This window comes from Neovison vison, chromosome 7 (genome assembly GCF_020171115.1).
Source record: "Neovison vison isolate M4711 chromosome 7, ASM_NN_V1, whole genome shotgun sequence".
Classification (NCBI taxonomy): Eukaryota; Metazoa; Chordata; class Mammalia; order Carnivora; family Mustelidae; genus Neogale; species Neogale vison.
In genome coordinates, this window is record NC_058097.1 from 206965392 (window position 1) to 207076058 (window position 110667).

At 49.3% G+C, this 110667-nt stretch overlaps 2 protein-coding genes across 8 annotated transcripts; both read left to right on the plus strand.

Moving 5' to 3' along the window:
* Positions 1–37268: 37268 nt before the first annotated feature.
* KMT5B (lysine methyltransferase 5B) lies at positions 37269–90843 on the plus strand. 7 transcript variants are annotated; one of them, XM_044260050.1, is made up of 11 exons: positions 37269–37287; positions 56843–57078; positions 63412–63559; positions 66833–66901; positions 71071–71236; positions 71443–71552; positions 73234–73400; positions 73692–73711; positions 73792–73928; positions 79730–79926; positions 86542–90843. In XM_044260050.1, exons 2-11 carry the CDS (start codon positions 56919–56921, stop codon positions 88023–88025), a joined length of 2658 nt encoding a protein of 885 aa, XP_044115985.1. In that variant the 5' UTR covers positions 37269–37287; positions 56843–56918; the 3' UTR covers positions 88026–90843. The 7 variants fall into 7 exon arrangements, with proteins under 7 accessions (XP_044115985.1, XP_044115982.1, XP_044115983.1 ...); XM_044260047.1 differs by lacking the exon at positions 37269–37287 and adding an exon at positions 37969–38064; XM_044260048.1 differs by lacking the exon at positions 37269–37287 and adding an exon at positions 38241–38341.
* LOC122913280 (40S ribosomal protein S24-like) lies at positions 59975–60505 on the plus strand. Its single transcript, XM_044260054.1, has one exon. It carries the CDS (start codon positions 59995–59997, stop codon positions 60385–60387), a length of 393 nt encoding a protein of 130 aa, XP_044115989.1. The 5' UTR covers positions 59975–59994; the 3' UTR covers positions 60388–60505.
* Positions 90844–110667: the final 19824 nt, after the last annotated feature.

Consider the following 110667-nt stretch of genomic DNA (forward strand, 5'->3'; position numbering starts at 1 on the left):
TTCATGTTCCCAATCATCTGTCGTTTTGGCTCCCTGTGCGGGTCACAGGTGCCTCAACTCATGGCGTCCAAGGCCAAGCTCAGCACTGGCCCGTGGAGTGTGTTGGGCCTTTGGAATTCTTCCTAAACCTAAAGGCATTGGTGTTTACCTGACCTAGAGACCTGGCCTTCAGCCTAGGGTCCCACCAACCACCCTACATGCTTTTTTTTTTTTTTTTTAAGAGATTTTAAAGTAATCTCCGCATCCAGCGTGGGACTCAAACTTACAACCCTGAGACCAGGGTCGCCTGCTCCCCCGAGGGAGGCGGGCAGGCACCCCTTCCCCATGTTCTTAGGAACAGGCCCCTGCCGCAGCTGCTGGGGCTGCCTGGGGCCCCACTACCCACGGCCAGCCCCAACGCAGCCATCCTCCCCTGGAAGCCAGGGGCCCTTCAAAACACACACATGACCCCACCATTCCCTGCTAATACTTCCTCCTAAAAGAAGGCCAAGCTGCTCTGCCTGGCATTCCAGACTGAGACGAACCCCATTAGTGGGTCCCGGCCAAGCAGAGCACAAGGGAAAGAGCCAGGCTCTAGAGAGATCTCAGGTGCCAGAGACCAGGGATGTCCAAATTTGGGGGGCTATGGGTTTGAGTCCCGACGACTCACCTGCCTTGGAGGCCCCGAGACTGCGGCGAGCAGGCAGCCATTCCTGGCCTGCTGGGAAGACCTGTTCAGCGTGAGCTTATCGCGTACTTACAGAGGACCAGCGGTTTGCCAAGCAGTCGGGGATTCAGGGAGGAACCCACCCGCCTAACCCACAGGAGCTCGCATGGGCGGGTGAGATGTGAGGAAGGAGGCAAGAGGTGGTAGGTTCACAGAGGAGGCACCTGACCCTCCTGGGAAGGTCAGGGAAGGCTGCCTGGCAGAGGGGGCTCAGAGCCTCTCTTCCTAGGATTTTGTTGCGGAGGCAAGGGACTCTGGCTGGTTCAGTGCCCGGAGAAGCATGGTCCCTGTTTGAGAGTCTGAATGGAAGGCCAACGTGCAGGGAAAACCAGATTCAGGGCTCGGCCCCTAAACGGTCTCTCTTCCCTCCAGTGAGTTAGACCAAGGTGTGGGAAGGTCAAGGAGCTTGCCCAAGACCACCCTTCCCGCAAACGGCAGGACAAGATCTAGGGACACGGGCAGGGGGACACCCAAGGAACAGAGCCCCGGCCTATTTCCCCTGGGGGCAGCCCCGCGTCCCCAAGTCAGGGAAGTCCAAGGGCTCCCCCTGGTGGCCAAGCCTCCGTCCCTCACCCCGGGTGCTCAGCCCGGTGGCACCGGGCACCCCGGCTCTCCCACCCCAGGGGCATCCCTCCAGCTTAGCTCCCCTGGAGTTCCTGGCAGGCCCACACTAAAGAACGCTCGCCCCTGCGTGCCCCCAGACTGGGTTGTCTTCCTGTGGGACGACTGTTCTCCGTGGAATTCTGTCTCCTGCGCTTCTGCAGAAGGACGGCAGCAGTTCAGGCAGAACGCAGCACCCTCCCACGCGCACCCCCGCGCTTCCTCCCAGAAGCAACCCGCTGGGTTGTGCGGAGCCAGCCCCCCTCCGCGTCCACGCTCAGCCGCATCATACCCCACCCCCCACCAGGTCCCTCGGTGGCTTCTGACTGCAGGCGGAGGCCCAGGAGGGTGCTCTGCAGAAGCATGTCATCTGATTTTGGGTTTAGACATTATTTTGTTGCACTGAAGTCTCTACAGGGGGAGCGGTGTGCTGTCTGGGGTTCACCCTTTTTTTTTTTTTTTTTTATAGTAGGCTCCATGCCTAGCATGGGGCTTGAACTCACGGTTTGAGATTCAGAGTCCCATGCGGATCCAGCCCGGCGCCCTGGGATTCACCTCAGCATGAGAGGAAGGTGATGTGGGGAAGATGCCACAAGAGAGCAAGCCACTGGTGGGCGGGGCAGCGTCCGCTACCTACTCCCTCTCTGTGCACATCTAGAAATTCCGTGATGACAAGTTGGAAGAAGAGAAAGGGAGGGAGAGGTTCCGTTACCACTTGAATCTCTCAAGTAAATGATGGCCCTGGTGGTGACAGGGAGGGCAGGCTGGCGGCTGCGCGCAGGGGCTGGTTCGGGAGGAGGGGGGCTGCTCCATTGTCCCAGGCGGCAGTGACCGTGACGCGACTTGGACTGGGGAGTGCTCCGGGGAAGACACGCACGTCAAGGTGGGGACATGCTTTGGAATCGAAGTCAAGCGGACTTCCACTGTTTCTTTCCACACCGCCCCCCACACACCGGAAGCCAGGAGGGCTTGAAGAACTGGGACGGTCGTGATGTCATTTCCAGGAGGTGGGAAGCAGGGCACCCCTGTTCTCAGCACTTTGCGCATGAATTCACTGTGACAAACCTATGAGACCGAAATATCATTATCATCATCACCCCCAGCCCACGGAGGGGAAACTGAGGCTGGAGAATTACTGAGGTTGCCCGACATTATCCAGAGGGAGGGGACAGAGCCCAGAGTCCTATCCTAGGACCACGCCCCAGCTTCCCTGCTTCTGCCAGGAGGCTCTGCTGCCTCCTGCTGGGGGCTTGTGGGGCGGTGGGCGGGGAATCCAGAGACTGGGGAGGTGTTAAGGCTGAGATGTCCCTTAGGTGTCAGTAGGATGTGGGATACGCATCTCTGGGCCCAGAAGTCCCCCCCCACGGAGAGAGCCTTCGGGAAGTCCACGGGGAGGATGAAGAAGGAAGGCAGGTGAGCAAGAGGGCAGTGACCTTGGGCAACGATCTGGAGAGGTTTTGCCATGTGTGGGGGTGGGGTCGGAGGACAGGACAGCAGGTGGTGGTGGATAGAATATTTTCAGGGAACCAGGAAGGATATTTTCAAATTTCAGTATAGTTAACGTACAGTGTTGTATTAGTCTCGGGTGTACAATCTAGTGATTTAATACCTCGGTACCTTTCTCGGTGCTCATGGTGGTAAGTGTGCTCTTCATGCCCAAGAAGGATTTTTTTTTTTTTTTTAAGAGAGCACGCACATGAACGGGGGTGGGGGGTGATGGTGGGGAAGGAGAGGTAGAGGGAGACAGAGAATTTTTTAATTTAAATTCTGTTGATTAACATATAGTGTGTTATTAGTTTCAGAGGTGGAGGTCAGTGATTCATCAGTTGCAAGTAACACTACGTGCTCGTGACATCACGTGCCCTCCTTCGTGCCCGTCACCCAGTACGCCAACCCCCACCCCCTTCCCTCCAGCAACCCTCAGTGTGTTTCCTGTGATTGAGAGTCTCTATGGTTTGTCTCCTCTAATCTCATCTTGTTTTATTTTTCCCTCCCTTCCCCTGTGCTCCTCTGTTTTGTTTCTTAAATTGCACATATGACTGAAATCATATAATTGTCTTTCTCTGACTTATTTCACTTAGCCTAACACCCTCTAGTTCCATCCACGTCGTTGCAAAGAGCAAGATTTCATTTTCTGATGGCTGAGTAATATTCCATTGCATATATGTACGACATCTTCTTTAACCATTCGTCTGTTGATGGACATCTGGGCTCTTTCCATAGTTAGACCATAGTGGTCATCGCTGCTATAAACATTCGGGTGCACGTGCCCCTTTGGATCATTCCATTTGTATCTTTGGGGTTAATACCCAGCAGTGCAATTGCTGGGTCGTGGGGTAGCTCTATTTTCAACTTTCTGAGAAACTGTTTTCCAGAGTGGCTGCACCAGCTTGCATTCCCACCAACAGTGTAGGAGGGTTCCCCTTTCTCCGCATCCTCACCAGCATCTGTCGTTTCCTGACTTGTTCGTTTTAGCCATTTGCACAGGTGTGAGGTGGGATCTCATTGTGGTTTTGATTTGTATTTCCCTGATGCTGAGTGATGTGGAGCATTTTTCATGTATCTGTTGGCCATCTGGATGTCTTCTTTGGAGAAATGTCTGTTCATGTCCTCTGCCCATTTCTTGATTGTATTATTTGTTCTTTGGGTGCTGAGTTTGATAAGTTCTTTATAGATCTTGGATTCTGGCCCTTTATCTGATAAGACACTTGCAAAATATCTTTTCTCATTCTGTAGGCTGTCTTTTGGTTTCATTGACTGTTTCATTTGCTGTGCAAAAACTTTTTATCTTGGGGTGCCTGGGTGGCTCAGTCGGTTAAGCCTCTGCCTTCAGCTCAGGTCATGATCCCAGGGTCCTGGGATCGAGCCCCGCTTCGGGCTCCCTGCTCAACGGGGAGCCTGCTTCTCCCTCTCCTCTTCTCCCTGCTCGTGTCCCCTCTCTTGCTGTGTGTCTATCTCTGTCAAATAAATAAATAAAATCTTAACAAAAAACTTATCTTGATGAAATCCCAATAGTTCATTTTTGCATTTGTTCCCTTGCCTTTGAAGACGTGTCCAGCAAAAAGTTGCTGTGGCCAAGGTCAAAGAGGTTGCTGCCTGTGTTCTCCTCTAGGACTTGGATGGATTCCTGTCTCACATTTAGGTCTTTCATCCATTTTGAGTCTATTTCTGTGTGCGGTGTAAGAAGATGGTCCAGTTTCGTTCTTCTGCATGTGGCTGTCCAATTTCCCCAGCACCATTTGTTGAAGAGACTGTCTTTTTTCCATGAGATATTCTTTCCTGCTTTGTTGAAGGTTAGTTGACCATAGAGCTGAGGGTCCATTTCTGGGCCCAGCACGGAGCCCAGGTGGGGCTTGACTTCATGACCCTGCGATGGTGACCCAAGCTGAAATCAAGAGCCAGGCATCCAACCAACTGAGCCATCCAGCCACCCCTGCAAGAAAGATTTTTTTCAAGAACAAATATCCTGGAGCACCGAACAGTGAGTGCTTCACTGCCTCCCAACACGGGAGGAACCATTATTGTGCCCATTTCCAGATGGGAAAACTGAGGGCAGAAGGTTAGATGGACTAGCCCAAGGCCAAAGGCAAGGGCTGAGCCAGGTGCTGCATTGGGTCCATCTGACTCCAGGTCACCCGTTCGCTCTGCCGAATCGACTAGAGCAACAGGTTTCCTCCGTCGGGGCTGCCACAGCCTGTTGGCCAGTTTGGTATTCTCAGTGAGCAAGCTCACCGGGTCCCGTGAGCAGGGCACATGACCAGGGCTTGGCTCCGCCTTGCCGACCATGGAGTCATCCGGTGTTCAGGGCCCTGCTCCAGGGAAGCCAGGGTAGCGGTCCTGGAGCGCTGGAAATGGAAGGGCATGAAAGAGGAAGACCCCCTGCTCCCCTTCGCCTTTCTCCTGAACCTTTGGGGGACCCCCAGTGGAGCATCTTGAGAGCTCCAGAGAACAAGTCCATTTTATCCCATAAGCCCTGAGCAGCTCTTTGTCTCAGGCCACCTCGGGGAGCAAGGAACAGAAACCTTGGGCCTTCCCAAAGGGAGAGGGTTTGTCACAAAGATGGAAGAAGAGCCAGGACTGGGCTGTCTCTCCCCTCTGCGTATCTCCATCCTCCTTTGGGCAGACCCCTGCCTCTGTAAGTCTCGGGGTCTGCTTTCCCCAAGGGGCTCTGGTTGTAATCTTGGCACCGGCAGTGGCCCATTTAAGCTGCATTGTCTAGGCCCAGGGTCACCTGTTGTCTGTCCACTGTGGCCAGGAGGCTGTCCCTAGCGGACTGAAGGTGCAGCCCAGATGTTAAGAAGAGAGTGCGGAGGGCACTTGGGTGGCTCAGTTGGTTGGGCGACAGCCTTCGGCTCAGGTCATGATCCCAGAGTCCCGGGATCGAGTCCCGCATCAGGCTCCGGCTCCACAGGAAGTCTGCTTCTCCCTCTGACCTTCTCCCCTCTCATGCTCTCTCTCACTGTCTCTCTCAAATAAATAAATAAAATCTTGTAAAAGAAGAAGAACAAGAAGAAGAAGAAGAAGAAGAAGAGCGTGCAGACAGAGAAGAAAAAGGATACCCACATCTTGGTGGGTTTCTGTGCCATGTGCCAGGCCCTGGCCTGAGCTCTAGGGCACAACGACTCAAAGGATGAGCTTCCTGCTCTCAAGGAGTTGCAGCCGGTGGGGCATTCAGATTGGATGGTGAGGCCCAGACAAGGCTTGTGGGAGGCATGGAGGACCCTGGGCTCTGCTTCAGAGTGCAGCGCGGCACAGGCCCTTTGTAGGGCAAATGACAGGGGCAATAAAACACAGATGTAATCACGTGCCTCAGTTCCTGCCCTACAGAAGCACAGAGGAGGCCCAGATTAGAGCATCATTGACTGCCTTCCTTGTAAGCACAAAAATTGCAAACGCTCTAAGTAGTCTTCAGGAGGACCGCAAAACCTGGACGGCAGTTTAGAAGAAAGCGCTAGGGGGCGCCTGGGTGGCTCAGTGGGTTAAAGCCTCTGCCTTTGGCTCTGGTCATCATCCTGGGATCCAGTCGGGCATCCCATCCCCCATCGGGCTCTCTGCTCAGCAGGGAGCCTGCTTCCTCCTCTCTCTGCCTGCTTCTCTGCCTACTTATGATCTCTCTCTGTCAAACAAGTAAATAAAATCTTAGAAAAAGAAGAAGAAGAAGAAGAAGAAGAAGAAGAAAGCGCTAGAACTATCTGTGACAGAATCCGTAGTTTCCCAAGACATATTTTGGAGCAGAAAAGGAAAAGTTACTGATAGTACAGTTACCATACTACTTGCGTTTTCCAATTACCTATTTCTCCACAAATTTAGGAGTTTCCCAGTTTTTTGTGAGTCAGGAATCGGGCATGGCTTTGCTGGGTCTTGTGCCTCAGGGACTCACAGAGATTGAATCAAGAGTCGGCCCGAGCTGCGTTCTAATCTGAAGCTCACCGGGGAAGGAGCCACTTGCACGCCCACAGGGCGCCGGCAGGACTCTGCTCCTTGCCAGTCTCCAGACCGAGGGCCTGGGTTCCTCACTGACCGGATGCTGGAGACCTCCCACACCTCACCACTTACTCCATAGGCTGCTAGCAACTTGGCAAGTTGCTTCTTCAAAGCCCACGAGGGAGTCTCCAAGCAAGACAGACATAGAGTCTTTTACTTTACCTAATGCTATTCTTTTACGTAACGTAAAATTTTCTATTTAAGCATCTAAAAGTGTACAAGTTCAGGGGCATCAAGCATATTCACAGGGTTGTGTAACCATCACCACTATCTGTTTCCAGAACTTTTTCATCATCCCAAACAGAAACTCTGTACTCATTAAGCAACAAGGCTCTGCTCCCCTCCCCCAGCCCGGGGAATCTCTACCCGACTCCGTCTCTATGAACTAGGACTGTTCCAGGTACAGCAGAATCATAAGGAGAACCTATTTGCCCTTCCCTTACTGAGTTTAGTCCTTTGAGTGTTCGTTCTTTCTTCCTTTCTTCCTTTTTTTCTTTGCCTTAGTTAATCTAGCCAAAGGCTTGTGAATTCTGTAGAGCTTTTCAAAGAACCTACTTTTGGTGTCATTGATTTTCTTGATTGTTCTTTCTCCTCCATCATGTTTGCCTCTACTCTAACCCTTACTGTTTTCCTTTCTTCTCCTGGCTTTGGGCTTGGTTTGCTCTTTTTCTAGTTCTTTAAGATATATGGCTAGGTTATTGATTTGAGATCTTTCTTCCTGTTTAATACAGACATTCACAGCTCCAGATGCCCTGAGTGTGACTTTGTCTGCATCCCGTCAGTTTTGGCGTGCTCTGTCTTTATCTTCATCCATCCCAAGGCGTCATCTGATCTCGCTTTTTTTTTTAATTCTATTTATTTATTTGACAGACAGAAATCACAAGTAGGCAGAGAGACAGGCAGAGAGACAGGAGGAAGCAGACTCCCTGTGGAGCAGAGAGCCCGATGCGGGGCTCGATCCCAGGATCCTGGGATCATGACCTGAGCCGAAGGCAGAGACTTTAACCCACTGAGCCACCCAGGCGCCCCCTGATCTCACTTGTGATTGCTTCTTTAGTTGTTTAAGAGTGTGTTGTTTGGTGAAATACTGGGACCTCATTAAGATTAAAAAAAAAACAAACAAAAACAAAAACAAAAAACTTCTCTGCACCGTGAAGGAAAGAATCAACAAAATTAAAAGGCAGCCTACAGAATGGGAGAGGATATTTGTAAATGACATATCTGATAAAGGGTTAGTGTCCAAAGTCTACAGAGAAGTGAGCAGGGGCACTGGATGGCTCAGTTGGTTAAACAACTGCCTTTAGCTCAGGTCATGGTCCCAGGGTCTTGGGATCAAGCCCTCCCTCAGGCTCCTTGTTCAAAGGGGAGTCTGCTTCTCCCTCTCCTGCTCCTCCTGCTTGTGGTCTCTCCCTTCCACTTGGTCAAATAAATAAACAAATAACATCTTAAAAAAAAAAGAACTTAGCAAACCCAACACCCAAAAAACACATAATCCAGTTAACAAATAGGCAGAAGACATGAATAGATATTTTTCCAAAGGAAACATCCAGATGGCAAAGAGACACATGAAAAGATGCTCAACATCACTTACCATCAGGAAAATACAGATTGAAACCACCATGAGATGTCACCTCACACCTGTCAGAATGGATAAAATTTTCAACTCAAGAAACAGATGTTGGGGAGAATGCGGAGAAAGGGGAGCCTCCTACATTGTTAGTGGGAAGACAAGCTGGTGCAGCGTGGAGGTTCCTCAAAAACTTGAAAATAGAGCTACCCTATAACCCAGCAACCACACTGCTGGGTATTTACCCGAAGGATACAAGAATACAGATTCGAAGGGGTCTCTGTACCCCAAGTTTATAGCGGCATTATTAACAACAGCCAGAGTACGGGGAGAGCCTGAGTGTCCATCAGCTGATGAATGGATAAAGAAGACATGATGTATGTATACGATGGAATACTATGCAGCCATCAAAAGAATGATATCGGGGTGCCTGGGTGGCTCAGTAGGTTAAAGCCTCTACCTTCAGCTCAGGTCATGATCCCAGGGTCCTGGGATCAAGCCTCGCATCAGGCTCTTTGCTCAGCAGGGAGCCTGCTTCCCCCTCTCTCTCTCCCTGCCTCTCTGCCCACTTGTGATCTCTCTGTCAAATAAATAAATAAAATCTTAAAAAAAAAAAGAATGATATCTTACCATTTACAGCAACATGGGTGCAGCTAGTGTGTATTATGCTAAGCAAAATAAGTCAGCCAGAGAAAGAAACATACCATATGATTTCACTCATATGTGGAATTTAAGAAACAAAACAGATGAACATATGGGAGGGGGAACAAGAGAGAGGGGGAAACGAACTATAAGAGACTCTTAATGATAAAGAACAAAGTGAGGGTTTGGGGCGCCTGGGTGGCTCAGTCGGTTAAGTGTCTGCCTTCAGCTCAGGTCATGTTCTCAGGGTCCTGAGATTGAGCCCTACATCAGGCTCCCTGCTCAGCATGGAACCTGCTTCTCCCTCTCTCTCTGCCCTCCCCCTGCTTGTGCTCTCTCACTCTCTCTCCCTGTCAAATAAATAAATAAATAAAATCTTAAAAAAAAAAAACAACCAAAACACTGAGGTTGATGGAAGGAGGTGGGTAGGGAATGGGCTAGATGGGTGATGGGTGTTAAGGAGGGCACCTGTTGTGTTGAGCCCTGGGTGTTATATGCAAGTTATAAGTCACTAAATTCTTCTCCAGAAATCACTATTACATTGTATGTTATCTAAAGAGAATTTAAATAAAAATTTGAAAAAGAAAAAAAAGAGTATGTTGCATATTTATGAACTTCCCAGTTTTCCTTCTGTCCTTGAATTTCAGTTTCATTCCCTTGTGATCAGAAAAGATACTTAGTATCATTTCAATCTCTTATGACTTCTTAAGACTTGTTTTGTGGCCTAACATGTGATCTGTTCTGGAGAACATTCCATGTGTCCTTGAGAAGAACGTCTATTCACCTGTTTTTAGGCAGTGTTCTGTATATCTCTGCTAGTTCCAACCAATTTATAATACTGTTTAAGTCTTCTATTTTTGTTCTCTTTTTTAAAAAAGTTTTATTTATGGGTGCCTGGGTGACTTCATCAGTTAAGCATCTGCCTTCAGCTCAGGTCATGATCCCAGGGTCCTAGAATCAAGTCCTGTATCCAGCTCCCTGCTCAGCGGGGAAACTGTTTCTCCCTCTCCCTCTGCCTCTGCCTCTCTCTCTGTCTCTCATGAATATATATACAAACCTTTAAAAAAATCAATTAAAAAAATTAAAAAGTTCTATTTATTTAAGTAATCTCTACACCCAACATGGGGCTTGAACTCACAACTCCAAGATCAAGAATCATACATTCTAAAAAAAAAAAATCTTAAAAAAAAAGGAATCATGCATTCTTCCAACTGAGCCAACCAGGCCCCCCAAGTACTCTATTTTCTTATTAGTCTTCTGTTTTATAGTTCTATCCCTTACTGAAAGTGATATTGGGGTGCCTGGGTGGCTCAGTTGTTAGGCATCCGCTTTTGGCTCAGGTCATAATCCCAGGGTCCTGGGATCAGGCTCTGCATGGGGCTCCCTGCTCAGTAGGAAGCCTGCTTCTCCCCCTCCCTCTGCTGCTCCCCCTGCTTTGTTCCCATTCTCACTCTGTTCCTGTCCCAAAAAATGGATAAAATCTAAAAAAAAAAAAGAAAAATAAAAGGTGAGATATTGATATCTCTGTTATGGTAGAAATGTCTCTTTCTCCTTTTAGTTCTCTAACTTCTTGCCTCATATGTATTTTAGGTTGCCTTTGTTAGGTAGGTATAGATTTATAACTGTTATATTTTCTTGCTGGATTACATCTTTTATCAATATGTTCAATATATAATGTCCTTTTTATCTCTTGTAACCTTTTTGGCCTAAAATCTATTTTGTCTGAAAATAATGCGGTCATTTCTCTTTTGGTTACTATTTGTGTTGAATATCTTTTTTTTAAAATTTTATTTATGTATTTGACAGAGAGCACATCAAGAGAGGGAACACAAGCAGGGGGAGTGGGAGAGGGACAATGTGGGGCTCGATCCCAGGACCCTGGGATCATGACCTGAGCTGAAGGTAGACACTTACCGACTGAGCCACCCAGGTGCCCTTGTGTTGAATATCTTTTTCCATCCTTTTACTTTGACTTCTCTGTGTCTTTGTATCTGAAGTGAGTCTCTTATAGATAGCATATAGCTAGATCATGGTTTTATGCCCAGTCTTCCCATCTCTGTCATTTAATTGGAGAATTTAAGCCTTTACATTTAAAGTAATTACTGATAAGGAAGGATTTACTGTGCCATTTAGTGATTTGTTTTCTGTTCTGTATTTTTCTGATCTTTAATTTCCTCCATTACTGCCTCTTTTTGTATTTGATTATAGTTGATTTTTTTTTTTTGGTAGAAATCTATTTCGATTTCCTTCTTCTTTTCTTTTCTTTTCTCTTTCCCTTTCTTTACTTTTATTTTTGAGAGAGAAAGAGAGAGCATGTGCATGCACAAGCAGGGGAGAGAGGAGGGGCAGAGAGAAAGGGAAAGAGAGAATCCTAAGCAGGTTCCATGCCCAGAACCCAGCATGGGGCTTGATCTCACATCTCTGAGATCATGACCTTTGCTGAAATCAAGAGTAAGAGTAAATCAAGAGTAAGCCACCCAGGTGTGCCCCCCTACCTTTTCTCAATATTTTTAAGTTATTTTCTTAGTGGTTACTTTGGGCATTACAATTAACCTCTTAGCCTTGTAGCAACCTGGTTTGAGTAATACCAACTTTGTTTCAATAGTATATCAACGTTCTGCCCCTGTAAATTCCTGTCCCTTCCCCTTTATGTTGTTTTTGCACAGATTACATATTTACTGCCCATTAACATAGATTTATAATTATTGTGTTTTGCACTCATCTTTTAAATCATATATGAAAAGAAGATCGGTTATGAATCAGAACTACAATAATACTGGCCTCTATATTTACTTATGTGGTCACATTTACCAATGTTCTTTATGGCTTTAAGTTACAGTTCTGTGTCCTTTCAATTAAACCTGAAGGACTCCTTTTAGCATATCTTGTAGGGAAGGTCTACTGGTAATAAACTCTGTCAGATTTTGTTTATCTGGAAATATCTTAATTTCGCCTTCAGTCTTGGAGGACAGTTTTGCTAGATATAGAATCCTTGGTTGAGTTTTCTGCCCCCCCCCCCCAGGACTTCACATATCTCACCCCACTGCTTTCTGGCTTCCACGGTTTCTGAGGAAAAATCAGGTAGCTATCTTTCAAGGATTCCTTGTATGTGGTAAGTTGCTGCACTCTTGCTACTTTCAACATTCCCTCTGACTTTGGATTTTGACTGTTTCACTATAATGTGTCTCAGTGTGGATCTCTTTGAGTTCATCCTGCTTGAGATCTGTTGAGCTTCTTAGATATGTATATTCATGGCTTAGTTAGTTAGTTTGTCTTTTCGATTGGGGAAGTTTTCAGCCTTTGTATCAAATACTTTGTATTCAAATACTTTCTGCCCCTTCCCCTCACTCTCTTCTCCTCAGACTCCTATAATGCATTTGTCAATATGCTTGGTCGTGTCTTACAGGTCCCTTATGTTCTGCTTATTTTTATTTATTCTTTTTTCTTTCTGCCCATCAGATTGTGTAATTTCAATCACCTTATCTTTAAGTTTACTGATCCTTTCTTCTGCCTGCTCAAATCTGATGTTGAACCTCTCCAGTGGATTTTTTCATTTCAGTTATACTTTTCAGCTCCAGAATTTTTATTTAGCTCCTTTTTGTGTCTCTGTCTTTTATCTGATATTCTCATTTTCATCAAGCATGATTTTCCTGATTTCTTGTAGTTCTTTGTCCCTGGTTCCCTTTAGTTCATCGAGCATATTTAAGAATTGATTTCATGTTCTTGACCAGCAATGCCAATGTCTAGGCATCCTCAAGGATGTATCCTGTCAAGTTTGGTTTTTTTCTTCCTGTGAATGGGCCATTCCTTCCATTTTATTTGTGTGTCGTGTCATCTGAGTTGAGAACCGGATGTTATAAATTTCATAATGAAGTCACTCTGTCAATCTGATGCTCCCATTCCTCAAAGATTGCTGGTTTTTGCTTGTTGAGGGCTGCAACTGTCCATTTGTGACTTTGCCAAACTGTTCTTGCAATGTGTATGTTCCTTGTTGTGCATGGCCAAGGAAGTGTCTGTCCCATTTAGTCTGTGGTCAGCCAGTGACCTGACAAAGATTTCCTTAAATGTCTGGGGGAAAAATTGTCTCTTTTTGTCTCTTTAAATCTCCCCATAGATCCTTCCAGAGGATCTCAGCTGCTGCTGCCGAGGAGTCTGAAACCAAGACAAGCATCTTAAGTGACTCCTCAAAAACACTGCCAGACCAACCCAGCAAAATGTACAACTCCAAAATACTTGAAGAACAAGGAACCCTACTGCTAACCCTGGCACAAGCAACATGGGCTCCCTACCCCCACAGCTGTGGCAAGATTGAGGAAAGCGGGTAGTAGATGGTTATTACACACTTCTCTCTTACCGAAGAATAGCAGCTTCTCCCTTCATTAAACATTCTTCCGAGTGTCGTAAGTATCCAGTCAGGTTTCAGAGTTCCAAAGTGGCTGATTCCAGTCCCTCTTTCCTACTGCGTCATCCCTTCAGGGGTCAACTCCTAGAGCTTCCTACTATACCCTTTTGTGTGACATTGTATGTAATATAACCACTTACCTGTAATTACAGACATTCTGTCACCTTTGCTGCATTCTACTGGTTACAAGAAGCAAGTCGCAGGTCCTTCCCATGCTCAAGGGGAGGGGTTTACACAAGGTTATGAATACCAGGAGGCTGGGACCATTGAGGCCACCTCAGTCCATCCTCCATACTGCTTGTGTGTTCCGTTATTTCTAAATAAACAAATATACACAAGTATATGAAAGAATGGGGAAATTTCTGGAAAAAGATGCACTGAATTCTTACATAAGAGAAGTCAAGGGACAAGGATGGTTAGCAGAGCATGCAGAAAAGTAAGGAGGTCAAGTTTTGCTTTTTTGAAAGAAAAATGTATTTAAATATTATCCAAAGAAATGGCTAAAGGATTGTAAATATCTCCTTCAGAGAAGAGATAAACATTAGTATTTGAGCTGAGTCTGGAGTTCTTCAAGAAGAAAGAAACATCTATTAATTTAAGAATGTCCACTGATTCCCTTTGCCCCAAACATTTGCAGGGTCTGGTCTAAGAATACAAATGGGAGCCCTGAAAATTTGCTAAATACTTAGATGTTAGGAGTCTCTTCCAGTTTCTCTCTTTTTTTTCTCTTCCCATTCTGAACAATTCAGCCCATAAGCCATTAGGGAGGGCAGAAAATGGAAGGCATTCTTGTAGGTGGAGGCACTTTGATCTCCTAGAGTGAGGTGAAGGGGCAGGGCCAGGACTAGGGTAAGGAGAAGGAGGAACTCACGTTGGCTGAAAATGTTAAAAGTGTGTTCAAAAATGCATTAATTAAGACAAATCACATTTTTTTAAAGATTTTATTTATTTATTTGAGAGAGAGAGACAGTGAGAGAGAGCATGAGCGAGGAGAAGGTCAGAGAGCGAAGCAGACTCCCCATGGAGCTGGGAGCCTGATGTGGGACTCGATCCCGGGACTCCAGGATCACGCCCTGAGCCGAAGGCAGTCGTCCAACCAACTGAGCCACCCAGGCGTCCCGACAAATCACATTTTAATGTACTACTTTAAAAAGGCAAGATAAATATTAAAAAATCCAGAATGAGCAAAATATTAAACAAAGGATCAGTATTACTGAATTGTTCTTTTGCTTCAAGCTCCAATATGACTCAGCACAGTACTCTTATTTCACGAAGGCATTCATGAGTGGGTATGGCCCGATGTTGGGTGTTAGAACCTGACCAGAGTCCATGAGGTGTCCACATGTGTGACAGCTCAGCTTGGGGTTTCAGAGCCCGAGTGAGGACGGTGTCTGCATAGGAGGTATCTTGGTGCAGTGTCAGAGCCTTAGCTGGGTGTAGAGGACACCCACACAGTAGTGGCCAGGTGCAAGGGGTTGGACTCCAAGAACAGTGAAGAGAATGTTCATGAAGGTGGGACAACCAGTGCAGATTTCTAGAACCCAGGAATGTTGAGAAGAGCTTCCAAGTGGCTATGTGCATCCTGGCCAAAGTTGTCAGAGTCTGAGTGTGTTGAGGGGGGTGTTGGCATTGGGGAATGTCAGTGGCAGAGTTGGTTACATTGAAAGAAATTGATTAGGTAAAGAGATCAAGGATTTTTTTTTAAGATTTTATTTATTTATTTATTTGACAGACAGAGATCACAAGTAGACAGAGAGGCAGGCAGAGAGAGAGGAAGAAGCAGGTTCCCTGCTGAGCAGAGAGCTCTCTCCCTGAGAGCCTAATGCTGGGCTCGATCCCAGGACCCCAGGATCATGACCCAAGCCGAAGGCAGAGGCTTTAACCCACTGAGCCACCCAGGTGCCCCAAGAGATTAAGGATTTAGAGACATGTTTCTCACAGATGGAGAAGGGAGAAATGTAGAACAGAACCTATGGTGTTGGATGGGTATTGGACACACTGGTATGACATCACAATTTTCTGATCTTATTTTTTTTAAGAGATCATTTATGAAGATATCCTTCAACGGGTTCAACTGAAGACTCGATATGGCCATTTTAATAGGTTTGAGAGGTATCTCATTGTGGTTTTAATTTGCATTTATCTAAAGTCTAATGCTTTTTTTTTTTTTAAAGATTTTATTTATTTATGTGACAGAGATTACAAGCAGGCAGAGAGGCAGGCAGAGAGAGGGAGGAAGCAGGCTCCCCGCTGAGCAGAGAACCCGATGCGGGGCTCGATCCCAGGACTCCGAGATCATGACCTGAGCCGAAGGCAGCGGCTTAACCCACTGAGCCACCCAGGCGCCCCTAAAGTCTAATGCTTTAAGCATACTTTCCTGCTTATCTGTTATGCATGTATCTTCTTTGGTGAATTGTCTATTCAAATCTTTTGGCTATTTTTAATTGGCTTATTTTCTAATTGCTGAGTTTCAAGACATATATATATATTTTTTTCATATATAAACTCTCAATGCAATTCCTTTATCAGATATGATTTGCAAAGATTCCCTCCCCCCAGTACATAGCTAATGTTTTCATCCTCCTAATGATGTCTTTTGAGTAGCATAGGTTTTTTTATTTTGGTGAAGTTAAATTTATTTATTTAAAGATTTTCTTTTTTTTTTTTTTTCAATTTTAGAGAGAGATAGAGTGCAAATGGAGTAGAGGAGAGGAAGAGGGAGAGAGAATCTCAAGCAGACTGTGCCCTGAGTGCAGAGCTCCAGTCGGGCCTCGATCCCACGACCCCAGAATCATGACTTGAACTGAGATCAAGAGTTGGGTGCTCAACCAACTGAGCCACCCAGGTGCCCCAGTGAAGTCAAATTTATAAATTAATGGATCATGTTTTTGGTGTTATCTAAGAAAGCTCTGCCTAACCCAAGGTCACAAAGATTTTCTCCTATTTTTCTCTAGAAGTTTGCTATTTTACATGTAGGTCTATGATCTATTTTGAGATAATTTTTGTATATGTTGAGAAGTATGGATTGAAATTTGCTCTTGGATGCACACGTGCAACTGTTTCAACTCTGTTTATTGAAAAGAATATCCTTTCCTCACTGATTTGCTTTTGTTCATTTGTCAAAATGAGTTGTAGATATATTTACAGACTTCTGAAATCTCTATTCTGTCCTATTGCTTTGTTTGTCTGTCTTCATGTTCATGCTATTTTTTACTGAGGCTTTATATTAAGTCTTGGAATCAGGCAATGTTAGTCCTCCCAACTTTGTTGTTCCTTATGAAAGCTACTTTGGCCATTCTAGGCCTTTGAATTGCCATGGAAATTTTAGAATCAGCTTGTCCATTTCTTACAAAATAGTCTACTAAGATTTTGATTGAAATCATGTTGAACCTATAGATCAATAGGGGAAAATTGACATCTGAGCAATATTAAAATTTCCACTAACCAGTTATGCATCTCTACTTATTTAGGTATTCTTTTGTTTCTCTCAATAATATTTTGTAGTTTTTGATATGTAAGTCTTACACATCTTTTGCCTCTTTTTTCCTCAATGTTTTCTTTTTTGATGCTATTATTCATAACATTATTTGTTTACTAATAGGTAAAAACACTATCAGTTTTTGTATCTTGCAATCTTGCTAGACACTTTTATTAATAGCTTTTTGGAGATCTCACTGGATTCTTAACATGTTATCTGTGAATAAAGATAGTTTTATTGCTTCCTCTCCAATCTGATATCATTAATTCCTTTTTCTTGCCTGATTACACTCACCTGTAACTCCAGGACAATTTTGAATCGATACAATTAGAGTGGACTGTTACGTATAATGTTAGCTGTAGGATTTTCATAGATGTCCTTATCAGGTTGAGGAAGTTCCCTTGTGTTCATAGTTTGCTTACTGTTTTTATCAGGATGGATGGAAGTTGGATTTTTTAAGAGATTTTATTTGTTTATTTGAGAGAGAGAGGGAGAGAACATGAACGGGGGCAGAGGGAGAGGGAGAAACAGACTCCCTGCTGAGGAGGGAACCCAGCTTGGGGCTCAATCCCAGGACCCCAGGATCATGACCTGAGCTGAAGGCTCAGAGCCACCCAGGCACCTCTGGATGTTGGATTTTATATAGTTTTTCTTATTTGGCTTGTTCATATGGTGAATTGCATTAATCTTCTTTTTTAAGATTTTATTTATTTATTTGACAGAGAGAGAAAGACAACAAGAGAGGAAATACAAGCAAGGAGAGTGGAAGAGGGAGAAGCAGGCTTCCTGCTGAGTAAGGAGCCTGATGCGGAACTCAGTTCCAGATCCCTGGGATCATGACCTGAGCTGAAGGCAGACGCTTAACAACTGAGCCACCCAGGTACCCCTAAATTACATTGATTTTCTTATAGTCCTTACTGTTAAACCAATCTTGCTTTCCTACAGTAACAAAACTTGGTTGTGATATGTTATCTTTTCAATATTTCACTGGATTTGATTTGCTGAAAATGTGTTAAGAATGTTTGTGTCTATGTTCACAAAGATAGTGGTCTGCGGGGTTTTTATCATTGTTTTTCCCTGTGATGTCTTTGTTTCAGGATCAGAATAATTCTGGCCTCAAAGAATGAGTTAAGAAATATTTTCACCCCTTCAATTTTCTGGAAGATTTTGCATAAAAGTGGTGTTTTTTTAATCTCCCTAAATGTTTGTTAAAATTCACTAGTGAAGGCATCTGGGCCTAGAATTTAATTTGTGGGAAGAATTTTAAGTGCAAATTAAATTTATCTAATAGCTATATGGCTACTTGGGTTGTCTATTTTTTCTTGAGTGAGTTTTAGTAACTTGTCATTCAAGGAATTTGTCTGCTTCATCTAGTTGTTGAATTTTTAGGATGTTGTTTGTAATTCTTGCTTATTACTCTTTTAATATATATGAATCCTGTAATGAGTTACCACTTTCAGGCCCGAGACTGGTAATTTGTTTCTCTCCTTTATTTTTGATCCATATAGCTAGAGATTTATAAATCTGATCGATCTCATAGAACCACTTTTGGATTAGTTGGTTTTTCTCTATTGTTTCTGTCCTCTATTTCATTGATTTCCAGTTTTATCTTCATTGTTTCCTCTCTTTTGCTTACTTTGGGTTTAATTTAATCTTCTTTTACTGGTTTCTTAAAGTGGAAGCTAAAGTCTCTGAGACCTTTCTTCTTTTCTAATATACATATTTAGTGCTTTTTATCTCCTCCTAGATACTTTTTCAAGAACACAGTTTGATATGTTGTGCTTCTTTTTCAATGAGTTAAAAACAGTTTCTAATTTCTGTTCTGAGTTTTTGATCCATTTATTATGTATATGTGTGTTGTTCAGTTTCCAAATATTCAGAGAATTTCCAAAGCTATTTCTGTTATTCATTTCTAATTCAATTCCATTGTAATCAGAGAGCATACTTTGTATAAATTGAATCTTTTTTAATTTATTGAGAATTGTTTTATGGCTCAGAAGATGGTTTCAAGCATGTGAGCTTGAAAAGAACGTATTCTGCTGTTATTGGATGGTGTGTTCTATAAATGTCAATAGAGTCAAGCTGTGTGATAATATTGACTTTCCATTGACATGTTCTATCAACTACTGTGAACGAGGTATTAAATCTCCAGCTAAAATTGTGGATTTGTGCATTCCTTCTTTTTTTTTTAAGATTTTATTTATTTGACAGACAGAGATCACAAGTAGGCAGAGAGGCAGAGAGAGAGGGAGAAGCAGTCTCCCCGCTGAGCAGAGAGCCGATGCAGTGCTTGATCCCAGGACCCTGGGATCATGACCTGAGCCGAAGGCAGAGGCTTTAATCCACTGAGCCACCCAGGCACCCCTTGTGCATTCCTTCTTATATTTCTTTTACTTCTTGCTTCATGTATTTTGAAGTTCTGTTATTAGATGCATAAACATTTAGGATTGTTGTGTCCCCTCAATGAATTGACCTACTTTTCACAATTAAATAAAATTATTGATATCTAGTAATATTCTTTACCCTAAAACCTACTTATTAAAAAAGATTTTATTTATTTATTTCAGGGGCTAGAGAGAGAGAGAATGAGGGGGGGAGCAGCAGAGGAATAAGCAGACTCTCCGCCGAGCACAGGACCCCACAGGGGCTCTATCCCAGGACCCTGTGATCATGACCTGAGCCAAAGTCAGATGCTTAACTGACTGATCCACCCAGACACCGCAAAAACCCACTTTGATTCTTATATAACCTCCCTAGATTTCTTCTTACTGGTGTTAACCTGATACATCTTTCCCTCTCTCCCTTCCTCTTACTCTCTCTCTCTCTCTCTTTTTGCCTTTAACTTAGTTGTGCCTTTATATTTAAAACTGATTTCTTGGAGGTGGTATATAGGAGGGTATCTTTTTAAAATATAATTTGACTATCTCTGCCTTTTAATTGTGAAGTTTAGATAATTTAAATATAATGTGATTATGAATATGGTTAGGCTTAAATCTATCATCTTGTTATTTGTGTTTTATTTGTCCCATCTCCTTTTTGTTCCCTTTTCACACTCGTTCTGCCTTCTTTCGTACTAGTGGTATATTTTTTAGAATTCCATTTTATCTTTTATCTCCTCTGTTGGCTTATTAGCTTAAACTTTTTGGTTTTGTATTTTAGTGGTTGCTTTGTAGTATATATCTTTAACTTATCACGGTTCTACCTTCAGGTGCTATACGTTACTTCACATATATTTTAAGAAACTTAAAACAGTGTGCTTCCATTTCTTCCCTCATAGTCTTTTGATGTTGTTACCATACAGTTTACTTTTATGTAATCCCACTACAGATTGTTAATATTTTTGTATAAACAGTCAGTTACCTCCTAATGAGATCTAAATAATAAGAAAACATCTTATGCTTGGTTACCATTTCCAAAGCTCTTCATTCCACCCTGGTTTCCCTAAGGTATCATTTTCCTTCTGCCTGAAGGACTTCCTTTGCTTCTGCCTAATCTGCTGTGAATCCTATCTAATGTATGTTTTGTCTCAGCCATTGTAGTTTTAATATCTGCAAGTTTATGGGTATTTTAACAAATGTTTTCCATGTCTCTACTGAACATTTGTAATCTTTGCTTTAGTTTCCAGCATATGGGACACAGTTATAATAACTACTTTAATGTCATTCTGTACCCATTTTATCCTCTGTGCTATTTCTGGTTCAGTTCAATTAATTGAATTTTCTTCTCATTATGGCTCATGGTTTCTTGCTTCTTAGCATACCTGGCAACTTTCTTTTGGATGCCATATACCATTTACACTAGTTTTAAAAATAATGTTACTTTGTTTTGTGCTATCTTATGTTCACATAAATATTCTTGAACTTGGTTTTGGGACACAGTTATGATCCTCAGAGCTTGATTCTGCCTAGTCTTGTTTTTTGGGGCAAGATCAGAGCAGTGTTTAGTCTAGGGCTAATTTTCCCCACTACGCAGGCTGCAACTTTTTGAATACTTTACCTACCCAAAGCTCTGTAGTTTTTCCCCTCTGGCTAGTGGGAGCAGGGAATCTACTCCTGGCCCTACTTAAGCTATTCTGATTGTTCCCATTGATCCTTTTGAGTGTTTCTTTCCCTGTCCTGAGCGTTTCCCTCACGTGCATTCTTGATTGCAGAGTCTTGAGTTCAAGCCCCATGTTGGGCATAGAGCTTACTTAAAAAACAAAACAAAACAAGAGAATGAGATGTAAGACACAGACTGAGGGCATCTGGGTGGTGCAGTTGGTTAAACTTCTGAGTCTTGGTTTCAGCTCAGTTCTGATCTCAGAGTGGTGAATTTGAGTCCCACCTCAGCTCTGTGCTCAACGGAGAGTTTGCTTGAGTTTCTCTCTTCTTCTGTCCCTCCCCCTTCTCGCGCGCACGCTCTCTCTCTCTCTCTCTCTCTCTCACTGAAATAAATAAATCGTCTTAAAAGAGAAAAAGACGTAGACCAGAAGAATATTTACAAATCACCTATCCAAAAAGGACTTATATTCATGGTATATTATAAAGAACTCTCAAAATTAATCAATAACCAGGGTGCCTGGGTAGTGCAGTTGGTTAAACGTCCGATTCTTGATTTCAACTCAGGTCATCTCAGGGTGGTGAGATCGGGCTCCTTGCTGGATGTGGAGCCTGGTCAAGATTCTCTCTCTTGGGGTACCTGGGTGGCTCAGTGGGTTAAAGCCTCGGCCTTTGGCTCAGCTCATGATCCCAGGGTCCTGGGATCGAGCCCCGCATTGGGCTCTCTGCTCAGCGGAGAGCCTGCTTCCTCTCTCTCCCCGCACCTGCCTCTCTGCCTACTTGTGATCTCTGTCAAATAAATAAATAAAATCTTTTTAAAAAAAAAAGATTCTCTCTCTCTCCCTCTTCCTCTGACCCTCCCCTCCTCCCTCTCTTAAAAAAAAATAAACAATAAGAAAACAAATAATCCATTTTTAAAAATATTTATTCATTTATTTATGTCAGTAATCTCTACCCCCAATATGGGGCTCAGACTCATGATCCCAAGGTCAAGTCCCATGTTCGGATGACTGACCCAGTCACATGTGTCACAAAGAACCCAATCTAAAAATCGGTAAAATGTTTGTGCCGACACTTCATCAAAGGAGATACAAGCATGGCAAATAAGCCCTAAAAAATGCTCACCCCCATTAGTCCCTAGGCAAATTCAAATTAAACCCACATGACGCTACACTCCAGACTTAGTAAAAATGGATAAAATTTTTTAAAAAATGACTGAACCAAGTGTGGACAAGGAGGTGGGGAGCTAGACCTCACACCTGGCTGGGGTGCCACATGGCGCAGCATCTGGAAAATGGTTGGGCAGTTTCTTATAAAATAAAACATACACTGTTGGGCCCAGCACTGCCATTTCTGGTTGCTTACCCGAGGGGAACAAAAACTTCCATTCACACCAAAACCTGTCCATGAATGTTTATAGCAGCGTTATTCGTGGTCGTGAAAAATCAGAAACAACCCAAATGTCCTTGACCAGAGAGCAGACAGGCAAACGGATAAACAGCCACACACTGGAATACTAGTTTACAGCCTAAAAGAACCAACTCTTGGTGCATTGACATCATGAAAACTTCTCAAAGCACTATGAAACAAGCCAGTCTCAAAAGGTTACTTACTGAAGAACTCCATTTCCGGGACGTTCTAGAGAAGGATGGGGAACAGAGCAGGGGCTGCCAGGGTTTAGGGGATGGATTGACTACAAAGGCCAATAGTGACTTTGGGGGTGATGGAGCTGTTCCAGCCCTCACTGTGGTGGTGGTGGTGTTTGCCGAGATCTACACAACTACGCAAAGATTTCCGTGAAATCTCACGGAGGCGTATACCAAAACCAAACCAGATAAAATGGCGTCTAAGTAAACAATCAATCAATTAAAAAACCTCAGTGGTACATTAGAAATGATTTTGAGTATGTTTTATTCAGCATTTCTGGGCGTTTGTGAGCAGATGAGTTTTCAGGTTATCTTAAGCCACCTTCTTGCCAGAGCTGGGCAACTTCCTGATACTTTGACCCGTTGATCTCTTGGGGCCTCTTCCTGCTGCCATCGGCACCACCCACTCCCATGGCCCCACCCAGGCCTTCCTGCCCCCGGGAATTACTCTGCCCCCAAATTAGCTCATAACTCAAAACAACCACTCTCTAAACCAGTGGCTCTTCACTGGAAGTGACCTCGTCCCCAGAGGGCATTTTTTGGGCCATGTCTGGAGACATTTTTGTCCTGACTGGGCCTGGAGTGGATAGGACACACGTTAACGTCTGACAATATACAGAACAGCCTCTGCGACAAAGAATCATTTGGCCTCAGATGTCAAGAGCGCCAGATCAAGAGCCCCCTCCTCAAGCTTGCCGAGACCCCAGCTGAACCCGTTTCAGCCTGACCCAGACCCCGTCCCCCCCGAGCTCTGGTCTTCTATCCTCTTTCTCCAGCTTGCAGCCCGTGGCCCCCCACCAACTTCACCACTCCTTGGTGAATATTCTCATCTTACCCAAGACTCTCTTAATTATAAGAAATTTAAAAAAAAAATCAAAACAGGTAGGGCCCAAGGCAGGACCTTATTAGAAGAACTGGAATGTGAAACATTGACAGTTGAGTGAGAGCTGACATTCACTAAGCCCCTACACGAATGCCCTCAACCTCTACTGTCATTCTTTGAGGTAGATACCATATTGTCCCATTTCGGGGATGTCATAGGGAACCCACAGGTGGAAAGGGCTGCCAGCCTGCCCCAGAGTTGGGAACAGGAAACTGGACAGACAAAGCAACAAAAGAGGCTGTTCTTCAAGCTCTGTCTGGGACAACCCCTTCCCCAGTCTCGACTTTCTGCCTTTCCTTCCAGAGCTGCTCTCTTCTCTTGGGAGACCAGCTAGCTCTACGAGCCCTGGGGCACAGCATGAGGGAGCCCGCTGAAGACTGCCGAGCTTACGTGACCCTTATTCAGGAGACCAGCTGGGTACAAAGGACATTTCTGATCTGTAAATTCAATTCCTTTGTTCAGCTGGTTTTTTAAATTAATCGACTCTTTCTCTCTCTTTCTTTTTCTTTCTTTCTTTCCTTCTCTTTCTTCCTAGAGATTTATTTATTTATTTATTTATTTAAGGGGGAGGGGCAGAGGGACAGGGAGAGAGAATCCCAAGCAGACTCCCCGCTGAGCGTGGGGCCTGACGTTGGGCTCCATCCTACAACCCCGAGATCACGACCTGAGCTGAAACCAAGAGTCAGAAGCATAACCAACTAAGCCACCCAGGCGCCCAGTCGAATTTATTTCTTTTAGAACGGCTTTAGAGCTGCAGAAAAATTGAGGAGAACACCGAAAGTTCCAGTATACCCCCCATCTCACCCCGCCCCAGGGTGTCCCCTGTTACTAACATCCTGTATTAGTGTGGCACATTTTTTGCATTCTATCAACCAACATTGATACATTATTATTAACTGAAGCCTATACTTTACATGAAGGTTCCCCCTTGTGTAACCGTCCCTCAGAACAATGTACTGACCAAACAGGCTTGAACATGCACCAGCAACAGGCCTCTGTTGATGCGGTAGGATGATACACATCCCTGAAGCCAGCAGCTGGGAACGCCCGCCGGCTCCGGGTGGACGGCCGCCTGCTTCTGTTTTCTGTTATCTCCCCTCCTCCAGAGATCACCTGCAGTTAATTAGATTAGATGATTCCTTTAAATGTGTTTACTCAACCACAAATCCTATACTGCTTTCTCAGACTTATCTTGCTTATCTATAATCTCCTTCAACTCCTTTGTTGATTGTTATCTGCAGATAACAATACAGACAGAGTATGTACAGAACTGCGGAGCGGTTCTGGGCAGCTGTCTTCTCAACTGCCGACCCCTGCCCCCTCTTGAAGCTGACTTGTTTGTGGCTCATTCTTCTCCCGTACACTGTTGGAAAGCAGCAAGTGGCCTTTGGAAAGCGGCACTCTTGGTGTTGTGTGTTCTCTGTATCCACAGCCTCAGTGATACACCGAGCAGTTGCACACTCTCAGTTCCCTTGCTGCCCCTACCTCCTTCCCCACTCCCCCAAATCCCTGGAAACCACGGATCTTATTCCTGTGTTTACAGTTTAATCTTTTCTAGAATGTCTTACAGTTGGAATCACACAGTATGTGGCCTTTTTCCATTGGCTTCTTTCACCAGCAGTATGCACTTAAGGTTCTTCCATGACTTTTGTAACCTAATAGCTCATTTCTTTTGATCACTGAATGACACTCCATTGTATGGACCTACCACAGTCTCTTCCTCCTTAACGCCTGTTGCATGACATCTTGGTTGTTTCTGATTTTGGAGATTGAATAAAGCTGCATTCCTGTACAGGTTTTTGTGTGGACGTAAGTTTTCAACTCAATCCGGTAAATACCAAGGCATGTGACTGCTGGATTGTATGATAAAATGATGTTTGGTTTTGGTTTTTTTTTTTAAACATTTTATTTGTTTATTTGACAGAGAGAGAGAGATCACAAGTAGACAGAGAGGCAGGCAGAGAGAGGGGGAAGCAGGGTCCCCGCTGAGCAGAGAGCCAGATTCAGGGCTTGATCCCAGGACCCTGAGATCATGACCTGAGCCAAAGGCAGAGGCTTAACCCACTGAGCCACCCAGGTATCCCTGATGTTTGGTTTTGTAAGAAACTACCAAGCATCTAGCAAAGTGGCGGTATCACTCTTTACTCTTGAGTTCCTGTTGCTCCACATCCTTGTCAACATTTACTATTGTCAACTTTTTGGATTTTAGCCATTCTAAGAGGTGGGGGCAGTTACTCATTGTTGTTTCAGTGTACAGTTCCCAAAAGACACATTATTTAACCAGATTTCCAAATGCTGATTTGCCATCTGTATATGTGCTTTGGTGAGGTATCTGTTCAGATCTGTTGCCCATTTCTTAAACAGAGTTGTTGGTTCTCCTCCATTATGATATGATATCTCTCTCCATTTCCTTAGACTCTCTTTCATTTCTCTCAGATATGTTTGGAAATTTCTGATATTCAGGTCTAGCGTACGATTTGTTAAACTTAGCCCGAACTATTTAATGTTATTGTAATTTTTCTAGTCAGTTTAGAGAAATATGCTTGATTTTTTTACATCAACCTGGTGTTCTGTGACTTCCCTAAATTCATATATCAGTTCTACTAATGCATTGTTGTTATGTGATATTCTGTGTAAACAATCATGCTATCTACCAGTTGGGACAGCTTTGCTTCTGATCTAGAGAGAGAACCTAATGCTTTTTAACCATGAAGTGTGATGTCAGCTGTGGGTTTTTTGAGGACGGCCTTTTTAAGATTGAACAAGTTCTCTTCTAGTCCTAATTTGCTGACGGTTTTCTTTCCCCTCCTTCTCCCTTTAAATCATCAAAGTACTGAAATCTGTAAAATGCTTATTAAATATATCTATTAAAATGTCACATAGGTTTTCCCTTTAATTTTAATTAGTTGACATATGTTTCAGTATGTAAATACAGTGAATTGTATTGATTTTTGTCAGTATTAAATTAATCTTGCATTCATGGACTAAACCCTACTTTGTCATTCTGTATTTTTATCTTTCGTATGTATCGATGGGTTTATTTTGTTAATATATTAGTAAGGATCCTTGCATGGAGGATCTCTCTCCCCCGGCCATAAGATGAGCTTGCTCCGCCTCCCGGCAGCCCTTCTTGTCTGCTGAGCACTCTGGCAGCCAGAACTGAGGGGAAGGAAGCCAGTCCCTCTTCCTAACACCTGCCTCCTGCCTTCTGCCTGGAGCCTCCTTTCCCCGGTCCCTGCAGGGCTCTGTTAACCAGGTGTTTCTTCGACACAAGCTCTGGACTCTGGGAAAGGGAAGGAGAACCGCTTCTTGGAGAAGGAGGAGTAGGCCAGCACCTGCAGGGCGAACGGCCAGGGAGGGCCTGGCAGCTGTGCTCACTGAGGTCCCAGGAGCCCCAGATAGGGCTGTGGCTGCCTCTGAAACAGGTCAGCCTCGGCAACCCCACCCTCCTCAGCAGAGCCCTGCCTTGTCCCTTCTCCAGATGGGTCAGTTTGCTTTGGCTCTGTCTCATCCAAGAGCCTGGAAGCACCATGATAGCAAGAATTAGACACCTTTGTTCTTTTATCCCTAGCACTTAGCATGGGTTTCTGGCGGAAAGGAGACAGTCCATAAATATTTGTGGAATGAACAAGTGAATGCACAGGCTCGTCTCTTACCTACTGGAGTGACTGGAGGGCGACAGGTTTGCAGTCAGGACGCTTTCCCCACCCTCATCCACACTGTGTCCTCACCTCCGTTCCCCACCATCACTGAGCTGGGGGAGGGGGACCACGGTGGTGGAATTGCTGGCATCTGGCTCCAAGCGTCAGTGATGGCTGGGCTATTTCCTAAAGGACCCCCGCACCCACCCCCGCCAAGTATGTTACACATTTTCCTGTCTATGGCTTCAAACTCTTTGGTCTTATATTGCAATAAATTCATTTTCTAATTTGAAAAAAGAAAAAAAAAGAGTATTTACGTGTGTGTCGTGAGAGATGTTGTTTTGCAACTTTATTTTCTTGGAATGGCTTTTCCAGCTATGGCCCTGGACTTGAGCTAGCTTTATAGAATGAGTTGGAAAGTGTTCCTTTCTCTTCTTTTTCTGAAGGGGTTTGTGTAAGACTTACATTATTTCTTCCTTAAATAAAACTAGAATTGACCAGTGAAGATATCTAGGCCTGGACTCTGTGTGTGTGTGTGTGTGCGCGTGCATGTGCGTGTGAGAAAGTGAGAATGAGAAGGAGAGAAAGTTTGTCAAAATGAATTCAATTACTTTGATAGATATAGGTATAGGGCTATTTAGATTTTCATATTTCTTCTTTGGTTATTCATAGTATTTTTTTTTTTGTCTTTCAAGAAATATGCCCATCTTATCTAACTTGTCAAATTTATTAGAATAAAGTGGTATATATTGGTTATATATATCATACACATACACATATATACATATATATATAACATATATCATCCTGTATCCAAATAAAGTTTATACTCACCCAATGAGACAAAAAGTCCAGTTAAAAAAGTTGGCCAAAGATCTGAACAAAGGCTTTGCCAAAGAAAGATACACAATGGACAATGAGCTCGTCAAAAAAACAAAACAAAACAAAAACGTTCAACATCCTTAGTCATCGGAGAAATGCAAATTACATCCACAACCTTCTGTGTATTTTAGACTTGAGCAAATAAGTACCTCTATTGAGGTTAGTGGGAGTCGGGTCTCTCCCTGGTGGGGAAGGGAGTGCCTGGGTGGCTCAGTGGCTTAAGTCGCTGCCTTCGGCTCAGGTCATGATCTCAGGGTCCTGGGATCGAGTCCCGCATCGGGCTCTCTGTTTGGCAGGGAGCCTGCTTCCCTCTCTCTCTCTGCCTGCCTCTCCATCTACTTGTGATTTCTCTCTGTCAAATAAATAAATAAAATCTTTAAAAAAAAAAAAAAGAACATAGAACTGAACTCCTTGTTTTTGACGGACAGATGACATAGAGACAGTAACAGTTGTATTCGAGATAGTGTGTGTAGGTGTGTGAGCTGCCTCGAAGGCACACGCTGTCGGCCGCGTCTGCTAGCACAGCCGAGGAGCTACGATCGGCGCGTGGAAACACGCTCGGTTGGCATCAGAATCCTGCTTTCAAATCTATTCTGCACTAACAGGAAACGACCCTTCCTAGAGAAATGACTGGTTCAGAGCTGGGGCAGGGAAAGTACAAGTTGATTCTAGGATTTCTTGTGACGTCACAAAGTAAGGAAGTATTCTAAGAATGACAGGAACATGTCCAAGGGGACAGGGGCCAGCGTGAAGGGGATTCCACTGGCCAAACCTGGGGCAATCAAAGTAAGTAATGGTAGCCCCATTGGCTAAATGTTTGTGTCTCCCCAAAATTCATGTACAGAAACCTAATTCCCAGTGTATGTCCGTACTGGGGGCAGGGCTTTGGGGAGGTGATTAGGACACAGGGGAGGAGCCCTCATGAATGGAATCAGTGTCCTCACAAAGGAGAGAGCAGAGAGCTCCCTTGTCCCTTCTGCCACGTGAGGCCACAGCAAGAAGAGGACAGGACAGGACAGGACGTCTGTGAACTAGGAAGCAGGTCCTCACCAGACACACAATCTGCGGGGGCCTCGATTTGGGCTTCCCAGCCTCTGGAATCCGGAGAAAGAAGTGTCTGTTGTGTAAGCCACCCAGTCCGTGGTATTGTAACAGCTCAAAGATCTTAGTCATGGGTTCTAAGTGTTGGTGAAGGGAGAATATGAAAATGAACCAGGAATGCTGTATTGCAATTAGGCTGAAATCGGTGTTTATTCGTATTTATTTGTTTACTTACTTATTTTCTTATTTTGATGGGTTATTTTTTAAGTGGAGCCCAGCACAGGGACTGAACTCACAACCCTCACATCAAGACCTGAGTTCGAGTCGGACACTTAACCAAATGCACCCCCCAAATACCTTCTATACACCTAGATGTAGAAATATACATGTAGATGGGGCGCCCAGGTGGCTCAGTCGGTTAAGCGTCTGTTTTGGCTTAGGGGTCCTGGGGTGGAGCCCCATGACACGCTCCCTGCTCATCCAGGAGTCTGCATCTCCCTCTCCCTCTGCCCTTCCCCCACCCATGCTCTCTCTCTCTCTCAAATACATAAATAAAATCTTTTAAAAAAATGAAATATAAGTGTAGAGGCACCTGGGTGTGACTCAGTTGGTTAAGCGTGCGACTCTTGATTTCAAGCTCAGGTCATGACCTCAGGGTTGTGAGATCCAAGCCCGGGTTGGGCTCCTAGCTCAGCCTGGAGTCTGCTCATGATTCTCGCTCCCTGTCCCCGCTCCCTATCCCTCCCCCTCGCTCATGCACACACACTCTCTCTCCCTTTCTTTCTCTCTAAAATAAATAAATAAAATATTTTAAAAAAATAAATAGGTATAAATGTGTGCATAAATATATATATATATATTTTACACACACAAATGCTTGCACATGATATGTGTGTGTGCATGTAGACTCATAGACAGACACATTCTCTTGGTCCACTGAGAGGCCAGAGAGCAGCGCGACGATGGCCCTGGGAAATGCCTGGAACCCAAAGCTCGGCTGCCCAGACACGAGCCAGAGCTCCTTGGAGAAACGACTGTTCCTGGGGCTGAGGGCCAGAGAACCATGGAGGCATGTAAAAGGGGACAGAAGCCAGTGTGAATCCGGGACAATGTGGGCATCAAAATGAACAGTGCTGGAGTGCGATGAATGGGGTGCCCCCCCCCCGAAAAGGTGTGTCCATGTCCTTATCCTCAGAGCCTGCAAATGTGACCTAATTTGGAATTTCAAGTTACGGCTCTCCAGACGAGACCATTCTGGATTCTCCTGGTGGGCCCGGAATCCAACGACACGTGTCATAAGAAAAAGGTAAGGGGGATTTGACACAGAGAGCCTCACAGAGGACGGGCCGTGTGAAGACAGAGGCAGAGTCCAGAGGGACGCCTCGGTGAGCCCCGGAGCGCCCGGGGCCCCCAGCAGCCGGAAGAGGCGGGAGGGATCCTCCCCGAAGCTTCTGGAGGAAGCGCCCTGTCAACACCTTGCTTTGGGACTTGGGGCCTCCAGAGCTGTGAGAGAATCATCTGTTGTTTGAAGCCACAGGAAACGACTGCAAATGAGGAGACCGTCCACTCCCTCTGAGCTGAGCCCTGTCCGGATGGAAGCATTCTCCTGTGCTCGGGTCAAAGCCCTTGGTGCAGAGATCTACCCTACACGGAGTCTGTGCCTGGGATCCGGCTGGAACGCGATCCTGCACAACCAGTTCTGCCTTCAGAGCCTCAGCTGCAGGATGCCAGGGGCTTGGACGGCGGTGGCTGCAGCCACCTGTGGCGCTGGGGGTGTGGGAGGGACCTGTGCGCCTGACCCGACCCGCGGAGCCACCGCCTGCTGCTCCCACACCCTGGGAACTCGTTGGACCCCCACCCACCTGCCCGGTGGACCAGCCTGTCGGCCCCGCCTTCCATCTCTCCAGCAAGTTCTCCCTCCCTCCCCCAGCTGGCTCAGCGGCAACTTGCAGCCCCCAACCGAGCTCAGGGTCTAGTCTCCTGAGGGTCCCTGCCAGGGCCTGGGCACGGCAGCCGGCAACGCCTGAGGCCTGGGGAAGGGATTTGGTGCTTGTGGACGGAGGGGACAAAGAAAGATTCTGATTCTCTGTTGCTTATCCTTTCGGTGGGCTCAAGGGAAGGGAGTGCTGTCCTGTTTCTTTGACTCTTTGATTGAAGAGCAAGAATGATCTCACAGAGGTGCCTCCGTGGAAAGAACGTGTGACTCTTGATCTCAGGGTTGTGAGTTCGAGTCCCACGTTAGGTGTCGAGATTACTTAAAGGGAAAAAAAAAAAGGTAAATTAAAAATGCTCTCAAGGAGAGATAGCCAAAACCCCTCCTTTCCCCTTTGGTGAAGGGATCTGGAACTGATCCCTAAGCCCCCCAACTCTGAAGCTAGGGCCTTCGCACCAATTGCCAGAGCCTTGGCCCTATCTCACCTTCTCTCCCCGGCCATCTCTACTTTTGACTCAGGAAACACCACCCCTAGGAATTTAGGAGGGAACAAGCCAATAGCCTACAGTGTATCCGTGAGGTATGACAAGGGAATTAAGGGTAATGAAACAGGGCAAACCCTTATGACACAAGATCTCCGGCCAGAGACTGTCAAGGTCAACTGAAAATTGGCTGGAGGATTCCAGTCCAGACAGGGAGGTAGGAGGGGCCCCAAAGGCTTGCAGGGTGGGGATGTGGGGGCGCGGGGAGGCTCACCTGCTGGGAGAAGCTTCTATCACGTCCATCAGAGGCAGGAGCACTTTTTCCTTCCCTTTCCCTATCACTCAGCCACAGCCCGCTCTGACAGCGCAGGGAAGGGAGGAAGGAGCAAGAATCTTCCTCTCCCTCACCTGGGCTTTGGACCCTGAGCCTCCCGTTGAACCTGGGTCATTCCCAGGAGCAGTTTTGCAAAAAAAAGCTATTTTGCAAAATGTACTCAGTCGAGAGACAAGTCACATTAAAAACCGGAGAGGCATTCTCACAGTCACCTGGTTCAATTCTTTTTCCCTTGAGATTTCCTTCCTGCTGTCTTTTTTTTTTTTTTTTTAAGATTTTATTTATTTATTTGAGAGAGAGAGAGAGAGAGAGCATAAGCAGGGAAGCAGTAGAGGGAAAGGGAGAAGCAGACCCCCGCTGAGCAGAAAGACTGATGCGGGGACTTGATTCCAGGATCCTGGAATCATGACCTGAGCCGAAGGCAGAGGCTTAAGGGACCTGTAGACAGGTGTGAGCCACCTTGGTGCCCCCTCCCTCCTCTTTTGAGTGTATAATTCACATGCAGAACTCAGACATCTGGCCCAGAGTCTTCCCAAGCCCACATCCTCAGGTAACCACCCTCCAAAACAGAATGTTGCCATTGTACCGGAAGTTTCTCCCACCTACCCAGAGGCAAATGACTCCAGATTTCTATCCCTATAGGTTTGTTTTTTTCTGTTCTAGGACACTACATATTTGTTTTTATTTTTTTTTTTAATTTACTTGACAGAAAGAGATCACAAGTAGGCAGAGACGCAGGCTGAGAGAGAGGGGGAAGCAGGCTCCCTGCTGAGCAGATAGCCCGATGCGGGACTCAATTCCAGGACCCCAAGACCATAACCGGAGTCGAAGGCAGTGGCTCAACCCATTGAGCCACCCAGGCGCCCTAGGACACCACATATTTGAAATCAGTCTGTACTCTATGGTTTCTCGCATCTCTTCCCTCAACATAATGCTTTTGAAATTCGCCCATGTTGCAATTCATTTGTCCTTATTTCTGTAGGATTTCAGCGCAGGGAGGGACCCCACTTTGTCTACCCATTCATTTGCTGGTGGGTATTTGCGCTGTGATCAGTTTCGGGCTACTATAAGTGAAGCTGCCCAAAAAATCTTGAAGAAAGGGAGAGGAAGGAAAGGGAGAGAGAAGATCAGATTATAACCTACTGAAATAAATAGGAACCCATAAGTCATACTGACATAAATACATAAATACATTGCAGGTTTGATGAGGAATATGGTGTTTGCATCCCCTTACACACCTTTCCAGAGTCCAAAGGGAGAACTAGTGACTCCCCAGCAGAGAGACTTGGCAGACATCCCTTCATCAGGTGACCCAAGTGAACATCATCATTTATGGGGCAAACTGAAATCCTCCGCCTAAGCGATAGGACGCGCTGAGATCTCAGCCTCACTCCCGCGACATTCCTCTCAACGATTCTTGACCTTAATCGAACCATAAGGAACATCTGAAAAACTGTGATGGAAGGACGTACTACAAAATGACTCGTCTGTAAACTTCAGGAGTGCCAAGGGCATGCAAGTCAAAGAGAGAGGGAGGAATGTTCCAGAAGGAAGTTGAGGAGACTTGACAACCAAGGAAACTCAGATTCTGGATGGGTTCCCTTGCTACAAAGGGCATTATTATTGTCACTGGGAAGATCTGAATGGGATCCCAAGATCAAATGACAACCCCCTATGGATGTGATTTTTTTTTAAGATTTTTAATTTATTTATGACATAGATACTGAGAAAGGGAACACAAGCAGGGGGAGCTGGAGAAGGAGAAGCAGACTCCCCGCTGCGCAGGGAGCCCCATGTGGGGCTCGATCCCAGGACCCTGGAATCATGACCTGAGCCAGAGGCAGACACTTAACCACTGAGCCACTGAGGCGCCCCTGGATGTGATTTCTTGACATTGATCCCTGGGGTCTGGTTTCCTGGAAGGAAATCTCAGCTGGAAGGAAATACCCCCTAACGTGCTCTCGAGTCATGGAGCATCCGGGTCGCGACCTACAGGCAGATCGCTCGGGACGGATACTTCTTTGTATTATATGTGGAAACTTCCTGTAAATTCGAAATTATTAAAAAAATAGTATGATTAAGCTTTTCCTGCCCTTGAGGAAACCCGTTTTTCAGCTGCCATCGGTCCTTTCTGTGTTCACTTCTAAGCGTGTGTGAGGACAGGGGTCACCAGAGTTGGGCTTCTTTTTGGCGGTGTTGGGGACCAGGTCAACTGCTAAAGGTTAGCGTTGCCCTTCGTGTTTTGAGCCTGGCAGGTCAGCAACCCGAGGCACTATTCTGGATGCTGGAGATGCAGCCCAGCATGAACAAGGCAGACAAGGGCTCCTGCCCTCAAGGTGCGTCTAATAGCCTGGAAGGGACAGACGGCCAGTAGACAGGATGAATAAGTAAGATGTGTGCTACGGAGAGAAAGCCACAAAGGCTGGTGATGGAGAATGAAAATTAGCTACTGGCCCTGAGCAACGGGAAGAGGGTCTGAGAGCTGTGAGTGTGCACATGTGCATGCGTGCGTGTGTGTGTGTGTTTTAGCCACGCCATCTATGAGATGTCTGTTAAGTACCTAAGGGGTGGAGTCAGAGTTCAGAGGAGGGGGCCAGGCTGGAGATCAGAATTCGGGCGTCAACTAGATGAATGACTGGAAAGACATGAATGAGTTCTGGGCAGATCCGGGGACCGCCACGTTTCACAGTGTAAGGGGTGGGGTGTAGACAGGCCGCGTCACTGGCCCCAGATCACATGGCTGGGAAGTCGTGGAGCTGGGATTCAGACCCGGGGTAGACTAGTGCCCCTGCTGGAAGCGGCCATAAAGTCTTTGCTGCTGTTGACTCTGTGGCCTTGGGCAGGTCACCTGACCTTCCAGAGGCTGGGTGTCCTCATCTATCAAAGGAGAGGGGAGCAGTGTGAGAGCAGGGAAGGCAAGGATGGTGCAGGGAGCCTCGTGGTGCTCAGGTAGCTGGCCCAGACAGGTCACTGGCATGGGCCTGGGTTTGCCCTCTGCCCTTCTCCCAGTAGTCTTGGACACCTGTCTTCTGGGCAGGGGTGGGGGCCAGTGAGACACATGGGCGGAGTCCACAAGTCAAGATAGCAATTTACAAGAAGCCACTGCCACCCAGCCCAGAATTCTGGGGTCAGGGTGACCGGCGGGCCCTCCCTGTGGGAACGAGATTCCACCAAGCAAATCCCCTCCAGCCAGTCACTGGGTGAACCTGGCATTTGAAGAAGGGAAATTAGAGAGTGACGCAGGGTCGGTGGGACCAGGCTGGGTCTCTGTGGTGTGCCCCTGGGTCCTGCTGGGAGGACCGGAACAGGCTGGGTAGCCTCAGCCAGTGCCCCGCCAAGGGTGCGGCTCCCAGGACGGCTCCAGGCTGGCCAGGCCCCTTCCGCCAACTTAGTCTTTCTTTAGCCTCTTTAATATCTTTCCATCTGTCCAGGCCTGGTGGGGGCCCCACTGCCTCTGTGGCTTAGCACTTCCACTTTGGGGCATCCAGAGGCTTCACAGTGTAAATGCCAATGGCTCCTGTCACATGGGGGCTGGGCAGGTGCCTGGCCACAGGACTTCCTGTCCTCCATCCAGTTGCCAGCAGGAAGCCTCCAGCTGGCCAGGCTCACAGTGGGGAAGTCAAATTTCCAGACTCCCCCAGGAGGATGGCTCTGGGCTGTGCCCTCTGCCCAGCTTAGCCCTAGCCACCCTTGATCTGGGCTCCATCAATGTCCTGAGCCCTGATTCAGCTGTGCCAAGAGCTCCGGCCCACCCTGAGTAGGCAGCAGTGCAGGGGGTTGGGGGAGAGGCAGATCTGGACCTGGGGAGCCTGAGAGGATGCTGTGCTGGGATCTACTCTCTCTTCCCTGCTGGGCTGTAGGCCTGGCCTGCTCCCTTGCAAGTCACTGCCCAGAACACCTGGCCTGACCCCGAGCCATGAATAAGTGGAGTGTGCCAGCATCTGGGGAGTCTGGGGGCTTTATAGGAGTTGGGACTTGAGTGTCAGTCCCAGGGATCTGTGTTGGGGTGAACTCTGGAAAGCTTGGAATGGGGAGGACACTAGTGCCCGGGGCTGTGAAGGGCTGCTCAGGCATGGTTGGGCTTGAGGCCTGGGCATCAAGACCAACACAAGGCTGAGGCTGCCCATCGCAAGCAGATGGGTTTCCCTCATTTTCCTTTGCGTTTCCCATTGCATGTCTCCTGTGGACATCCCGTGGGGGAGGGGGTGGCAAAGGCAATTTCAGTGTTTCTGGGATGTAATTGGAGTATTTGGAGCCAAGCGCTATAAAAATCTGGGAAAGAACGTTTAGTGATAAATCCGAAACTAACAAAACCAAAGCAATCATTTGCTAGTTGTGTCTGCAAGAGGGACAGGGCAAAGGGAATTCGGATCCAGACCCAGCCTATGTGCCTGGGTCTGCTTTATCTGGGGGATGGTGAGACTCCAACCCCAACTGGCTTCCAGAGGGGGAAGTGGGGAAAGCAGGTGCCCACAATGGGAGGAGCTTTGATTTGGAAGATCTAAACCCCCTGTCTGCCTGTTACACACACACACACACACACACACACACACACACACGCTCTTGGCAAATCACTGTGCCTCAGTTTCCCATATGTGGAAGGAATAAGCACCATGTCTCCTACCCAAGGTCAAGGAGGGCAAATGGGGTAAGCACATGTGTTGGGGTTAGTTGGACCACAGTCCTTGCTATCATCCACAATCTCCCCATCTCCCCTGAATCATCCTTTATGGTGTGCCTCTTCTGTGCCAGGCCCTGGGGATAAGGAGAAACCAAGGCAGAAACAGGGCTCTTCCTGGAATCCATCTATCCACGAGGCCCTCTAGCCCGTAGGAGCCTTTTCCCAGCTCTCCTCTCCCCTTCCCTCCCCTTCCCACCAGCACTTTGCACTTACTGGTTCCACATTTCCTAACCACCCCTTTCCCCTAACATACTGCAACCTACCCTTCCTGTCTCCACTGCCCAAGGGGACACCTTCAGGCACCATCTCGGTGCCTCTGCCATCGTTGGCAACTTAACTTCTGCGGGTCTTCATTTCTCACCCGGGGAACTGGATGAGGGCTCTGGCTCAAGTCCCGACTCGCTGTCCTGGGGGTCACCCAACCTGCCTCAGTTTCCCTACGTGTGAGGAAGAACCACAACGGTCCTCACCTCCTGGGGGTGGTTGTGAAGAGTCGATGAGATCCGGCACCAAAACGCTGAGAACGGTGCCCACCGTCCAATACAGACTGTCCACACGTTACTCTCATTACTGATACTCTGTAGCCATTGTTATCAGGCTGCAGGACCCAAAGGGCGGCGCTTCGCACGCTTCGCCCTCTTCCCACAGCTCAGCGCCTGGAGCGTGCCGGACCCTGGGCATCTTCCGCACCTGCCCCAGGTCCGGGACGGGGGTGCGGCCGCAGCTCGGGCGCGGGCACTGCCCAACGAGGGAGGGAAGCGGAAGTAGCCCTGGTTCTCGGAGAGGCCGGCAGGCACACAGTAGGTGCTCAGGGGACGGCCGGCTGACACCGGGGAGCCAGTGGCCCGGTGAGTGCGCGCTCGCTGCCCCCTCCCTCCTCCCTCCGGGCGGGCGGCCCACACGGTAAGGGTGGATCCGCGCCCGACGACACCCACTCCCACAACAAAGACGCTCGCCTCCGTGGAGGCCGCCTCCCCTCGGGGCCGCCGGCACACGCAGCGGCCGAGGGGCCCGCGCGTCCCCCGGCGCTGCCCCTAGCCCAGGGTCGGGAGCCGTCCCCCGCGGGTGCAACTGCGCCCAGGAGCCGTCCGGAGCCGGGGAGGCGCCCGAGGGGCGCGCAGCGACGCCGCCTCCAGCCGCGATTTAAAGGGCAGCGAGGGGCGGAGGGATCCCTGCCGACCCTCAGCACGGATCCCTCCGCCGCGGGCGACGCGAGGCGACGGCCCCTCACGGCTCTTTCGGCTCTCCCCAAATTCGCTTTTTGTCCCTCCGCCGCCGCGAGCACCCAGCGAGGAACTCGTTTCTTTTCCGTGTTTCTCCGCCTCCCCCGCTCCCCCCCTCCGCGCGTCCCGTAAAAGCAACAGAGGCGGCAGGGGTGGCGCGAGCCGGCTGGTGTCCCTCCGCCCGGCCGAGGGCACTCCTTTTCGTGTCCTTCCACCGTTCCCGGGCGGCGTCCGGACGGCTCACCGGGGGCGGCGACGCGTCTGCGGCGCGGGAGGCGAGGCTCCGGGGCTATGAGGTGAGGGCGCTCGGACATCGGAGGCGGCGCGCGCGGCGCCAGGACCCGGGACGCGGACCCCCGGCGAAGGCGGCCTTGGGGACGCCGCGGCCGCGCGAGAGGCGAGGTGAGGCCGGGCGCGGGGACGCGGGGGCGCGGCGCGGTGGGGGCGGGGGGCTCCGGCCGCGGCTGGGACTTATTTCCCGACAGCGGATGGAGCGGGCGGTGCTGCGGCGGGCGCCGCCATCTTGGATTTTACTCTCCATTTTTCTCGGGAATTATTTTTTGGTGATTAATTTTTTGGGGGGCCGGGGAAGTGCCGCCCGGCAGCGCGGACCCCCCAGCGCAGCGGCCGGGCCGCGGGGCCGCGTTGCGCCCCGAGGAGCAGCGGGCGGCGCCCGGCGGTGAGCGGGGGGCGGGCGCGGCGCGGGCGTGCGGGGGCGCCGGGCGGCGGCGGCGGCGGCGGCGGGCTGGGGGCGGGCCGGCGGGAGCGGGGGCGCCGGGCCGGGCGGGGGCCGGGGGCCGGGGCGCGGGGGGGGGGGCGGCGGCCGGGGGAGGGGCGCGACGCGGCGGCGGCGGGCGGCGGCGGACGGCGGCGGCGGCGGCGGGGGCGCGGGCCTTGCAGTGGGCGCCGCCGCCGGAAGGGAGCGGTAGCGGCCACCGGGCAGCGCGGGGCCGGGAAGCGCCGGGGCGGCCCGCGGCCGCACGAGGGGAGCAGCCCCGCCGCTCGCGATTGGGGGACTCTGTTTTCCCTCTTCTCCAATGGGCAGCCGTGATCGGGCTCGCCCAATCTGCTACCTCTGCCGCGCTCCGCTTCGGCTTGTTTTTGTTTGGGCTCGAGCCTCGTTCCAGGTCTCCTCCGGGGCCCGTCCCGCACCCTCCCCGTCCCTCCCCTGACAGCGGCGCCGGCCTCGGGCCGCGGCTCGCCTCCCGCGCCCCGGGTCCCCTCGGTCCCCGCCGTCCCGCAGAGTGGCGGTCGTCCGTCTGCACGCCCGGAGGTGATGGGGATCGGCGTCGCTCCCACCTGAGGGGGGTGGGGACCGTGTTTTCGTGGCGACCGCGGGATCCGGCTTGCGAGATTGGTGTAGAAGCGCGTTGGACCGGAGGAAGCGGCTCTCTTTCTGTCGCCGGGCTCCTTTGACCCGGTTCAGGAGCTGTCGCTTCCGATCCCGCGAGTGGGGAAACTGGGGTTACTAAGGAGTGAACGTGTGTTCCTTAAAGAGGATTTTTTAGAAAAGTGGAATTCGGCCTCGCGGGGAGGTCTTATGTAGAGTAGCGGGCGGATGAACTGGTCGGTCGTGATTGTGACTTTGCATCAGGTCCGTTTTACACTTTGACACTTAAGCTACTTTAAACTTTGTCAAAGTGTGACTAAACGTGGTCGGAAGGCGGCCGTAGGATCGTCAGAGGAAGCAGTTGCCGGCTGGAGCTTTTTCCTGTCGTTTTTGACACGGAGAACACGGCTGTCAGTTCTGATGACTAGTTGTAGAAGCATAAGTGTTTCGGAAAGGGCGGGGAGAAATCATTTTTGTCTGAAATAGTCGTGGGTAACTTGTATATATTGAAATGACACGTACGTAAAGAGTTACTTGCTGTGGATACAAGTTTACTTTGTAGCCGAACGTTTGGCAACTTGAAACACAGGTGTGGCCCCGTCCGGGTCGGAGCTCCCTATATTCGCAGAGTAAAGTCCACAGACGCTTTAATCCCAGCATGTGGGGAAACTCCCGGCCCATTTTCCAGTTCGTACTCTTTAAGCATTATACGTTCTACTCTCCCTTTCCCAGGCTGTAATGCAACGAGCTTCCCATGCCTGGCGCCGTTTGTCCGCATTCCTAGCCCGGCTCTGCCCCCTGCCCGCCCCCCCCACCCCCCACCCCATCCGTCAGAAAGGTCCAGTGAGAAAGTTCTCTGCAAAGACTGGCCCACTCTGGAGGACCACACTTCCTCTGCGTTCCCTGAACAGTGGTTACTTGGCATTTTATTTGGTTATTTGCCTGTCCCTTCAGGTTTTTTGTGAACCAGCGGTTGGGTTATTACTTACTTCCTCTGCCTTGCGCAGGTGCCAAGTAGGTGCTTAGTAGGCATTTGATGAAAGTGAATTTGTTAATCTCCAGGTTACAGAGCTTCAAAGCTTGTATTTAGTTTTTTGAAATATGTCCTTTCTGATGTTATTTTAAAACATGGTTGTTATTCACAAAGCAACTTAGTTTGAGAGTAAAAGGATTATTATGGATACTTAGTCTTCCAGAGAGGAGGGCTCAATTTTGTACCCATGAACTTTGAAACCAGACTCTTTCAAAGTCATTTCCAAGTGCTCTCTTGCTGTTCATCATTGTTCATCTGTCTTATCAGACGCACACTGAACTGCTTTCTGTCCTTGAACCAGATACCGGTGGGCTTACTGGGGCGGGCTGGGGTGGGATGGAAGGTTGGGGTTTATAGCAGAATATGATGTGAAGGAAGTGGTCACAGGTTGTTCGTGTTTTCGAGCATAGCGTTTTGTGGGTGGAGATGTTAATGTGTTACTTTTCCTTTGTGTCATATAAATCTGGGATCGATTCTGACTTTTCTCTATGTAGGAAATGAGTATGTGGCCCAGTTGTGTTGCAAAGATATGTGTGCCATCTGAACAGCTCCTTGTCCCCAGGAATGTCCTTCCCATGGCTTGGGAGAGCAAATCCATTCCGATAAACCATGTGGATTCCATTGTTTTATACTCTTGCGTGCCATATATTAGCTTTACTTTTTCTGCACTCACCGGAATCCTTCTCAGTGGCGGAGGAGTTGCAGGACTCTGTTATATGTTAGCCTTAGAACACTGTAATTGTTGAGTTTTCCACACCGGGATCCTATGTCCTTGCTCTACCATGATCCAGTCCTGGTTACACAGACACACTAAGTAAATGGTGTAGTTCTAGCTCAGATACAGCTGTATGCAGTAGAAAGATGTTTTCTATATAGGATGTAACTGAATTTTTTAGTCTGATTTTTAGTTACTCTTTATTTTGGGAGCAAAAACTTATTTAACTGATATATCTTGGTTTAGGAAATGGGTTTAATTGCTATAAGAAGCACAAGCTCAAATTATTACGAAATAAAATTAAAACTAGCTAATGCACTTTAAATTGTAATCATTAGGGTGTCCTAAGCATTAGAACACAATGATTTGAAAAGTAATTTCTTGCATAGACTGCCAACTTTGAACTCATAAAACTACTTTCTGTTTGGAGCTCTTAAGTTTGAAATATGAGTTAAGCCCTGAAGTTTTAATGGCTGAGTTCCATTGAACATGCTGTACGAGGAAGGGGTCCTAGCGAACAGTAGGGAGTGAGTATCTTAGGTCTTTGTCTAAAGGATTTTTTTTTTTAAAGATTTTATTCACTTATTTGACACAGAGAGAGAGAGATCACAAGTAGGCAGAGAGAGAAGGAAGCAGGCTCACTGCTGAGCAGAGAGCCCGATGTAGGGCTCGATCCCAGGACCCTGAGATCATGACCTGAGCCGAAGGCAGAGGCTTAACCCACTGAGCCACCCAGGTGCCCCTAAAGGATTTTTAATGGAAAAGTTAACAGCTTTCTTTAAATTCTTTCTACCAGCTCTACATCATCCCCCACTCCCAGTCTCTACAACTCTGTTTTTACTTTAGTTATTACTGTAGACTCTTTTTCCCTCCATAATTTGTTGTTTCCTAGAAGGGTTGGCTGAGAGGAAAGGTCATGCCTGACTGGTGTCTATCCCAGAACTGATTAATGTGATCTGAGTTTCTTTTTGTCCTACTCAAATAAAAGAAAGCATTTGTCATTTACAAACATATTTTGATTCAACAGATGTATTCCTAAAATTTAGTCTTGCATATCTTAATTTATTTGCATTATAGGATTTTACTATTTTAAAGGAATGCCATGGTAAGAATCCATCTGTATAGGAAAGACCCATAATCTTACTTTTGTAAAGCCATATTAATGCCTAATGTTAGGTTTAAAAAACAAAACAAAATAAAACGCTTTTTCTTTTGACACCCTGTATTGGAGACCGTTAGAGTGGATGTATTATCTTTATAGAGCTGGTGAGGGAACCAGGAACCATTTGCATTCTAAAATATTCTCATGGGTGCCTGGGTGGCTCAGTGGGTTGGAGCCTCTCCCTTCGGCTCAGGTCATGATCCCAGGGTCCTGGGATCAAGTCCGGCATCGGACTCTCTGTTCCTTGGGGAGCCTGCTTCCTCCTCTCTCTCTGACTGCCTCTCTGCCTACTTGTGATCTCTGTCTATCAAATAAATAAATAAAATCTTAAAAAAAATAAAATACTCTTACAAAAGAAGAAAAGAAGTCACTGATTTCCATAGCCATCGAAGCTCAAAATTACGTTTTGCATCCATCACGCCAAAGGGTTCCTGGGACCAGTTCAGTCACTCACTGCCTCTGGCTCCCACCTCTGGCAGCCAGATCTGGGGCTGTCTGATGTCTGTGTGAGACAAACTTAAACCACACAGGGTTGTATGCAATTATGACTACTTAACCTATAATTCTGGAGTTTGATGAAGGACCATTGGAGTAAGAATCAATACCTGGGTTTCAGTCCGCTCTGTCATTATTTATATAAGACATGGGGCCAAGCCTCAGCTTCTACAACTGAACTTTAATCTCAGAGATCACTTCCAATTCTGAATTCTATTTTATCATTTACACTTAATCGCCACCGTGTTTTCTTATTTCTAAGAACTATTTTAATATTTTTATATCCTTCTAATACATGATTCATCTGTGTATCCTAGGTGGTTTTTCCTCCCTTTTTCTGAGTTGATGCTGTAGCTTACAGTCCATTGGGTTTTAGAATCGAGAGGCCAGAGTATATTCATGGCCCCAAAGCTCGAGGGCTCCTGCTTCTGGATGGCTCCTCTTCATGACTTGCTTCTCTACTAGATGTCTCTGTTTTCTGTATGAATAAAGGTGCGCTAAGGAGAAAGTAGATAAACCTAGGGAGCATTCCCTGCTGAGAAGCTTTTTTATTTAGGGGTGATGCACGTATCAAGTGGCTCAGGTGTTGGAGTAAACCCCAGACTTGAGTTTGAACACTGGGTTTTAGACCCGGCCTTACCACTGAATAGCAGTTTGACTTCAGGAAAGCAACTTTATTCCTGAGCCATAGCCATCTCACGTGTAGTGATCATGCCTGTCTCCCTGACCTCGTAGGGTTGCCAAGCAGATGGACCCTCAGGGGTGTGTCGGGGTGAAACAAACACCTGTGTTTTCAACTTGAACATCTTGATCCGAACTCCTGCCGGGCAGATCTCTCACGGCACGGGCATTGCCTCTCAGGTCTCAGGCCGAAGGTCCCTTCTCTGAAGGGTCATTCTGCTTTCTACTCTGCATCCTTCTGCCCTCCTCTTCAGATAGCCAGTCATCACAGGCTTCCCTTTGGACACGCAAGATCTCCCACTCTAGTAGCCATGCCCGGTTTTCCTGAAAGCTGAAGCTCACCTGCGCCCTCTAGCGTTCCGTGGACGCAACAGTATTCCAGCACCACGAACAGTGCCCAGGGGCCCCGGGTAGGTTCCTGATGAATGTTGGAGTCTAGGTCTGCAGAATGATTCATTTCGTCTGTCCGATTTGTGGAACAAGGTTGCAGTAGCTGATACAGTGTAACGCTCTCTGGGGAGTATTTTTATTTTCAAGGAAATGCCTGTGTTGCATGACATTGAGGGATGTATGTTCTTAGCAAGAAAACCAACCTGCTGTTAGAAGATGGAGTTCCCCCCACTGAGGAGTAAAGGGGGGCCTGATCCTTCAGCCAGTGAACCAGTGGAGTCTGGGGCTGGAGAGACCATATGGAAACCTTCTCTTTTCTCCCTCAAAAGAGAAACAAAAGACCTCAGTCAGGGTCCAAGAGGGTTTAGACAAAGCCAGTTGCCTCAGAAAATATTTGTTTGATATAGATACCAGGAGTGTTTTTGACCCCACCCCACCCCACCCCCGCGCAAAAAAAGAGAGGGGTAGGGGTTTTTTTTTCTTTTTTTTTTCTATATTTGTGCTTTTATTTCTTTTCCCTGGTCATCGGTGTAAAGTCTGTTCCCACCTGGTTCTCTCTAACATTCTATTTGTTTCCTTTAAAGTTCTTATCAGAATTTGCAGTTTCATACCTATTGGGTTGTTTCTTTTCCCACACTCTCCTCTGAGACCCAAGAAATTAGGAACCAAGCAACTTTTGTTCTAGGGCCTTACTCTTCAAATATGGGCCAAAGTATGTTGAAAATTTTGTTTGTGTCGCTTTCTTCAGCGTGTCAGGAGTGTACAGGCTCTCCACTCAGCCTCGGCTTAATTTGTTTCTAATTCTATAAGGCTTGCTCTCGTTTGTAAAATGGGGATGATATTGTGTATATTACTGTACACGTGAGAGAACTCAGTATTTTTGTTTCATGTTAAGACATAGTTGAGTGTGCAGTGTGTGAGTAAGGGGCTGTGACAGGGGTAAATGGCCGGGTGCGCGTACAGGTGTTGGCGCAGTTCTGGGATGCTGGCGAGAGCCATAGCTTGGAAACGGTGTCTGGGATCTGGAGCTCGGAGCTTTTCTCTGTCGTGCCCGGGACTGCCAGGCCACCTCTGCCGTACCCAGTTCTCCACTCCTCTCTTGAGCAGACGTTTCCTTAGCTGTGTGTTGGACTTCACAGCACTTACCCGTCGGCAGGACCTCCGCCTCTCCGCGTGCCTGCCTCTTGCCCGACGTAGTTCCTTCCCTCTTCCCTCTCACCCCTTTTCCTTCCACTAACTGCCTGTGAGAAAGCCCATTTTTTCCCTTTGGGTTCGTGTCTTGGTAGCCTGTTATCTTGTCAGGAGGAGTGAATTAGTCTGCGCAGGCCAGGGATTCCTGAGCCTGGTTTTTGTTTTGTTGTGTTTTTTTAATCTAAGGTTTTTTGCTCTGCCGTTCTGTGATTCTCTGAATTGAGATGATGTGGAAATGCTTGGTAAACTGTAAAGTCCTTTTGTTAGTGTTGCTCTCTTCATGGCTCCCACTTTTTTCCTGAGTTCTGAGGTCTTCACCTGGGTTGTGAAAACCCCCACAATTCAGCACATTGAACCTTTCTCATCTTTCCTGCAAACCTGTTCTTTCTGTAGCTCAGTTTGTGGCATTGTAGTCTGCCCAGCTAGAGGCTTCTGGCCCCTCTGAATTAAATTCCTTTCTGTCCCTCACCACCTGAGTGGAATTTGTTACCAAGTCGCGCCGGCCTTCTCTTTGGAACCCCGGAGCTTCCCTCCCTCCCTCAGCCCTCCGCCCGCTGCTGCTGTTGCATTTGAGCTGCTCTCCGCCTCCAGCCGCATGCTTTTTCACCAGTAGGATCCTTTCTAGAGTACAAGTGAGCAAATTCTGCCTCCTTCCGTCTGATAATGGAGAGAAAAAAGTAGGTACTTGACAGGATTTGAGAATTAAATGGTAAATGAATGGAGGAACTATTACTTGTTGTTGCTTTGTAAGTGGAGTTACAGTGGGGCACCCAGCTGGTGCGGTCAGCGGAGTGCGGGACTCTTGAGCTCAGGGTTGTGAGTTCGAGCTTGATGCTGAGTGCAGGGATTCCTTAAAATTAAAAAAAAAAAAAGGGGGGAAGTTGCACTAAGAAAAAATACGTCTTACCAGAAATACAATGGGCTAACTTCCACTCTAACAAAATCTGTAATCTCCCTGGATGTTGGTATGTGAGGTTTGGTAGTTTGGTAGGATTTTAAATTCTACATTGACATTTTAAATTCGGCATTCTACATTGTTGCCGGAAGCCACATCCCTTCTCGTCAGGAGCAGTCAGAAAAGCAAAGCTGGTCTCGGGTCTCTCTCATAAAGTGGCACCCGAGTCCTTTTATTCTCTTGAAACTTTTTGGTGGAAATGGTGATGTGGTTGTTTTCTTGGGGGAGTTATGGTAGGATAAGGAATGGAGGGGAAGTTTCTACTTAATTGAAGTTTTGTGAACAATGTGTCAGCATATCTGACCTTCTGTTTCTACCTTCATCGCTTGAAAAGGGGCCGTTGGAGATCTTTATGAGCTCTTTCTGCTTGTTTGATCCGTGTGCCAAACCGAGGAGGTAGGCTGTATTTTCCTTTTACTTAGGAGGCATTTGTGAGGTTAAGTGACTTGTCCCTGGCTGCCGTGCTAGAGAGTAATGAATGGGGTCGGAGTGGAACCTACGTGCGTGGACTCCATCCCGAGCCCCATCCCGAGCCCCATGTGCCCTGCCTCCTGCCAGACTTAGTCTTGGACTCTGAGACCCAGCCCAAGAATTAACCTTTTGGAAATTTTTCCTCACCCAGGTCTTTGCCCAGTAAGAATGGATTTTTCTTTGTTCTGCTTACCTAGCGGCCTCTGAGGAACTGTAGGCTGTCCTTACAGACTTTGGACACTAGGTGGCATCTGTTTACAGAAAAGTAAAATGTGTGGGTCTGGGGGAGGAGTAACAAAAGAACATCCTTGGTTTTATTTATAGGCACTACTAGGTGGACACATGGATCAGATGTGGCGAGATGGGGACGCAGGTGGTTTGGTTTTGTTTTTGCAGAATTTGTCCCCAAAACCACATCAGCTAGAACCTTTAGTTTGGAAGACAATTGAAAACGCAAATCTTTCTTATATCAAATCTTTTGTTGTGATATATATTGGATGAAAATTGGATATTACTGGATAAATAGGGAACTGTGAATCAGTAGTTTCCGCCCTGAGGCAATTGGAGGGGGGCAGTCGATGACATGCCCAGTTGTGGATGAGCAGGCCTGTGTGCTGTAATGTCTGATCGAGGACTTACCCGTAGTACATGTTTTGCTGTTTCAGATGTTTTCCTAAGTGAAAAATCCTAACTAAGAGTTTTAGTTTTCATTCTTACTGTAAAATTTGTATGTTAATATAAAAATGTACAATCATGATACTTCTCCAGAAGGTCTTTGTTATCTGGGGTTAAAGCAGTTAAATGTGTGATTGAGATGCTGGCTTTACCTTCAGAATCCGTATAGCTCTCTCTGTAGCTGTGGTTCACACGTGCAGGTGAAGGGGGAAAATGATCTTTTTAAAAAGTATATTTAAAACAACTTTTCAGAGGTGTTGATGAGTTTTTCCTGCGATATGTTGGAGTTTTAATGTGTTTGGGGGACCCGGGGACTGTAGAGCATTCTCACTTTGGTTTACTTTGTCATGGTCTCTGTATTCGTTGCCTGTGGCTGCTCTGACAAGCTACCACGAAGCTGGTGGCCTCGCACAGCAGAGATGGATTCTCCGTTGGGCAGGCTCTAGGGTCACCACCATCTGCTGCGCTTGGCTAAAGTCAGGGTGTGGGAGGGCTCCCCCTGGAGGCCGTAGGAGAGAATCCATTCCTTGCCTCTGCCAGCTTCTGCTGTGGCGGTCTTTTGCCGGTGACCGATGACCGTGTCCCTGCAGTCCCCCCCCCTCCTCTGGGGTAATGGTGTCAAAGCTCCCTGTGCGCTCTCGTAAGGCCTCTTGTGATAGCATTTAGAGTCCACTCAGATAACCTGTGGCATCTCAACATCCGTAATTTAAATCACCTCCCCCAAGACCCTTTTCCTTACAAGCTGATAGTCGCAGATTCCAGATTAGGACCTGATATCCTTGAGGACTGATTTTCAGCCCACGGCATTCTCCTTGGGAGCAGTGAGCCCGCCCAGCGCAGCGTGACGAGCATCGCTGCCTCTCGCCGTCCTGTCAGCTTGGACAGGGGGAGCCGCTCTGAACCAGGTGCCGGCTGTGCTGGGTCAGGTGGGGCCTTACCACCTGCAGCAGCCTGGGGAGGCTGTCAGATTGGCTGAAGCAAAGTGCTTGCTGAGTTTGACTCTGTCAAAGCTGGAAAAGAAAGCAGAAACGATAGACGTCTAACTTCTCGAATAACTCTTACTTCTGACAGTACTTATAGGAGCAGATTGTCAGGTCACAGGTGTGACCGTGGATTCATGGTCGGCTCTGACAGATGGCGAGTGCGGAGCTGTCTTGTCGGAGGGCGTCACAGCCTTACTGTGTTGTGATGCGGGATGTTGATCACAGGTGTTTCTGGTAGCTTCGAGGGCTGCTCGTCTTGGCCTGATAGCATGAATTCCTGTTTCAGGGTCCCATGGAGCCTTGGATATGTGTTGATCATAGATGAGTTTGGAATAGCCATTGGTAAAGACTGATTTGTAATTCCCTGATAAATTATTGTAGAGCCCTTTTGTAACTTCAGATTTACGAGAAAGACCTAGTCCCCAGTTGGGTGTACATGTAGCGGCTCGGTTTGCCATCAGATGGGGGATGGATACGGATGGACCTGCGCTGTGTTGGGCCTTGTGCTAGGTTCCAGTGATCCAGAAGTGTGCCTTAGCCAGCACACGCGGCAGTGCGGAAGCCAAGTATTACCACGTAATCGCACGAAGAAGTACAGTTGTAATAAGCACCGTGAAAAAGCATGTAACAAGGCACTCTGTGGGATGAAGGACTGGGGTCGGGGGGGCCGCGCGCGAGGACTCCTTGCCAGCATCCCAGCACAAAGGCCCCGTGTAGGGAACTCGCCTAGCACACTCGCAGGACGGGGCTGGGTCTGGAGTCGGAGCTGGAGCGAGGGGGCGGGGACGGGACTGGGTCCGGCAGGCCCCTTCTAGGCACCGGCAAGGTAAGTTCTGTTAATGCTAGTTGGTAACAATTTCCAGATACTTGAGTTTTCGCTATTGCATGTAGGCCAGGAGTGTGAGCCTAGAATGGAAACTGGATTTTCACTTCACGGGTGGGACACCGTTGGCACGGACCCTAGCGTGTGTGCTCACTGCTGGACCAGTGTGGGTGCTTCTCTTCCTCTGCGGCGTCTGTGTTTGTCTTTTGTCTCCTCTTTGGATAGTGCTGGCTTTCATGTTATGTTCTTTGTGTTTGCTTCCTTGCGTTTATTTTAAATACAGCGCTCCGGGGGGTCTGGGACTGCAGCCCTTGAGCATCCGCGTCCGCAAGCATCAGAAATGTGGGGACCTAGTTCAGTGACGTGTGACTTCCCTGATGTTTGAATTACTGTATTTAAGGTTGTAGAAATTAGCTTTAACTTATATACATAAGAATGATGTGGAAGGATTTTTGTGCTGTTTTATTTTTCTTTAAAATTTTTCTTATAAAAGTAATACAGGCTCATTTTGAAAAGTTGAACCTTGTGAAAAAAAATTACTCATGATCTCATTCTCTAGAGATAATACTGTTACCCATTTGGTGTTTTGAATCATTTTCTCAGCATGTTGTAGCCGAATCACTTGCAAAGTGTTTGCTCTGCTTTTTCTTAGTGAAGTTTTTCCAAGTCCTCCAGCAAGCTAAAGCCTGCTTTAGTTAACAGCATGTGTTACCTTCTCAACCCCTTGGGACTTATTTCTTTGCCACTGGATAACTTCTCTAAGATAAACTGAGACAAGTTCCACTTGTAAGCCATTAGAAAATTCTTGGTTATATCACAGGAATTATATATATTAAATTCTTGATTCTTTTAGAATCCATGTTTTCATTTTTTGGATACAGTTTTAAAAGCCTGGTTTGTGTTTAAGACATTCAGCAGGAAATGTCCAAAAGCTACAACTAGGAAAGGACTGGAACCAGAGTTTTCGAATTGGGCATGAGCAGTTAAATCAAAAGTCACTGAACAGTTTATAATCCCCCACGTGTCACAAAGGGGCGGTGGAAGGAGAGAAGTTCGTTGACGTTTGTCGAGGATCTGTCACTGCTGGAAACGGTGCGGGCACTTGACAGGAACCAAGCACAGTTTCTATGAAACAACACTGTGCTTGCCTTTGAGAAAATTTCAAGTGTCAGCAGGTTTTTGTTTGGTGTTTTTTTTTTTTTCCCCCTAATTTACAAATAGTAAATTTTGGGGGTGGGAATTTTTTAAAATATTAATCCTGTTCCCCCAAAGACAAGGAATGCTGTTGGTGATTTGGAATGGGGGGGGGTGCATGCACGCATCTCCTACCTTAGTGGTATTATTATAGAAAAAGTTTCCTTTTTTTTTAAGTAATCTCTACACCTGGTGTGGGGTTCGAACTCATGCTCCACTGGTTGAACCAGCCAGGTGCCCCCAAAAGGTTTCCTCTTTAAATACAACTCTGAATCTTTAAATACTTTCTTCTTTAAGTGCAACTCTTAGTTTAGAGGTTTTCTTTTTTTCTTTTTTTTTTTTAAGATTAAATTTATTTATTTGACAGAGGGAGACATAACAGCAGCAAGAGAGGGAACACGCAAGGGGAGTGGGAAAGGGAGAAGCAGGCTTCCCGCTGAGCAGACAGCCCGATGCGGGGCTCGATCCCAGGACTCTGGAAGCATGACCTGAGCTGAAGGCAGACGCTCAACAACTGAACCACCAGGCGCCCCAGTTTAGTGGTTTTCAAGTACGTTTTGTGTTATCACAAATTGCCTGCCTTTTTAAAATTTATATTTGAAAGTAGAATCTGAAGTAGGTGCTTCCTTTCTCCCACCTGTTGGTCTGGTGAAGCCCCGTGAGGTGAATCCTCCTTTCCTGCTGACTTCAGAGTGGGGGAGCCTCGGGGGACTGGCACGGCCTGTCCCGGGGCGCTGGCGCGGCCGGGTGTCCTCAGAGCCCGCTTGCATCGTTCTTGTGGCCGCTCTAAGGGAGAGGGAGCAGAGCCTTGGCCGCGCCCTCAGGAGCTCTGCCCTGTTACACGCAGATGGTCTTACCACTCCGGTAGAAAACGATTCTTTTTTTTTTTTAAGATTATTTATTTGACAGAGAGAGATCACAAGTAGGAGAGAGGCAGGCAGAGAGAGAGAGAGGAGGAAGCAGGCTCCCCGCCGAGCAGAGAGCCCGATGCGGGACTCCATACCAGGGCCCTGGGGATCATGACCTGAGCCGAAGGCAGAGGCATTAATCCACGGAGCCACCCAGGCGCCCTGAAAACTATTCTTTTAAAAACTTTTTTTTAAAGATTTTATTTTATTTGAGAAAAAAACTTTTTTTTTTTTTTTCTTTTTTAAAAGAAAGATCCTTATAGGGACACCTGGGTGGCTCAGTTGGTTAAGCATCTGTCTTCAGCTCAGGTCATGATCCCAGAGTCCCGGGATTGAGCCCCGCATCATGCTCTCTGCTCAGCCGGGAGCCTGCTTCCCCCTCTCTCTCTGCCTGCCTCTCTGTCTACTTGTGATCTGTCAAATAAATAAATAAAATCTTAAAAAAAAAAAAAAGATCCTTATAAACTCTCTGAAGGCCTGCTGATCTCAAACTAACCGGTTCCCAACATCTCCAGCCTCTGCGTTTAATTTACATGTGTCCTTTCTGTCACGTGCAGTTTTATTCGCTCTTTTGAGACAAATGACCTAGAACTTAACTCTTTCTTTCTTTCTTTTTAAGATTTCATTTATTTATTTGAAGATTTATTTATTTATTTGTTTGACAGAGATCACAAGTAGGCAGAGAGGCAGGGGGAGAGAGAGGAGGAAGCAGGCTCCCTGCTGAGCCGAGAGCCTGACACGGGGCTTGATCCCAGGACCCTGAGATCATGACCTGAGCCCAAGGCAGAGGCTTAACCCACTGAGCCACCCAGGCGCCCCTCATTTATTTATTTGAGAGAGAGCATGAGAGGGGAGAAGGTCAGGGAGAAGCAGACTCCCTGTGTAGCTGGGAGTCTAATGCGGGACTCGATCCCAGGACTTTAGGATCATGACCTGAGCCGAAGGCAGTTGCTTAACCAACTGAGCCGCCCAGGCGTCCCCTTAAAACCCATTCTACTCATTATTCCTTACATTCCCCTCTGCCATCTGACTCTTCACCAAAAGCCCATGTTTCAAGACATCACGCCCATTTTAGAAGTTCTCAGTCGTTTCAGAGCGGGGCTTAGGATCGTCAGCGGCCCATCTTGTCCCTGAGCTTCAGCTCTTGCAAGAGAGTTTGGCCTTGCGAGCATCTGCAGCCGTGCCCAAGGGGGTCACTCCCTTTCTGAAGCTCTGATTCCTCATTTGCTCTTGCTTCTCCTCCTCCCTCCCTAGGTGCCCCTTCCAGTATCCTTTGCTGCTGGTTGCTCGTCTGGAGGGCTACCCCCTCTGTCCTTAGACTTCTGCCATCTGCCTCGTCTCATGTGCTCCAACCAGCCTGACCGGTACTCCGGGCCCTTGTATCCTGCGGCGCATTCGCCATCTCTGCTTGGTCTCTGCTGGGCATCTCACACGTGACCGAAGCCAAACTCCTGCACCCCAACCCCTCCCAAAACCCAAGCTTCCTGTAGTCTTTGCCGCCTCTGTGGAAAGCGTCCTTCAGTTCGGAAGCACATTAGACTCTTTCTTTCACAGATCTTGTCTGTCTTCGAACCTACCCTCGAACCTTCAGAAGAGATCTCGAACCCAGCTGCTTCCCGCCACCTTTCTATGCTGCTCCCAGCTCCCAGTATCCTCTGGTTCATGGCAGTAGCCTCTTAACTGGTGCTTTCTCTTATCTTCCCCAGTTACTAGTAGCAGCATTAGATCTGCCTTTTTCTTTTCTTTTCTTTTTTTTTTAAACATTTATTTGTGAGGTTTTCTCCAAATAGCGAGTAGCTAGCCTGGGCCTTTAAAGTAGTAACTTGGACCACATCATTCCTGCTTTCCGTCTTCCTGAGTGTTCATGCCCAAGTCTCAGCAGTGGCTTTGAGGCCCTCTGTTACACGTTCTAGCAGTCCGTCTGACCCTCCCTCATGCCCCTGCCCCGCTCACCCACCACAGCCACACTGGGCACCGGGCTGGTCCTCCGCACACCCACTGCTGCTCCCCCTCCCCGACTTTGTGCTTGCCCTTTGCTGGGGCATGTTATATTCTCCGTGGCTGCCTGGCTTCCCCCTCCCCCACACTACCTGGAGCACTCCTGGCTGCCTAGAAACTGCTCTATTTTCTCCAAGGTGCTTGCAGGGATTTGTTACTTCCTAGAGATTTCTTCATTAGAATATAAGCACATACGAGGGCAGAAACCTGTTTCTGTTCTTTGCTGTATGCTCAGGGCCTGGAACCGGAATATAGTAGACGTCTAATAATTTCCTAATGCTTTTACACACACGACCCTTGAATGCCCCCATGCAGTCAGAATTCCACGGACAACTTTTGACTTCTTAAAAACTCAGCTACTAACAGCCTCATGTTGACCGGAAGCCTTATAGACAAAGTAAATGGTTAATACAAATTTTGTATGTTGCATGTGTTGCATATTGCATTCTTACAGTAGTGTAAAGCTACAGAAGATGTTATTAAGGAAATCGGAGTGCCTGGGCGACTCAGTGGGTTAAAGCCTCTGCCTTCGGCTCAGGTCATGATCCCAGGGTCCTGGGATCGAGCCCCACATTGGGCTCTCTGCTCTGCGGGGAGCCTGCTTCCTCCTCTCTCTCTGCCTGCCTCTCTGCCTACTTGTGATTTCTGTCTGTCAAATAAATAAATAAAATCACAAGGAAGAGAAAATACATGTAAGTGCTGTACTGTGTTTATTTTAAAAAATTTGACAAAGAAGTGGACCCACAGAGTTCAAACCCATGTTGTTAAGTGTCAGTTGTACTGGGAAATCAGAACAAAGAGAGATTTGTAGTTGATGCCATTTAAAGAGTGGCCAGTACTCCTTTCTTGAAATTTTTTTCTGCCTGTTGTGGGATAAATTCCAGGTAATTTTTGCTCGTAAATATAGTTAGTGGCCGCTTAGCTCAGACACTATCAGCCAAGTCAAGACCACGGTGGTGTTTCTCTGTGAGCCGTCTGGTCCCGGCCAGAGAGACTGCGCCCTGGCTTCTGTTGGGAGTGGGGCCGCCGTGGGCATCGGGAAGCCTTTCGGCCTTGCTCGCCACCCAGTGTCCTCAGCTTCTGCTTCGCCGCGGTCTGTCCCAGCGTGGGCTGTGGCAGTGCTTGGAGCTCCATCTCCAGCTTCAGTGTGGACGCGTCCTTTCGGCGCGCGCTTGCCGGAGAGCCGCGCTCGGGCGGGCAGAACGATCGGTGCCCGGTTAGTGGATCTGTGTTCATTTTGAGCTAGAAATTTGTTTTCAAGCTTTTATTTATTTGAGAGAGAGAACACGAGCTGGAAGAGGGGCAGAGAGAGAGAAGCCGACTCCCCACTGAACCCGAGAAGGGCTGGATCCGAGGGCTCGGAGCCGAAGGCAGACCCTTCCCCGCCGGAGCCGCGCAGGCCCCCCTTGAGCCGGAAGCGCATAAGCCGCTCCCAAGTTTCCAGGTTTCACTAGAACTGGTTTTACAGGAAAATGCATTTGTGAACGTAAGTCCCGTTTTTGCCTTAATGACAGCCGCTGTTACCTGCGCAAGTGGGGCCTGTGGAGCCGCTGCTGAGGTGAACGCGGCCCCGCACGGCGCGCTCGCCCGGGAAGCTCAGCCGCGCGCTCTGACGACCGGCTGACCCCTGAGTATTGACGTCCAGCGCGGCAGTGTCGGTGACCGCGCTGCGGAGGACACGGAAGGTGACGCGTTTGCTCCGATTTGGGTAGATCATTAATCCTCGGTTGAGTTGAGACTGTGTGAATTGGAGTGGGTCTCGGGCTCTGTTGCATGAACTGGGCTGAGGTGCGCTGATTTATGGGCAAACTTTGCCTAATGCTCAGGGAAAAACTTAGGTCACTAGGTGTAATTTCCTCCGCTTAAAATTTTGGCGTCTGCCCTTTACCTTAACGGAGGATGGGGTGAACGAGTGAGCACCTGCGAGCGCTCGCTGTGCCGCGGGCTGGCGTCCGAACCCCAACCGGACCGCGGGCGGGGCTCCCTGAAGGTCAAGCTGCGGGGCTTCGTCTGGGCTTTCTGAGCAGGGGTGGTGGTTGGGATTCGGGATTCTCCGAGGAGAGATGACTTGCTCTTTCTTTTCTCTCCTAATTCTCTCTGAAGCCACGTTGCTCCTTTCTCCCACGTGCTTCTGTTTTATGTCTCAGCGCTGAAGGGTGTTAGGACTCCTGAGTCCGGAAAACACAGTCTTCCGCCACGCCCCATGCACTCTGGGTCCTAGGAGGGCGTTCTTGAGATGGACTTCCTCAAGAACCAACAGCGCTTTACCTCCTCCTTGTTCTTTTCCTCTGAAGGTGTGGAACTGGGGGGCGAAGCAGCAGGTGGAAGGGGCAGGTCGCGGGCAGGTTGCTGTCCTCAGTGGCTGCCATTCCTGCCGCGTCTGTGCCTGGCGGGGGGCGGGGCGGGGGCGCCACTTGCCGCCTTTAACAGAGAGGTGTCTGAGAAAGGAGAGGACTGAAGAGGTCAGGTTATAACTTTAGTGTTTTACAGTTTAAAACAAGGCAGAAATGAGTTCCGGGGAGCCTGGGTGGCTCCGTTGGGTAAGTGTCTGTTCTTGGTTTCAGCTCAGGTCATGAGGTCAGGGTCATGGGAATGAGCCCCGAGGTGAGCCCTGTGCTCAGCAGGGAGTCTGCTTTGGATCCCCTCTCTCTCGTCCCTCCTGCCATTTGTACACGTGCACATGCTTTCTAAAATAAATGAAGATTTTTTAAAAATGAATGTTTTGTATTTTTGTTTGGTATCATTAAAGGTATGACCAGGTGTACATTTCTAGAAGTACTTCAAGATAATGTATCATTTGTGTTTTTTGTGGTTGAAAAAAATAAGGGAAATTGGCCTTTGGGGTAGGAAGAGATCCTCAGGCAGCAGTGCTGGGTTCTCCTTACTCTGCCACGGTCAATGGTGTGGCCAGGGCATGGGACCTCTCCGCCTCTCTGGTGTCCCATCCGCCTGCAAATCGGAGGAGTTGTACTGGGACCTTAAAGCCCCTTTAGCTCCGAAGTTCTGTGTGTTTGCACTTTCTTATCCTGGAGCTCTTTTAGTTTGATTTACAATAAAACATAATTCCATAATGAGGCCATGCCACGGACATCCCTGTTCTCATTCCAGACCAGCAAAATGTAATCTGTTACACCCTTACTTCCAAAGGTTCTTATAAATCCCTCACTATCGAAATTATTCCCAATTTCAGCTAATTAAAATTCAGATGGTGAAGGATATCTCTATTTTAGCAAATACGGTTTCTCAATTTCTCTTGCTGTTGTAAAGGCAAACATTTCACGATGGGCAGTGCTTTGCTATTTAAGAGTGTCAGTCCCTGAAACACCTTGATGGTTGGCTTCAGATTAACAGCAAAAGACAAAACTGTTGTGTTCAAAACTGAACTTAGATACTTTTTCTTAAGCTCTCGGAACAGAAGAGAGAACAGTAGTTCTCGCACAGTTAACATACCGTTACCAAAGCATGTCATTTGGGCAGATTGCTGTGCTGTACCTAAGTCCCAGCATAACGAGGTGCAAAACGAACCTTCCTGGTGGCTGAGAGGGAATACTTGGAGCGTTTTCTCTTCACCGGTCTCTGAGCACAGCTCAGGCGTGCACGGCAGTGAGCTCCCTGCCCGCGGAGTCGGGGTGCTGGAGGCCTCAGCACGGCACTGGATGGCTTGGGGCGCCAAGTGGTCTTTAAAGAGTGGAAACTTTAGTTACTAAATTACCTCCCCTCCCCCACAAAAGGGCTTTGTTCTACACAGAGAGTTATGGGGTTCAGCCCTTGGCTGCCGCCTTCCTCGTGGCTGTCCCCATGCCTGTGGGCTCCTCTCTCTCCCTCTTGGCACTGTTGTGTGTCCCCACCCGTTCCTCAGTGAACTCTAGGGGGCGCTTGTTCTTGGAGACCTCGAGCGGCTCCATGGCACGCCTTGGATCGTGTCCACGCGGACTTGGTGTGCCGGGTCGGGCGCCCACGGTGGCTGAGGCTCGGCTGCTCCCGTCCTTCCCTCCTCGCAGCCCCAGCGGAGCAACCCCCCCCCAATCAAGGCCACGGGCGGGCGTGTCGGCTGCTGCTCCTCATGGCTCCCAGCACCGAAGCCGTCATGCCTTGTAGCTTTCTCAAGGGTCCCGGTAGTGTGGGCATCTGTGTATTTACCTCCCGGTTCTGTTTTCCATATTTTGTCTCTGTCAGGAGAGAACGTTGGAATTATTCTCTGAGCTATCTGAAGACAGCGACTCAATGCACCTGGGTCAGGCGGTCTGTGGGCATGAAGTGGTTGGGAGAATCCAAGAACATGGTGGTGAATGGCAGGAGGAGTGGAGGCAAGTTGTCTGATGACCATCAGCAGAGTCCGTCAAAGTTGCAGCACCCGGGCAAGGAGGCCACGAAGGCCGGCAGACACGCGGTTGAGAGGCGGTCAAGCAGATGTATGTACACAGCACAGCTGTCCTTCTTTCCCTGGTCATCTGGGCAGGCATTCTGTGCAGCTTGGAGTGTGTATTCTGACTTTCCCGAGCCCTTGTTCGTGTTCTCACAGTCAAAGTGGCGTGTTTTTACCCTTTCAGAGTTAAAACAGTTCTTAGCACCTGATGTGCGTACCTCTCGTGTAACGCTTAATATCGCTGTAGTTACGCTCTTAGATCCATGACCCAAGTTATATTTTGTAGAATGTGTACCTAAGTGCTCAATCTGTTCTGTAAAAAAATATTCAAGTGCTGCCACTGGATTTCCTGCGAGTTCAGACTGTATTTTTTACATCTGATGTAAGTGTAAGTATGTCTTTCTTTGAAAACTTAGCAATATGTCATCAAGTCCGCTGTGCAGGGGAAGTGGACTTTAGGGCACTGTCCCAAACTGTCACCATTGTTTCCATTTATACGGGCTGAACAGTCATTTATCCTGACACGGGAGTACCGGTGATGACGAGCGACTTTTGTACCTTGCTACCTCCAGGCTTACTGCCGAGAGTTCTGAGAGCAGGGAAGTGCCCCAGCATAAGCGTGCGCCTAAGTAGGCAGCTGGATGAAGGTATCCGAGGGGGTACAGCCATGGTAAGGAGGACAGCTTTCTCTGTTCCGGCTTCTCCCGAGGTTACGTTAGCCGCCTTCCAGGAGAGCCTCGTTTGCGTTGCCGCTGGCCTGTCCGGGGGCGAGCTGGGTTTGCCTGGGACCTGGAGCAGTTTCGGATACATCGCACCGGTTCTGACGGTGCCCTCCCTGCTGTCCGGACACTCATGCACTTCACTGGGCCTGGGCCGCCCCCAGTGCTTCCGTAGCAGTGCAGGTCACTGCGGCTGTGAAAACGAGGCAGAAAGCCCCACTTGGGATAGGAATTAGAGGGAGAGCCCAAAACTGAATACACGGACACCTGCTCACCCCGGAGCATGTGATGGGAACCTGAAGGAAGTGAGAGGTGTCGTGGCCCTAGCTAGTGGTATTGCCTCTGGTCAGTGGATGAGGCAACTTTTTTGGGTTACTTTTCTTTGTTTTGCTTTTTCAAATGGCTGTTGGCCTCATTAGTTTCATTGTTGGCTGTACATAATGACACAGAGAATGATCGTTACATATGCTACACTCTGCCAAGCGCAGACCGGTTCTGAGGACAGGCCGGGAAACCCCAGCGAGTGTGGAGATGGACAGCGTCATGCTGAATGTGACTACACAAGAGTGGTACAACGTGAGAGCCTAGAGTGAAGCAAAGTGGGGCTGTGCTCCATCCCCAGTAGCTACAGCGACTTCACCTGACAGCAGAACTGCAAGGTACGTGACGCAGCAGCGGACAAAACTGAAGGGAGAAATAGAGAATTCAGCAGTAATATGACTTCAGCTTTCACTAATGAATTGAACAACCAGGCCAAAGACCAACGGGGAAGGAAGACTGAAACAGTACCCTAAACGAGTTCTTCCTGACAGGCAGCTGTGTCACGGGCCACACGGTGAGCAGAACACATGTCCTTCTTCGGTGTACATGGAATGTTCTTCAGAGTCGGCCATAGGTTGGGCCATGCAACAAGCCTCAATAAATGTTGGAGGATTGGAATCACACAGTGTATATTCTCTGATTACAGTGGAGTAAAGTTAGAAACAAATAACAGAAATTTGAGAAAATTACAGCAATTTGAGAATTTAAACAACACACTCCTAAATAACCAATGAATTAAAGGGGAAATCCAGGAGAAATGAGAAAGTACTTCAAGATGATTGAAAACGAAGATACAACATACTAAAACTTACAGGATGCAGCTAAGGCAGTGTCTAGAAGGAAATTTATAGTTGTGAACACCTGTATTAAAAAAAGAAGAAAGATAACTCTTCATCAGTAACCTAACTTCTTACTTAAAACAGCAGAAAAAGCAGAGAATACTAAACCCAAAGCAAGCAGGAGGAAGGGGATAATAGAGTAGAAGTTTACAAAGTAGGGAAGTAGAGAGACCGCAGAAAATCAGCAAAGCTAAAGGTTGAGTCTTTGAAAAGAGAAGAGGATCACCAAAATTAGCAAATCTTTACCCAAGACTAGCCAAGAAAAAGAGAAGACTCGAGAAAGAAAGCGGTGACATTACTACTGGCTCACAGGAATAAAAAAGGTTACAACTCAGTATTCTGAACACCTGGATACCAGCACATGAGGTAACTTAGATGAAATGAACATAGAAGGTAACAAACTACCAATACTGATTGAAGAAGAAATACAAAATGTGAATAAACCTGTAGCAGGTAAAGAGGTTGAATTCGTAATTTGTTAAAAAAAAAAAAAATACTAAGAAAATTGTGGGCCTGGATGGCTCTGTTGGTGAATACTGGCAGATATTTAAAGAAGAATTAACCCCAGTTCTTCACACACTGATCCTAAATACAGAAGGGAAGTGAGCAGTTCCTCATTGTATGAGCACTATTATTCTGCCACCAAGACCAAAGGTATCACAAAAAATACCAGAAAAACAACAGACCAATTGATTTCTAATAAATGTGGATACAAAATCCTTACTAAAATAGTAAGAAACCAAATCCAGCAAGAAGTGGGAAGGGTTCTATAGCACAGGCAAGTGGGAATTATCCCAGGAATGCAAAGTTGACTTAATATCTGAAAATTAATGTAATACTACCATATCAGTAATATGAAGGACAAAAACCATATGATCATTCCAGTAGATGCAGAAAAAGCATTTGACAGAATTCAGCAACACCCTTCCAGGGTAAAAACACTCGACAAACCAGGGATAGAATAAGTAATTCTTCAACCCGGTGAAGAATGTCTACAAAAACCCACAGCTGATGTCCTGTTTAATGGTGAAAGATTAAATGCTTTTCCCTTAAGATCAGGGCTAAGACGGCTGGGCGGCCATCATGAACGACACAGTAACTATCCGGACCAGGAAGTTCATGACCAACCGACTGCTTCAGCGCAAACAAATGGTTATTGATGTCCTTCATCCTGGAAAGGCAACAGTACCTAAGACAGAAATTCGGGAAAAACTAGCCAAAATGTACAAGACCACACCAGATGTCATATTTGTATTTGGATTCAGAACCCATTTTGGTGGTGGCAAGACAACTGGCTTTGGCATGATTTATGATTCCTTGGATTATGCAAAGAAAAATGAACCCAAACATAGACTTGCAAGACATGGTCTGTATGAGAAGAAAAAGACCTCAAGAAAACAGCGAAAAGAACGCAAGAACAGAATGAAGAAAGTCAGGGGGACTGCAAAAGCCAATGTTGGTGCTGGCAAAAAGTGAGCTGGAGATTGGACAACAGAAGGAGTAAAGATGCTGCAGTGGCTTTATCTGTGGTGATTGTGCAGATTTTTCATGAGAGGATTAATAAACTAAGAATGTTAATGTGAAAAAAAAAAAAGATCAGGGCTAAGACAAGAATATCTGTTCTCGTCACTTCTGTTCAGCATTGTGCTAGAGGTTCTAACCACAGCACTTAGGCAAGAAAATTAAAAGGCATCCAGATTGGAAAGGAAGAAGTAAAATAATCTGTTTGCAGATGACATGACTGTGTGTATAAAAAATTCTAAGGAATCCACTTAAAACTGTTAGAACTGATAAATGAGTTTAGCAGGATAGAATCAGGATGCAGACAATAAAAGTATAAAATTTATATTCTGAAAACTACAAGTCATTGTTGAGAGAAATTTAAAAAGACCTAACTAAATGGAAAGACATCCCATGTTCATTGATTAGAAAACTTGGTATTGTTACGATGGCAGTACTCCCCCCCAAGTGATCTACAGATTGAACTGTCAAAATCTCAGTTGGCGCCTTTGCAGAGAAATTGGCAAGCCAGTCCTGAAATCCTTGTGGAAATTCAGGGGACCCAGAGTAGCCAAAACATCTTGAAAAAGAACAAAGATGGCACACCTACACTTCTCATTTTCAAAACTTGCTGCAGAACTGCAGTGTTATTATATTGGTATGTGGCTAGACATATATCCATGGAATAGAATCCAGAATCTGGAAATAAACCCTCACATTTGCAATCAGTTGATTTTCAACAAGCATACCAAGAAAATTAATTGAGGAAAGAATGGTCTTTCAATAAATGATGCTGAAAAACTGGGTATCTACATGCAAAAGGATGAAGCTGGACCCAACTTCACACTGTGTGTGAGAAATTAATCAAAATGGACCAAAGACCTGAAGTATAAAATTCCTAGAGAATATAAGCACATATTTTCATGACTTCGGATTAGGCAGTGGTTTTTTAGGACACTAAAAGCACAAGGAACAAAAGGAAAAATAAAGATAAATGGAAATGCATTAAAGTTACGGACTTTTGTGCTCTAAGGGATAACCTTAAGACCATGAAAAGACAACTCACAGTATGGGAGGGAAAGAAATTTTCTTTTCATATCCTGTGTTTGATAAAGGACTGGCATTTAGAATATACAAAGAACTCTTACAAGTCAGCAGGAAAAGACAAACTCCAATTCAGAATGAGCAAGGGAATCTGCATAGATATTTCTCCAAAGATACACAAATGGCCAGTACGTGAAAAGATGCTTGAAATCATTAGTCATCCGAGAAATGCAAATCAAAACCACAAGATACCTCTTCACAGCCGCCAGAATGTGTCAAACTAAAAGGACAGATAGTAGCGGATGTTGGTGATGATGTGGAGAATTTAGGAATCGTCATACACTGCTGGTGGAATGTAAAATTGTGCAGCCACTTAGGAAAAGTCTGGCAGATTTCTTAGAAGGTTAAACACAGAGTTACCATATGACCTAGCACTTCCACTCCTAGGTGTGTGCCTAAGAGAATGGAAAATACAGGTCTACACAGAGACTTTTACATGAGTGTTCATAGGAACATTATTCATAACAGCCTGAAAGTGGAAACAGCCCAGTGTCCATCAGCTGATGAATGAACTAACAAAAGACGATCTGTCCACACAATGGAATATTATTTGGCCTATAATAAGGAGCAAAGTACTGCTGTGTGGTACCACATGGATGAATCCTGAAAATGTTATGCTAATTGAAAGAAGCCAATCACAGAAGACCTCATAGTGGATGATTTCATCGATAGGCAATTTGCAGACCAGGCAAATCTGTAGAGACAGAGAGTACATCAGTGGTTGCCGGGGCTGAGGGGAGGGAAAATCAAGTATGGGGTTTGTTTTGGGAATAATGAAAATGTGGTAGAATTTATTGTGGTGACGGCTGCGCAGTTCTGTGAATACATTAAAAACCATTACACTGTGTGCTCTAAATGGGTGAATCCTACGGTATGTGAGTTACATTTCAGTAAAGTAGAAAATACAACAACTCGGATACCTTTTAAATACCTACGTGCAAATGGTTTGATTCCAAAACATACACCTGCCTTTCCATAGAGGCTTCCATATGTTTCGTGTTAAATTTGTTTTTCTGAGAGTGAAGAAGAGGTTACCTCACTGGGTCCGTCATTCTTCCATGCCTTGCTTGTGAGAGGTTGAAAGCTACGCCGAAGAGACCGTCCCTGACCTGCGGAGCCGGCGCCAGTCAGCACCGATGAAACCTCGCCCCGCCGAGGGTGGCCTTCCCGCCCCCTGTCTGCGCTCTTTCTTCCGCCACCAGACCCCCGTAGTTCCGGAGTTATGGGGCACTTCCTGCTGGCATCCATCCGTTCAGTCTGTTCCAGGAGGTCGGAAACCGGCCTGCGCTTCTCTGTACTGTTCCCGCTCCTGCCACCGAACTCCGTCAGTCGCAGGCGAGCTTCCTAGGCGGGGGGCTCCGCCGTCGGCCGAGTGGGGTCGTTCTCCCCTACCTGCCCCAAGGCCCGAAGGTGAAGTAGTGTCCTCCGGACTCCTTTTGCTCCTGGGGAGCCACCCTGCTGGCACTTTCTGCGGAGCCCGGCCTGTGCTCTTCCGGGTCCTCGCCCCTCCCCGCAGCCGCAGCGGCCTTGGCGCCGTCTCACTGTGGCGGTGGGCATCGCTGTGGCGGTGGGCATCGCTGTGGCGGTGGGCATCCGCTCCTCCCTGTTCCTGTCTTCCGCGAAGGGCCCACATGCCGCGTGAGCCCAGGGTTCTCTCGCCTGGTCGGACCCAGTTCCTGGGAAACCTGACCCTGCCATCTCCTAACGACAGGCTCTGTGATTTCCCGTGTTCGGTTCCCGTTTATGCAGAAGGTACTCCGTCCTCAATTAAACAGGTGGAAACAAGTGGTTTCAGTTCTTCATTGCTGGCCTGAGAGGGCGGTGAAGCTGAAGGCTGACCGGTAAATAGAAGTCGTCGTCCATCTGAGTTAACTTGTCTGTCTTTCCTTTTCACAGGTCATGGTAATCCGGGATTTGAAGGGCAGAGCCGATATGTACCGTCTTCGGGAATGTCTGCCAAGGAGCTCTGTGAGAATGACGACCTGGCGACCAGCTTGGTTCTTGATCCTTATTTAGGTTTTCAAACACACAAAATGAATACTAGGTAATTGTGAGTCTTTATCCCGAAGTGGAGCAGATGATGGTGTTGAATTTAAGAAAAGAGATGCTAATTTTACTTCTAGTCAGAATTCAAAATGACATTAAAGGAGATTTTCTATATGTGAGCCAAGAAAAGCAACAAAAGCTTCTAAGGGTCTTGTCAGTTTTAATTCCGTGTTCTTATTTTATCTCAGGCTGTTTCTATTAAAATATAAAGCCGGAGGAGCATCTCATATTCTGTTTTACATGTTAATGATAATTATCTCAGCTGAAAGAAAAATCTTGTGAAACCTTGAAAATGTATGTGATTTTTTTTTTCTGCTCAAAGTAGGTTACATCAGGGTTTTTTCCCCCCATGATTTTATCATAGACTTTTCTTCTTTTAAATAATTGCAACTGTATATAGAAAATTTTGCCATCATGCTTAATCTTTGAGGTTCAGCTAATCATTGTAGAAGTGAATATTTTTAAAGACATGCTTCTGTTCAGGAAGCAGATGAGAGATGCGTAAGTGCTTTATTGAGTATCACATGCCCTGTGTATGAGGTGTTTGAGGAGCTATAGCAGTGAAATCTGTTCTATCCTCTTAAACATCATCTTTCCCCCAAAAAAGACCATTAGAAAATGTCATAACTGCCACCAGACACTAAGTTCGAACTTCACAGCTGTTCTTTACCTCTGGACTTGAGTTGGCAAAGGGTTCTCGAGGCTGGTGGGAAAGTGCTAACAGCAGGGACTGAGGATGTCAGGCCGCTTCTAGGCCCTGAGCCCTCCCATCCTGCTCACTCTTGCGCTGATTTTTGTAGCTCAAGGGCCAGTGACAGCCGTAGAGGGACCTGATCACCAAGTGACTAGTCGCTGCTAGGGGGTGAGGGAGGAACTGGTGAGTAAAGGTGATGAGAGGAAATCTTGTGCCATTTTTCTGTTTCAGTTCTGTTCCTTGCTAGAATTTAAAACAAGAGACCATATGATTCATTTATCAATTATATTCTAAATCAAGAAAGAAGTAATTCAGATAAAAATGAGCCTTTGGTATTTTCTTTTTTCCTTTTTTTTTTTTTTTTTTTAAGATTTTATGTGAGAGAGAGAGAGAGGGACTGAACAGGGGGAGAGGGAGAGGCAGACGCTCTGCTGAGCAGAGAGCCTGACGTGGGGCTCAACCCCAGGACCCCGGGGTTGAGCTGAAGGCAGATGCTTAACCGACTGAGCCACCCAGAGGCCCCAAGCCTTTGGTATTTTCACGTGATTTCCCTTCATCTTTCCTTTCCTTGCTAAAAGGAAGTGACGAGTTGCCGTGGATTTGAAGACTTACTGAAACAGCCCCAGCCGTCAGAGGGGCAGAGACCTAGATTTTCTAAGTAAGCAGGTGGATGGCTGTTGTCTAGAAAGTCAACAGGACCGGATGCCCTAGATCCAGTTAGAATCTGATTTGGATTGTTTTGAGTCCATTTGCCTTCTTTCCCCAGTGAGGCTGGCCCCCGTTCTCCTAGAAGGTTCTGATAATATTTCAGAAACGTGACTCACTTTCACATAACAGTCTGAGAGATACTCTGTGTATGGCTGCAAAGGCCCATAATTATGACCCAGAGTCATCCAGAACAAGAAGAAAGAATGAACATGATATTCATCATGCCTTGTATACTGAAACACGGGAACACGTAAGCTGTCTTAGAAAGCATTGCATCAGAATTCATTTACTTTCATTGGTTTAGGAAAGAATTCCTGTGTATTCAGTTCCCTCTCCCCAGCCATTTGTTCCAAAGATGAGCTTCTGCAATAGAAGATGACTCCGATTTTTAAATAAAAGTCCTCCTTGATGACTGCTTCCCACACTTAGTTTACACGTGAGTCACTTGGGGAGTCTTGTGCAGGCGCAGTTTCTGATTCAGGGGCTGTGGGCTGGGGCCTGAGACGCTCCGCTTGTAACAAGCTTCCGCCTGTGCTTGGAATAGCAAGGTCCTAGGCCATCTGACCTACTGAGCTTTGTCATGATGTCATCAGTGTTAAAAAGTTTCTTATCGGTAGTTTCCTACGCTCGTGTAAAAACGTGTGGTCTGGGGCACCTGGGTGGCATAGTGAGTTGAGTGTCCGACTCTTGGTTTCAGTTCAGGCTGTGATCTCGGGGTCGTGGGATTGAGCCCCGCTTCGGTCTCTGCACTCAGCCAGGAGTCCGCTTGAGACTCCCTCTCCCGCTGCTTCTCCCTCTCTGCCTACTTGTGCTCTCTGTCTGTCAAATAAGTAAATAAAATCTTAAAAAAAAAAATTCCCTAGCTGGCTCCTTTATGAATGTTTATGTTTTAATCTTGATAGATCCCTACATTTACGGACAAGTAAGTCAACGGTTATACCATGATTATCTAGAAATGGTATAAATAAAGTGGTAATTTCAATTTATTAGGAAATATTTAGATTTAGTTGACTTCTGTTAATTATGAATATGAAATTCTTCCTTTCAACCAGAGAGCAGAGTTGCTAGTCATGCCTCTGATTTTTTTTTTTTTTTTTAATTGTCTCTGATTTTTTTAAAAGCATATGGAGAAGGACACCTGAGTGGCTCAGTTGGTTAAGCATCTGCCTTCGGCTCAGGTCACAATCCCGGGGTCCTGGGATCAAGTCCCACATCAGGCTCCTCTGCTTATGCGCTCTCTCTCTCTCTCTCACAAATTAATAAATAAATAAAATCTTAAAAAAAAACAAAAAGGCACGTGGAGAGGTGATAGTTTAAAGCAGGGGTGAACGCCTTGCTAATACCCCTTGTCATAGGCGGCATGACCTGGAGGTTCCCATCTCCTGGGGAGTGGGGGGCGCTGGGCAGGAAATAACACAAGAAATGGGGAGAATTTTGCCAGGAATTTTGGAACTTTTCTCTATTTTCTAATCCAGTTTATACTTCGGCCTATCTTATCCTTTGACTGCTGTGACCATCTAATTTTGTTTATTTATGTATTTGGCTTTAATATCCATTGTGGGGTGAGAATTTATAAATTACTTTAAATGCGACTTTAAAATCAAGTGCTTGATTAGAAAACATAAAGACATTTTTAGGCGTTCTAACTTAATGTGATCGAGGGAGAGAGGATGTCGCATGGGAAGGAGAATTTGGGCACCTTGGCCTTTGTTACTGTGCTGAGTCTGCCCACAGCTTCCCAGAGCTCTTGGGTGTCACAGTGTGGTTAGGACTTTTGGGATGACGACTATTGAACGTCTGTTTAGAAGTTATAAGTACAACTTATTCAAATAGTTTTTATCATTGTTGTTTGTTTTTGCATTTATATAGCGCCTTTCCTTCGAGGAGCTCAAGGCATTTTTCAAAATCTGACAGTTTTCCTCACAACAACCCTGTGAGGTAGGTAGAGCACATTATGAACAGTAAGAAGATACCAACTAACCTGTGTCAGTCCGTGCCGCGTTCCTTTGTGTTAAGTAATTGGAGGTGTCAGCATAAAGACGATCTTTAGAGCGTTTTGCAAACCGTTTAAAATAGTCTGATGTTAGTAATAGCTGCATTGAAAAAACCACTTGTGCTCCACAACAGGGTAATTTTAAGAGAAAGCATTCATCAAAAGATCAGGAGTCACCCCCTGGGATTAGCTGAGCACTGATTGCAGGACTCAGCCAGGTATGTCTGGTGGTCGTTTCCTTTCAGGTCCAGAAGGAATGAGGAGCTGTGGTTCTAGCGTGATTCCTCAGCGTCTGCCAGCTGTCCGTGTGCAGTCGAACTTTCTTCAGAGGGGAAATGCGTTCGCAGTGTGGCCTCACGGTCTTCTTATTTTATATCTTAAATATTTGAGCATTTTCTCTCTCTTCCTCCCTCCTTCCCTTGCCCCCTTTTTTCTGTCCCCCTCCTCTCTCCCCCTCCCTCCAGTCAGCTCTTGGGTGTACATGCTAATGGAAGGGCACAGTAGTACAGCTAACACACACCTGCCGCTTCCCTTCATTGCCACAGTGGTCCCTTGGGTTTGGAAACAGCAAAACCAAATAGCAAGAAAACCTGGGAAGTCAGTCTCTGGAAAGAATGGGGAACAGGTGTGTGGGAGTGTGAATTCATGTTTCTTTCTGCCCTTTTTAATAATAAATGATTTAAGTGACATATTTTTGTATTTCTTATACCAGCCATTGATCAGACATGTGGGAAGAGAAAAACGTTTGGTTCATTTCAAGTTGTAAAGTTTGTATTAAGAGAGGGAAGAGGGACATACTGATTTGGAAATGCCAGAGACCTGTCTCTTGTCTGCCCTACCATGCCATTTGCCACCCCCCCAGACACCGAATTCAAAAGTAGGTATTTGCGTCCAGTCCCAGTCTCTGGCTGGGCTCTGCTGTGCTCAGTGGCGAGCGCAGGTCAGATCCTCTTCTGATCATGAAGCAGCAGAGGGCCCTCAGCGTCCGCGTCAGAGAGTGGCACTGGGCACAAGGCCTTGGTAGTAATAGTCCCTCCATTAACAGTCCTCATGAGGCTTTGTTTCCCTCACTGATGGAACAAGAGCTTCGTTTCGCATAACCTAAATATTCTTCCAGCTCTAAGAACCATGGTGTGAGGGTAGTTTTGTACAGTTTGCGTGGTCGGTTTAGAACGATTGTGGTTAAGGTGAGGACAAAGGGTATTTTTCTCCTCAGTAATAGAAAAAATAGTTCACTTTTTCCTAGGGTTTTCAGTGCCTTTTGCTCTGGCCCTATTAGTTGTAACAATTACGTTACTCCGTAATTTATCTCCCTGCAGTATCTGCTGTAATGGGCTTTGACTTGAACTGCCAGCCGGGTGGTTTTGATGCGCCCCTATAGGGTCATCAAAAACCTGTTCCGTCCCCTTCTGTCTGCACCCAGAACCGTCTCTTCCTCCTTTGCCTCACTGTCATTTCACGCCTGTGGCAGCCAGCTGCGACAGTGCATTTGGACAGGAAATGCCATCTAAAGTGAAATGGGGGTCCTCACCAGTGGGTAGCAGCAGGGGACAGTTGCAGGGGTTTTGTTTGTGCTCGAAGCAGTCGAAGTTGGGAACGCAGAAACAAAGTGGGCGCGGGAGACCCAAGACACACTGCCCCCAGACCGAGGCCGGTTGTCTCGGGTCGGTGTCAGCGTGTGAGTTACTTGGCATCGTGAACAAAGAGGAAGCAGAACCAGGGAGAGCTGGCAGGTGTTTTCAGAGAGGGAGGGCGAGTGTCCCGCAGCGGAGCGCGCACAGAAAGCCTGTCGGGAGGAGCCAGCCTCCGTTTCTCCGTTTCAGGGCTGTCGCTTACATCTGCCGCGTTCTTAGAGCTTTAGGTGGATTTCGCCCTGACTTGGGCTTGCTTTCTAAGGCATCGAGTCGTCGGGTCAGTTTATAGCGTGAAACATGGGAAGACGGCCCGGTTCCCCGCCGCCGCCATTGCAGGTGACTGCTCGCATCTGCTCTAAGTGAACGATTGCTTTTCTGCTTCCTTCTCAAAACGTGGGTCCTCTCTTTCCCGCCATTTCATAGTCTGGCGTGCTCGAGGAGCTGTGCCAGAGCCGACAGCTGCGGGGCGTTTTGTGCCCTTTCTCTGCAGGGAGCTTCCCAGTGCAGCGCTGGGGCCAGGAGGGGTCAGGTCTTCTAAGAAAGCCAGTCTTGACGAGGTCTCTTCTGGTGGCTCCGAGTGAGCGGTTTAATATTCTGTCGGTGTGGCAGTGTGGATGTTCCCACAACTCTGCAGGGGATTTTGTAGATCCTTTTAGCAGTGGTTCCCCGAAACCCTTTCCCAACAGCCTAGAGACCTTCTGAATTGTTCAAGGACTTGCACTCGCTTGCCTGTGAGAGCTGGTGAGCTGATTGATGGAGCCGGAAAATAATACCGGGCATTGTCCCCTTGGTCGTGTGCTCTCTCCGGGATGCGCCTGGAGTCTCATACTTCCACCCACTGGCTGTGGGAGGCTTACTGACGCCTGAGGCTGTGCTTGTTGGTTCCCGGCGGGCGTCAGCTTGCATTTCTAGAGTGGAGGTCCTCTAGGGGTCCTGTCCAGTAAACAGCACTCCCCCCACTCGGGGGCTCACGTCTACCCTCTTCCTTGATCCAGCACTTTGCCTCAGTGTTGCTGGCCAAGCAGAATCTCTCAGCCCCTGTTCAACTCTTTGAATTCTCCCGCGTTAAGATCCTCTGCTTCAGCTGCCCTCGCTCTGCCGCCGCCACTCTCCTCACTGCTCAGTCACCGTCAACGCCAGAAGCCCTTCCCAAAAGGACCTTACCCTCAGTTACAGTCGCCACACTTGGAAGCGCTGTCGGCCGTGGACTGTACCCTGTTCCCTTGCAGCAGCGGAGCCGTGCCCCTGCTTAGCCGCTGGGTGCGGGTGTGTGTCTCTTAGTCCCAGAGGGTTTTTCCACTCAAGAGCAGCGGTCGTGTCTTCTCTCCTATTTTTTCCACACCAGCTGTGCATGCAGCGCCTAGTAAAGAATGCTTGGTGAGGTGCTGTGGCTTGAAATCTCGCTGACACGTGATGAGGGCCTGTGTGATGGCTTACCTGGAAAAAAGTTCTGCTTGGATTCTCCCCGTGCTGGAGTTAGTGCCAGATCTTACTTCCACATTCGTGCGCGCAGCGTTCGCAAGACGTGCAGTTTTAATTGTTGGAGTAAGATGCGTAGTTCAAATACGTTTTCTTCTCCACCACTAATAAGTTTCTTCTTAACAGTTTATTTGAATAGCGGTCTAGCTCCTATTTTATTGTTGGACATTCCAAAAACAAAAGAACTTTATTTGGGAAAATAAATCAAAGGAAATTGACACGAGAAGAAATTTTGAAATTAAGATGCAAGTACACGTTTTACTGAGAGAACACAGCTTTAGAATAAGGGGCTTGACAGAGTCTTTCTCGGGCCACGATGGTGCAGTATTCTGAAGGCATGGCTGGCTTTACATAGAGGCCCTTCAGGATTCTGCCCCAGCGGTTTTTCCCTTTGAGATCACCGGTCCAGCAGTATCCCCACTAGAGTTGTGCTTTTTGCAAAACTCTCCTTCGCTCTCTTATCAAAGCTTGATTTCACCTGGGTGTTAGAATGTTAAGACGTGTTTTGGGAGCTCCTGGGATACTAGTTGGTTTGGGATTTTTCTAGCTGTGCACATGGAGAATGTTGTTGATGGCGCGGTGCTGTTTGCTTCATTCCTCTGAAGCTCATTGCCTCGCACTCTGCTGGTTTGGTTCTGCACGTTTTAAAAAAATCTTGTCATTCTAACTCTCAGGTAGACGCATTCTGTTCTAGATATTTTGTACCGTCCAAAGTAGCTGGCTAGCATGAGCCCAAATCAGATGGCTTTCATCGGAGTCCTCTGGTTATTTCTCAGTTAAATGAGGTAACAGTAAATAAAAATATCGACATACAGTTTGAAGAAAGAGAAGTTCTAGTTCCTAGTGAGCACTGTTACTTGAGCAGTAGTTATCAGGATTATTGATTATTGTCTTTTTTAAGCCTGGCTGTTTTTAGGTTATTATCTCTTATCTCAGGAGCACACAGCAGTGTCCCAGGGATGATGACAGATAACTAAAGTGAATGTTTTGATTTTGTTCAGATTTCGGCCTATTAAGGGAAGGCAAGAGGAACTAAAGGAAGTCATTGAACGTTTTAAGAAAGATGAACACTTGGAGAAAGCCTTCAAATGTTTGACTTCAGGAGAATGGGCACGGCATTATTTTCTCAACAAGAACAAAATGCAGGAGAAATTATTCAAGGAACATGTAGGTTTATTGATAAGATTAATGTTGTTTTTCTGTTTGGATAAAAGGAAACAAGCTTAAATTTTGGTGAATACTGAAACAGAGTTTGTTACTTAATTATCTTAAATGTTTTACATTGTCAGTGATGGTTTGCTTTTATAACTGAGCAGGTCTAATAGGATAAACAATTTGATACAAAGTTAATATCTTTTTTTTTTCTGTTTTAGGTATTTATTTACTTGCGAATGTTTGCAACTGACAGTGGATTTGAAATATTACCTTGTAATAGATACTCATCCGAACAAAATGGAGCCAAAATAGTTGCAACAAAAGAGTGGTAACTATTATACTAGTATAAACCCATAGCTTCGTATTAATTAAAGAGCTCTCTTCAGTAACTGCGGAAGTGCCGAGAAACTTGTAGGAAGAGTGAAGCCAGAGCTCACCGTACAGAAGTCAGGGCAGTGCCAGTGCCTTGGCCCAGTGACCTGGGTCAGGACAACAAAATTAGAAATTTCACTTGAGCCAGACCCTGTCCCTAAGCCACCGTACTGCTTGTCTTCCTTTTACTGAACCTGAGTGCAGTGCAGCTCGGCGATGAGGCTGCTGAAAGCCTGTAGGCACCAGGGCTGGAGCCCCTGGCTTCAAGAGTCCATCTCCTGCTGGCCTAGAGGAAGGTGGGGTGTGAAGTCTTAATGATCCTAGGACTTTCACAGGTGGGAATGTTCTGCTGCATTGCCTGCCCCAATGTCCACACAGACATATGTGCCCGTGTAAGTCGGGTGGTGAAGTTGAGCCCAGGTAGGAGGGAGGAAAGTCATTTAGGAGAGAGAGAATGTGGGATTATGTGTTTCTTCTGATGCCTGTTCTTACGTTATCTCCCAGGAGAAGGAACGTGTTGCCCCTCTCATAAGCTGCCTTCAATCCCTTCAGTATTTTTTATAGCAAAAAGGTTAGAATCAGGTACCTGAGAATGGGATGGCCAAAGAGCAGCGTGCCCAGGCCTCTGGGATAGGCGTGTGCACGTGAGCGTGCGAGGGAGCATCTCGAGCCCGGTCCCCTGCTGCGCAGGCTCCCTGTGTTGTAGGCGGATGTTGAACTTTGAGGTCTTGTCTTCTAGAACTGTGCTGTCCAGTGCAGTGGGCACCAGCCACTTGTGGCTCAGTGTGAGCTGTCTCTGTGCTTATGTGCCAGATGTTATATTAAACTGTAGTTCTCATTAATAGTTCTTCTATTGATGACCTGCTGGAATAGGATTGGGGGTATATTAGGCTACAATACACAAAAAGTAATTCCACCTGGTCTTTCTTTTCTTTTCTTTTTTTTTAAGATTTTATTTATTTATTTGACAGATCACAAGTAGGCAGAGAGGCAGGCAGAGAGAGAGGGGAAGCAGGCTCCCTGCTGAACAGAAAGCCTGATGCGGGGCTCCATCCCAGGACGCTGGGATCATGACCTGCGCTGAAGGCAGAGGCTTAACCACTGAGCCACCCAGGCGCCCTGGTCTTTCCTTTCTTAATGTGGCTGCTAGAACGCGGAGGAGCCCGTGTTCGGCTCCTGTCATATTTCTCTTGGATGGTGCTGCTCTAGAGGGTGGCATCCCAGTCCTGGGTCCCCGAGGCGTTTCCTCCTGCTTGTCTCTGTCTCCCTCATCCACTGTCAGCAGGCGGCGTTCAGGGCCGCGGGTACCGGAGTCCCTGCCGCCTACAGAACACAACAGTGCGTGCTGCAGGGGACGCAGACGGCGGCGGTGGGGGGGGGGGGCGCAGCTTCCGGCCTGCAGTGCCTCCCGGGGTCTCAGCAGCCAGGCAGCCGCACAGGCAGCCGGGGCGCGGGGCAAGAGAGGGCGGCCGGGGTGGGCGAGGACGGAGCCTGGTGGAGGCCCCAGGGGCTCAGCTGGTAGACACACAGCGAGGCATTCTCAATTCCTACTGTTGATTGGACAGGCTTATTTTATTAAAAAGAAGCCTTGTTATTTATAATTACTAGTAATTTTTAACATGACATATTTTAAATAGGAAACGAAATGACAAAATAGAATTACTGGTGGGTTGTATTGCCGAACTTTCAGAAATTGAGGAGAACATGCTACTTAGACATGGAGAGAACGACTTCAGTGTCATGTATTCCACAAGGAAAAACTGTGCTCAGCTCTGGCTTGGCCCCGCCGCCTTTATAAACCATGGTAAGCTGTGCTTGTCGGGCGGGTGCGAGTGGCGGGCAGGACTGCTAAGACTTGGCGTGGCCTCGTCAGACCGCCTAAAACCTCGTCTCCCTGCAGAGGAGGTGGGCGATGGGACATCTTTATCTTTCCCCACCAGCTTAGTAAATAAATAATGATGTGGTTGAACTTGGGACATAAACTTCTATCGCAAGTTGTAAAATTTTGTGGAAAGCTTATTTCCGATTTCTGTAATTGTTCGTGTTTCAGATCTTATCTACAGTTAATTGACTTTATCTTTTGGACATTTTTCAGATTGCAGACCTAACTGCAAGGTAAGCAGAGACCTTTTTTATTTCCTGTGTTTTGTTGCTGCCTCACGTATGAGTCTCTTAATGAGCCGTTTGTATTTCAGTTTGTGTCAACCGGTCGCGATACGGCATGTGTGAAGGCCCTGAGGGACATTGAGCCTGGAGAAGAGATTTCTTGTTATTACGGAGACGGGTTTTTTGGAGAAAATAACGAGTTCTGCGAGTGTTACACTTGTGAAAGGTAGCGTATCAAGTAAGGCGGTTGTGGGCACGAGCTGATGTCACTTCCTCCGCGCACGGTGGTCTTCTGTGTCCCGTAGCCTTGCACCTGGCACAGCGCGCGTGCGCAGCCAAACATGCAGAGCTCTTCAGGGACATTGGCGCTCCAGCCTGTGAGGCGTTACTGCCGGCTGCTGCTGCTTCTGGGTAGCTCAGGGTGCCAGTGTGCCTAAAGAGAGAATGGGAGATAACACTCGTGTGCGCGCGCACACACACACACAGTGCAGAGTGGGGTTGCCCAAAAAATGGCAGGTGACATTCACCACTGATAATTTGGTAAAAAGCCTGAAGTTGTCTTGGGTATTACCAAACTGTGGCTTCTGGAATTTTTATGGTTTGTTTGTTTGTTTTAATTTTTTTATCCGAGTGTAGTTGACACACCACAGTACATCAGTTTCAGGTGTGCAGCATAGTGATTCGGCCTGTGTTCACGTTCTGCTGTGCTCACCACAGGAATTTTTATGTTTTGATGTCCATGCTTTTCATAATTCCTGAGTTCTGTCTCTTCCTTAATAAGGAACCTCTTGTGACCCATCAGGATTCTAGAGTGCGTATAGAAATCCCCCAGATCGGACGTGGTGGGTCTGCTGGTTCCCACTCACTCATTGCACTGGCTTTTGCATAGAAGAGCTCCCAGAGGTGACCTCACGAGCTTGTCCGGCTTAGTGCTGCGGGAAGTACTGTCACAAGGCAGTGCACATTGGCACAGGCCACACAGCGGAGCAAACCTGGATTTCTTGGGTCCGTTTTTCTTACCTTGTGCTGTGCTAGGTGCTTTACGAACCCTGACTCGTTCGGCCTTCACGGCCATCCTGAGAGAGAGAACCAGTGACAAGTCCACATGGCAAGGACAAAAACGGGAGTGTCTGAACCCCGGGCAGCCAAACTTCAGAGCCCTCAGCCTGTCCACTTCATACTGCTTTTGCTGCTTCTCCCACTAGAAACACCCAGCCTCAGCCAGCCAGCCTGCAGAGAGAGAGGGAATGCCCCAGAGGCCTCCCTTCCCCTCTTTTCAGGTAGCTGGAAGTATCGCCCCGTGTCCCGAGACAGCAGAAGCCTAGAGCCCTGGTGCTGCCCCGGCCATTTCTCTCCTGTCACCGTGGTCCTTGCCACAAGGAATGGCAGAAAACCTGTTCCTGGTGCCGCTGAGTTTTTGCCCCCTCCCTCTTTTGGGGGGGGAGTGGGGAGTGGGTGTAAAAAAATTATTTTCTGCATAAATAGTGGTTTGAATGTTGGTTAAATCTTAGAGCCCCTCACAAAAAGAGCTCTAGTCCACGAAGTGGTTTAATTATACTTGAATAATGCCTCATGACGTGCCTGAGCCGAGTGCCGTCTGCCGGAGCTAAGACACTGTGGCCGTACTTCGTCAGTCGTGAGAGCTTGAGCAGCTTAGGTGCTCTCTGTGCCTCACTTACCCCATCTGTAAAGTGGGGATAACACTAGAAGCGAGCTCACTGGGTCACGTGAGGGTTAAATTTGTTATTTCCCATGAAGCACACAGAACAGCACAGTCAGTTCTCAGATGTTAGCTGTCAGGTTACTCTATGGCTTCTGGTCATTTGCCCATTGGAACGGAAGCTCTACGGAGGCAGAGATTTTTCAGCCTTTCACTTGCTGCTGTATCCCCGCTGTATCCCCAGCCTCGGGAACAGTGCCTGGCACTAGCTAGTGGGTTCTTGATAAATACTCAGTCACCGAATGAACGAACGCAGCAAATGGCATGCCGAATCAGCTTTCAGAGGCGGCTGGGGGAAATGTAACCGTGTACTCGGGATTCCGAACCCGGCCTGAAGCTGCTCTTTTCCTGGAATCGTGTGGGTCCTGCTCCTCAGGTATTTCTCTGGAAGACTCGGTTTCCCACTGGCCAGGTGGGGGTAAGCCCACCTCCCCCACAGGGTTAGTGGGAGGAGTTAGCAGACACATGAGCAGATCCGTTCATGGTGGAAAGGCTCACTCCCGGCAGTAGCCAAGGCTCTTTTCACACTGTTTGAGCACATCGATTTAAAGGTTGATCGCAAATGTTCTTGAAAGTCTTAGGAACACCCAAGAGGGTGAGAGGATTTGGACTCACCCAGTTACTAGTAAGCGGTTACCTGAGTAGTTGACTTAGGTAAGGTCTGGTACATGCTGGGTGGACAGGCTTAGTGCGATGCCAGCTGTGAGGGCAGCAGAGACAGGGACATGCACACGTGCGCTCTGCCAGGGGCTGCAGGATGAGAGAGGCGGGCGAGAAGGCTTACGAAGGCTCCGAGCTCATCGGTAAGCGTCCAGGATGCGTTTGATGCTCCTTTCTGGCTATCACCATCCTGATGATCGCTGTTGGGAATGGAATGGGTTCCTGAATAAGTGCTGTGGATTTTACTGCAGAAAATGTGAGAAATAAATTCAACGAGGGACCAAAAAATATGAAGGATTAGATTTTTTTTTAAGTTTATATGGGAATATGTCTGATGATAGCCAAGAAACAATTTCTAAAGTAGAGTTAGAGGAGATTTGCATTAGTAGGTATCAAAAGTAGCCAGGAAACTGTTGTGATCAACACTGGATGCTGTTGGCCCAGAAGAGGACAGACGGATAAAAGGACACCAACAGAGAGGCCTGAAACAGAGGTGAATGTGTGTGAGATCTGATTCCCCACACGGGGAGATGATTTGTCTAATGAATGATGTTAGTATCGTTCGTTCTGCATCTGGAAGAAGACCAAGCTGAGTTCAAGATGGGTTCAAGGTTAAAATTTTAAAATACAATGCAAAATTGTTAGAAAAAAATAGGAGAATAGCCCTCTAACCTTGGTGTAGTAGAGATGTTTTGAAAGAAGTAAGGTAAAAAAAACAGTGAATACAAAAATGGTTTCAAATGTCGAAAGTAAAATCAAAGACAACTGGTGAAACGAAGGGAAAACAGTCGGTAAAACGCTAATCATCCGAATAACAGAAAGCTCCTGGAAGCTCCAAAGACAGACTCTAGAAGAGAAAGGTGAGGAGGTTGCCGCACGGAAAATCATGGCCATCAGCAAGGCAGTTAGAAGAGTGATCAGGTGTTCGTTGTCGCTGTCCAGTTGGCAGGAGGTGAGAGAGTCTGTAGGGGCAGTGAGGGTGCGGAGGAGCAGGCCCTCCCCCGTTAGCAGGGCCGTGTGTTGTCTGACAGCATCGTTCAGAGTAAGTGCGCCTTCGGCCTGGGGTCAGTCCCCCATGGACGAGTCTCTCCTGTGGAAATAGCCCGCGCTAGTCAGGAGTTGGTTTGCAAGCAGCGCAAGGACGGTGCTCACGGCGGCAGACAAAGACAAACCCCTGCACGTTTCACTGACCACCGACGTGGAATGATTGACCACACCATGGAGTGTTTGTTCATTCAGTGTAAAAAATACAGTTTCCAAAACCCGTGTTCAGTTTAGATGTGTTTGTCCGTCGCATGACGATAAAGCGGATTGCCGAGTGTTACCATACATTTTGGTTGTGTTTTTGGTTTTGTTTGCTTAAAAAGGACTAACCGCATAGACGGGTGCGTGGACCGTGGCAGAGGAGCAGGGGATGACACACGGGCAGCCGGTTAGCGCTGGTACCGCGGCTCCGGGCGTGCAGGCGGCTGACCCGCCTCTTGCGCTTCCTGGCTTAGGTCTGGGATTGTTCTGCTCGTTGCGCACGCTGGAGCGCGTCTCCCTTGCGTACATTAGAAAGAGAAAAGCAGGGAAGTAGAGAAGCAGAGGAATAGTGGAGTTTTACTTAAAACAAAAAAACCCTCTAATTTCTAGAAAAAATAATTCCATTGTGATTATTTGTATTTAAGCATAATTTAAGTATGGCCCATTTTTCGAGACATGAACCAAAAATGTTGTAGGTTATGGGGGAAAGATCTGGAATATCTCAAAATACTGTATTACTCTCTTGACCCCTGTAAGATAAAATCGCCTTTGACATTTCTGCATTTTCTCTCTGCACACGTTTCGTGTCGAGTAGAGTGGGAACTGCTTGCCTGTCTGGGTAACAATTACCTGGACGTTTTACCATGACTTTTTTTCTTTTCTTTTAGATTTTATTTATTTGACAGGCAGAGATCACAAGTAGGCAGAGAGGCAGGCAGAGAGAGAGGAAGGGAAGCAGGCTCCCTGCTGAGCAGAGAGCCCGATGCGGGACTCGATCCCAGAACCCTGGGATCATGACCTGAGCCGAAGGCAGAGACTTTAACCCACTGAGCCAGGCGCCCCCCCCCCTCCACCATGACTTCTAACACACTTCCCAAGCTCAGAACTGAGGCAGCCACACAATAAGTTTGTTGTGATTTTGAGAGAGACGCGCACATACGAGCAGGGGAGGGGCAGAGGCCAAGGGGGAAGCAGGCTCCGCACTGAGCAGGGAGCCCAATGCGAGACTCTGTCGTAGGACCCTGAGCTCGTGAGCTGGGCGGAAAGCAGATGCTTAGCCAGCTGAGCCACCCAGGTTCCCAGTTTGTTGTGATTTTTTTTGCAGAAATGATACTAAAAGTGGAATACCAGCTCTGTTCTGGAAAGATATAGAAAGCAAGAATGCTCACCCTACTTGCCAGAGATGGTTTTGGTGATGGGTTTAGATGTGTGCCCCCTAAGCTATAAGAGGTAAGGTGGTAGGAAGGGGAATTGAAAGTTTTGTTGTCCCTTAGCTGAAAGTGGAGCCCTGTGGTCACTTGGGGGAGGAGTTGCTGTGTCTTCAGCCACATCCTCAAAGGAGGGAACCGCATGGGCTCCTGCGCAGGCCGGGCCTGCTCCCGGACTAGAGGGCGCCCTCAGCCTTACTGTGTGTTCAAAGCCTGTTGTACAGCTTTTCATTGACAAGCTGAAGACAGAAGCAAGTCAGTGAAGACAATTTTGACCAAAGGGATTTTTCATTTTTTAATTGTAATATGTAGCACCTTTTTTTTTTTTTAACCTCACTAACTTACATTCTCGAATTGAGCTGTGTAGGAATTCACCAGTACTCACTGAATAAAGTTAATGTCTGCAGAGCTATGTGCAGTAAGGTCGATGAGAGCCTTTCCTGAGCACTTTCATATCAGAAGAATTTATATAAAAATAGAAATTATTTTAAAATCTAGAAATTATTAGAGTAAGCTACAAATGATTCTTGTCCTGTGATAAAAGCAAGTCTTTTAATGCCCTTTATTAAGTAGCGTTGTGTTAATTATGGTCATTCATGTTTATCTTAGTAACATGAAAGAAATTAAAGTTTTTATTGTTCTAGAAGTCAGATTTTCACTGATACAGTGTAGCCGCCTTGCATAGATTTTTAGTTAATATTTGTCTATATCTAACATCAAGTTCTAAGTAATGAATTAATTTATGGAAATTCTCTGATTCCTTTTTAATTTGTTAATTCTTAATATGAAGTGTTGTAGAAGTAAGATGCGTAGAGCAGGGCTGGAATACAGTTCACAGGTGGGTTAATTCAGCCACAATGTAGACCTGACTCTGGACTCAACCAGCTTTGAAATGGAAAAATTAGTTATTTCATCTACACCTGGACTTCAGGGTCTAGGAGTTTCTTATGGGCAGTGAATAATCAGTTGATAATAGCCACAATAATTTGTTGTTTAAAGTCTAGAGGGATAGAACTGCATTAGTTTTCTATACATTTTTAATTCTTTGCGAGTCCTACACTTGACAGATTACCAGTGATTAATGAGGCCTCATCAGCGCGCCGCATCTGTTGACATGATGCGGTTGTGAGCCCTCAGCACCTGACCTTAGAGTAAGGACACTGTCTGTTTAACCTGTGCTGTTTTCTCTTTCAGACGGGGAACCGGTGCTTTTAAATCCAGAGTGGGACTGCCTGCACCTGCTCCTGTTATCAATAGCAAATACGGACTCAGAGAGACAGATAAACGCTTAAATAGGCTTAAAAAGTTAGGTGACAGCAGCAAAAACTCAGACAGTCAATCTGTCAGCTCTAACACTGATGCAGATACCACTCAGGAAAAAAACAATGCAAGTAAGTAAGGGAGATTGATAAGCATCTATCTTCTTTTATTATTATTATTATTATTTAAAGTATTTTCACACAGTTGTCTTTCTAAAGTGTGCTTCACTTCAGTAGTTTCGATCTTTTAAATATTGAGAGAAGCTCTGGGACTCCCTTGCTTCAGTAGCACCGCAAGGGTCTAGAAACGATCCGAGCGTAAAAGCAGTCTGGATCCCGCCTCCAGATTCAGTCCTGTCCTCTAGACTGAACTGTCTGCTTTTCTTGAATTCCTGGTAACTGGATACTACATTCTTCATCATGTGTTCCAGGGTCGTCCTGTGTTTGAGAGAAACATTTTCAAGGTGTTAGTTTGACTGTGGCCATGGTGGTAGGTCCTACAGGAAGACGAAGGACTGGGTCGAGGTGTGGAGGCACATCCGTGTCCCCAGGCCGAGCCAGTCCCTTAGCACACGTGACGCCAGCCTGGGCAGTTCATAGCTCTGGCCTCATGGCTTCCACCTTTTTGTCGCTTCCTTGCCCTTTCCAACCGAACTGAGCCCCTTCGCCAGACCACCAGCTCCCAGGCTCAGAGTTGCGATAGAGGAGCGTTCGGAAGGTCGCTGGTCCTCTGACGTGGTGCCCTGGCCACCGCGGAAAGCCGCAAGAGAGGTGCCACGAAGAAGCCAGCCATTAAGATACCGGTTATGCGTGGGGGCAAGACAATATGGAAACTGGAAACAGAACGGAGCATAAGGAGGAAAGAAAGCGGAGCCAACCTAGCTGGGCAAAAGGAAGTGCGTCCTGTTTGTGGAACTTTGAAGTCCTGGGACCATGCTCGTGGCTTCCGGTTTCCTCTGGGTAACACCAGTTTCCTCTCGTTGCCACTAAAGCTGTAGGCGCGTTAGTCTGACTTGTTTCTGACAGGAATCAAGTTTCCACGTTTTGACTCAGTGACCCCTAGGGACACCTGTTTTGCCGTGCCAGGTGGCCATAGGTCCTTGGTAGCGCCTTGGTGCCTCTGGAAGTCACGTTGCTTAAGGCTCCCCCCACCCCATCTTCAGCCGTTTGCAACCCAGCGCGGTGCAGCCCTCCCCTGCAGAAAACCCAGGCGAGAAGGGAAGGCCTCTCCCGCGATGGGTAACGTCATGCCGTGAGTTCCTGCGTCCACCTGCTGCTGGAGGCCAGGGGCCAGGTGTCACCCCGTAGCGGAAGAGCAGTACCGTGTTCCTAGTCCAGTGTCCCTGCCCCAAGTGAGCAGAAAGAGCGCAGTTAGCCCGCCACTCGCTGTTGACTGTTGGTTCTCACAATAAATGGAACATAATCAACGTTTTGTTTTCGGAGTCTGGTTCCTTGGCGAAACTGGAGACTTGTGAAGCCTGATTTAGAAATACATGCATGAAACACTACAGAGCGCGGACACGGCCACCACGCTGCGCACGCCGGACGGCGCTGTGACACGGGGGGCATTAACTCTATTCCTACTGTATGCATACTGAATTCAGTACACCACGGAGTCAAAAAGAGCGTAACGTAGGCAGCCACTGAAAGTGTGCCGACTACCATGTGGCCCTCTGGGGAGTATTTCTTAGTAAGCCAAATCCTCAGAAGCCTCCTAGTTGCTGGAGAGCTGCGGCGATGTCTGAGACTCGGGCCCGTCCCCCGGGGTGCGGGAAGCACCCGGGTCGTCACGCCGAGCAGGCTGCAAGCGCAGAGCGAGCCGGGGTGCCTTTGACCCGGGGTCTCAGCCTCACCGAGGGGCGATGCAGCGCTCCCCAGTGATTGCCGATGGGGGGGAGCTGACGGTTGAGATCACCTTTCTGCAGGATTACAGTTGTGAGAACTGGGAGGGTGGTTGGCGCTGCCGTGGGGGGCCGGGCGCTGGAGTTGACAGACGCGGCCCCACGCTCTGGAGGAGCTGGAGGCTTACCACCAGCAGCCCTCGCTGCCCGCCCTCCGCTAGGCCATCACAGCAGTGTCCTGTCAGGTCCCCACAGGTTTTCTTTCAGAAGGGATTGCTTTTGGTGTCTGTGTCTCGACCATAACCTCCTATCTGTTTGAAAGAAGGAATTTTTGAGATCGCAGCTGGGAGCAAAGCCCAGGCTGCCCGAGCCTCTCCCAAAGGAGGCGGTGAACAGCTTGTGTGTTCTTTTTTAGAGGCATTTCTGCCTAGTCGGGAGAAAAATTATTTCTTCTGCGCAGATCTCTTCTTGAAGGTGTCTCTAGAGCCGCAAGTTTGACTCTTGGCTTTCGCATCTGGAAAGAGGAGACAACCAGAAATCCATTTTCACAAATTCAGCCCACAAGCCTGAATTTTAAGGCCATTACTAGAAGAGCGTGGTGTCTTGGGCCTCCTGTGGCTCCGTGGCTAGGCCACACCCCCCCGTAGTGCCGCGAACCAGGTGTGAGTCGTGCCAGTGCCACGGGTCAGTGTGAGGCCTGGAAGACAAGGCGGGTGGAATGCGTTTACCTTCACTCTGGAGCGCCTGTCCTAGAGAGAGCGGACGGGGCCACCCGCTTCTCACTGTCGGCGGCCACAGACCTCACGGTCGATCTGAACCCTCCTTGAAGCTGAGCCGGTAGGATGCTCCTCGGTCCTCTCCGACAGCCGGTGCAGGCGGCTCCTGCCGGCCTGGGCTGGTCATGTCCGATGGAAGATGCTTGTTGTGCCTGACAGACTTGAACTGAACGCGACAGTCTCACTCAGGGTTTTCTGGATCTTCAAGTTCTGAAGATGCCAGGCTGTGGCCGGCCCTCATGTTCCCTTGGTTTATGGGTATAGTGTGCGTTTTTGGGGCCTTGCCAGTACCGAAGCCAGCCCAGGCGCACAGGAAGCTTTGATGTCATTTCGCTGCTCGTGTCGGCGGTCATTCTCGATCCCCACACAGGGCTGCCTGGTGATCTGGAGGGCACTGTGAGGTGGCGGAGAGGGCCGTGCCGTGTGGGTCCTGTCCCCGGGAGCAGGGACCGCCACTGTAACTCTGTGGCATACTTAGTACGGAGGCTCTTGAGTCCAGATGCCGGCTCTCCCCCTTGCTGGTGGGCAACCTGAGGCACGCTCAGCCGGACGCATTCGGTTGCCCCGTGGACTTAGTAGCACTACGAAGAAGGCATGTTAGGATTGAGATTATACTGATTGGGCCATTTCGCACAGCATCAGTATATAATAATTGCTAAGAATGTGTCTCTGCACCTAGAATGACTGTTTTTGATTTGTGCACTGGAGATCTGTCCCCGCCGCCAGGCCGTAGAGTCGCCCCATGGTGCGGCTGCGCCGAGGCCAGAGGAGCCGCAGGGGTGCCTGATCTCTGCTGAGTCAGAGTCCTCGGTCCCTGCACAGACTCCCATTCGTTGGCAGTGTGGCTGCTGTCTTCCTCCTCGAGCCTACCATCACTATCCTCCTGAACCAGGACAGTGTAGACCCATCCAGGAGGAGCCCTTGGCGCCCGCAGGGCTCCCATCTTCGTCACATGGCTCACGTTGGCCTTGCCCAGCTTCTCTGGGTCTCTTCTGACCTTGGACTTGATGATCATACCTCTGCTGGGTTTTGTTGAGAAACTTTTTAAAATGAAAGTCTAGACTGACCAGTACACGAACACGTGTAAGTGAGATCTCCATATCAACAAATCCATAGCATCCAACACGTCCGTTCTGTGTGGTTTAGAACACAAACGCGAGCGCCCTGTCGGTGGGTCCCACAGTTGGCTAGCCAGGGAGTCCTTTGGAAGCAGGGGTGAATTCAGAATCACCAGAAAATGAGACTCAACTAATGGATTAAGATACGAGCCAGACTAAGGAGGATCTCAGGAGCTTGGAAAACAGAAAGGGTCATTTGTACAAAGTCCTGACGGTCTCCTTGAGCAAAGCATTTCTTAAGTGGAGTCTTAAAGGGGGGAGGGGACTGGCTTAGGAAAGTGTCTTCAGGGTGGAGGGAATTCATAAATGAAGACACGGGATGAGTGTAGGACCCGAATAAGGAAAGTAGATCGTGGCTGGAGTAGGGGGTAGGAAGGAGGAATATGACCATTGTTGAAACTTTTGGATTTATTCTGAGGGCATTCAGTTACTGAAAAGTCTTAAAGCCCGGCAGTGACATGTTGTACTAGGAAAGTCACTCCAGCCACAGGGTAGAGAACAGGCTGTTGGGGAAGCGATGGGAGAGATGAGAAAAAGTAGGGGAGGGAGTCGCCGTGGTTCAGGCAGGGGGCTATGAAGCGAGAGAAGTAGATGGCCGCAGGGATGCCGCAGGAGGGGGCTCCACGGGACATGGTGGCTGACTGGGGGAGGCGGTTAGGGAAAGCAGGAGGGCGGGGTGATCTCTCACTGTCTGCTTGGACAGCTGTCTGTGTGGATGGTGGTGTTCCTGAGCAGGATGGAGAATTTAGAAGGAGAGCAGCCATGAAGCTTGATGCTGAGTTCAGTTCGGGGGGCATGTTGGCTGTGATGAGGGGTCCATTTTCGGGACGGTCTAGATGCCGGCAGGTGTGTGGTGTTACCGATCTGTAATCTAGGAGGGAGGCTAGAGAAGGTGGCTTGGGAGCTGCCGGTGCATCAGTGGTAAGAGCCGTGCGGGGGGCAGGGTGGGTGCCTGTCACCCAGAGAAGGCGTGTAGTTTCCAGAGGGTCTAGGACAGCAGAGGCCTGAGGCATGCAGTTGCGGGGGGCAGAGGGCAGGGCACCCGAGAGTGTGCCCCTGTGGGCAGCCAGTGGGATGGGAGTTTTCAGGAAGAAAAACCGTGAGCAGTGTCCCATTCTGCAGAGAAAGGAAGAGGAGGGCAGGGCTGGACAGTGGCCGCTGGACGGCACAACAAGGTTTTCCAGGGCTGCCGAAGGCCGTCTCACTAGAGGGACGAGCTGGATCCAGGTCGCAGCGGGCTTGCGGTCCGGCGCGTGGGGTGCGTGTGGGTTGAAGGGGTGGTGCGGGCATGGCGCGGGAGTGGGCGGCAAAAGGAACAGGAGGCTGACAGCCACCAAGTTTGGTCCTGGAGTGGTCCTTGAGGAGTCTGAGCCGAGCCGGGGGACTTCACAGTCGAGTTCGAGAAGGCCAAAGTGCCGGACGCCGGCGTGCGCCCACACCAGCAAGCACATGTCTTCAGTGGACCTCGTAGGAAGCCTCGTGAGCATAAAGAAATCCTATAACCAAAGAAGGCCCTGTATAGGCTCGTGTTTTAAAAAATCGTTTCCAGCGAGTTTGGTTCCGGTTCACGCGACGTCAGTTCTCCGGCCGAGTGGCGCCCAAACCACGACTCCCGCTGTTCTGAGAACGAGCGGCCGCCTCGGGGTGGGTAGCCCGCACGGAGAAGCGCCTTCTGGGTCCGGTCCAGGTGCTCGCTCCTGGGAGCTGGGCTGGTCTGGGTACCCCAGATCCTCTCATGAGACCCCCTTGAGTACAGAGCCTTCTCTTCTTGGTGGTTTGACACGTTGGGAGTGCTTGTAGCGCATTCTTGTTCTCTCTCAGTAGAAGCTAACTAGTGCTAACTTACTGGCTTAGCCATGCAGAGGGAACAGCCGTCGCCCTGGCAACCCTTGGCCAAGTCCACGGCGACAGTCTCTGCGGGCAGTGTGCTCGGTTTACCCATAATCGCTTTTTACGCTCCCTGTCTTCTGCTGAGAAGTGGGGATTATTACTTCTGTCATCTCAGCTTCCTTAGTGGATGACTCCGGGGTAGTTTGATGAGGAAGGGATTTTAGGTGGGGGCTGGGGGGGGACGATAAGGAATTGAGAAATGGACTCCGGTGAAACACTGTGCATACAGGTCCTAACAACGGAGAGAAAAACATACAGACAGCAGAAAGTCCCTGGTAAGGTCAAGCTCCCTGCAGAAGCAGCTTAAACTTGAGTCACCCATAAGCCTTTTTGCGAATCTGATCGGGGCCCTCGGGTTGGCGATTCCCAGGAGGGTCCTCGCAGCCTTTCCATACGCTTGTCCAGAGGAAGTCGGATCCCCCTTCGTCTCACGAGTGTAACTCGAGTCACAGGCTGCTGCTTCCCACCTCGGTTTGGTGGTTGGCAGCGGGCAGTCCCTGAAGGGATGCGGCCGAGGACGCTCTGCCGCCCCTGGAAGTCTGCTGGTCCTCGCGGAGTGGGAGCAAGCACTTTGTGTAGTGCAGCTCGTTGTGGGATTGACAGTATATAGTTCTTAGGGTCTCTCTTGCTTGTTTGAAAGCACCGTGGTAGAGTGTGTTAGAGCTCAGCGATGACGTGTGTGTTCTGCATCACCAGTCAAGTAATATCCTCTCTTTGAGTCCATGAGTCACGGGTTTTAGAAACCTATCTTGAATGATGTTGAGAATTTGTGAAAGAAAATCTGATTTTTCCTCAAGTTTACAAAGACTCGAGGAAATAACTGAGGAAAAGAAATACTTACGTGTCGGACAAGTATCACAGCGGGTTATGGACGAGCTCTGGGTGGAGTGCAGGTCCTTGCTGCAGGAGGTGCCGAGGCGCTCCGTAAACCGGAGGCAGCGGTTGGGAAGTTACAGGAAGGCGGCATGGGGGTGCCCGTGTGCCGGCGGAGACCAGCGGGGTCCCCTCACACGCTGCTCTGATCCAACCCTCTCGTAGCCAGCAGGTTTGGGCGGTGTGTTGAGTGCGCCTGTGTTCCCCGGGCTGGTTTTCATCCTTTTTTTTCTTCTTCTTAACTTGCAGCTCCTAACCGAAAATCTTCCGTCGGTGTGAAAAAGAACAGCAAGAACAGAACATTAACAAGGCAGTCTATGTCAAGAATTCCAGCTTCTTCCAACTCTACCTCATCTAAGCTAACTCATGTAAACAATTCCAGGGTACCAAAGAAACTGAAAAAGCCTACAAAGCCTTTACTTTCAAAGATAAAATTAAGAAATCATTGCAAACGGCTGGAGCAAAAGAGCGCTTCTAGAAAACTCGAGATGGGAAACTTAGTACTCAAAGAGCCCAAAGTAGTTCTGTATAAAAACTTACCCATCAAGAAAGAGAAGGAGCCTGAGGGACCGGCTCCGGCCGCGGCGGCCGGCGGGTGCTTAACTAGACACGCGGCGCGGGAGCACCGGGCGGGCTCCGGGCGAGGTGCCCCGCCGCTGGGGCACGGCACCCCCTGCGCCTATACCACCAGGAGGTCCGCGCGGACGAGGACGACCCCGAAGGAGCCCTCTGACCTCCCGCTGGATCCCAGCCCGTCGGACGACTATAAGAGCGGCTCGCCAGCAGCGGGCCCGGACGGCAGTGGTGGCGAGCAGCCGGCTGCCCCGGCGCAGGAGGGGGACCTGACCCCCGGGGCAGTGCCCAGCGGGGAAGCCAAGTGTCCGAGGAGTGACAGCGGCCTGTCAAAGAAGAAATCACGGCAAGGAAAACTTGGGAAACCGTTGGCGAAAGCCGAGGAACCTGCCGAGGGGCCGGACTCCCCTGGAGAAGCTGGCGTGGCGCCCGAGGTGCTGGGGGCCCCCTGCGAGCCGGCCGAGCACGGCGCCCCAGAACCCGCGTCCGGGGCCTACCCGGACTGGGCGCCTTCGCCCGGCGGCGGGCCGGTCGTCACGTCCGACAGCTTCAAGACGAAGGACGGCTTCAGAACTGCAAAAAGTAAAAAGAAGAGGCGAATCACCAGGTATGACGCGCAGCTGATCCTGGAGAATAACTCTGGGATCCCCAAATTGACTCTTCGGAGGCGCCACGACAGCAGCAGCAAGACCAACGACCCGGAGAGCGACGGCATGAATTCCTCAAAAATAAGCATCAAGCTAAGCAAAGACCACGAGAACGATAACAACCTGTATGTGGCCAAGCTCAACAACGGCTTTAACTCAGGCTCGGGCAGCAGCGCCACGAAACTGAAGATCCAGCTGAAGCGCGACGAGGAGGGTCGGGGGCCACACCCGGAGGGGCTCCGCGAGAACGGGCTGTGCTGCGGCGACCCTCTCTCGCTGCTGGAGTCCCGCATGGAAGTGGACGACTACGGCCGGTACGGGGAGGAGAGCACGGACGAGCCGTCCTCCTCCGACGGCGACGACGAGGACGAGGACTACGAGGAGGACTTCGAGGACGACTTCATTCCCCTCCCTCCGGCCAAGCGCCTGCGGCTGATCGTGGGCAAGGACTCCATCGACATCGACATCTCCTCCCGGAGGAGAGAAGACCAGTCGCTGCGGCTCAACGCGTGAGCGCGGTCTCGGTTTGGCCTGGGAAACCTCCTTTAAAGAAATAAAAACAAATTCCCGTCAGTAATTCCTCCCCCGAGACCGTCGTAGCGGCCGCGCTTCCCTCGTCTCTCCACTTAGCAGCGTCGTACTGTAGAAAGTGTACAGCCCGCTGACCTCCCTGAGTCTGATTTGTGCAAATTTTTATTGTACTTTTTAAATAGCCTTCCTACGTGCAATTCTGAGTTAGAGGGAAAGCCCAGTTGTAAAATAAAGGCTCAAGCGAAATTGTACAGTGATAGCGACTTTCCACACGGGACGTTGAAAACAATAATGTGGCTACACAATTTTCTTTTTCCTTTTTTTTTTCCTCTTCTTTTTTTTTTTTTTTTTTTTAACCAAGAGCATCAACTGGCTCTTTAATATATGACTAAACAATAATTTAAAACAAATCATAGTAGCAGCATATTAAGGTTTTCTAGTATATGCTAATATCACCAGCAATGATCTTTGGCTTTTTGATTTATTTGCTAGATGTCCCCCCACCTCGGAGTTGTCAGTTTCACACTGTCCGCTGGCCCAGGTGTACTGTGCGTGGCCTTGCTCAAAAGAGCAAACCTTCGGTCGGGAGTCGAATTGGTTTCTTTAAAAAAAAAAAGTACAATGACACGTGTGACCGCTCACTTTCCAGTACATTTTCTGTACAAGAGCGGCAGTGCGGAGGCCACGGTCCGAGTCCGTGTATTTATTGCTTGTCATGTAAATTAAAGACCTTGTATTTAACACTTTTCAATCCTTTTAGATAAAATTGTTCTTTGCAAGAATGATTGGTGCTTATTTTTTCAAAACTTTGCTGTGAACAATGTGATGACAACAGGCAACATTTATCTAATGAACTACAGCTCTCTTAATTTGGGTCTTCAAGGTTTCTGTTGCACTTGTAAAATGCTACAAGGAATATTAAAAACTCTATTCACTTTAACTTATAATAGTTTATGAAATAAAAACATGAGTCACAGCTTTTGTTCTGTGGTAACCTATAAAAATGTTTGTCTTTGAAATTCAATGTAAAGAACTGAGAACAATGTATATGTTGTAAATATTTGTGTGTTGTGAGAAATTTTTGTCATAAGAAATTAAAAGAACTTACCAGGAAGGTTTTTAAGTTTAGAAATATTCATGCCAATAAAATAGGAGATTATAAAATATATAGTTTTAAGCACTGCATCAGTGGGAGTTCTTGGCTTATGTTAGTTTATGTATGAAAATATCAAAGATTTTTTGACTATATTATCAGTTAAATGAAAAGAGGAGTCAGATTTAATTTGTTTTTTTTTTGAAGCACTTTGAGAAGAGAAATTAATTTTAAGTAACTTAATGAGCAAATTTTTGATTACTATTTTATGTTCAATACCAACCTTTCATTTCTCTGGATTATTTTACAAATCATTGGACAAAGAATTTGGGAATATAAAGCTGTAGCAGGTGTTTGACGCCATTGGGTCTCTTACTTCTGGGAAATGTGTACGTGTACTTTCAGATATACAGTGTTCCTGAGTAAGATCGGTTTAGGGGATTCGTGTAGTGTCTATAGAAAAGTAGCCCATGTCTTAAGATATTAAAAGGAATCTGCCCGTAACAAAAAGTCCAGTGGAGAAAACCTCAATGCTTACTCTCACTTTTGGTGATTCCTGCTGGTTGCCAGGTTCTGGGGAACATCCTTTAAACTGAGTCCCATAAAATAATTGCCAATAGGGGTTCCATGTAGAAATTAATAATATTCATAAAAGTGTTTGCAATGTAGAGTTTTTGTTTCTCCTCACGTTCTTCTAAGGAGTTACTCGTGTGGTCTAAACGTCGCCTCATTCCCGTCTGTCCCATGCAGGTCACCCCTCAGGTAGCGTGGAGGGCAGGTGCAGACCCGCTTCCCTGCCGCACCCCCCGCCCCCGCCCCTGCCCCGCGTGTGGTCCGTCCCCCGCTGCGAAGCAGAACAGTTCCCCCCGGGTTCTGTCCCGAGGCCCTCAGAGCGCGTTGTGGACCACGTCTGTCCTCACGTTGTCCCTCGGGGGAGAAGTGAGTCTCCAGCCACTGAGGAAGGTCGAGCATAGACTCCGTGTCTGGAAAGTACCAGAAAGCTGTGGGCCACCCCTTTCACTCCCGCCTTAGTGTGGAGCATGTTGAAGAGGTTCAGAGACTTCAGTCTCAGACCGTCTCCCGGAATACCAACGACAGCCATTTCAGGAATTTCCCCCTAAAGGAAAAAGTCACAAAATACCACATTTCTCCATTTCGAAGCTTAATTTTAGTAACTTATTTACGTTTTTCGAGGCTGACCTTCCCCGGGGGCCCCAGCAGCGGAGCCCTGGGGTTGGGGTGCACAAACCTTTCAGGGAAACCTGATTTCCGTTTTTCCAGGTGGGGGCCTCGGAGCTGCTCAGGCTCCGCCGTGGAACTTCCCCGTGTGGGATGGTGAGAGCCACACACGGGTGACACGGTGACCACTTGGAAGAGGCTGCGTTCCATACAACTTCAAGCTTGAGCTTGCGCAATGATTCGTAAAGATTTTTGGCATTGTAAGAATTAGGAGATGATCATAAAAATACATGTAAAGTGTTCGATTTTCAATCATTTTTCAAATTACTGTTTTAAATTGTTTTGCTGAGTTGTAATACCTTTGAGATACAATGTATTCCTTGTACTGAAAGAATGAAAAAAAAGGACTTTTTCAGCATTTGAGGTAAGTTCTTTAACGTTTCATTAAAAACATTTTTTACGAATATTTTGTACATGCACTTGCAGTATTGAGGTTAATCATTTTAATAAATTCGGAAATTGAAACAATCTGGCCAGTGTTCGCTGTATCTGAGAAGAAAGGATCTAAGGGGTGCCTTTCAGCACAAGGCTTCCGTTTCAAGTAGGATTTGTAAAGTGGAGGGTTTGCAAGCTCTCCAGCATCTGCGAGTTAGCCGAACTTAGCCGTTGCCTATGTCCCAGCCTCCCATTCGCTTCTGGTGCTGCTCCTTTTGTTGAAAGGACAGGAAAGCAGTCCTTGTCTCCTGGGGAGGCTCCCCTCCAACCCCCGCCCTCCGACCCCACACTGCACAACTCCCAAGGGCTGGGTTTCTGCCCTCTCTGAATGGACAAAACCGGCCTATCGGGTGGCGTGGGTCCTCTGTCCTCCTAGTTACTGTAGCAAAACCCGGTTGAGGGGACACGTGGGCCTGGCTTAGGAGTCGGGGGGCAGGAGTTTGTCCGGCCCTGCTGCATCTGAGGGGCCCTGGGCGAGCTGCCAGCCCCCCCCCCAAAAAAAAAACCCTCTCTGCAGCACAGTGAAGTCCCTGTGGATGCCCGAGGCAGGCAGGGTGGGTGACGCAGCATGGACCGGAGAGCGCTGATGTCCCCATTGAAACTGCCGCCTCAGCCGGCTTCATTCCCGTCCACTGCCCGGTGGCAGCTAGCTTGTAGCATGCTGCCCGGAGCCCTGTGTGGTTTCGTCCCTCAAGTGCCAGCTCTGACACTGGCGCACACCCAGTCATGCTTGCTTCCAAGCCCAGAGGCGCTTTGGTAACCCCAGGGTTCCAGTAAGTGAGGCCCTGGCCTGCGAGGGTGACGCAGTCTCCAGCGTCTCCTTCCCCGAGGTCAAGAGCGTGGGCATTGCTTGCATTCACTAGTGGGGAGGCCCGTTGGAAAAGCGATTTTGAGTCCTTCGGAAGGGGCAGGGCGTGTGGATGGGCAGGGCTGGGAACGGGGCCTCCCGCCAGGGCCACCCCTGCCGGCATCAGGTTTGTGTTCATGGAAACTGTAGCAAAGCTTCCGATCTGGGGGACCCAAGATGGCCTGCAGCCTCCTGTGGTGACTTGGGTCACAGTCCTTGAAAGAAAATCTGTCTGTTCCCAGATCCTGTTTTCTCCTTGTCAAATGCGTGAGTTTTTCTGCTAAGTTCAGTTGATCAAGACTTCCCTCTTTTGGGGGTACCCCTCCCCCCAACTGAGTCTGCTCCACCGTGGGGCCGCTCACACACCAGAAGGCTGGCAGGGGATGTGCACGTGGCCGGCCAGTCTGAGACCCTGGCCGGCGCGATCCCAAGTGACCTAGAGTAAGGCTGCATTTCTATAATACTCATTGAGCACGTGGTTGTATTAGTGCGGGGAAGGCAAGAGGTGTAATTAATTAAAACCCTGGGAGCAGGTGACAGTGACCTAGGAGAGGGGACCAGAGCGTCCGGCCCCTCCCCCCACCAGGACCTAGAAGAGGGCAACCCCCCACCAGGACCTAGAAGAGGGCAACAGGGGCTTTCCGGAGGAGCCAGGCTGGTGGGGAGAGCGGAAGCAGCTGGAAGGGGAGGTGGCCTTAAGGCGGGGGTTTGTGTGGTTAATGAGGGACAAGCACAGTGAGATGAGAATCTTCCACACTTCCACGGGGGATGAGTTCACAAAAGGGAAGGTGGGGGAGTTATTCAGAGTCTGGAGGAGGCGGGCTGGCCTTAGTCTGGGTCAGTCTTCCTTGGTAACAAGAGGAAAGAGGCGGAGCTGTGGGGGGGCCAGTTCCAGCAATGAAAGTTTCTGTTTTGTCCGTAAACAGGACGCGAGGGCCCTCAGAGCTTCAGGAGCAAGAAGGAGATCCAAAGTCGAGAAAGGAAAAGCAAGCCAACTCTTCAAACGCAGCATAATTCATTATGGAAACATTTACCAATTACTTTCGAGGTACTGGACTGTGTTCTAGACACCCCTGGAGCCAAGGCAGAAGGGCACAGCACTTCTCAGCCCTGGTGCGAGACTCTCACCCAGGTGGCGGTGGGGTGGGGGTGGGGGGCTGAAGACGGCAGGATAGAAGGCTCAGGCGGGTGGGGCAGGAGAGGGCTTGAATGAAGAGTCCCGGAGAGTGTACCAATTAAGGAAGAGAAGAAGAGTCCATGGCCTGAGTGGGCCCCTAGTCAGGGACAGTACAGTCACCCGAGGCCTGGAGATGCACCTGTGGTCAGAGAATGGACAAGCAAGTGGGAGGAGAGGAGGTTGTGGCCAGAGCGGGCCCTCAGAGCTTTGGAGGGACTGCCTTTAAATGATGGCAAAGACGCTGATGGGGCCTGAGAGAGAGTGTCCTGGTTCTGGGAGACCAAGACATTGGGCAGAACCAAGGTCACTCAAGATGACAGCTGACACCCTTTCCTGTGAGTCCTGGGAACCACTAGCCGGAAGCAGGCTGCAAGGGATAAACACAGGGAGGTCCCCTACTCAGGGGCGGTGGCGCCTTGCTGAAAGGGAGGTGAGCAAATGCTCAGAAATTTGGTTTCAATGAATGAGTCAGCCGGCCTGAGGCCACACAGGTCGCAGGGCCAGACCCAGCTCCAAGGTCCTGGGTGCTTTTGGATCCATGCCTGGAGAGCACTAGCAAGAGTTCCAGAGCCAAGGGTCACTGGGCCAGCCCATGTCGCAAGGCCCCGGCTTCCCAGGTTAATTCTGGAAAGTTCCGTGGATGACAAATGGTAATCACTGCCTTTTACCCTCCTTTCCATGCAGTTATACGGGGCCAGGGGAACTTTGCCCGGAGGTTATCATGCAGATAAGCACGGTGACCTAGACTCCGGGGCTTGAGAAGTGTGGAAGGTGCTTCGTGGACTGGCCTTTAGCTGAGTGAGTCGAGCCAGAGGAGGCCCGAAGACCTCCAGGAAAAAGTCCAAGGTTTCTTCCAGCCTGGTGAGCGGCTGACTCCATCTCGACAATGACCTCACGCAAACGTAGCCAGGCACACAGGAGGAGGGGGACACACTCTGGAAGCTAGAATGACGAGTCCAGGGATCGAGAACACTCCTGCACCGCTAACTCCCCAGCCCCTGCCCCTGCGTGTTGTGATTTCTTACACCTGCAGGTGGGGCGGGGAGTCAGATGCGGGTGGGAAGCGTCTGCTAATCTCTCCCGCAGCCTCTGGCAGGTTGGAGGTCACACTCCCACAAACCAAACAGAAAGTCGTTTATTTCCTCCTCTTGCCAGGGAAACCACATTTTTCCTTGGGTAGGAAGGGGGAGTGACGGATGGCCTGAACAGCCTCCAAGTGGCCCAGACCCGCTCCAGGAAGTGCTCAGCCCCGGTCCCTGGGGGCCCAGCGCTGTGGGTCCTGCTGCCCTCCCCTGCGGTTCCTCTCTGTTTTCTCACCTGTCAAGCAGGGCTTACCTCGCACTGACTGTGCACTTGTTCAGGAGTGACAGGAGCTGTGAGCCTCTGCCTGGGGCCCCGTCCCCATGTCGCCAGGGCTGAGTGCCGTCTGTGTGCTCGTGGGCTTCCTCCGGGCCTCTGACCTTTACCCTCTCCGGGTAACCCCTGCTCCAACAGCCTTCAGTCACAGCCTTTTCCATTCCAGCTTCAAATCGCTGGGCCCCTGGACCCAGTCTCCACTGGGACATGGTGGACGAACATCAAGGTTTCCAGTTCTTTCTTCCTCTGGCCAATGCCTCTGTCTGCCACGCTGGGCCTCCTCCGCTCCCAGAGCACACTCCTCCTCCCCCATGCCTCCCCTCCTTCCGCAGGGGCCTTTCTGGATGTGTCTGCTCCCTCGCCAACCTTCTCACCCAGGGCGCTCAAAAGGCATGGGGTTCCGGGACTGGCTTTCCCGGAGCCATGAGTGGCAGGTGCATACATTGGCAGAAAGTGGGGCACAGGCCTGGATGGGAGGAAGTGAGAAACCCTGAGGGAGTGCCCAGGAGGCGCCATTGCTGCTGGGGAATGGAGGCAGGCAGAAGGGTCCAGAGACCCTGGTATGAATAGTCTGTAAGCCCAAGGGGGCGGAGAGGCAGCAGACCGTAGGAGTCCTGGAGACAAGGAAGGACAGGATGTGCTCTGGAAGGATGCCGAGAAGTTCAGAGGGGCCAGTCCAGAAGATTCAAAGGGGCTGGAGGGGCCAGGTGGCCCCGAGGACATTGGGTGAGGACGGGAGGGAGACGGGGCCTCACTGGGTTAGGAGGAAGGGCCAGGCACCCTCAGGGGAAACTCAGTCCACACCACTTCCTAACTGGGCAGCCTTGGCTCCCTGTTCTGTGAAATGGAAACAACTGTGCGTGCCCACCTCACTGAGGAGCAGATGAAACAGCAAAAGGGTGTCCGGGCACGGTGTGGCCCTTGGTGGGTGGTCAGCCACCATGGGTCGCTTTCAGTTTCTGGGATCTAATTCCAGAGGCTGTGCTTGCTGTTTCTCTGGCTTCGCCCAGTGAGCCCCACCTGGGCTCCCCAACCCTCCTCCCGGCCCCAACAGTGGCCCAGCCATCCCAGGCCTGAGGCCAGAGGGACAGAGAGGGGGACGGAACCCCGGGCAGCAGGGACAGCCTGAGCCCCGCTGCTGGCGGTGGAAGGCATCCTGCCTGGATTCCAACACAGGCAGATGCTGCTCAGGCCTCTTCTTAGCCACCTCCTCCTGGGAGAGCCAGGCCGGGGGAGGATGGAGCCAATGCACAACGGCCTAAGCAGGAGAGAAGAAAGCAGGGGGAGCAGGCAGGCCGCTAGCGGCTGCACCACGGAAGCTGCAGAGCGGAGGCAAGGAAGGCCGGGCCGGGGACGAGGTGTCAGATGAGGTGTCAGATGACGTGCCTCCTGTCTGCACTTCATCCAGTGGGTCTCGAACACCCATCACCATCTGACCACAGCCACTGCCTCTGAGAGACCCGCCCTGCTCATCCCAGAGCTGTCGCCTTTGGTCCTTTGCCCTGGATCCGAGACAGGTACGAGTTCTGTTCTCAGGCGTGGCTGGAGCTCGCCCACACCCAAGACATTCTCGACAGTCTCGGCGAAGGACAAAATAAAAACAAACACAGGTACTTGACCATGTTACTGTGCCCTGCACAGTTCATTTTTTTTTTTTAAAGATTTTATTTATTTATTTGACAGAGAGAGATCACAAGTAGGCAGAGAGGCAGAGAGAGAGGAAGACGCAGGCTCCCTGCTGAGCAGAGAGCCCGATGTGGGGCTCGATTCCAGGACCCTGGGATCATGACCTGAGCCGAAGGCAGCGGCTTAACCCACCCCGGTGCCCCTGCATAGTTCATTTTTAAAGTAGAGCTTTGCGGGGCGCCGGGGTGGCTCAGTGGGTTAAAGCCTCTGCCTTCAGCTCAAGTCATGATCTCAGGGTCCTGGGGTCCAGCCCCTGTGGGGCTCTCTGCTCATCCGGGAGCCCGCTTCCTCGTCTCTCTCTGCCTGCCTCTCTGCCTACTTGTGATCTCTCTCTCTGTGTCAAATAAACAAAATCTTTAAAAAATAAATAAAGTAGAGCATTGCTACATATGCTTTTAGTCCAAGAAAAGTGCAGATGGAAGCAATATATAAATACATATATATTTTTTGTCTTTGGGGAGGATCCTGCAAGTTAGTTCGTCTTAAAGTGCAACACTGTTTCATCTTAAAACTGGGGCAGCTCTGCGGGAGGACCTCTGTACTGAGGCTTCAGTGATTGTTACTTTGACTTGCTTATGATTTCCAAAAATATAAATTAATACATTAATAGCCTGGCAGCCAGGCCCAGGAGGTTGCTGCCCTTTGACCACTGGAGGCACTCACCAAAGCAGTTCATGTTCAACTCCCTTCCGCCCCTGGAGCTGCTGGCAGGGAGCCAGCAATAAGAAAGACCCTGGCCAGGACGGGACCACCACCTGTCTGCCCTTCCTCCCCCCAGAGAGGGACATGAGTCCATCCCTGCCCTGGAGGCGCCAGGGGAAGGCGGCGAGTGTGTCTCTTGCATCATTTTTTTTTTTTTAAAGATTGTATTTATTTATTCGACAGAGAGAGAAGTCACAAGTAGGCAGAGAGGCAGGCAGAGAGAGAGAGGAGGAAGCAGGCTCCCTGCTGAGCAGAGAGCCCGATGCAGGGCTTGATGCAGGGCTTGATCCCAGGACCCTGAGATCATGACCTGAGCTGAAGGCAGAGGCTCAACCCACTGAGCCACCCAGGCGCCCCTGTCTCTTGCATCTTTGGGAGCACCAAAGCCTGGCAGGCTGGGATCCTCGTGCTGTTCCTGGGAGGGAGGAGGAGCCCGAGGCCCTGAGCAGGACAGTGTCACCAATGTCATAGAGTCAGTCCCCAGGACTCCACCACCCTGGGCTAGTTCCTAGGGACCCCTGCGAGGGTCTGGTGGGTTATGGCTTCAAGATGGGAGGTAAGGCTGGTGGGTACCCTGGGGCTCACCTGGGTTAGGAAGTCTTTCCCGTTCCCTCTGTCTGGACCCTCACTCGGTCCCACCTTCACCTGAGTGGCAACTTCTGAGCCCTGGGACCTCTGGCAGATGTCAGCTCCAGAATCCTTCTGGAGGCCCCACTGCTTTCCGATCTCCTCTCGGTGCAGTTCTGATTCCTCTAGCCCCATGGAGTCCTGGGGGCCTGACGGTGTCAGCCCAGGAAGGCCCGGGCAAGCCACAGGCTGATGGGGAAGGGGCTTCCTCCCTGGAGAAAGAAACCCTAATGCGCTCCAGCCTCTTGTCCCCTTTGGTCAGCTGGGCAGGGTTCAGGTCATCCCCAAAAGCCAGAGCCTTAGGCTGCCACCAGCCACGAGGGCCCCTGGGCCACCCTCTCCTCCCCCCACTGAGCCCAGGAGGCCACACTAGGCAAAATGGCTGTACCGAACTGAGCCCCAGGACCCCTTCATCCTGCCCCAGGACTCCCAGCGGAGAAAGGGCCAGGAGGGGGGAGCAGAACTTTTGCTCCACATTGGGTCCCTGGGACATGGCCCAAGGTCTGAGATGGGGCGGGCTGGTGGCCAAGGGACACGTGGGTGTGGGCTGCTGCCGCTGTCATAGCCTTCATGCCAGGCGAGGGTGGTGGACCAGCCAGGAAGGAACGCACTGTCCCCAGGCTGGCCCCGCCAGCCTACCTGGCGGGACAGACACTGCTGCTTCCAGGGGTTCGCACGCAGCCTCTTTGGGGGGGGGTCCCTCGGGTCCAGCGAGGGTGTGCGCTGGGCAGGCGCAGAGCAGGCACAGCCCTAAATGTCTCCTCGAGGCTGACCGTTTTCCCTGTGGACGAGGAGGGAAGGCATGTTCTGACAGGGACCAAAGCTGGAGGCTCGAGCGTTAATGGGGCGCGGCGAGAAGGAGTGAGACGCAGTGGGGGTGCAGGGGAGAGTGCAGGGTGCCCAGTTGGAGACAAGGACCTGGGGGGCAGCCCTACCCCCACATGCCGGCCTACCTGCCCAAGGAAGGCTTGAGCCCAGTGCTCCCCCATTCTGAAGCTGTGCCCCCTCGCCTCCCAGTGTGGTCGGGGCTTCCACGCACTCGCTCGTTTCCTCACTCATTCATTCGACGGCTGTTTGCTGAGCACCCACTCTGTGCCATGATCTATACCGGGCACACACTGGCCACCAGGGAATCCCTGCTTCCCACCCTTGTGGGGGGGGGGGTCCATAGTCTGACAGGGAGATGCACTTCAGTTGGGGAACACAGAGGAGGGGACACAGGGGGAGGCCTCCTGGAAGGCTGGCCAGCACAGCAGGGAAGGCTTCCCGGAGGAAGTGTCGTGGAACTTGGTTTGGGGCCCTGCCCTTCTCAGAGCTTCTGTCAACAGTAGCCTTTGGCCCCTGCCTTGTAATGCACCCAGGCTGGCAGGGTGAGACAAGGGGACAGGCTTGGCCTGGCCACTCACTGTTCCACATGGCAGCCTCAGGAAAGTGAAGACACGTTGGCGGCCCCCCCACTTCATCCTGCGGCCCTGTCCCTCGGGACCTGGGCCACAGCAGACTTGTTTCAGGGCCTGAGGCTCAGCGAGAGCTGAGTGAGCAGCCGGGCCCTCTCCCTCCTGCGTCTGGACCCACGCCCTGCCACCTCCCGGGTGGGTCACCCACCGCAAACGCCGCCAGCACCTCGAGCTCACTCTTCTCATCTGCCAAGTGGGGAGGAGGATAGTTACAGCAACTAACTGTCAGCTGTCCCCTAAGTGCAGGCACTGCGTGGGCTCGGATTTTCCACGGGTTGTCTTGATTTCTCCTGGCAAGGCTGTGAGGCAGACCTCACCACTCGATGTTCTAAATAAGGACCCAGAGGAAGATGAGACTAAGACTTGTCTCAAAACCACAACCTGGGGGGCCTGAGTGGCTCAGTCAGTTAAGTGTCCCCCCCCGTCCTCAGGGTCCTGGGATGGAGTCCCGTGCCACGCTCTCTGCTCAGCAGGGAGTCTGCTCCTTCTTCCCACACTGCCCCTCCCCCTGCTTGTGCTCACTCTCTCTCTCGAACAAATAAATCAAGTCTTTAAAAAGCCACAAACCCCACAGACCCACAAAACTGGCTTAGGACCCTTTTCTTCTGTTCAAAATCAAGAGACCCCAACCACTTCCTTGAACATTGTTCTTACCAGGTCTTGTCTCAAGCCAGAGGCCTGCAGAGAGACACGGAAGGTGGGCACCGGGGGCTTCCTCCTGCAGGAGCTGGGAGAGCCACAGGCGGGCAGTCCCCCTGCCCCAGGGTGTTTGGAAATCAGGACATGCTGGAATCACCTGACCCTGTGCCTGAGGGGGTGAGGTACAGGAAGACCCCCCCAGAAATCACTGGCCAAGGGTCACAGCTGGCAAAACCTCTACCACCACCATTGCTTCCCCGGGAGCTCTTTCTGGTGGCTGTGGCTACAGGATCCCACAGTGACACTGTCCCTGGTGTCTCAGTGGTGGCCACAGTGGCTCCTACACCAGCCTGTTCTGGAAGCTTCTCTTTCTTTCCCAAGCAGGTTTCCTCCCCTTCCCAGGGGGATCCGGGATGGGCTTTCCTCAAGAGTCTCCCAATAAATGAGTTCCCTTCTTCTTCTTCTTTTTTATTTTTTGTAAGTAATCTCTAAATCCAACGTGTGGCTCGAACTCACGACCTCGAGATCAAGACTTGGCGTGCTCTGCAGACTGAGCCGGCCAGGCTGCCCGAATTACTTTCCTTCTGAAGTTGACCTGCGGTGGTGCCTGTTCTTTGCAGTCAACAGCGGGAGCAGTCGGCGGCTTGGGGGCTGTGGCTCCCGTGTCAGTTCTGGGGGAAGACTGGAGCGCAGGGAGTGAGGGTGGATGGGTCTCCTCCGCAGCTGGGAACATGCAGCCACTGCCGGTGGAATCTTTACAGAACATTTCAAAGGACTCGGGAAAAGGCTCGTGACAGATGCTGCAGCTGAAGAACAATTTACACAAAGTCCACACGTTGCTTTGTCTGTTTTTAAGATTTTAGTTACTTATTTGAGAGAGAAAGAGCCAAAGAGAGAGTGAGCACAAGCAGGGGCTGGGCAGAGGGAGAGGGAGAAGTAGACTCCCCCCTGAGCAGGGACCCCAACACGGAGCTCGATCCCAGGACCCTGGAATCACGACCCGAGCCAAAGACAGAGGCACAACTGAGACACCCAGGCTCCCCAAGTCCACAAGTTTTAATATACAACTTCATTATTTTGGACATGATACACACACGCTTGTGTAACTAGCACTCAGCTCAAGATATAGGACATTTCCAGCCCTTGGAAGGCTCCCAAAGGCTCCAGGTGCCCCTTCCCAACAACACTGCCTACAAGGAGACCATTACCCTGACTTCTGACTCCACGGACTGCATCTGCTGTTCTAGAACTTCATATAAATGGGATCTGTGGGTTCCCTTTTGTCTGTCTTTCTGTGCTTTCCCTCATGTCCATGAAATTCCTTCACGGTGTGGCATGTGCTCTTTTTTTCTTTTTCTTTTTTTAAAGAGCTTATTTATTTGAGTGAGAGCACAAGAGTGGGGTTGGGGCCAGGGAGAGGCAGACTCCCCTCAGAGCAGGGAGCCCAACGAGGGGCTCAATCCCAGAACCTTGAGATCACGACCTTGAGATCACGAAGGCAGACGCTTAACCCACTGGGCCACCCAGGCGCCCCATGGCATGTGCCCTTCATCACTGTCGTCCTCAACTGCGGGAATATACCTCGATTTGTTTATACATTCTACCCCTGCTGGGCATTCCCGTGGCTTCCTCTTTGGGGCTATTACGAGTGCTGCTGTGGGCATCGTTCACGCACACCTGTTGCTGGACGTAAGCAGTGATTTCTATCAGGTACGGACCTATATCCAGGAGTGCACTTACTGGTTCTCACTTCGTTATGAAAAATGTCAAACCTACAGAAAATGTGAAAGACTTGTTCGGTGAACTCTACAAGCTCTTCGCCTAGACGCCGTAACTAACAGCCTACTGCAGGGGTCGCATTGTATCTCTGTCCATCTGCCCGTTCCTCTGTCCATCCATTGATCCATCTACTGTTCCTGAGGCAGCAATACAATTTTTTTTTTAACAATACAATTTTAAGGGGGAAAAAAAGGGCAGGACACAAAATTATCCCAAAGCCATAGACTCAGAGAGATTGGGAAGATATTCTGCAACCCCCCAGTGGCCACGATGATCTCTGCCTGGTAGGATGGGGTTAAGGTCCCCTGGAGGAAGCAAAGGTGGGAGGGACCAGGGAGAAGAACAGAAGCAACCCGCCCCCACCCCCCACCCCACCTCCCAATCCTGACAGGTGTGAGCCAAGGGCTCAGAGGGCCCCACTCCGGGTTGAGAGCCTGATGTGGCGCTCAATCCCAGGACCCTAGGTTCATGACCCGAGCCAAAGGCAGAGGCTTTACCCCACTCAATCATCCAGGTGCCCCAGCAGAAGGTTCTGGAGGAAGAGACCAGGACGGTGTATTCAGTATCAGTGTTTATTTCTTTTTCTTTTCTTTTTTTAAAAGATTTTATTTATTTATTTGACAGACACAGAGAGAGAGAGCACACGCAGGGGGAGCCTCCAGCAGAGTGAGATGGAGAAGGAGATGGGGCTCGAACCCAGGACCGTGGGGCCATGACCTGAGCTGAAGGAGGACGCTTAACCCACTGAGCCACGCAGGCTGCCCCATTGTGAATTTATTTGTTTATTTATTATTATTATTTTTTAAAGATTTTATTTATTTATTTGACAGACAGAGATTACAAATAGGCAGAAGGCAGGCAGAGAGAGAGGAGGAAGCAGGCTCCCTGCTGAGCAGAGAGCCCGATGCGGGGCTCAATCCCAGGACCCTGAGATCATGACCTGAGCTGAAGGCAGAGGCTTTTTTTTTTAAAGATTTTATTTATTTATTTGACAGAGAGAAATCACAAGTAGTCGTCTCGAGAGGCAGGCAGAGAGAGAGAGAGGGAAGCAGGCTCTCTGCTCAGCAGGGAGCCCGATGCGGGACTCGATCCCAGGACCCTGAGACCATGACCTGAGCCGAAGGCAGCGGCTCAACCCACTGAGCCACCCAGGCGCCCCAGAGGCTTTAACCCACTGAGCCACGCAGGCTGCCCCATTGTGAATTTATTTAACACTACTGAACACTGAGTACTGTCTCTGTCAAAAGAGCAGAGTGTGTGTCCTGAGGGATGGAATCCAGCGTGGGCCTGGCTGGAGGGCAGATCGTGCTAAGGCCATGAAGGGAGGGTTGAAAAGGGTCAGAAAATTGTGGCCGGGGAGGGTCCTTGTGGAGAGCTCTGGGCGCAGAGCTGGAGCTGGTGGACCCAAAGCGGGCTGCTCCTGAGCAAATTTCAGGATGCATCTCTTTCCGGTGGTGCGAGGGCAGGGCCTGGAGGCTGGCATCTGTGCAGACTTCCAGTTATAAAATAAGTAAGTCACGGGGAGGGAAAGTACAGCACGGCGAATAGGCAATGATACTGCAACAACATTGCATGGTGACAGATGGTGACGACACGGACCGTGGTGACCGCCACTCAGGGTGCAGAACTGTCGAATCACCATGTCGTACACCTGAAACTCACATGTAGTGTGCTTAACTACACTTCAATTTTAAAGAAGTGTTTTAAAAGAGGGTCGGGGGCACCCTGGGTGGCTCAGTCGGTTGAGCATCTGCCTTTGGCTCAGGTCCTGATCTCAGGGTCCTGGGACGTAGCTGGGCACTGGGCTCCCTGCGGAGTGAAGCTCCCTGCTTCTCCCTCTTCCACTCCCCCTGCTTGTGTTCCCTCTCGTTTTGTCTCTGTCTGTCAAATAAATAAAAACCTTAAAAAAATAAAATAATTAAATAAAAGAGGGTGTAGACCAAGGTTCAAGAGCCCAGAGGCCGGGGTTGCCCGGGTCAGGCAGGTAGATGTGAACACCTTGTTCTTTCCAGGTGCACGCCCTGGCCACGTGCCAGGTTCTGTTCTCTGTTCTTTTAACGATTCCCTCATTTCATCCTTTTAACAGCCCTAGGAGGCAGAGCCCCCTGTCGCCCCCGTTTCACAGGCAAGGGACAGAGGCGCCAGACTGCGGCTCGGGTGGAGCCCGGGATGGGAACTCGGCCCCGTGGCGCGCGGGGCTCCCGCACCTTTCAGGGAACCGTCCCCGAGCACCCGGCACGTGCGCGCCCTGCCGTGGGTGGAGGGGCCGGGAGAGGGCGGGGGGGTCTCAAGGCCCGAGCCCCAGGGCGCGCGCGGCTTGGCGGAGAGCTGCGATGGCCTCCGGCCTTGGTCGCGGCTCGGATTAGACCCGGCTCCGGGGACGGGAACCTTCGCGGGGTCACACGCTGGCGCCGCGGCCCGGGCGGTGTCGTGTCGCTGTCGCTGTCGCGGCACCGGCAGCTTCGCGAAGCCAGTCGGAGCGAGGGGGACGGCGGTCGGCCGACTGAACACGGGGGTGCGACTCGGCCCAGGTCCCGGCGGCGCTGGGGGACTTCTGGGGGAGGGACGCGGGCGGCGGAGGTTCGCCAGGGGCGCGCGGGGAGGGGGACCACGTCTCCGCGCAGGCCCCGCCCCTCCGCCTCCAGCCCCGCCCCCTCCGCCTCCGGCCCCGCCCCTGCCGGGGGCCCAGCACCCTCCCCCGCCCAGAGGGAAGTGCTGCAGGAATCCCGTCGGGCCGGATTCCCTACCCCAAGGACAGCGGCTGGGCCTGGAATTCGGCCCAGACAGCGGGGCTGGGAGGAGGGTCCAGCCGCAGCCTCCCAGGCCCCAGAAGATCTTCCAAGGTCGCCTTCCGCGCTCGTTTTGCGCCGTTACGGGGCGTTCAGAGAGGCTCTGGGACCCGCCGGGATCCCAGGGACGGTCGCCGGTTGGGCTTCCGTCGACCTCTGAGTAGCTTCTTCCTGCACCGTGGGGCCGGAGGGTTCCAAGTCGGTTAGCAAAAGGGGGTGGGGATAGGGCTAGGGCCGTCCAGGCTAGGGATGGCCAGTATCCCTAAGAGGAGAGACCCTCCCAGCAGGCAGAAGTCAGACCCTGGGCTGGGAGAAAGGAAGTGGGCTTGGCCCAGCGGTGCCCATGGCCTCCTGCCTGTGCCCTTGGATCTCAGCTCACCCATCTGCACAGGGCATCTCTGGTTTCCTGCTGGTTGTTTCCCACAGTAAGGAACTCTGCGCCAAGGCCATCTGGCCCAAGTCCAGGCTGCGGAGCCCGGGGCTGACTGAGGCGACTCAATAGGCTGCAGCTCCTGGCTCAAGGCTTTGGGACTTTTTTTTTTTTTTTTTTTAAAGATTTTTATCTATTTATTTGACAGACAGAGAGAGATCACAAGTAGGCAGAAGGCAGGCAGAGAGAGAGGAGGAAGCAGGCTTCCCCCTGAGCAGAGAGCCGGATGTGGGGCTCGATCCCAGGACCCTGAGATCATGACCTGAGATCATGACCTGAGCTGAAGGCAGAGGCTTAAACCACTGAGCCACCCAGGCGCCCCAAGGCTTCAGGACTTCTAACTGTGCTTTAAAACAGATCCTGGGGAGACAGGGGGGGCCCTGGGGATCACTTCCAGCAGATGGATGGCCTCTGCCCCGGGGTCTACCACCGGGAATGGGAACTCAGCTGGGCCTCGTATGTAGATTTTGGCTGTCATCTCTACATAAGGACAATCAGATTGTCACAGAGATAATGTGATCAGGCTTGAAAGCTATTTCTTCACACCGTACCCCTTCCCACTATCAGCTTGTGTGCAGTAAAATTAGCTCGTATGGGACCTTTTGCATGTGTGATAAAAGAACCAGTTTGTTTGGTATGAGTATTTAAAATACGACACGGTTTTAATAATCATATTGAAGTATTTCTTTGTTTTGTGAAAGTGGAAAAAGGCCTTTTTCCTCAAAAAAAAAAAAAAGGAAAATGATGTAGGGAAGATGATGTTAGAGTTCGAAGTCGACAGTTAAGAAAGAAAGAAATCTTGAGACGTCTTTAGTGCAAAGTGGTGGCTTATTAAAGCACGAGGACAGGACCCGTGGGCAGAAAAGCTGCTGCCCCGGGGTTGTACACTGTGGGGTGGGGGATGTAAGGAAAAAGGGAGGTTTTAAAAGAACTTTCATTTGCTAAAGAGCACATACAAGATACCCTTGCCATTGTCAAGTTAAGGCTTTCCCCTCCCTCTAGCAAGGTGTTAGTATTAAGATAGTTGATAGAGATTCCTGGAAGAATGTCACTTGTGTCCCACCGAGGAGTGGGGGGCGGGGAGGTTGCAGGAGTCACTTGTGGTCCCGTTCCCCCCCCCCCCCCCCCCCGGGCTTCTGCTCCCTCATTAGAAAAGGCCCTCACACCCCCACCCTCTTAGACCTCTGGGAGGCCCCACATTGCCAGAGTCCTTGTAGGCTTTGCTCTCCTGGTGGCTTGCATGAATTGCAAGTGTGCCCTTCCTGACAACAGGTCATGGCTCCTGTCTTCCAGCCTCTGGGAATCCCTCTGGCAATCAGTAGAAGGGCACAGCTACCCTTTGTGAGGCCCTGACTCTGGCCTGCCCTTTCTCAGCTCACATCAGTGACTCACCACAACAATGCTGTAGGGTAGGGACAGTTATCTTCATCTAGTTTAGAGAGACAGGTGACTTATCCAACGCCACACCGTCGGTAGAGGCACAAGATTCAAAGATAGGTTTCTACCCTTGACGCTATCCTCAGGATCCCTGCAAAATGAGGGATGATGGGAGGGCCTGTCCCATCCACCAGACGCATGGGCATTTCAAGTCACCTGCTTTCTTTAAACCTGCTGGGCTCTACACCCTGGCTGTGGCCTGAATTCGCTGAGGCTCGGGGTATGGTAGGAGGCCACTAAGTAAGACCATACTTGGGCTCAGAGACCTCCAGGAAGCTGCTAGGCCTGCTCAGGCTCTAGCTAGCCTAGCTCCTCATTACACTCCTGGCCGGGGCTGAAACCCAATCGCGAGCACATAGGATTTCAGCCTGTTGGCCTTGAGCCCTCACATCAATATTTTAAGGCTTAGAAATGAAGTAAGGGAGCCTGGTCTTGGGTGCAGCCTGGGAGAGGGTGGCAAGCCCAGCCCAGCCCAGACTCTACTTCTCTCGCTCTCTAGAACCCCCCACTGCACCAAGCCTTTTGGGGATTTCTGGACTGAAGGTGCTTTTGATTAAAGGCTCCCCTGGATTCTTAGGAAGTCCTGGGTTGGTCTCCTCCATTTCTGGGGGAGACAGACTCAGTAAGCCCTCCTTTTGAATAGGCTTTGTCGTTGGAGTTGGTGGCAGGGCTGTGGCCCATGGGACCCTGGTCTGCCCAGTGGCCCTGAAGGGTCCCCCGCCTAGTCCCTCAGGCCAGACCAGAGGAATGAGTCAGCAGGAATTCCCAGACTGGACTGAGACCTCCCAACCCCTACCCCTCCACCTCCCCACCCCCCGCCATTGCTCCTAAAGGCCCATCACCTGCACCCTCTGTGTCTGCTCTCAGAATTCAGCATCAACTAGTGCTTTTGGAAAGTATTTTCTTAAGTCCCAGAAGGAAGTCTTTGTAATTGGAACCCCCTCTCCCCAGCCCCAGCACATGCCTCTTTAAGCCTTGGCCACTAGTGCCCAAATGTGGACATTTTGATCAGAGAATGTACCTTCCATCCACAAATGAATCATGTGCGGACACGGCACTGTCTTCCCGGGCTGAGTGGCCAAGTGTGTACATTATACATTAGGAACGCTGGCCGCAGGTGGAACGCTGGGCCACGGAATAACCACGTGAACCCTCTGGCTTGCTGTGGGCTCCCCTCGCACCCTCTCCTTCAGCCCTCACAGCACCTCTGTGCCTTGGGGGATCACACAGCACCCTTCCTTTTCCCATGTTCCACTTCGTCATGCTTCACAGAGACTGCGTTCTGTAGCAGATGGGAGATTTCTGGCGACCCGGCATGGAGCAAGTCTACCGGTGCCATTTTTTCCAACAGCATTTGCTCCCTTCTTGTCTCTGGGGTACATTTTAGTAATTCTTGCAATAGCTCAAACTTTTTTTTTTTTTTTAATAATTATTGTATTTGTTATGGTGATCTATGATGACAACTCACTGAAAGCCCAGATGATGTTTAGCATTTATTAGCAATACAGCATTTTAAAAAAGATTTTACTTATTTGACAGAGAGAAAGAAAACAACATAAGTTGCTGCAGAGGGAGAGGGAGAAGCAGGCTCCCCACTGCACAGGGAGCCCAATGTGGGGCTTGATCCCAGGACTCTGGGATCATGACCCGAGCTGAAGGCAGAGGCGCAGAGCCACCCAGGCGCCCCCATAAAGTATTTTTTCTAAAGTTTTTTTTTTTTTTTTTTAATTTTTAGGTAATCTCTATACCCCATGTAGGGCTGGAACTCATAATCCCAAGATCATGAATTGCATGCTCTACCAGCTACCCTGTAATAAAGTATTTTTAAATTAAGGTATATATATATACACACACACATACATACATACGTATACATACATACATACACCCTGTGGGTTTTTTTTTAGATTTATTTATTTTACAGAAAGAGATCACAAGCACGCAGAGCGGCAGGCAGAGGGAGAGAGAGAAGCAGGCTCCTCACCAAGCAAGGAGCCTGATGTGGGGCTCGATCCCAGGACACTGGGATCATGCACTGAGCTGAAGGCAGCTGCTTAACCAACTGGGCCACCCAGGCACCCTTTTTTTTTTTTTTTAAAGACATGCTATTGCACACAATGAACTACAGTGTCGTGGAAACATACCTTTCTCTGCACTGGGAAACCAAAACATATTATTTGCCTGACTTTATTGTGACCTTTGCCTTAATTGTGGTGGTCTGGTATTGGACCTATGATATCTCGGAGGTTTGCCTCACATCCCCATTTTACAGCTGAGGAAACAGGCTCAGTCCAAAGACATATGGTCAGTAAGTGCTGAGCCAGGACTTGGGTGCAGTCGGCAAGTATCTGAGTGTCCACGGACATCAGAGCCTGCTGGTCACAGGGTAGAGAGCGATATTCGAGCCCCAGCTCTCCTGGCGTTTCCATGTGGTGAGCAGACAGACAATACACAATAAACAAACAGGGATGAGGGGAGAGGGGCTGGGTGGCAGTGGCGTGGACAGTGGCTATTCTGGATTGGAATCGGAGCCAGGCAGAGCTGTTCTCCTCGCTGTCCGGTACTGCCAATGATTGGCGCATTGAAGTTACTCGATAAATATGTGGACAAGGAACCCTTCCTACCACCTTCAACCTGGCCACGTTACACCAACAAGGGGCCCAGCATCTTTTATAGCCTGGTCTGGGTGCTGGACGAACATTACTTCCAGCTTTCTCCAACCCCAGATGGCAAGGCAGTGCTCAGTATGATGCATGGGGCTTTTTGCTTTGGATAACTTCTTGGGAGAAGGCCTTGGGACTGGGGTCGCCAGCTCAAGGGTCATGGGTGTATTTACCACTCTGGGGTTCTCCCTGTGGACAGTGATAGGTCCCGTACTTTTCCTGAGCACCTACTGCATGCCGGGCCCCATCATCATTACACATCCTCACAGATCACTCTGGAAAGTGGACTGCCCAGTAAATGCCTTCTCAACCTTTCAAAGCCTTGCTCAAACAGCCCCTGGCAAGGCTTCCCCTACTTCTATGGCAGAATTGTTCCTTTTTTGTGGAAAACCTATTATGTTAGCATCACGACCTGCCAAGCTTCTTCAGTCTCTGCCTGGTGGCCTAGCCAGGGTGGGCTCTGAGTGGCCAAGCCAAGGATTAGCTAATTAGAGCTACATTTAGGACTTAGTTTGGCTGCTGGGGAGGGAAGTGTTCTGTCCTCTGGCAAGTCACACCCTTCACACAAAGGAGCCAGGATGCCTGCCCTTGTCGCTCATCTTAGCCATGGGACCTCAGCTGCAGCAGGCAGTCTCTGCAGGACTCAGTCTTCACATCTATAAATGGAAGCAATAATATATAAAACTTCTCCAACACCTTTAATAAGGCACCCTTTTCCTCCCGCAGGGAACTGCCATCCCATAAAGGCGTCTGTGGGTTCTAACAGCCCAAACCAGCAGATGCCAGAGTTATTACAAAGGACAGGGACCCAGCTCGTACTTCTAGTGCCTTTTTCTCCTCGCCAGGTTTCTGGCATTCCTGAGATTACTAGGCGGCTGCCAGGGGATAGTGGGACAAAAGGTCTGTCACCTGGGCAGGCCATGAACATGGCCCCACCTCCTTACCAGGGTTATTTTTAGACAAAGTCCTTGACTAGCTTATCTAAATGGCCTGACTGGAGACCTTGACTTTTTAGCTCTTCAAACATCCAATGGGACTCCCACCCTGCCTTCCTCCTAAAGCCTGGGCTACTCCAGTACAGGCCTCCCCCTCCCCCCACAGCTGTCTTGTCCAAAGCCCCCTTTCATTATAACGCTTTTGTCCAATAAGCCCATTTTTTTTTTTTCTCAGAGCAAGTTCAGCCAAGTACACACTGTCTAAAAAAGAGACTTTTGCTGTGGGCAGATGGAAATCCCTCACAGAAGCCATTTTCTGTAATCCAGGCGCTTCATTTCCTAAGCAGCCTGGGAAACCTCTTGTCCCAGCTCATGTCCCATAAAATAGGATGTGTGATTTTTATACTTATCTGTAACCCACGTCCAGAAAGGATCGGGACGGCGGGGTCGAAGAGGAGTGAGGGACACCGGACTGTGTGGCCAATGGGAGCAGGGCGGTCGTCCCCCTCGGTGGGCAGAGGTGAGTTAGTCACGGTCACGGGGCTGCCTCCTGCGCGGGGGCGGGTGCGGCGCGCCCTCAGAGCCAGAAGCCGCATGTCATTCACCTTTGGTCAGGGTTCCGCGCGGCGGTGGAGGCCCCGCGGCGGGATGCGGCCCCGCCGGCCAGGAGCCTCTGGGCCCCGGCGTCCTCAGCACCAAGGACAGGGAAACTGAGGCCGCCGGCGGCCTCAGAGGGCGGGGTCACCAGTGCGGCCTCGAACCAGTCGCCTCCGCCCTCTCTCGGGCCCCGGTTTCCGACTCTGGGATCGTAACTCCTCCGGCTCTGGGATGGACGGAGCGTGGTCGCGCCTCCCGAGCAGCTCAGCCGCCGCGGAAATGTTGTAAAAATACAGCCCCGGAGCTGCAGAAGGAGGTGCCTCGCCCCAAGGTCGTGCGGAAAGAGAAGCCAGCTTCCAGGCACCAGCTTCCTGCCTGCCCCGTGCCAGGCCCCGGCCTCTGATGTCCTGAGGCTCCCGGGGGTCCAAGCAAGCTTTCGGCTGGCAAAGCCAAGCCCTAGATGCTCGAGGCTCGGGGGCCGGCCCCGCTCGGCCCGCGCAACGCTCTAGAGGGGCCCCGCGCCTTCCTCTCTGCCTTCCAACCCCGCGACCCCCGGCTCCGGCCCGACGCCCCGCCCCCCGCGCCGGCCCCGCCCCTTGGGCCCCGCCCCCCGCGCCGGCAGCGCCCGGGGCGGGGGGCGGTGCCGCAGCCAATAGGAAGGTGGCGTGGCGAGGGCGGTGGCGGTTGTGATGCGCCGGGCCTGCGGGCGGCAGCCAATCCGCGGCGAGCTCGGGGG

Bases quoted from the DNA above. Each gene is read 5' to 3' on its own strand.
- KMT5B (XM_044260050.1), top strand. From the start codon at position 56,919: ATGAAGTGGTTGGGAGAATCCAAGAACATGGTGGTGAATGGCAGGAGG. The intron at 63,560-66,832 runs GTAATTGTGAGT...GCATTTATATAG, and splicing joins ACACACAAAATGAATACTAG to CGCCTTTCCTTCGAGGAGCT. The intron at 66,902-71,070 runs GTAGGTAGAGCA...GATTTTGTTCAG, and splicing joins CCTCACAACAACCCTGTGAG to ATTTCGGCCTATTAAGGGAA.
- LOC122913280 (XM_044260054.1), top strand. From the start codon at position 59,995: ATGAACGACACAGTAACTATCCGGACCAGGAAGTTCATGACCAACCGA.